At 35.6% G+C, this 144,179-nt stretch overlaps 1 protein-coding gene and 1 pseudogene across 1 annotated transcript; both read left to right on the top strand.

Moving 5' to 3' along the window:
* Window positions 1-24,007: 24,007 nt before the first annotated feature.
* Window positions 24,008-26,534, top strand: LOC131056397 (GEM-like protein 1). Its single transcript, XM_057990768.2, has 4 exons — window positions 24,008-24,626; window positions 24,781-24,861; window positions 25,608-25,882; window positions 25,990-26,534. Exons 1-4 carry the CDS (start codon window positions 24,221-24,223, stop codon window positions 26,161-26,163), a joined length of 936 nt encoding a protein of 311 aa, XP_057846751.1. The 5' UTR covers window positions 24,008-24,220; the 3' UTR covers window positions 26,164-26,534.
* Window positions 26,535-32,977: 6,443 nt separating this feature from the next.
* On the top strand, window positions 32,978-119,864 carry LOC131856564 (ATP-dependent 6-phosphofructokinase 6-like; annotated as a pseudogene).
* Window positions 119,865-144,179: the final 24,315 nt, after the last annotated feature.

Raw genomic sequence — 144,179 nt, 5'->3', positions numbered from 1 at the left:
ATATATATCATGTTCTTGATTTTTTTATGTATTCAAGATATATATATATATATATGTTATCTCTCTCTCTCTCTCTGTCATGAAAATGATCTCCCTCTCTCTCTCTCTCTACAATTTAACTGATTTTAATTTTTAATGTTTTAAATTGAATGCACTTCATATGTGTGTGTGTGCTTACGTATTTATTTTAACTTTATGACATACCTAGATAGATGGCATCCCAGGATATACCTTCACAAGCTCCTGATCAAGAACCACCTACACAGGCTCCTGATCAGGAGCCACACATTGATGATATAGATCCTCCACACCAGTATCCCTCATTGCCCGACATTGCTACCATTTTCTAGTACAGTGATCGTGAGTTGCATAGGTTGAGGGTCATATTAGATAACCCTCATACCGATGGTGTGTACAAGAGTACATGCACATCCTTTTTTGATAGTTTGTAGACATTGAGGGATCGCTTAGTTTCTCACACCTTATTCTCACCTGAGGTTATAGAGGATATTTATAGATAGTTGAGGAGTGAGGTGAGGGGTCTTGATTCTTTTGCTGATGTGGTGAGGGTGGTCTTGAAGGAGACCATCAAGGAGAGATGCTTTCCATAGTATCAGGAGAAGAGTAAAGTGAGAGGATATCAAGTCACAAGATGTATCAACCCATAGGTTGCATCATTGATTTACCCACACTTCTTAGCTGCCCATGGTCATTATCTTGATAACGACCAGATACCATTATACTTTGCACAACAGGTATTTGCTGAGGTTCATTGTGAGATGAAACCAAACTACCTTGATATTCTAGCATATTATGGATAGGGGAGGGGCAGGATTGCTGATAGAGATGCATATCGTAGGCATGATAGAGCTCCACCTAGACACAGGGACCTTATTGGCTAGAGATTTCCCGTAGTAGTCCCAACCATGGCCCCCATAGTGGATCACATTGTGATTGCTTCTCAAAGAGAAGAAATTGATAGGATTGGACAAATTGCATCAACAACAGCCACCATATCATCTGACAGGCTGGGAAGATATATGATGAGCCGACCACGTTTGAGATCATCCATAGATCATGCATCTTCTAGTCACGGGGTGGCTTCAGATTCAGATGATTAGTGTATTACTGCTGGCATCTACTCCCCAGATGAGGTAGCAGCTATAGTCGGATGTAGTAGACATGTACAAATGTCGTAGTATTTAACCGAGGACCTGTTACATTCTTACTATTTTATTTCATCTTGACTTGGGATACCATTGGCTGATGTTAGAGAGGACATTCTCAGAGACGGGCCTGCTGCATCGATGCATACCCTGAGGCAATCACAACATTCTCATCACTCTACACATGCTTCGGGCAATGACCCACCTACAGATCACTCTATTGCTACAGAGGAGGAGATACAAGCTGATCAGGTCCATATCATAGATGAGGGCTTGGATTCATTTAAGGAGAAGCTACGAAGTTTGAGCCATACTGGGTTTATGGATATGCTACTATAGTCAGACACTTCATCGACGATGCCTAGTCATCTAGTTAGCCCCTTACACTCCGCAATCATATGTAGAGCTAGAGAGAGATATGCAGGCACGAGTGATGTTGTTGATATGATCACAGGACATGATCAGACTATAAAGCCTACTCCTGATACACAAGTATGTGTAGCATCCTAAAATTGCGACACTTGCAATTTCGACTGCATTTGGGTCTTCACGATGGCGGCGCAACACAGAACCTGAATGGAGACCCCAAAACTTGTTCATGACATCAAAAACTGCATTTTTCAGCACCCTGGCCTGATCCCTCCTTGCACTCTACTGTCCCGGGAGGTGGGACCATGGTGCCCAGCGCCCTGGTCCTTCAGGACTAGGGCACCCAGTGCCCTGGTCCCCCAGGACCATGGTGCCCAGCACCCTAGTCCCTGGCCCTATTTTGGGCCCGGTCTCTTATGGGGCTTCAGGTCTTTAAGTTTGCAAATTGGAAAATAATCTTCCCAGGTCGGCCTAAGGTCGGAAAAATCAGTCTTTCAACCCTAATTGACAAGTATATAAACTGCATTCCCTCTCTCAAAAAGGGAGGAGGACATATGTGAGCAAGACGTGGAAGCAATATTCAAGCATTCAAACATTCAAGCATTCAAGCATTCCTTCAAGCAATTGAGCATTCTAAGTCTCCATTCAAGGCTAAGTGTTGCATTCAAGACAAGGATTCAACCATTGAAGAGGAGATCACTTACAACATACAACATACTACATACATTACACCTTCGCATGTAAGAATACAAGCATTCTTACAACAAGGTATCAGTACTTGTTTACATTACAAACATTTACATTTACAACATTCTCATTTCTTGGTTAATTCCAAAACCGGGGTTTGACCTAAAGGCAAACCCCTCATCCCTAACCCCCCAATCGTCCTCTCTTTTCTGTGTGTAGGTTGCAGGTACGCGGCTGTAATTGAAGATCTGGAATCCTTGTGCAGAGACGAATAGATCCACCTTCGTTTCGCGGATTTTTCGGAGGACCGTGTGCACGCCGGGCACCATCGTCCCGTCAACTTTTGCTCAAATTTGCAGAACAGCACCGTCTCGACATTTTACTGCTAATTCCAGGTCCGCAGCTTCATCCCATATCCCTATCTTTGTTTACAAGTGAATCTTTCTTTCTTCTACATACATTCCTAGTTCAATCATTCTATCTATATTCTTTACAAAAGAGGGTATCCTTGATGTCTTAACCCTTGAAACTCATATAGAATCCAATCTTGCATTGTGTGGGATTGGATCTTGTGGGTTTCAACCCCTCTTTTGAATGTAAAGTCTCTCCTAAGTGAAAACCATCAACCCTAGTGACTCTCCCTTCTCTCTCCTTGGAGTTGGGGAGGGGAGAACAACTAGGGTTCGATTTTTCCGCTTTACAATATGTACATACATGTGCGTTTAAATTGTATCATTTAAATTGATCCTGGACTAATCCTTAAACACACACACACACACACACACACAAATATATATATATATATATATATATATATATATATATATATATATATATATAAGTTAGCTCATGTCACTCCTAGCTTGAGCTTTGAGTGTGTGTGTAGGAGAGATTCTTTCGATGTTGTTAGTGGATAGGTTAGTTGTGGTTTTTTGTATATATGTACATGTATGTATGTGCGTTACAATTTATATTTTAATTTTAATTTAACTCTAGTCGTATTTGATGTACATGTGTCTAGAGATCTATATTTAATATTTAAATAAATTCTACTTTTGTAGGGGTCTATCGGACATCCAAACTCTCACCAGGACTCTCCCTTAGATGGTCTCTCTATTCGTGGCCAAAATGATGCATGTTGATTTGTTGGACTTTATAGATCATTTGTTTATCTTTTTATATATACATGTACATTTTAGACTTTCATATTATATATATTCTTGCATGTATGAAGTTTAGACTAGATTATACTTTATACAGTTTTGTGTTTGATCAGACTATATATTTCATGCATGTATGTTAGATTATATGTACTTTATACAGTTTGTGTTTGATGGACTGGATTATATATATCATGTACATGTATGGTTAGATTATACTTTATATATACATGTATAGTTTGTGCATTTGATCCATGTACATGTATGGTTAGATAATTATATATATGATTGAATGCACATGTTCTCTAAAACTTTCAAATTTATATATATCTGTGACTGAATTTACATGTACACATAGATAGATTAAAAAAAGATTGATATGTTTATAATTTAAATTTTAAATTTTAAATTTTACTACATGTAACATGTATACAGTAGATATGCATTAATTTAAAAGAATTTGTGAACAATATATATCCAATCCACTGTGCAAGCCATGAACAATATAAAAATCACACTTGTTCATATCAAATGAACAAACTAAAGTTAATGAACATATTCAATTTAATTTAAATTCTAGGTCCCTATACTTCTAGGTGTACTAAATAGTTCACACCATGTACTTCTAGGTACATACAAGTTAAATAGTTCACAACACATCACTTAGTGGTTCAGACTGCTCTTCAATTATTACACATGTATGTCCTAATTTAATATCAATTTTACACATGTACATTCTAATTTAAATATGCATTTTTAATTAAATAAATACACATGTCCTAATTTACTTTACATACATGCTTTAAAATTATTTTAACAACTTACAAATTACATATGCATGTACATGCATTTTAGAATTAGATATCTACTATATACATCCTAATCAACTGCATACATCGCCCACCTTAACACATTTTCAACTCATCCACACGTCCCAATTTACTTTACATACATGCACATAAGTATTATTTAACATACATGCAAATTAACTTCATACATCCTAATTTGATATAATTGAAAATTTCATATTTAACTAAAAAATATATGGTCCACACAAGCCATATATATATATATCAAATATTTATCCAAGTTTCAAAACAAGTTAAGTTCTAATTTATCAAGTATTAATTCAATTCATGGGTTGAACCACATGTACTTTGGATTACTAAATAGTTCATACCACATCAAGTGGTTCAGAACGCTCTTCAATAACACTTAATATCTAGTCATGATCTTCACTATCTGGTTTCCACTTTTGAGATCGCTTGCGACGTGGAACTGTTTGAAGAATTAGGCCAACAATAATGACCAAGTGGCTATACTGATATACCTTGTTGTCAATTTGGTATTCAGTGAAATGAATCCCATGTTGAACAATTTTAACTTGTTTAAAATATGTCCCTTGCACTACAACTGAGCTTGCATGTACATGTATATAAGAAACGTGAGAAATTAAAAATTTGCACGTAAGTGATCTGTGTACATATGAATTAGTTCAAACCTGTGGGAAATGACATTCCATCGCTCATTTCAGATTTTGTTAACTTCTTTCTCTTTTCTGTGCAACACAATAAATAATAACTAACACCTTCTATATTTCCATCTTTTGCTATGACTGCAAAAATATCTCCTACAATTTGAAACAAGTTAAATAAATTTTAAACATCATTTAAAAAATATTTACATGTAGGCAACATTTTTTAAGGAAATATATATATATACTTAAAATATATATATGTACATCATATAACTTTTTTAATCAGTCCTGAAATATGTTCATAATCACCAGAAATCAAAGGAATGTCTTCAAAGATTTCGTCCCATTTGAATCCTCGTATGTGTCAGAAACATCTAGTGGCACCAATTTCCATTCACTAACATATCCAAGCTCTTGGTTCTTGCAATCAACATAGTTTTCCAAAATGCAATCAAAATAAAAACATGAATAATCCCTAGTGTATAATGTCCATGGGCGATTATCTATACTCATGACATAATGCAAAGAGGTTGTCCTCTCCACGCTCTTGCATCTATGCATTGATATTCTATCTGATGAATACTAAGAGGGGGGGGTGAATTAGTATGCCAAAAATCTTTGCACTTAAACACTTTGCAAGACTGACGGTAAACCGATAAAACAATTTAGTAGACAAACTGGTTAACAAACATGCAAACCAAATAGCTAATAATGCATTCACCCACAGAAGCACAAACACCATAACACAAGAGATTTTGATGTAGAAACCCAAATAGGAAAAACCACAGTGAGATGGAACTCACAAGTAACTATCTGCAGAATAGAAACCAGACTGGTTAAGGTCTTACAACGTTCTTTACCAGAACAGATCCTATTAGGAATCTCAATCTCTGTTAGGAGATAAGTCTGATTAAAGACTACCTTGCTAGAGGATTTTAGATCCACAGATGTGAACCACCTTGTTAGAGGATTTACAAGAGGCTTTTGGGCATACCCGGTTAAGGGCTACATACTTGTCAAAGATGTGAGTAATCAACAAGTGAGTGATCTAGCAAATAGCACAGATTGCTTGGTTAGATCATTGATAGCTCGATCTTAATGCATTATAGCATTACTTTAGTCTTCTACACATTCATACTCTCTCTAACTCCTCAGCTACGTTGAACCCTAGCAACAATATCAACCGCAACAACAACAACAACCTTAGAACCCTAGACATGATGTCCTTATAAAGGAATCTGATTTCATGTCGGTCCAATAGGATTACAATACAATTTCCTAGGCTCAATGCATCTGAACATATCTAGTAACACAACACAAAAAGCACCATTATAGTGTCGGCACCATCAAACAATCAGTGGATGGTAACTCATCACAAAATGTCGGTTGGTAACTCATCACATAGTATTACCGATTCATACAAAATACTAGTTGCCGGTTTGTCAAAATGAAGACTGGTAAAAATGTGTTATGCCGCTTTAATCCCTTGTATCGCTTGGTATCCACGAACCACTTGGGTTCGACATGCCGCTTTAGACCGGTAAACACATTCTGCAAAACATCAATAGTCTAAAGACTATAATACAACATACCGATTGGAACAAATACCGGTTGTGCTCTAACTCACACATATAAAGAGGATCTTAATGCAAGTGTGTGTCCATCAATGACAATCACAACATGAACATAAAAAATGCCAACAATCTCCCCCTTTGGCATTGATGGCAACACTTAGGAAAATAAAATTTTGACATCTAAGTGTTTTACAACAAAAACATGCCATTAGCAAAATTGCTCCACCTAAGCATATACACTATCCCTTTAACAATACAATGTATAACAATTTTTCATATAGAGCATAAACATTGAAATATCAGAGCATATATCAAAGCATATAGCAAAATTTTAAATCCAAATACTCCTCCCCTCTACTTCTCCAAAATAGATAGAGTACTTCTCCCCCTTTGCCAACAATGACAAAGTACCGCTGAACAACCCTGTTTCCATTTGATATTAAAGTAATAAAAGTTTATGACAACAAGGAATAATACTTGTCAAAAATAGATTTATAGTCCTGTAAGAATTGTTTCATCGATAGAGACCAGGACTCAAGTAGGGATGTGGCTACTTCTTTCTCTGTTTGCATCTGGGAGACCTGTTCTTCCATGGCATCAACTATGCTCATCTCCTATGTAACTGTCAAGGCATCCAGGTTCAAATAACACTTCTGAAGAATTTGCAGACATGGGAGTAGAACCGGTTGAAGCTCCTACAAATCCCTAGATCGTGTGTTGATCTCTTGCTCCATTTTGGCTGACTGGATGTGAAACCGGTGAACGGTTTGCCCATAAGTTGCAAAGGAATCATAAGGCATCTTGAATGTGCTCATGTAGGACTATAAGTCTATTTGAAGCTTTTGCTTCTGAGCTATCACATCATCATAGAACAGATGGGGTTGACAGATTTTGCTAAGTAGCAACTTCCCCTCATCTAGAGCATCCCTTATATCCTTTTGTTCTTTCTTCAATTCAGTCCGGAGCTCATTCAACTTCTTCACTAGAGCCATATTAAGAGCTTTTTGATGCTCCTTCTTGACATTAGCCTCTGCTGCCTCTTCAAGGCTCTGCACCTGATCATCTACTACTATGCATAGGAGCTTAAGTCTAGCTAGTGATGAATTGGTGTTTGGAAGATTTGTACCGGGTATCAAACCGGTAATTGTATCCACAGCTGCTTGGATTACATCCTGCTCCTTCTTTCATCGAATGATTTCAAGGTGCTCTTGAGCTACCTTGATGCTCTGCATTAGCTCTGTTTCACTTGCAGACTAGAGATCTATAGGACTGGTGACATCATCTGGTTTAGCTTGACTCCCGGTTGCCTTCGGAGTCTCCATTTGGGTGCTCTTCGCCACTTCTCCTGCCTTGTCCTCTTTCGCTTTCTTCTTCTCCGCTTCTCTCCTCTTCTCTGCTTCCTTGTCTTCCTCAGCCTTTTTCTTTTCTACTTCCTTTGTCTTCTCCTATTCCTTATCTTCTTCTTCCTTCTTTTTCCTTTCTGCATCCTTCTTCTTCTTCTCCTCTTCATCTTTCTTCTTTTTCTCCTTTTCATCCTTTTTCTTCTTTTCTTCTTCTTCCTTCTTCTTTTTCTCCTCTTCATCCTTTTTCTTATTTTCTTCTTCTTCCTTCTTCTTCTTCTCCTCTTCATCTTTCTTCTTTTTCTTCTCTTCATCCTTTTTCCACTTCTCTTCTTCATCCTTCTTCCTCTGCTTGGCCTCTTCCTTCATCGCTTCCTTTTTTTCTTCGGCTTTCTTCTCCTGTTCAGCCTGATGCTTCTATCCTGTTGCCTCAGATGGTATCTCTTGGGTAACATCCTCAACATCCAAAGCATTGACATCAATGGTGTCGATTGTTTCAACAACCAGATTTCCTTCATCATCAAATGCTTCATCCGGTTTGGATATAACCGGTTCTTTCTCAGCTTATCGGTTGGCGAGACATGCTTTGTGAGTCTAGACAACTGTTTTCATATACAGATGGGTGTCTTTTTCGACATCAACAACTCTACCTTCTAACAGCCAGAGTCTTCTTTTTCTGGTGAAGAAGAGTCCTTTGTTTTGGTCAATAACATCATACAACTGAGAATTTGACAGGTCGAGAAAGTACTATGCAAAAACCTTCTCCCTAATTTCCTGTTCTTTCTCTATGGCAATTCACCATCTATTATCTAATGACATATATAGAGAATCCGGTGTCTGAGATTTGATCTCTGAGGGTGACCGGTCATTAATACATAAATACTGAATTATTTCCTTTTCAACCACTTCCTTTTCATCCTCATTGAAGTCATCAAAACACTCAAGTAAGTCATTTAGCACTTTTCTCCTAATATTTTTTATTATTCTTTGACAATGTGTGAAAGGTTTATAGGAAGAGATATCTATATTTACCAGTGCAAATGATGTTGGTTCATCCTTTGTCTTCCTCTTTGCTTGACGTGTTTTCTTTGACTTTTCCTCAGACAAGGTTTCTTCTTAGTCTGGAGAGGTGTTCCTTGTCTTCCTCTTTCTCTGGAACACTTTAGCTAGTGCAGCTTTTAGTTTCTTCTTGGCTGGTGACCGCTTGGTCACTTTTGGAGTTCCAGTAGTAACCGATGCAGATGTTGCAGGCACTACCTTTGCCTTCTTCACTGTTGGTTCCTTTTCTTTCATTGTTGGTGGTTCCTCAACCGATGCTATCCTCTCTAGGTAGGTGCCAGTTCTCTTCGCCTTAGGATCAAGCGGTGAGGCAATAAGGGTAGAGGCATACCCTTCCAGCATATCGTACATCACCTCATAGCCCATTGGCTCTACTTCTTCCTGTCTAGGCTCAACAGCCTCCATTATGCATTTATCTACTTGGATGGTGAAGCAGATGTCATCTTCATGACGATATCACCTGAGATCCTCATCCTTTGGCTCATTTTTCATCTAAACTCATCAAAATACTTGTTCAAAACATCAGGGTAACTAGGTTCCACTGCTTGCAAACTTTCCTTTATCTGTTTGGTAACCGGTTGGTTTGCAGACCACTGAATGTCTCCCACTCCTGGGAAGTATCCTTGAAAGTAAAAGAACAACCCAACCAATAGTTGTCCAAACTTGAACCTCAGTGCATTATCTTGTTTGATTGATTTCAAGTTCAATAGGAGTTGCCTCTGCATACTGGTGCATAGGTCAAATGATGCATCCTCCTTTATCATCTAGTAAGCGGCATTTACCGTTGCAGCAGATACAAAGTTAATTCTACTGGCTGATAACATCCGATAACCAATCACCATACATGCATACTTCACCAGATCATCCTTGATTGAATTGACTGTCATGCCACGTGAGTCACTCACTGAACCAGTGAGCTTCGACATTTCAGTTTTGCTAACCGTTCTTAGGGCTGGCACATCCCCTGTATTGCAGAAACTGGTGACTGTGTGAATTGCCTACAATGTAATATCATGCGTCCTCTCCATGTACATCTTGTCACCATGGACTCTACTCAAAATGATCCTTATGTGATCTTCTGTAAAATCTTCCAGGAAGTAGACAACATTGTGGAGTTTCTTCTTCTCCAAGATATTATACTCCAGTTTGATTTTCTTATCCTTGCCACAAAACAAACCTAACTGGGAGTGGATAGCTAGAGACCCTAGGTCTTCAATCTTGCAGTCTATGTAGTCAGAAATTCCCTCTTCTACTATCACACTAGCTGGAATTTGTGATAGAGCATTATACTTGGACTTTCATTGAATAAAACTTTTAGATTCAATATATGCACTAGAACTGGTATGAGATGCAGAAGCCATGATAGAAACTTTAAGAACTTTGAGAAATACCTTTTTAAAACACGTGAATTTAGGGCTTTCCGATTCTCCTTCACTCCACACTCTGTCGGTTGTTGAATCTCCACTTTGTGTTTTTCACTTGACCATTTGTAGTTTGAGTTTGAATGTCCTTCGCGGTTTGTCAATTTCTCAAGATCTCAGCTCAAATCGCCTTTTCGTCACTCTGCTCTTTGAAAAACTTTTCTTCGCTCAAAAACAGATAGTGAGAAATGATTTGAAAAATGCCTTTAAACATATCTCTCACCTACCACCATTAATGCTCCTCTATTAGGGCATAAACCCTAATTTGCCTTTTTTACCATTTTCGGTCTTCTGCCAATCAATAGGCATCGCACACCAGTTAAGGTCTTTTACCAGTGTTAATCGGGGGTACGAGACATTTTGCCGTTTGCTCCCCCTAGGCTTTTATGAGGCTTAGTTTGCCGATTCCGATATTTCCACACTAGGTGTAGAAACCGGTTCCTCTTGTAACACTACTGGTTTCTTCTTCCAGGTTTTGTTCATATTTGCTTGAACTATTTGAAAATAAATATCTCCTTCCAGAGTGACCGGTATATCATCAGATATTTTCTTTCTTGATCTACAGAATCTGGCAATGTGACCTAGTTTGTTGCAGTGATAGTAGACCAATCTAGGTGCTCTCCAAAGTCCATTGTTCATGTTTCCATTCTTCCTTCTGCATGTTGCAATAGTGTGACCATGACCATGACAGATCATACAATTTTCTCTCCATCTGGTTGTCGCTTGATAGCCACCGCTTCTTGGCTAATGATTCAAGACATTAAACTAGTTGTGATTCTGATTCACAAAAGGTTCAGGACCAACTCCTTGAGTCCTCTTAGGATATCTTCCAGTGTCATTTATGACAGACCTGCATTCAAATGCTCTATGCCCATACTTGTTGCATGCATAACAGTTAACATTGAATCTATAGGATCTAGGCTTATCATTTAAGAAATAAGGAAAATTGTTGTAAGCCTTACTCCTAGACACATTTGCAGTATGTCCTTCTTTGAGACAGTTAAAGCAAATAGGTTTAAACTTTTGCTTACCTTTATCCTTTGATGCTGGTTATTTCTTTGATGCTCTAGCATTTGTACCAGAGGTCTCACCTTCCTCATGACTGGAATAACCAAGTCCATTGGTATTCTTGACCAGTTTGGCAGATTCAAGCTTTTGCTCAAGCTTGACAGTACTCTTGTTGAACTTAGCAAGTATTTCCTTTGACTCAGAGAGTTCTTTGGAAATAGCAGCATTTGCTTCCATCAGGTTTTCATTCTCAGAGATGGCACTGTTCAGTTCACCTTGCATGTCGTCCTTTTCCACTTTGCTAGCATGGAGTTGAGTAGTTAGGGCACTGATCTCTTGTTTCAGCTTGGAGATCTCTTGATCTCTTTCTTTCACCAGGCCTTCAGCTTTCCTCTAGTTCTCAAGCTCTTGACACATCTGGATAGTTAGTCCTTCCAACTCATTTCTCAAGTTGGAGTTTGATTCATTCAACTTATTTACTTCTACAATTAGGGCTTCCATGTCTACTTCATCTGCAGAACTATTTTCAGATAGCTCCATCAGCTTTTCTGCATGTTCTCTCCTTTTTGCTTGAGATGCCTTGTATTTGACCATAAGATCATCATAGGCTTGCTCAGACTGAGTGAGCCATTGAGTAAGTTCCCTCAAGGTGTATTCTCCCATATCTCTTTCCAAGTGGTTAAAATTATAGAAAGGTAGGCTCTGATACCAATTGATGAATACTAAGAGGGGGGGGGTGAATTAGTATGCCAAAAATCTTTGCACTTAAATGCTTTGCAAGACTGATGGTAAACCGGTAAAACAATTTAGTAGACAAACCGGTTAACAAACATGCAAACCAAATAGCTAATAATGCATTCACCCACAGAAGCACAAACACCATAACACAAGATATTTTGACATGGAAACCCAAATGGGAAAAACCACAGTGAGATGGAACTCACAAGTAACTATCTGCATAATAGAAACCAGACCGGTTAAGATCTTACAACGTTCTTTACCAGAACAGATCCTGTTAGGAATCTCAATCTCTGTTAGGAGATAAGTCTGATTAAAGACTACCTTGCTAGAGGATTTTAGATCCACAGATGTGAACCACCTTGTTAGAGGATTTACAAGAGGCTTTTGGGCATACCTGGTTAAGGGCTATAGACTTGTCGAAGATGTGAGTAATCAACAAGTGAGTGATCTAGCAAATAGCACAGATTGCTTGGTTAGATCATTGATAGCTCGATCTTAATGCATTATAACATTACTTCAATCTTCTACACATTCATAGTCTCTCTAACTCCTCAACTACCTTGAACCCTAGCAACAATATCAACCTCAACAACAACAACCTTAGAACCCTAGACATGATGTCCTTATAAAGGAATTTTATTTCATGTCAGTCCAATAGGATTACAATACAATTTCCTAGGTTCAATGCATCTGGACATATCTGGTAACACGACACAAAAAGCACCGTTATAGTGTCGGTACCGTCAAACAATCGGTGGATGGTAACTCATCACAAAATGTCGGTTGGTAACTCATCACAGAGTATTACCGGTTCATACAAAATACCGGTTGTCGGTTTGTCAAAATGAAGACTGGTAAAAATTTGTTATGCCGCTTTAATCCCTTGTACCGCTTGGTATCCATGAACCACTTGGGGTCGACATGCCGCTTTAGACCGGTAAACACATTCTGCAAAACATCAATAGTCTAAAGACTATAATACAACATACCGGTTGGAACAAATACCGGTTGTGCTCTAACTCACACATATAAAGAGGATCTTAATGCAAGTGTGTGTCCATCAATGACAATCACAACATGAACATCAAAAATGCCAACACTATCCACATTTGAAAAATGTACATGTGTACACGAACATACATGTAGATCAAGTTGTTAAATTGAAACATTTGAACTAGGAACATCTTTAAAAAAAAATTAAATTTTAAATAAAACACTAAAAGAGAACACATACTGGTTTTCTCCCAAAACACTCTATATGGAATGGGTTTGTATGTTCTCGATGATGATTCACCAGGATAATTAGGTTGCTCAAAGTGTTTCTTACACCTTTCAAAAACATCATGTGCATCGTCTATACGATCTCCTGTGTAATTTATTTGGTGCTTTCTTATAGCACGTTTGATACAAGCTCCTGCACCATCATGTTCACCCTTTCCATGACCACTCTCAAAAAAACTCCAAACATGTGGTATTTTGTCATTTTGATGATATCTACATAGTGCATAAAATGGCCTCGAAGATTTGAATTGTATCGCACATCCATTAGACCAAACAACATGTTTAACTATTGTTATGCCTCTCTCTTTCAAATATTCAAAAATCTTCTTAAAGCAATGTTGTACAAAAATTGTGTCATGCTCCTTATCATCACTAATATAGAAGTGGTACTCTTTCTTAATAAAATGATTTTCAAATGTACTATCAACACCATCCAAATCCATCTGTGCATGTCAATAACACACATGCACCGAAATAGTGATTTGCTTCAAAAAGTAATACTCTGATTGAATCTCTTTTTGATGTGCAAAAGAGTAATTTTCTGCGAAGTCCACTACGAATAGAATAGTTCCAAGTGGGAAAGTGTCTCTTAATATTTTAAATTGTTTTTCTTGCCACTTGGCAAAAAAACCATGGCATATGTATGGTTTTATCAACTTACAAAAATTTTCCATAAATATTCCAATAGGTATTTCCTCTTCTACATATCTAACCTTGTAGATTCCTTTCCAAATTTTGTTTCAAATTTTTTGTACTTGTAACTCTTCCAATTTATCATCTTCCTCATGTTAGCATCTTCATCTCTCAAAGGCAATTTAGCCAAGTCCCCGCATGTTCCACAAATTCCTTTTATGCAATTTATTTGACCGGTTGCATTATCATCTGATTTATCACGTAAGATGGATGCTATGAATTGACTTGTTCATTTAGGAGGATTTTTTTCATAACCATCACTATCTTCTCTAATCTTTCGAAACACCTGATAGTACAGATCAAATTCGATGTGATAACGATAGCAACAAGTTTTGAAAACTTTGTTTACCTTCACATGGCCTTAACCATTCAAACATGGTTTGTCCAATCTTTATATGAGGGATTGTTTTAGTAAACAACACATATAATTCATGTTTTGTTGTGTCTATCCAGTGTTTTACATGGGGATCATAATGATCAGGACCAATCCTTTTCTTGATAACATCTCTACTGTTTGATGAAGGACAAGTATTATCATTCCAAAAACTTGTCACGAAGTTCCTAACAACATCTTTAATTCTATTAGAACGAGGAGCTCTACACATAATTGCCCAATTCCCTTCTGAGGTAGCATCATCCAAACTCTTTCTCCTTTTAACATATTTTGATATTGTCCTTCTACTAAAACCAAACTCAGATGATAGTGAAGAGATTTGTATTTTTTGAGGCAATCTTTCATTTACTAAAGATGTCAATATCACTCTTCTTGAAATGGTCTTATCTATTGTTCGAGATTTTTTACCAATGTTCACCAAACCTTTCTTAACATTATCAACAATAGATTTTTGTAGCTAAGAAGTTTTCCTCCTTTGAATTGTTGTATCTATACCCAACAATTTTAGTGGATCTATTAAGTCTTTACGAGTAAGTACAATTGATAACAATTGAGCTTTTTCTAGTGTAGTATCAAGATTGTTGATATGAGACATTATTTCTTTTGCACTTTTATTCATTGACCTCCTTTTAGTATGTCTAGGTTCTTCACTGAGACGTTTCAACTCATCCACATCCATTTCAAGTAAATGATCTAAATTTTTATAAGAAATATTTCTCTTCACATGTTTAGCTAGATCCACAATATGCTCATCCATACTAGTGGTAGGAGGTAAGGAGCTTGACCCCTCTCCTTCAACCTCCATTGGTTCAACTTGGACAAGCTCCTCCCTATGTTCATCAGCTATATTGTGTTATTCAACAGGTTTGTTTGCCTCGACTCCTGCTTCAAAACTCCCTTCTTCTCGAGCCCGTTCTGCACATAATTTAAGATGACAAAGAATATTTTTTATGCAACGAAATTTGAAGGTTATTTTGAAACCAAATTTTCAAGACATTTAGTAAGACGTTTAAAAATTATGTCATAACATGTGGACTATAATGTTATGTATTTAAGACCTATTATTGCATAATAGACCTCCTAATATCACATGTAATACATGTCCTAATATGATCTGCATAATATACCTGTCTTAAGGGGACTCTTGAGTATAATGTGAAATGTTTTTGCATACGTGAAGTCATATAAATAGAACCTATTATGTCATAATAGGTTCTAAATTTATGTCACATTTAAGACCTATAATCAATGTAATAAGTTATAATATCACATAATAGGCCTTATTATTAATTGATATGACCACGTATGCAAAAACATTTCACATTAATATACTTGACTCCCCTTAAGGCAGATATATTATGTGATATTAAAGGACCTATCACATGAAATTAAGTACATGTCTTAAATATGATATAAGTTAGAACCTAAATTATGACATAATAGGTCTTATTAATTTTATGACTTAATACAAGACCACATATGCAAAAAAAATTCACATTATACTTGACTCCCCTTAAGACCTAGATATTATGCAAATATTAGGACCTAAATTATGCAATAATAGGTCATTAATTTATCACATGTACATAATAGGCCCTAATATATCATAAATATAGACCTCTTAAGGCCCAGACTCAAGTATATAATGTGAAATGCTTAAATTGCATACATGATCATGTTATTAAGTCACAATAAGACCTATTAAGTCATAATAGGTTCTATTATGTCATATTTAAGATATGTATTAACGCATATAATAGGTCTTAATATCACATAATAGGTCCTAGTATCACATAATATAGGTTTTAAGGGGACTCAAGTATAATGTGAAATGTTTTTGTATACACTTGAAAACAAAGAAGACACGATGTTTGTTTGTTTGGAAGTGTTTGATTGTTTTGATCATGCAAGCACAAATCCTAGGCCTGGACGAGACAGTAGTTGTTGAATATCACTTGGGGGGTTACCCCGAGCTACGCAATTCAGAGTGGATACTTAGGTGCTTGACCCCACTGGCTCCCCTCCACGACACTCACTTCTCTGGGGCAGCCAATCACCAGTCTCCATGAAAACTCCTCGTGGCAAACTTTGTATCTCTACTAAGAATCGTAAGAATGTGAGCCGCTTCAGAGGTTCGACCTCATGTGCCAACAACTAGAAGGTTTTTGGATTCTAACACAAAAGGTGTCTAGTAAGGGCATCCGTTTAGGTGGCTATAATCAGCAGCGTGTTACGCTCCGTTAAATGGAAGGCCTCCCAGTCTATAGAGGTTGCACTCTATAGGGTTTATGGGGAGTCATAACGTCATTATAGCAACATGTAACACCCGTTGCTTGCAACTTTTGTCACAAACACATTTATTTATAGTGCCTTGGAAGAGCTTGGCTTTAGCTTGTTACCACTTTGGATCGTTCCCTCTCAATAATCCTTAAGGGCTACTCGGGAGGCAGGCCCCTTTCTAAGGATAAAACAAAAAGAGCCTATTGCTGAAGACACAAAAGACAAGTTTGTTAATTTAAGAGCACCAATTGAAGTGTTTGCTAAACTATAAAGACACATGGTTTCAAAATCTAAATTATATTATAAATTATAAATAATAAATGGGAAAGAGAGGGGTCCTAAAGATCTAAATTTTAAATTAAAACCATGATCTATTATAAATGGACTTAATTATATAGGAGAAAAAGTTAATTACACAACAAGCAAGTTAATGGAATTTGAAATTTGCAAATACAAATATTATTTCAAATTAATTATGCTTTCCAATTAAAATGAGATTATTTTTAATCCTACTATTTTCAATTAATTTAATAAAAATAACATCATTTAGAATTAATTAAGATATAATTATTATATAAATTAACTTAATTAAATTAATATTATTTAAATTAATTTTTATTAAAAATATTAGATAAAAAATATTTAAGTAATTAATACTAACAAATAAACACAATTTTTGGTACGTAATACATATAAAATTAAATAGAAATAAAAATAAAAATACATAATTGCATCATGATATCTTTGTCTTCTTTGTCCTCAATATCTTTGTTCCGTTTCGGGAGAATAATTCCTTGAAGTCTTATTTTGCCTTCTCTTCTTGTTCCCCATGCTTTTAAAAAACCTTCAAATATCTTCAAATTATTGCCCTCAAAATAATTTTCAAATGTCTTCTTTCATCAAAAAATGCGAATTGTTTTAATCATTTGTGTGTTAAAAATTTGAAAACAATTATGTATATTTATACAATTCTACTTAAATGTACAAAGAAAAAAAATGAGTGGGTTCGAACGAACGTCAACAGTTGGAAAAGGTCGGGTTCGTTCGAACCCGACCGTTACATAAATGTGTGTGTCAGAATTTAGTATGGGGGTTCGAGAGAAGGGGGGTCCGCTCGAACCCTAAGGGGTTCGAGCGGACCCCCCTTCACTCGAACCAGTGTTCATTCGAACCCTCTTGTTAGAGGTCTCTCCAAAAAAAATTTCAGATTTCTGAGGGGTTCGAGCGGAGCCCCCTTCGCTCGAACCGGTGTTCATTCGAACCCTCTTGTTAGAGGTCTCTCCCAAACAATTTCGGAGTTCTAAGGAATTTTTTCCTTCGGACCTTTGGTTCAAGGCACAAATGAAATAATCTTGATAACCCAAAAATATTAGATGGTAGTACTTGGAGCAAGCTTTCCAACAAGTATAATTTTATTACATTGTGAATTTATTATGTTCTTGTTTTTTTAATTTTATGAAATATTGGTTTTTCACCGAACATGAACTTCTCTGTTCAACACATTAGGAAAAATTGGAAACTAATTCAAAAAAATCTGAAAGATATCTATGCCCTAGGTATTGATGTCTTCTTTCTAACAAAAAAAAATAAATTGAATTTTGATATATATAGAACAAGTTATGTGCTCAAACTTAAACCTATGTCTGAATTATGACTAGTCGGACTTCAAAACTTAATAAAATGAAAAATATTTAACATATCACTATCAAACCAACTGCAAGACTTGGATATTGATGTTACAAACCAAAATTTGAAAGAATTGAGTTTTTATCATTTATAGAAAAAAAGTTAAGGGATAGAGGACATGGAGCATGGAATGAAGAACTTCTCCACCACATGAAGAGGGTAACACTTACAATATCTAGATTCATGCTTCAACATGGTGAATCAAGGAAGGAACATCTCAACATAGCAAGTGTGAGGATCAACACAAGAAAGGAATTTTACAACTATCTTGAATTTCTTCTGGAAATCCAAAAATTGTTGCCAGTACAACAAGAGAGTAATGCGTTTCGGGAGGCACATCACTCTTAAAAAATGTAGTTTGTTGTAAAAAACTACTTTTCGAGGGAGATGGAAATTTTTTTAAAAATACTTCAAAAATATTTGAAAAAAAAATTATATAGAATCTATAGACAAAATGCTACAAATCACTAATTCACATCATCTTCAAATTTTTAATAGTTTAAAATTTATAGTTCTCAGAAGTTGAAGATTATTTTAAAAATGTTCATCTTTGTGTCAAAAGTGGCAAACAAGTGGGAACCATTATTGTGAGTTCACCCAAGGACAAAGAGCCAAATGATAATCGTAAAGCCCGTAAATTAAAAACTGGTGGAGGGGAATGTGAGGTTTACCCTCATTATTAGGGTTGAGGGCATCCTTAATAGAACTCTCCATATAATGGAGTAGGTAGAAGGGCAAACAAAGCAAGTCATAGTTCCTAAAATGGTTCAGCAGAGGCAAGTGATAATGATAAAAAATCTTATGACATCCCTCCAAAGTAAAATATTTCATGATTAAGAGACATACCACATCCCAAGGATATTTGAGCTCCTCTCTAGCGAACCCACCTTGAATTTTTACCGGAGGCTCCTTTCCTCTGAAAAACCTATTAATCCCTTCGCTATTGGCAGTATGGTTGTTGCATTTCCATCTTCTCCCTTTCAGGGATAGGCCTATTGCCTGGGCAATGGTCTTTCCTCCATAACCTCGAAAGAGATTCCACCCACAAAAACACTTCTATTATTCCATGAGGTCACAAATCGTATAGAAAGTTGTTCATCATGGTCGTTGAGGCATTCCATGAATTCTGCCACTCCGCCCTCAATACAATAATTTCATACTACAATATCATTCTTGAAATGCTCTGGATTATCCGGCACAAATATTTAGATTTTTTTCCTTAACTCTAGACATAGGCACACAAACAATGAAACAATACCTTGCAAAAAGAAAACTTTTGTTGAAATAAAAAATTAGGATGTCATGCAAGCCTTTGGCAAAATAATTGCAGCAATAATTCTCCAAGAAAAGGGAAGTGTGTGAAGTGTAATCCTATCCTTTTTAAGAGACATAAAAAATAATAAAGTGCCATCTTGAAATCACAGCATGAAAAATTCATATCTTGCCCTCTGAACGCACAATCTTCCATATGAACCTTATAAATCATCACATAGGTGGATTGCATCATCATGAGATACAAGAGGCAATGCCAAAAAATGATTAAAGGATGAGTGTAACGGTTCGTGGCACAAGTAGCATCTTACCTCAGATAGCCATTGGTGCCATTGGGCAAAAAGTTATACTTTTTTTAATTTGAAAATTTTGGCCTCCTCCAACATTCTTTGCCAATTCGAGGGGAGAGAGGGACATAATTAGTGAGGTTCGTATCCATTGGAATTTGCATTGTTAAGCTCTCCTTCAATAAGGAGTCTGATACTAGAAGGCAAGGAGTTGCAATTTCTCCAACATCTCAGATGTTGTCCATTGAGTTCAGGAGCCACCATGGCATCCGCCACCCCATTACCCTCTCTATAAATATGGTTCAATAGGAAGGAGTCAAAGAAAAATAAAAGGCTAAAGGTATCCCTGATAATACCATCAATCAACCAATTGATTCTATTAAGCTCTTTAACAACATCAATTATTAGTTTAGAATTGCCTTCTATAGCGATAAACCGAACACCAATGGAGAGTGCAATATAGAGGCCCCAGGCTAGTGCCATAGCTTCAACTTGATTTCTTGAATAACCATTCAAATTACTAGCATAAACTACAACCAACTCCCTAGTAAGAGATCTTAAAATTCCACCTCCGCAACCATACCAAGCCTTGCAACACTGTCAAAGTTGAGCTTGATGCAACCTCGATTAGGTGGCAACCATTTGGTATTCAATCTACGTATGGGTTTGAAATAAATATTATTTCAACTTGCACATGAATAATTGTGTGAAATTTTTTTTGTGATTTTTTTTGGATTCAACTATGTATAAAATTTTGCATCAACGTTTAGATCACTTTGTGATCCATCATCCGAAAAATTAAAAAGAAAAGAAAAAAAGTGGAGGAGGACTAGAGGGAACCCTAATGTTTAAGGATGAATACAAAACAATTTGAAATCATGTAAAAAGGGTAACTTAAAGGAGAATAAGGAAAACATGATATAAACGAAATGAGATAAACTTAGGTGGAGAAAAAGGAAAAAGAAGAAAGAAAAAAAAAAAAACAATGAACAACAACTTAACCAATGGGAAAACAAGCTATGAAAATAATAAAAAAATACAAACAATAGAAGACAAAAAGAAACAAGGAAGGAAACAAAAAGATACGTCATAATAATATTAATTGGATATCAATAAGAAATCAAGCTTAAAAAAAAGTTAAAAAGAAGAAAACCAAAAGATATCATAAAAATATCTTAAAATCAAAAAATTAATAAAAGAAATAATTAAGAATATAACTCTAAGAAATAAAATTCTTAGCTATCTGTTTTAAATAATTTCTTATAAATAGATTAAAAAAATCAAAGGAATTAGATACTAAAAGGTATTTCTATTATTTAATTTCTTAAAATTCAAGATCTATTAAAATAAAGAAATTTCTAGAAAGGGATATCTATTTTATTTTAAGAACTGGAATAAAGGAAATTAAATAAAAGAGATAATAGACATATAATAATTTAAAAAATACAAAAAAAATTAAGGGAACAATTAATAATTGCAAATCAAACAAAAAGGAGAAAGAAAGGGAGTTAGACAAATTAAGAAAGGAATATAAGAAATCAAAATAAAAAGAAAATAATAAGACAAGCAAAAGATATCATTAAGATATCTTTAATTTGAGAAATTAAATATAAGAGACGTCTAAGAAACGAAATTCACAAAATCATTGATTTCTAAGAAATTAAGTTTTTAGATATCTTTTATATTTAATTACTTAGAAATAAAAAGAAGAAATTAAGAATTTAATGTCTTGATGGTATCTATATTTAATTACTTAAAAATATTTGAGGATATCTTAAAATAAGAGAAAAATCTCTTTTACTATAAGATATTGAGTAAAATAAATTAAATAAATAGATATCTAAAAGATTAGATTTCTAAAAAAATATTTTAAAAAAACAAAACTAGATAAACATAAGAATTGAAATACATAACAATAAAAACAAAACAAAACAGAAAAAATATATACTTAACAGATTAAATAAATTAAAGAAAAATAAGAATATAGTTCAATAAATTACTAGGGTATCTCACAAAGTGCAAACACTAAATAAATAAGAAAAGGAGATATCTAAATATATAAGACCAAACTAAGAATGAAGGAAATTAAGAGAGATAAAAACTAATAGCTAAGGATAAGTTACTAAGAATAAATAAAAAGAAATAAGGAAAAAGAAGGCAAATTAAAAATAAAACAAAGATAAAGAAACAATGAATAAAAATAAGTGTGTGCGCACACGCATACATATATATACGTATGTACATACACATACATATATACACATACATACATACATACATACATACATACATTTGTGTGTGTGTGTGTGATGACAAAGAAATCATGGAAATAATTAAAATAGAAGAAACTAAAATTAAGACAAGAATATTATAAGATATAAATGAATACACCAAAAGAAAAACAAAGAAATTAAGCACAAATATCTAAAAATAATCATTTATTCTTAGATAGTAAATAAAAGGAAATTAGTACACACTAAGAAATTGAAATCTTAGGATAAAAAGATGAAACAAGATAAAAGAACCGAAAATAATGCAAAAGAAGAAGAGGCAAGAAGGCAAGAGAGAGCTAAAAAATTGCAAGACAAGGAAAAAATGAAAAGACACAAAGAGACAAGGGAGACATGAAGGGGGAAAACAATAACATGAGACAAAAGGGAAATGAAAGATATCAAACTAGGATGGAAAGGAAGGGTGATTGAGAAAGGATAAAGGGAGGAACACTGTGAGTGTGTGTGTGTGTGTGTGTGAGAGAGAGAGAGAGAGAGAGAGAGAGAGAGAGAGAGAGAGAGAGAGAGAGCATGAGTTCTAAGGTTATTCTCTCAATTGTTCTTCCACATTTTGTACATAGCTGAATCCAAAAATGTTCACACAAAGAATAAATGTTGTTAGGCATCAAGATAGAGGCGATGATGTGGAAATGAACATATGCAAGATTTTAGTGTCTGCATTTTCTACAAGTCCATTCTCTCATATATGATGTTCACATCCACATATACATTTTGGCAGATAACTAATTTTATATTAATTTTAGAACAAAATTTAATTAATATACATTTACATTAAAAAATCTCCAACTCATCCGTAAAACAAAATCCTATTCCTTCTTTATTATATTTTATTTGGAAAAAGATACTTACATTTCAATTAGAGGAAGCATACCAGCAGCCGTTATAGCTAACTTCATGCACCCACCGATCCTAAATGATACATTGGATTTTGACAATTTTTTCTTGGTTGTCTCTCTATGTGACTTAACTAATTATAGCTATTGTTCTAGCTTTTGAGTAGTAATGATGCACAGTATGGGATCTGTTATGCATGAAACGGTCAAAAAGTACACATTTCAAAGCGTCACCTAATACCTACTTAAAGATGCCCCATTAATTGTGCACTTAAAATCAAGAATACTTATGCACAAATGCTCATTAGTCATGCACTATAGGTACCAATAAAGGTGCACAAATGGGCTAATTATGATCCAAAAATGCTAAAAAGAGTGCGACTAATAGTACATGTGAATATTATTAATGAGCTTTTAGTTATCTTTTTTTAAATTTTTTTAAAGTTAATAATTAAAAGATTGAGAGCTTAATGAATGAATGATTATTGAAACTATAATCCCAAAATATCTACAAGCTTAATCATTTAAAAGGTTTTATTTTGTATCCTTCCCACATTGAAAAGATTTAAAAAAAAAATCTGCTTTTTTGCTTGGTTCCCAATGACATTAACTTCCCACACAAACAACTAAAAAGTGAACAAAAGTTGCCTTTATAATTCTAAAGGGAAGCCCATCTGGCCCCTCAATGAAAGCACCAAGAACGGCCTATAATGGAAAGCACCTTATTAGCAGAGTATCTCGAAGCTTCCTTCCATCTTTTTGACATTTCCTGTCAAAAATTTTCTGTTGCCAGCTCAAACCACGGCGTTGCCACGTAAAGCGATTAAAACCTTTATTCCCCACTTTCATTGCCACGTCAGATTATATACCCTGTTTTACAAGTGGGATGGCCAATCAAAAAAGCTATTTCCTGTAGGAATCTATGCTGAGCTGGCACCCAGTAGACTAAATAGACGCCGCCTCGTTCCTCTGATGCCGACGTGGCAGGCGGAGTGCCGAACAAGGTAAATGGCTTCCTGTCTCATGGTTGTATTCATGAAAAATCCAGACCAAATTTGTTTTTTTTAAGTTTAACTTTTCGAACCCAACGAATACATTGAATTTCATGTTTAAATAGCTGGATTTGTGTAATTAGTTTAACAGATCTATTGCCCACACAAGGTCTTTTCCTACGGCTTCTAATAAGCTTAGATTTTTACTTATGGGATTCAACCAGGCGAGCCACCAGTCATCTGAGGAGTATTATGATCCTGTATCAGCAAATGGATTTGAAAAAAATGATGTAAAATGCTATAATCCTAGTGAAAATTTTGTAGGACAAGAAGCTGCAAAAAAGGATCTGGAAGAAGCCTGGGAAAGGCTTGATTTTGGTGTGAAAAAAAGGTCTGAGTCAGAAAAAGAGAATGGGATTCGTACACAGGTGAGGAGTACTAGGCCTCCTCCTCCTCTGGTTGCCAATAGCTGTGGTACTTCAATTGGGTTAAGCCCATATGTCTTGCATAGTGCCACGTCACCTCCACCAACCCCTTCAAGGAGGTGTAAATCTCCCTTTGTTCCTTCTTTCAAGAGTGTCACTAAGGTCTTGGCATTCCCTTCTTTTCTCTGGGGTAAGGTTTCTATTTCATTTGGAAGTGTTCTTTATGAGGTTATATTTTGGGCTTAGTGAGAATTATGGCTCTGGTTTATACAGGGTTTGTGAAATTGAGGTATGGGGAAACATGAATTTGATGCCAATTATGGCTTCTTCTGTGTTGGGTGCAGCTAAAGTTGATGCATTCATAGACCGCTTGACAAAGTGTACCAAGAATGCTGATAGTGTTGCTGAACATTTTTGGGATCACGGTAAGTTTACAGTACCACCTACTTAAGTCAGAATCTTAAGTTTGTTGCTATGCATTCAGTAGCTGCTTTCCTTTTTAAGACTAATTCTAATGCAAATTCCTATAGTTATCATGTGATCAGATGAATTGCAATTGAACATTTTTTTGGTCAGCATCTTTAGTTTGTTGATATGCTGCATTCAGTAGCTGCTTTCCTTTTTCAAACTAATTCTAATGCAATTTACTATAGTTATCATGTGGTTAGAGGAATTGCCTTACAGAGCTTTCCAAGAATTGTTTTGGGAAAATCCCTGTAAAGTGTTCCACTACCCATGTCATATTCAAAAGATTGTTTCTGGAATCACCTGTATATGCTTTGACTTACCTCTTTCTGATGATGGATCACTGAAAATGATCTGATATGTTAATATAAAAACATTTATGCTTCTTTCTGATGATTAATCACTGAGTGTGGTCTGAAATATCGATATAAAGACATATATGTATCTTTCTGACGATGGATTGCTGAATGTGATACCAAACGTCGATATAAACATATACAGAAACATTTTTTGAGTAAATAATGTGTTTCCAATTCTGAGACTTTCAGATTGATGAGCATCAATATTTTTTCCTGTTTTGGATTGATGGATGAACAGTAATATTTCTTATCTTGTCTTTTGGAACTTCTTATATCTATTTGATATATGGTCAGTTTCTTAGTGGGTGTATGTGGATTAACTTATATGACAACATGCTGTCTTACAGTAAAGCTTGGGGGAAATGTGTCTGAGACTATGTGGGGAAAGGTGAGCCTTGGGACAAAAATAGTGACAGAAGGAGGGGTTGAGAATGTGTTCAGGCTGAACTTCATTGTTGGTCCAAGAGAAAAGCTTGTAAAATCTTCATCATGTTACTTGTCTACTTCTGTTGGGCCAATACCAGGATTGCTCTTCATATCAACAGAACAATTAGCCTTCTGCAGTGACAGACCTCTTACCTTCAAATCTTCAAACAAAAAAAATGCTTGCAGTTATTACAGGGTAATATATATTTATATATGTTTCAGTGGCGTTTTTTTCCTTGCTCTTTTATTTATTAGATCTAACAGGTGGGTGTTTTGCTCTCTCTTTTCCTTTTTCTCAAGCAGGTTGCTATACCTCTTGGAAGGGCACTCTCTGTGAATGAATTTGAGAATTTGGACAAGCCTGGAGAGCAATACATTCAAATCCAAACAGTTGATAATCATGAATTTTGGCTTATGGGTTTTGTAAATTATAAGAAAGCCATGAAGTATCTGCAGCGGGCAGTAAGGTCTCATTAGATTTGCCCTTTTTTCCAGGGAACATTTTTGCATGAATGTGAGATTAGTTTCGCGTTAGATTAAAAAATATACACAGTTTTATCCAGAAGCGTTTCCACATACTATATAGAATGTGGAAAACAAGCTATTTTATGTACAGTAGCTTCTTCTACTTCAAGTTTTCATTACTCATTGTACAATTAGAATAAGAAGCCAAGGCTAGAGACATGCATTGTTCTATTGTATTGTATAACTATGTCACTGGTGGGAATTAACGTTGAGGAAGTCCAGTTGTATCTCTCTTTCAAAAGTCATGAAAATCTGTATAGATTGAAGCATGTTTTAAACCTTTTGCTTAAGCTAATTAAAGAAGTAAAACATTTTTTTTCTCATTCGCCACTTTGTGTTTGCACCTTATTAATTAAAAAGAAAATAGCTTTGATATTTCCATAAATTTTGTTTCATTGTGTAAACGACATATAGAGATCACCTACGATTCTGATATCTATTTGTTTAGACATGTGACGATGAAATATTATTATTAGAATCTTAAATATAATATATGCTTCGTTGTTTTAACCATATAGATACCTCCTAGGCTCTTGAGATTTAATCAGTACCAAAACTTTAAAACTAAAATATGGTTTATATCACCAAATATATTTGTTTAAAATTTTAAAAGTTAAATACTTTTAATATAAGTTAAGGTTCACGCGTCTATTATTAATGGGTTATGGATTATTCTTCATATAAAATGTATTTATGATCATTAAATATTTATGTATGTTATATCATGTATGATTGAATAAAAAAATATCGAAATATTATTTTGATCTATATAAATATGAATCGCTATATTGAACAACATCATTGTCTATACAAAGAACTAGTTGATACATAATGATAAACTAATCATATATATTTGATGACCATAATTACATTCTATATTATATATCACAATCTCAACTTATCTACTATTTTATTTATATATAAAAATACATAGATACTTCCTCAATATAAACCATTGAACTTGAAACATATATAAACATCATGTACTTCAAGGCTGGACCCACATTGATGTCTAATGTCTGCCTTTAATGTTAGCTTTTTATGATTTTTCCAAGGATTTGATTTTGTTTGATGTGGAGTGGGCCTTAAAATGGATGGGAACTCTTAACATTTAAATTAAGGGAAGAAAAATATGATTCTCATGATAGGTACAAGGTATATTTTTTTCATGATGTAAACTGTAAATGATTACAAAAATTATTTTGTAGGGACCTTTTTGACTAATGCCATCCCGTTAACTTCATAATGGATGAAATTCAAAATGCCATTATTGCATCCACATGGAGAGAAGGCAACGGCATGATTAAAAGTTTGAAAGAGACGAAATGTAATTGAGAATCATGAAGTACCCACGTTCTTTTAACCTATAGTGGAATTGCCTTTTCCAATTATAATTTGGTAGATACTTACTATAATTTTTAAAAAGGTTATAGTAATTAGAGTTTTATTACATTTATGGGATTTGAAGGAAGCCTTCTGGGGCATTTATATTTTGATTATTGTCTTTCTTATTAATTTTTCAGTTGATTTCATGCTTAAGTGTGTTTCTAGTATTGGCGTTTTGGTCAATGTTAGTGCATTGGTTCTTTGGGTTGTTCTGGAGGTTTGACTCTCTTTTGGGATCTGGAAAAGATTGTTCCACTTTGGTGGATCTCTAGCCACTCTTCTCTTTCTATGGTTGCCTCTAGTTTGGAATCCGGAGAGATTATTTTGGTTACTAATGTGTATGACCCAATTGATCTCCGTGGAAAATTTTTATTTTCGTCTCATATAAGGTATGTTAGATCATGTGCTCCTTTCCTTCCTTGGGTTTTAGTTGGTGATTTCAATTCTATGTTAAGTTTGGAGGAGAAAAAGGGGAGAACTAGCTAGGTTGAGCCCTTTCTCTGATCTTTTCAATAAGAATGTGGACCTTCTGCATTTAATTGATATCAAACCGTCTAATGAGGTCTTCACTCAGAATAATAGAAGGTGTGGAGAAGAAACTATTTATGAACGGTTGAATAGATTTCTTGTTTCTTGCTTTTGGGTGGGTAGTAGCTTGATTAGTAGCTCTGAAATTCTTGATTGGAGGGTTCATGATCATTGGCTAATTAATTTTTCAGTTGCTTCTATTACAGTTCCTAAAACTCCACCTTTTAAGTTTCAACTTATGTGGCTTCATGAATCCTCCCTTCATGACTTAAAGGTCTAGTGGTGGCGTGATGGTGGCCCTACCTATGGTACTGCTATGTATTCCTTTGTTAAGAAATTGCAATTCGTCAAATTTCAGCTTAAGGGATGGAATAGGTTGTGCTATGGTCATCTTCATGCTATGAAGAGGAATGTTCAAGGATGCTTTGATGTTATCACTCGCTAAGTTCAAGATCATGGATTCTCACAGGATTTGTGTGTGGCGAAGTCTTGAGTTGTGAGGGAGATGGAGGAGTGGGAACTTTGTGAGGAGATTTTTGGAAGCAAAAGGTCCAAATTGATTGGCTCCAGGAAGGTGACAAGAACACAACCTTTTTTCATAATTCGATGCAAGCTCGTCGGAATAGGAGTTGTGATGGATGCAAATGGAATTGAGTAAACTAAGTCCTAGTCCCACTTTCATTCATAGATTGAAATATGAAAGAGCCTAAAGAAGTGATTCACTTTGACTAACTCTTGTAAAAGAGAGTCAAGGAATAATTTTAGGGTTTCTATTCCTTTGCTGATATGAAAGAGGAGTGAGTCAAATGTAGGAGAATGCAAAGCTATGCTAATAGGATGAATGAAAGAAAGTAGAACAATAATAATAACAGATTGATATAGGAATGAAACTGAGACACAGACTACAAATCTAACTAGGAAATTTTGATGTGTACCTGTCACTAAAATTTGGGCCTAATTGAGTTGGACCAGGGCATTGGGCACTCTAGTCCCTATTACCGAACTGAGATAGAAACTGAAGGTCTATAAATTGAAGCCCCTAGGATGTGAACTACCAAAAAATTTCACCAAATGCAGAGTACCAGGGTGTTGGGCGCTCTAGTCCAAGAACAGAGCATTGGGTGTTCTGATCCCAGAGGTCCGGGTCCTACTCTTGGATCTAGATCTATGGGCCTATTGATTCTAAATTCCCAAAATTTTGCAGCTCCGTCAGAAACCTGCAAGTTGGAAAAAGTTTTGTAAGCGGCTATATAGGGTTTTGCCTTAGTCAAACCCCTTGTTTTGGTGATTTCCACCTCCACAAATAGCCAATAAAGTATTGTAAAAGTGTGTGTGCCCTAGAATCTCATGTGCTTGTAAGATCCTAATGAGCTAAAATGCAAAACTAGAGTTCTACCCTATGTTTGGAGTAAAAATCCAAAATGAACATAATGTAAATGCTTTAAATCACAAATGCAATATGGGTCTAAAGCAATAATGCAAATCTAAAAATGAATGATATATAAAAATAAAAAATCACATAGAGATATGAAAATAACATGAAATCATACCAAACCCTAAGGGAGAGGTACAAGACAATCCATAGTCGGTGATCTCCTTATTATTCTTCAATATCTCCTAAGATTCCATGATTGATGAATAAGGTTGATGAAGACTTGATTGATAATGAATTTTCTAATTGTAGACTTCACATAAACCTAAACTTTCACTTCATAAGAGTCTCCTTCAATTGCTAATGATTGGATCCTTCAAATGAGGAAAGAAAAGGTTATATATATGAAACCCTAACCTTAATTTTAGTCATAGGCCAACCTAGAATTGATGAAATTTTGCATAAAAAAAGAGTTAAACATTATAATACCGCCAAAACATGATCTTGAAATTTAGGGAGAAAAAGTTGGGATTAGTGTGATTCGCACCAGTCTGGTCAACATTTTTCCATTTTTTTAGGGATGCAAGGTATCATGATTACAAAGTCAAATCCATCTCGGTGCGTCAATACAAGGTGTTTAGATATGCAAAAATAAGCCTTGAGGGTCGAAATAGGACTTTATTAGGATTTAATTTAATTAATTACTTAAGGAAGATAAAATTAAAAGGGGCACATTTAAATTTAAGGGCCCAATTTTATAATGTGTGGAATGATAAGAGAGGATTTTTTTGGCAATTGACACTCATCCGAGTTATAGGTATTGTCATTGATGGAAACACACTTCTTGGAAGATCTAGCAATCAAGGTAATCGACATTCATATCACCAACATGCATGTAACCGACAAACTTGGAACCAGTATTCTAAGGCCGACATAGGAGATTGATCCGACAAATGTGGAAGCGACAACAGTCATATAGTTGTATGCTTATATTTTGTCTGGGCCGACATGTCTTTTATCTTTTGGAATATGATTGTAAGCTGACATAAGCATTATACATGTAAATGGGTATATAAGTCAATCTGGTTAGGTCATTTTCAAAATCCAGAGATGTGAAAGGTTATGTGATGTTATGCGAGCAAGATCTTGATCGACATAATGTGAATGTAAAGATCTGTAGTCCGTCTTGGTTATTTGTCTAGAGGATTGGAGAGCAATCTAAGTTACTGGTAAGGGAGGTTATAGTATAAACCAGTATAGACAGTTCTTTAATCGGAACTCATCCAGCATGTCAGATGCACATTCGAAGTTCAGATTTTGTTTGTAATTCAGTATTTTATATTTGTAGTCAGTGAGGCTCCTTTTGTGATGAACAATGTGCTCTAGGCTATTGGCCTTCCTGCATGTATAGGCCCCTCTTGTAATATTTATTCATTTGGCCAGTGGATAGATATTGTGGGTCACCAATCCCACCATGGTTTTTCCTCTTTGAGGTTTTCCACGTATAAATCTTTGTGTTATGGTGTTGATTCTTGTAGTTGCATTGCTATTACTTGTTGTTACTTTCTTTTATGCATACCAGTTAATAAGTGGATTTGTTAATAAGGTTAAAAATATTCTAACCAAAAGAACACTGATTCACCCCCCCTCTTAGTGTTCTTGGATCCCAACAATTCGTATCAGAGCTTGGTTCCTCGAAATAAGTCTAACAGCTTGAGGAAGATCCTGAATCCGGAATCCATGGATATGAGTATAGAGAAGGAACTTGAAGTAGCACTTGAAGAATATGATGTTGAAAGGTTGAAGAACTTGAAGCTACAAGATGAGTTTAATTCTGCAAAGGAATTTATCCTTACCCCACAGGAGAGGTTATCATCTACTCAAGCTAAAAGGAAGGAACTCTTACAAAGTTCGGATGATGAAGAGAAGAATGCCCTTAAGGAATTATATCAGAAGTTGAGTCAGAAGAATGGTGTCATGAAGAATAAAATGCAAGCCATAACCATGAGGATGTCCAAGGAGATTTAAGACCGGAAGAAGAATGAAGAAAATTTTGCTATGTCTTTGAAAGACAGATCTGAGGAATGCATTAGGTTGGCACATGAGAATGATGTGTTGAGAACTAAATTGGTGCAATCATAGAACAATGAGCAAGAGTTGGAAATAATGGTGACAGTCCTAAGAAGTGATTTGGATGCTACAAATGAATACAAAGAAACGTTCAGGGTTAGTTTTGCAAAGATTGATGAATTATTGAAGGATCAAAGAGACACTGGAGACACTAGAGGTCTTGGATTTGAGCATGGAGAAAGCTCCGGTACTACAAATCAAGAGAATCCACCAGACAAACAGAATCATAAATCACCAGTAAGACAACCCAATGCACATAAATCTAATAGTAGATGCTTTGTTTGTAATAAGTTTGGTCATAGAGAAAGTTAATGCAGAAATAGAGCAAATCAGAATAATAATGTAGTTCTTAGTCAGTGTTCAAATTGTAAAAAGTATGGTCATAAGATAGAAGATTGTAGAATGAATGTGAGATGTCATGCATGTGGAAAGTTTGGAAATATGACTGATCAATGTAGGTCAAGGAATGATTAAGGATACAACAAGGCGATTCAGAAGAACAATGTTACTTTCTATGCATGCGACAAAATAGGACACATTGCCAAATATTACAGAAGCAAGAATACACCAGAAAAGAATGACACATCCAATGAGAAGGGAAAGTAAAAGGTTGATGAAAACCAGCAAGCTCATGCTAAACAGTGGGTTAGGAAGAATGAAGATCAATCAATAGAGGAAAATTCCCCGGTTACTCAACCGACGTAGCAGAATGTTCCTGCACTGGCAGGAAACACATTCGGTAACTAAGGCATTAGCCTTAGGGGGAGGCAAACTAATGACGGATCCTGCATTGCCCCTGGTAGTGGTCTGAAAGCTTATTTAAGATCTTGGAGAATTCAGTCTGAAGGATAACTGACATTGAGATAATGGATTTTGAATCCGTTATAGTATGCCGACATGCATTAATGTCAATAAGAAATTATGGTTTCACAAAATATAAAGGAAAAGTTGCTTCACTTTTGATCACACAACACTTAGAGCGAAGAAGAGCGAGTTTAAGGAGATCAAAGGCGATTAAGAGCATTTTCTAGCAATTTCCATTATTTTCAAAGAGTATTTTTCACCGACATACGTTGAGAGGTGTTTTCTCTGTTTTCAAGCTATTTTTCTGAAATCAAAATGGCTTCTAGATCTACTCCCGCTCTGGCAGATTTGGCTACCCTTGTTGTGGTGGACATTAAGGATCATCAACGTCTAGAATTTAAGAAATGCCCTCTAATTGCAAAGGTCGATGACTCAATGGACACATTTTCTAGGGTTCCTAACGAAGTTCTCTATGTGGAAGATGTGAGAGCCTATATTCACTATACTTTGGAGGATTTGGGATCATTGGAGATTAAGTTAGTGTACATGTCAACTTTGCTGAACAAGGATGGGTTGATCAAACCAAAATTTCAAATTCTGAAGGATCAAGGTTTCACCAATATTCTAGAGATGCCCGAGTTCAAGGATGAGATGATTCGGTATGTGCTGAACCGAGTCCATGGCGAGTTCATGTGGCTTGAACAGACCTACAAAATCACCATGGATGCAATTCGTGCTATCACAGGTTTACCCCAGGTCAGACAGACATCGGGAAAGAGGAAGATTCCAAAAAATGAAGTGAACAAGCTAACCGGTGCCACCTTTGACAACCGGTCGATGCAGATTAGCACCATCAGGGATAAAGTTGTTCAATTTGCAAGAATGGTGATCGGATACAAGGTAACTCAATCCAACCAGTTGAACTTTGTTTCTAGTTCATGTATCTACTGTGACACAAGATGGTAAAATAAAATGAGAAATATGATCTATGTTATTTAGAGGAAGAAACCCGAAGAAGGGAAGCTACAGAAAACCAGTCACTCTTATGGAAACTCAGAAAAAAAATTGAGGGAGAGGAAGGCTATTGAGAAAAGAAAACCGGTCAAGGAGTCTGCTCCCACCCTCGGTAAGAAGAAGAAATCAAATCTAGATACAACTCTTGAATTTGGTAAAAGTATTAAGGTTATTGGTCCTCTTTCTGTTGCTGAATTAATTGACCACATTACGAAGGATGGTATTTTGAGTAATATACAACAGTATTATGTTGATATGGATGATAAAGAACAAGAGGAGATAGAAGAAACAATCTTGTTATACTTAGATATATATACAAAAGCTTTAATTGGGATTGAGAAGCAAATACCGACATATTTATATAATAAGTTAGATGCTAGGAGAGTATCTGCTATTGAGGAAGATAAACATATAAAGGTTCAAGAATTGTTAACTGTTTGTGGTGCTATCACTAGAGATGAGATGCAACAGTGTCTAGATTTTGCTAACAAAACAATTTTCCAGAGTAGACACTGTTGGCAATATTACATTATAATAGACAATGAAAGATTGTTGACATTTCAATAAGGATATTGAGAAGGTTGTTGATGATTATGGACATAACTGATTAAAGATGTTTTACTATCTTGATATTATTATTTTGTCATTGATGTCAAGAAATTGATTTTCTAATTCAGTATGATGTTGCCATATCTTGAGAAGTATGATATGAAGATTATAAAGAAGTCGGTAAAAGACACAGGAAAGAATATGATGAATAAGGGGATAAGTTATTCAATGGGCAACTACTACTGAGTCAGACAATGATGAGATCATGATGTTTTAGATTGTTTTAACATCATACATATGTTGTAAAATGTAAAGGTTAATACTATACTATGTTATCAAGCAAAGAACCTAGTCGGTAAACCCTAAGGTTATCGCTATCGGTTAATGAAGGCAGAATGTCTACCGAGTAAAGTTTAGTATTCACCGAGTTACAACCAAGCTATAACAGAATGCATTAAATTTTTACATGTGATATTTAATAAAAGAAGTTGATGAGCTGGAGCGGATCAATGATTGGTAAGCCGTGGAAGAAGTTTGTTAACGAATCTAAGGCAATGGAAAGTCCGCAGGAAGATCTACAGCTTAGATTGAACCGCATTACCCTAAAACAAGTTCCAAGGTGAATATGCAAGTTCCAAGGTGGGGTAAAACATTTTCAAATCGAAAGATACAATGAATCTGGACAAGATTGAAGATCTGATGGCTATGATTGATCATGGGAAATGTGATCAAGAAGATTAAGCGGTTAGAAGATTGTTTATAAATAGGAAACTGTTGATAAACAAGGTATGCGGGCAAGTGTATGCACAGGGATGCTACATAGTGATTACCGAGCACAAAAGTTTGAAGACCTATTAGAATAATGGAGTATTGATGCCCAGCAGATAGACAAGATTAGTTCTATGTCTAGATTGTATTGAACAAATAGGAATCTGCTTTAGCATTTTAGATGTGAAGTTGCAGATAGATTTTTATTACTGTTATTTTGTGAAAGTGACAGAAAATCTCTTAACCGAGTGGACTTAATAGTCTTATATGTAAATCCTCTAGCAAGGTGACATTCTAATTGAGTGTTTGAAATCCTTTGACAAGGTCACTTCTAACAAAGTGAAGATCCTAACAAATCTGAGGGAAATCCCTTAACCGGGTCACATCTAGCAATGTGTTTGTAATCTTTAACAGGATTTGCTTTTAACCAAGCATACTCTAGAAGAGTATATTTCTTAGTGGGTCCAAAATCCCATAGTGGTTTTTCCCTATTTGGGTTTCCATGTTAAATCTGGTGTTATGAGGTTTATATTGTTCATATGCTTTTGAGTTTGCATGTTTAACAGTTTTTGTATATATGACTGATATATATGTTACCAAGGTTGAATCTGATGTTTTTATGGATGATTAAGTTTGTATGACTCACCCCCCCCTCTCATCTTGTTGGCTATTGGATCTGTACTTATATTAAGTGTTAGAACTATCAATTGGTATCAGAGCTTTGGACTCCGAAAGGAAAGTTTAAAGGCACTTGAGTTAAAGATCCAAAGATGTATAAGAGGGATGCACCTAAGCTGAACAAGTCAAGTTTCTCTACATGGTAGAAAAGGATGAAGCTACATCTATCAGGAGTTAGAGAATATGCTATACTATCTGGAGAATGATTTTGTTGCATCGAGCACCTATCCATTGACTATGGAAGAGATAAAGGCAAAGCAAGAACATATTCAAGCAATGATTGAAATAGCATCTGCATTGACGGATTCAAAGTTTAATGATCTAGAAGGATGTACTGATGCAAAGGCAATGTGGACTAAGCTCATATTTGTATATAGAGGAGATGAACATGTTCAAAGAGCAAAAGTAGATAGTTTAAGAGGACAACTTGAATCTATGAGGATGAATGAAGGTGAGAACATAACTCAGTACAGTACTAGACTAAAGGAGATTGTAAATCAAATCAAAGGAGCAGGAGGAACTATTGAAAAAAAGGATGTAACAAGTAAGTTGTTAAGAACCCTTCTACCTGCCTATGCAATCCAAGTCTCTGCAATCAATGAATTGAGGTTTGTACCTAATATGCCAGTTTCCTTGGATGCTACTATTGGTAAGCTACATGCTTTTGAGTTAAGTAATTTTGATAACAGTGGGTCATCGGTAAATAAAGTTGAATCTGCATTTAGTTCTTTTCATCTGAATGAATCTAATGATTACAATGAAAGAAAGTATAAATACTCTGAAGGAGATCACAGTGGAGCAAGTGAAAGATTTCGGAAGAACATAGAGGAGGTACATAAATTGTATGAAGAAATCAGAAAGCAAGAAGAGTTTGAAGCACTGTTGGCCAAAAGGTTACCGAGAGGCAAAGGTAAGTATAAAGGAAAACTACGTTTGAAATATTTCAATTGTGATAAGATTGGGCATATGGCTTCTAACTGTCCTGACAAAGATTTTACTAAAAAGAGAGATTATCGAGATGACAGATAGAAAGATAACCATTACAGAGGACACCAATACTTCAGAAGAAGAGATAGAAACACATGCTTAATTGCTGATGAGGAATCCAATGATGATAAATCAGACGAGACTGATACAGAGGAAGTTGTTTATGTGGCTATCAAGGATGGATCAGATGAAGAAAGGTATGAAGAAAAAGCCCTAATATCTCACATAAACACTAATGATTCTTGGATTATAGATAGTTGATGCTCACATCATATGATAGGAGATAAACACAAGTTTGTTATGTTAGAAGATTATGATGGAGGCTATGTTAGATTTGGTAATGTTGCACCATGTCCGGTAAGAGGTAAAGGATCCATAAAACTTCTTGATAATGCAAGATGCAATGATGTTTATTGGGTTGAAGGTTTGAAATACAATTTGTTGAGTGTAGCACAGCTAAACAACACAGGTTACCGAAAAGAATTTCAGAAAGGAATTGTCAAAGTTCATGACAATAATGGAAAGTTAGCTGCTACCGGGACACAAACAAAAGGCAATACATTTCACCTTGACTCAACTCACAATAAGTGTTTGCATGCAAACATTGATGATACCTGGTTATGGCATAAAAGGTTTTGTCATGTTAATTTTGATAATCTGATCAAAATAAGTAAGAAGCACTAAGTAGAGGTCTACCGAGTCTTGAAAAACCTGAGAATGCTATGTGTCGAGGATGCCAGATGGGTAAGATGACAAGATCAAGCTTTACAAGTAAGTCTTAGATTTCTAAGGGAATTTTAGATCTTGTGCACACTGATCTTTGTGGTCCTATGAAAGTTCAAAGTTATTATGGTGATAAGTATTTCATATTATTTGTGGATGACTATTCAAGGATGATGTCAGTAATGTTTTTAAAAGAAAAATCAGAAGCTTTTCAAATGTTTAAATGGTACAAGGCTAGAGTTGAAAATGAAATAGGAAGAAAACTGAAATGTCTTAGATCAGATAGAGGAGGAGAGTTCACATCTGATGAGTTCAACCTATTTTGCAATGATCATGGTATAAAAAGACAAGTCTCTGCACTGAGAACTCCACAGCAGAATGGAATAGCTGAAAGAAGAAACAGATCTATTGTGGATTGTGCTAGAACACTGATGATTGAGAAGAAGGTTCCACAAACATTTTAGAGAGAAGCAATAAGCACAACTGTTTACAACTTGAACCGAGTTCAATTGAAGAAAGGTACTTTGAAGACACCTTATGAAATCTGGTATGGCAAGAAACCTAATGTAAGTTATTTTAAGATCTTTGGAAGTAAATGCTATGTTCATAAAGATGATAAAAATGGCAAGTTTGATCAGAAAAGTGAAGAAGGAACATTTCTAGGATATTCTTCTAGAAGAAAAGCATTTAAATGTCTGATCAAATCATCTAACAAAATAGTAGAAAGTGCAAATCTGAAAATTGATGAATTTGCAGAAAGAAATGATGAAGGGAATTCCAAAGAACCAGAAGACTATGATGAATTTGTCTATGTGCAACCGAGAAGTCCTACCGAGATAACTGTTGAAGGAAATGAAGAAAATATCTAGTTACCGAGTGATGAAGAAGATCATACAGAGGCTACCGAGCCTGTATTAGCCAAGTATGTCATAAGACATCATGCACCAAGTCAGATTATAGGAGATAAGGATGATCTAGTGATGACAAGGAACAAACTGAGATAGAACACATGTTTGATATTTGAATTTGAACCGAGAATAGTGAAAGAGGCATTTAACAGTAAAGATTGGATAAATGCTATGACAGAAGAGATTGATCAAATCAAGAAGAATGACACATGGACACCGGTCCCAAGACCGAAGGACAAAAATGTATCGGTACAAAGTGGATCTTCAGAAACAAGCTAAATGAAAAAGGTGAGGTCATTCAGAATAAAGCAAGACTAGCTTGCAAAGGTTATGCCCAAGAAGAAGGAATTAATTATGGTGAAACTTTTGCACCTATTGCTAGACTTGAAGGAGTAAGAACATTGTTGGCATATGCTGCTTTCAAGAACTTCAAGGTATATAAAATGGATGTCAAATCTGCATTTCTGAATGGAATATTAAAAGAAGAAGTTTTCATTGAACAACCTGAAGGATTTGTTGAAGACAACAATAAAGATCAGGTATGTAAATTGAACAAAACTTTATATGGTCTGAAACAAGCACCTAGAGCATGGTATGAAAGATTGCACTCTTATTTGATTAAGATTGGTTTTATAAGGACAAGTGAGAACAACATGTACATGAAGAATGATGAAAATGGAATACTAATCTCAGCCATATTTGTTGATGATATTATATTTTGTGGAAATGACTCTTTATGCAAAGAACTTTGGAAATGAAATGAGCAAAGAATTTTAGATGTCATTAATTAGTGAGATAAAGTATTTTATAGGCTTACAAATACTGCAAATGAAAAATGAGATTTTCATTACCCAATCCAAGTACATAAAGGAAATCTTGAAGAAATTTGGAATGGAGGATTCAAAACTAGTAAGTACTCCTACGACTACCAACTATAAACTATCAAAGAATGATGAATCTGCATCTGTTGATGAGACACTCTACCGATCCATGATTGGAAAACTACAATATGTTGTTCACAGCAGGCCAGATATAGCACATGCAGTAGGTATTGTTGCAAGATTCTTTGCAGATCCTAAGGAAACACACATGACGACAATCAAAAGAATTTTTAGATACTTGAAAGGCATTGAAGATTATGGCTTAGTATATCAAAAAGGAAATGATTTTGATTTAAAAGTTTATACTGATGCCGATTGGGCAGGCAACATTGATGATAGGAAAAGCACAAGTGGAGGAGCTTTCTTTTTAGGAGAAAGACTAGTGAGTTGGCTTAGCAAGAAACAAGGATGTGTTTCTCAGTCAACAGCCAAAGCTGAATATGTTGCTGCAACACTAAATTGTACCAACATTGCATGGATCAAACAACTGTTGGAAGGTATAAATGAGAAAGTTACCAAGCCAGTAACTATATTCTGTGACAATACTAGTGCCATTAATATTTCAAAAAATCCTGTTATGCACTCTAAGACAAAGCACATATCTATCAAATATCATTATCTTAGAGAAGAAGCTCAAGAGAAGAAAGTGGTGTTGGAATATGTTAGCACAAAGGAGAAAATAGCAGATATCTTCACCAAGCCACTACCAAAGGACACTTTTGAATATCTCTGAAGTAAGTTAGGGGTCCTACCCCTATCTTCTACTCACTGACCGAGTTCGGTGATAGCATCAATTTGATGACTCCATTGAATATCTTTTGGGGAGTTGACGTTGGAGTGACACACTTTAGAATGTTTTCTAAAAGTGTACTGGAAGTAGTATTGGAATTAATAATACAAAGAATGTTACAGGAAATAGGAATTAAAGACAAATGCTCTAACCGAGACTTAGTTGATACACAACAGTAGGAAATAACTTCTTACAGAAAGAAATTATGTTTTAGTTCTTTTCTTTTTGGCATTGTTGTCAAAGGGGGAGAAGAACTACCAAAGGGGGAGAAGACCTACCAAATGGGGAAAAGACTAATATATGGGAGAAGACTGAAAGAAGACTACAGATTGAAATAAAGACTGAAAACAGAAGAGAAGTCTAATGTATGGGGGAGAGCATTTCAAGCATTTCAGAATCACAACAATCTGAATCTTTTAAAGGTCAAATCAATTGGTTTTGCCATCAATGCCAAAGGGGGAGATTGTTGGCAATATTACATTATAGCAGACAATGAAAGATTGTTGACATTTCAATAAGGATATTGAGAAGGTTGTTGATGATTATGGACATAACTGATTAAAGATGTTTTACTATCTTGATATTATTATTTTGTCATTGATGTCAAGAAATTGATTTTCTAATTCAGTATGATGTTGCCATATCTTGAGAAGTATGATATGAAGATTATAAAAAAGTCGGTAAAAGACACAAGAAAGAATATGATGAATAAGAGGATAAGTTATTCAATGGGCAACTACTACCGAGTCAGACAATGATGAGATCATGATGTTTTAGATTGTTTTAACATCATACATATGTTGTAAAATGTAAAGGTTAATACTATACTATGTTATCAAGCAAAGAACCTAGTCGGTAAACCCTAAGGAACATAGTTGGTAAACCCTAAGGTTATCGCTATCGGTTAATGAAGGCAGAATGTCTACCGAGTGAAGTTTAGTATTCACCGAGTTACAACCAAGCTATAACAGAATGCATTAAATGTTTACATGTGATATTTAATGAAAGAAGCTGATGAGCTGGAGCGGATCAATGATTGGTAAGTTGTGGAAGAAGTTTGTTAACGAATCTAAGGCAATGGAAAGTCGGTAGGAAGATCTATAGCTCAGATTGCACCGCATTACCCTAACACAAGTTCCAATGTGAATATGCAAGTTCCAAGGTGGGGTAAAACATTTTTAGATCGAAAGATACAATGAATCTAGACAAGATTGAAGATCTGATGGCTATGATTGATCATGGGAAATGTGATCAAGAAGATTAAGCGGTTAGAAGATTGTTTATAAATAGGAAACTATTGATAAACAAGGTATGTGGGCAAGTCTATGTACAGGGATGCTACATAGTGATTACCAAGCACCGAAGCTTGAAGACCTGTTAGAATAACAAAGTATTGATGCCCAACAGATAGACAAGATTAGTTCTATGTCTAGATTGTATTGAACAAAGATTTTATTGAACAAATAGGAATCTGCTTTAGCATTTTAGATGTGAAGTTGCAGATAGATTTTTATTACTGTTATTTTGTGAAAGTGACAGAAAATCTCTTAACCAAGTGGACTTAACAGTCTTATATGTAAATCCTCTAGCAAGGTGACATTTTGATTGAGTGTTTGAAATCCTTTGATAAGGTCACTTTTAACAAAGTGAAGATCTTAACAGATCTGAGGGAAATCCCTTAATCGGGTCAAATCTAGCAATGTGTTTGTAATCTTTAACAGGATTTGCTCTTAATCAAGCATATTCTAGAAGAGTATATTTCTTAGTGGGTCTGAAATCCCATAGTGGTTTTTCCCTATTTGGGTTTCCACATTAAATCTGGTGTTATGAGGTTTATATTGTTCATATGCTTTTGAGTTTGCATGTTTGACAATTTTTGGTTATATGACTGATATATATGTTACCGAGGTTGAATCTGATGTTTTTATGGATGATTAAGTTTGTATGATTCAACCCCCCTCTCATCTTGTTGGCTATTGGATCTGTACTTATATTAAGTATCAGAACTATCAGACACTGGCATGTAAGTCTTATGGTGGCCAGAGTGAATGAAATAGTCAAGGAAACTCACGAGACATGGGTTAAATTCTTTGTTGATAAACTAGGTTTCTTTACATCATCCGATACACCTCCTAAGTCTGACATTCTAGACATCCCGGTTGATGCTAAGGGTAAAGGTATACTAGGTGAAGATCCATAGGTTTTGGAATAGAGAATAACTAAAGACATTCCTCCGATAGTAACACATGTACAGGATGTAGAGATCAATAAACCGGTAGATAATATTGAGGACAATTTTCCTCTAGTAATTGATGTTGATACAATTTAAATTCATAAGGTAGAGGTATTAGAATTAACTGCACCAAGTGGCAAAGCCACCGGTGCTAAGGAGAAGGTAAAGGATAAAGTAGAATAGAAGGAAGAGGAGAAAGATTAGGTTGAACAAATTGAAGTCAGGGTACCAACACCTTCATCGGTTGTTGGTCCCTCATTGTTGGCACTTGACTCATCCGGTCAAGAAGATTTTGGTCATTTTGAGAAGAAGAATATTGAGCTGCTGAGCAGTTTTGAATTAATGTTTGTTGCAGCTCATAAATTGAAGAACGAAGGATCAGAGGATAAGCAATTTATTGAGCAAGAAATTCCAATTTTGTAGTAGCTTGCACTAGAATGCAAGATAGATTAGGTTGTAAGTTCCTCCAATAAGTTGAAAGGTTTGACTGAGCACATTGCAAAAGAGTACAAAACTCTTCAACAAGTGTCAAAATGACAGTTGGTGGAAAGATATATTGCAGCTAGGAAGGTCACCTTTGATAATATGATCACTAATGCCCTGCAAAATGGCACAAGGTTAGCAAATGATAAACAACACCAAAGACACAAAAACCATTAGTGTTAGTCAATCAAAAACTAATCTAAAAAGGCATACCAAGAGAGACACTAAAAGCATGCTAATGTATCTAATAAATGAAACAAAGATTATGAGGCATCTCCAACTGCCTCTTAGCATGGCCTTAGCTCCTTCTCCCTTGGTCCTCTCCTCTCCAAGTTCCAAAATAGTGTAGCTCTCAGCAGCTTTTTGCACTATGGATGCTTATGGAGGATTGAGATTGTAGTATTAAGCTTTGAATGTGAAATAAAAAGCTAATGCTATGCTATTGATGCTAAACTGATATATTTTAACCAAAATAACAAGATATTAGATGATTATGCTAAGAATGCTCTCTAAAATGTCTATAGCTTAGATGCATGCAAGTTTTCAGGATCTAGATTATGAAGAAATGGGCTCTATTTATAGGAAAAATGGAGCAATGGATGGTTGAGATTGAAAGATTCAATCAAGGGTTGAGTTTGAAAGTTGGGGATCCATGTGCACAATTGGCACCAATGAAATGGTGACAAGTGTCAACATAGGGTTGGGTTGAGAAAAGAGGTTGGAGGCATTAAAGGCCTGAGAAGACCTCATGGTTATCTAAAGGCTAAGGGTCAAGTCTAAATTAAGCTTACACACTGGATTAAGAGTTAATCCAAGGATAAACCTTTGTGCAAATGTTTAAGAGATAATCATGGTCAAAGCATTAATGGCCTGATGAGACCCTTGGGTTGGATAGAGGTTGAGTCAAAACAAATGTTTTAACCATGTGGGAGGGTTTGAATTAACCATTAATGGTTATTAGAGACTTTGGGGATTAAGTGGTTGAAGGTTGAAAGCCTTTAAAGGTTATCAAAGACTTTGAGCCATTTAGTGGTTGAAGACTTGAAGCCTTTAATGGTTATCAAAGACTTTGAGGTTTTGAGAAGTGACTTCCCTTTGCTTAGGGATGTGACAAAGTTTAGAGGATGGATTAGGCTAATTAGGAAGGGGTTAGAAGAATCTAGAAGGGGATTAGATTTTGCAAGTGGATTTGGTGGGTGAGGAAAAATAGGATTTTATTTAAAATAAAAATTCATTTATTCCAATAAATGTGTGCAAGTTGCATTTGTAGGAAAATGCAAGTGGGGGGGATAATGATTTAAATAAATGTTTTATTTAATTTATTTAAAAGAGGAATAGGGGGATTTAATTAAATAAATAGATTTTATTTATTTAATTGATTTGTATTTGGTTTAATGAATTAATTAAAATAAATTGAATAATTTATTTAATTAATAGAAGAATGTTTGGGGATGAATTAATTAAATATTTATTTAATTAACTGATGGCTTAATGGATTTTTAATCAAATAAATACGAAATATTCATTTAATTAAAATGGACAGATTTGTGTGACTACAATCACATCAAACAAAGCTAAGTTAACATAAGAAATTGCAAGGATTGATGAAGAACTTCACCAATGTAGTTGAATATACCGGTCTTGCACTTGTTGGTATTATGGATGTGTTGCATTGGTTTTTTATTGATGTCAACACTTGCCCACACTTATCCTTGTGGAGATCTTTGGTTATGTTCACCAACATGTTCAGTGACTTATGCACAGTCATTGGTATCTAGTTCACCGGTAGGTTATATTGTTCATCGGCATTAAGGATGATCTGTTATCATGTGGAGATTACTTGGTTATGTCAAAGCCATTATTTGGACACTTGGTTTTGGTGATTTGATTATTGGTACAATCGAGTTTGCATATTTGTTGTTACCGGCAAATAGGTCTAGGTTATGGAATGACAAGCATTATCTATTCCAGATCAACACGACATGTTATGGAGATGATTTATTATTGTTGTAAATGCATTGAGCTGACATCATGCATTTCATATTGATTCATTTGTAATTGATTTAATTGTAATATTCTTAGTAAGCCAACCTACACAATTGGTCTTAGGTTTTGGTATATATGTAAGATCTCATTTATGAGATTAAGTAGAGTGTGAAAAAGGATTGCTATAAGGTATATGTGAATATAAGAAGAGCTATACATGCAAACATCATTTAAAGATTCAAGGAAAGTATGAGGAAGAAAATCAAAGCTTAACCGGTACTGAATCTAGCATATGAAGATGCTATTTTGAGCAGTACATTATCATTGGATTTAACCATCCAATTGTAGCCACTGTGACTCCCATTTTGTGATTGAGTAGTGAGCTCTAGGTAGTTGGCCTTTCTGCATGTGTAGACCCCATTTGTACACACATACTATCTGCAGTAGTATCATTTGATTGTGGGTAAGGTTTCCCAATGTGGTTTTTTTCCTTATAGGATTTCAACATACAAATAATTGTGTTACATGTTGTGTATGTTATTTGTCTTTCTGTTTCATGCATTAAAATTTACTAGTACTATTATTAACTGCTAAACTATCTACTGTCATTAAAGTTTGGTTTACTAGTATTATGCACTTTGGTTAAGTTATATTTGGTTGAAATTAATAGACAACTGATTCACCCCCCCTCTCTATTGTCTCTGGAACCTAACAATTGGTATCAGAGCCTAGTCCTCTTTTTGCAGAAGTTTAACAACTTGAGGAGATCCTATGTTTACTAACTATTTCAGGAAGGACAGTCTAAAGCTTGATGGAACTAACTATGGTATATGGAAGATCAGAATGGAGACACATCTGAATTGCATTGGAAAGGACATATGGGATGTTACAAAGAATGGCTATGTTGCTCCTACTGAAGGTCAACTTAATCCACCAACCTTGGCTAAAGATGAAGAAAATGATTGCAAAGAAAGAGAAGCACTTTTGAGCGCATTGTCAGATCAGCAAATTGTGGGATTATCAGACCAATATACTGCTAAATCTATTTGAGACAAATTAGAGACATTGAATGAAGGTGATACCACTGTCTAAATTGCAAAACTGGAATGCTTCCAGGTCAGGTATGAAAATTTGAAAATGGAAGAAGATGAAAGGATTTCTGCTTTTATGGAAAGAGAATGAAATTGTTTTGGGTATACAATGTTGTGGAGGATCCTTAGGTGAAGATAAAATTGTTTCTAAAGTCTTAAGAGCTTTTCCACCAGCATACAAAATGAAAGTAACTGCTATTAATGAATTGAGAACAATGCCTAATGCATCAGTATCTTGAGATACTTTGGCTGGAAAACTTTCACCTTTTGAACTTGAGGGATTTGGTCCTATTGCTACAATTAAGACAAATTTGGCTTTCAAAGATTTATCATCTGCAACATCATCATCATCATCTGAAAAATCTGATTGGAAAGCACCCTATGCTAGAGAACTTGGAGAAATCAGAAGAGAGAATAAAGAACTTGAAGAGCTTGAAGCACTATTTGAAAGGAAAATTCCTAAAAGTCTAGTTGGAAGTAAGTATGAAGGTAAAGTACCATTTAAATGTTTTAACTGCAATAAAATTGGTCATATGACATCTAGGTGTCCTAATAGACATGCAAGATTGAAAGAAGAAGCTAAAAGAACATATAAGCCTAACCCTGAATATCAAAGGTATAAATTTAAGAAGAATAGAGAAAAATCATGTTACTATGTTGATGAAGGAGTTACTGATGATTCTAATGAGGAGCCAACAGACAATGGATGGGCTTTTGTTGCAATAACAAAAGATCAACCGACACCTACTATTCAACCGGTAGAGCAGACCCTGGCAGCTAAAATTGAAGAAAAGGATGAATGGATCATTGATTCTGGATGTTCACATCATATGACTAGTGATAAGAGTAAATTCTTAACCTTTTAGGAATACAATGGAGGTGTAGTAAGATTTGGAGATGACAAAACTTGTTTGATCAAAGGAAAAAAGACTATATATTTTGATGGTAAGCACAATACTGATAATGTTTACTATGTTGAAGGTTTGAAGCATAATCTTTTGAGTGTTGGTCAATTAGTTGAAAAAGGATTTCAATTACAATTCAAGAATGGTAAATGCAAAATCATGAATAGAACTGGTTTGGAAATTGCAACCGGTAATCAGACTATAGTTAATATATTTCATTTGAATAAAAATGAGAAGACATGCTTGATTGCACATATTGATGAAAGTTGTTTATGGCATAAGAGACCGTGTCATGTAAATTTTGATTGCATTGTAAAAATTAGTATAACTAAGGCAGTAAGAAATTTACCTAAGATTGTTAAACCTCACAATTTAGTATGTAAGGAATGTCAATTTGGAAAGCAAGTTAGAGCAACTTTCAAGAGTATATTTCAGAGAAAGCCAATAATGTTCTTGACTTAATTCATACTGATTTATGTGGTCCAACAAGAACTAGGAGTTTACAAGGAGATAGATATTTTATGCTAATCATTGATGATTATTCTAGAATGTGTTGGGTTACTTTTCTCGAGGAGAAATAAGAAGCTTTTGGGAAATTCAAACTATTCAAGGTCATGGTAGAGAATGAAATGAGTACGAAAATTAAATGTTTGAGATCAGATCAAGGAGGTGAGTTCACTTCTAAGAAATTTAATACATTCTGTGAAGTGAATGGAATTAGAAGACAATTATCAGCACCTTGGACACCCCAGTAAAATGGAGTTGTGGAAAGAAAGAACATAACTATTTTGGATACAACTAGAAGCATGATATCAGAAGCAAAACTACCTCATGTGTATTGGAGAGAAACAGTCAATACAAGTGTTCATACATTTAGTAGAGTTCACATCAAAGGTGAAACCGGTAAGACCCCTCATGAACTATGGTTTGGTAATACTCCCACTCTTAAATATTTCAGAATATTTGAAAGAAAATGTTATATTAGGAGAGATGATTATATTGGCAAATTTGATCCTAGAAGTGATGAAGGAATATTTCTTGGTTATTCATCTAAGAGAAAGGCATATAGATGTTTTAATAAGAGATTGCAGAAAATCATTGAAAGTGCAAATGTGAAGATTGATGAACAGTTTATAAGGTCTATAGACTTTGAACCGACAGTTGAGATAATCACAAATGAATCTACTATGAGTACATCGGTACAAATTTTTGATCTAGTCACACCAGCATCATCTGAGAATTCTATAGTGACTGAAGAAAAACAACAAGTGAGCGCACCCAGGTATGTAAGATTGAATCACTCTAAAAGTCAGATAATTGGGAATAAGTATCAAGGTATTATGACTATAGGAAGACTGGCAAATGAAGAGGTGTGTATAATTTCTCAAATTGAACCAGCAACTATTAATGAAGCATGTGAAGATAAACATTGGATTAAGGCTATGGAAGATGAATTGGAATAAATTGAAAAGAATAACACATGGACATTGGTTCCCCGACCTAAAAACAAAAATGTAATTGGAACTAAATGGGTATTCATAAATAAAATTAATAAAGATGGTAAGGTAATTAGAAACAAAGCAAGATTAGTGTGTAAGGGATATTCACAGAAAGAAGGAATTGATTATAATGAAACCTTTGCACCAATAGCTAGAATTGAGGCAGTCATATTATTCTTAGCTTTTGCAACACACAAGAACTATAAAGTATGTCAAATGAATGTTAAATGTGCATTTCTGAATGGTAATCTAGAAGAGGAAGTTTACATTGAACAACCTGACAGATTTTCTTTGACAGATGACAAAGATATGGTTTGCAGGTTAAAGAAAGCTTTATATGGATTGAAGCATGCTCCTAGAGCTTGGCATGCTAGATTGGACAAATATCTTTTGAAGCTTGGTTACACTAAAGGTAATGCTGACAACAACTTATATTACAAAGTGACTAATGATGACATCTTGGTTATTGAAGTTTTTGTTGATGATATCATTTTTGGAGGAGGAGATGTATTGTGTAAAGACTTTTCTAATAACATGTAGGAAGAATTTGAAATGTTTATGATTGGAGGGATAAAATTCTTTCTAAGATTGCAGATTTCACAAACTGATAAAGGTATATTCATAAATCAACCAAAGTACTTGAGGGAATTGCTTAAGAAATTTAGCATGGAAAACTCTAAATTGGTAAGTACACCTATGACTGCAACTGCTAAACTATCAATGAAGGATGAATCAACACCTGTTAATATGATAAGATACAAGTCTATGATAGGAGGTTTACTATATTTGACACAAACAAGACTTGATATTATGAATGTAGTATGTATTGTTTCAAGATTTCAAAGTAATCCTAAAGAAAATCATGAATTAGTAGTGAAAAGGATTTTTCGGTACCTATAAGGCACAACAAATCTTGGTTTATGGTATCCTAAAGATGAAAATTTTGATTTATGTGCATACACAGATGCAAATTGGGCAGGAGATGTAGATGACAGAAAAAGCACCACCGACAAAGCATTTTTTCTTGGCAGAAGACTAATTTCATGGTTGAGCAAGAAACAAAGATGTACATCACTTCAACATCAAAATTAGAATATGTTGCAGCAGCAACTAATTGTACACAGGTATTATGGATTAAGAAAATGTTGAAGGACATAAAGGTAAAATGCAAAGAACTTATAATCATTTACTATGATAATATGACAGTAATTGATATATCAAAGAATCCGGTATTTCACTCTAAAACTAAACATGTTTCTATCAAATTCAATTTTCTGAAAGAGAATGTTGAAGAAAAAGAAGTGAAATTGGTTTATGTGAATACTAAAGAGAAGATTGCAGATATCTTTACTAAGCCTTTGCCTAAGGAAAATTTTGAATATCTAAGAGAACAACTTGGAGTTATACCCTCACTGATAGAAACTTGGACAGTTGGAGCATGACATTAGACCGACAAAATTAAACAGAGAAATCTTTTTCCGACTTTGATGAAGGAGAGACACTTCTTAGGGGGAGTAGATTGAATAAATGTGGTATTTGTAACAAGTTCTATGCACTTATTGTATTTGGTTTTGTATTTGCTTTGGCATTTGATGTCAAAGGGGGAGAGATATCTATGGAAAAACACATTATCTTTTGGGGAGAGATTATTCATTGGGGGAGAGATTGTTACTCTTTGTATCTGTATTTTGATCTCTGGTTAATGATCTCTTTGGGAGATTGTTGGTTTTTGGTTTTTGGCATTTCTGCATTGGCACTTAGATTGTTTTTCCATCTTGTGTTGCCATCAATGCCAAAGGGGGAGATTGTTGGTATTATGGATGTGTTGCATTGGTTTTGTCATTGATCTCAACACTTGTCCACACTTATCCTTGCAGAGATCTTTGGTTATGTTCACCGGCATGTTTAGTGACATATACACAGTCACCGGTATTTGGTTCACCAGAAGGTTATATTGTTCACCATCAGGTTCTATTGTTCACTGACACTAATAATGATCTGTTATCATCTAGAGATTACTTGTTTATATCAAAGACACTGTTTGGACACTTGGTTTTGGTGATTTGATTATTGGTACAATCAAGTTTGCATATTTGTTGTTACTAACAAATAGGTCTAGGTTATGGACCGCTAAACATTATCTATTCCAGATCAGCACAACATGTTATGGAGATGATTTGTTATTTTTGTAAATGCATTGAGCTGACATCATGCATCACATATTGATTCATTTGTAATTGATTTAATTGTAATATTCTTAGTAAGCCGACCTACACAATTGGTCTTAGGTTTTGGTATATATGTAAGATCTCATTTATGAGATTAAGTAGAGGAGTGTTGAAAAGGATTGCTATAAGGCATATACGAATATAAGCAGAGCTATACATGCAGACATCATTTGAAGATTCAAGGAAGGTATGAGGAAGACAATCAAAGCTTAATCGGTATTGAATCTAGCTTATGAAGATGCTATTTTGAGTAGTACATTATCATTGGATTTAACCATCCAATTGTAGTCAGTGTGACTCCCATTTTTTGATTGAGCAGTGAGCTAGGCAGTTGGTCTTTTTGCATGTGCAGACCCCATTTGTACACACATACTATCTACAGTAGTATCATTTGATTGTGGGTAAGGTTTCCTACCGTGGTTTTTCCCCTTACAGGGTTTCCACATACAAATAACTATGTTATGTGTTGTGTATGTTATTTGTCTTTTTGTTTCATGCATTAAAATTTACTGGTATCGTTATTAACTGCTAAACTATCTACCAGCATTAAAGTTTGGTTTACCGGTATTATGCACTAGGTTTGGTTAAGTTATATTTGGTTGAAATTAATAGACAACTAATTCACCCCCCCTCTCAGTTGCCTCTGGGACCTAAAATCACTAACACAACCAAACTAACAACAGACCTGGATAATAAAATTAAGGCAGATAAGGACAAGTTGGAACAACTTGTAGTCAGTTTTGATGGTACTGAATCTTTGACCAGCTCTATTGATGGTCAAATTTTACTTTTAGAGTCAGAAATTTTAGTCTTGGAGAAGGAAAAGGACAAGTTAATCCAACGACCTAGAGAATTAAGAGGTTTGGTCAATCCCAACTTAATACTTTTTTACATCATAAGCATGAATGTATGGATTAGATGAATAAGCCCACACCAGCAACCCTAACAGAAGAAGAATTGCACACTTACATTCTAAATGGGTTTGTATCAATCTTGGGAACTTTAAAGATCGGATGGGATACTTATTTGGCATTTTTGAAGGGTGCTTATCCGAATATTTTCAAGTACATCTAGATGGACAGTAATCACAATTTTGATTTGTACAAAATTTCATTAATTTCTTATGTTTTGCCTCAACCTTTGGCATTGTTGTCAAAGGGGGAGAGGTTGGATGTGAAAAATGTTAAGGGATATAAGAAGTAATGTATAGCTCAAGGGGAGAAGCCATCTAAGACCATGTTTGGGAGATTAAATTTTGGACAGGAACTAGTACAACACTTCAACGATCCATTTTTCACATGAGTGTTGCCATCAATGCGAAAGGGGGAGATTGTTGGCAATTGACACTCATCTGGGTTATAGGCATTTTCATTGATGCCAACATACTTCTTGGATGATCTGATAATCAAGGTAATTGACATTCATATTGTAGTCACATAAATCTGTCCACTTAATTAAATGAATACTTAGTATTTATTTGATTATTTAACCATCAATTAATAATTAATTAAATTAATATTTAATTAATTCATCTTAACCCTCTTCTCCTATTAATTAAATAAATTATTCAATTTATTTGATTTAATTCACTTAACCAAATTCAGACCATTAATTAAATAAATAAATCATATTAATTTAATTAAATATTCTCTCACATTTAAATAAATTAATATTTATTTAAATCCCCCAAAATCCCACCTCTCACATTTAAATAAATTAACATTTATTTAAATCACCTTTATCCTCCACCCACTTGTATTTTCCTACAAATGCAAGTTGCACAATTATTTTAAATAAATAATTTATTTAAAATCACCTTTATCCTCCACCCACTTGTATTTTCCTACAAAAGCAAGTTGCACAACTATTTAAAATAAATTATTTATTTAAAATCCTATTTATCCTCACCCACTTGAAACCTTTAATGGTTTCCGTTAAAGTCTTCAAACTTGATGGCTTTAAAGTCTTCAAACTTGATGGCTTCCTTCTATAGTCTTCTTAAGACTTTAATGGTTTTTCTTAAAGTCTTCAAGCCTTTAATGGTTTCCCTTAAAGTCTTCAAACTTGATGGCTTTAAAGTCTTCAAACTTAATGGCTTCCCTTAAAGTCTTCTTAAGACTTTAATGATTTTTCCTTAAAGTCTTCAAGCCTTTAATGGTTTCCCTCAAAGTCTTCAAGCATTTTAATGCTTTATCTTCCTTTTTCTCATTTAAATAAATTAATATTTATTTGAATATTTATCCAAATGCAAATTACACCATTTAATTGAAATAAATGATTTTATTTTAATTGAAAATACCAAAATTCCTCCCACTTGCATTTTCCTACAAAATCCACTTGCATGCTTAAACCCCTTCTAGATTCTTCTAAACCTTTCCTAATTAACCTAATCCATCCCCTAAATATTATCACATTCCTAAGCAAATTGGAGTCACTTCTCAAAGACTCCAAAGTCTTTGAAAAGCAATTAATGCTTTGTATGTTCAACAAATTAACCTCTAAAGTCTTCCAAACCACTTATAGCTCTTACATGACCATTAATGGTTAATTCCACTTGCATGCCTAAACCCCTTCTAGATTCTTCTAAACCTTTCCTAATTAACCTAATCCATCCCCTAAATATTGTCACATTCCTAAGCAAATTGAAGTCACTTCTCAAAGACTCCAAAGTCTTTGAAAATCAATTAATGCTTTGTATGTTCAACAAATTAACCTCTAAAGTCTTCCAAACCACTTATGGCTCTTACATGACCATTAATGGTTAATTCCACTTGCACCCATGGTTAAGGACTTTGACCCCTAACTTAACCCTCATGTAACCCATGTGTCTCTTCAAAGCATTTATTTCTTTGACTAGGGTAACCATCATGTCCCCTCAAGCATTTAATACTCCTTATCTCTCCTCTCAAGCCTCCTCATGGTGACACTTGTCAACATGGGAATGGGTTGAAAGTCTCACATGGATTGAATATCTTTCAATCCTAACCCTTGTTAAGATTACTCAATCTTAACCCTTGAAGCATTTTAGAGTATTGTTGTTATACTGGCATTAGCATAGAGCTTTCTCATAGCATCATTGTCTACACTTGCATAGCATTTGCTTATCATATTCAACTATCTTGAATCTCCATATGGCATCCATGGCTAGTGCTAAAAGCTGAGAGCTACACTCATTTGGGACTTGGAGAGGAGAGGAACAAGGGAGGAGCAACTGTGAGCATCTTGATTAGCTATTTTATTCTATGTTTATATGCTTTCTATTTCATGCTTAATATCTCTCTTGATATGCCTGTTTAGGATAATCTTTTGTTGCTAACACTAATGTTTGTTTCTTGTGCTCTTGTGTGTGTTGCCATCAAACAAATTTTTCTAATCTTTTTTGCAGAGAATCACATATCACTGACATTCAGGGAACTGACAGGCATGTAACCGACAAACTTGGAACTGGTATTTTAAGACCGACAGAGGAGATTAATCCGACAAACATGGAATTGATAATAATCATATAGTTTTATGTTTATATTTTGTCTGGGCCGAAATGTCTTTTATCTTTTGGAATATGATTGTAAGCCGACATAAGGAATTTATGTTTATACATGTAAATGGGTATATAAGTCAGTCTGGTTAGGACATAACAGATTTTAGATTTAATTAAATTAATAATTAAATGCTTCAAAGAATTTTCAAATGCAAATGAAACACACTAAGGTGGGTGCTAACCTAAGCATAGAATTGTACAACCCTAATTAAGGGTGTACAATTTACGACATTGCATTTAACCCTCACTTTAGCGGTCATATGACACTACGTGCATATGCAAGATACAGTACAAAAAAGTAAATATTCATGGGAAAAAGGATATGTCCATAATATGTCGAATGAAGCCCCCAGTGGTATCTATAGTACAACGTTAGGAACCACATCCTACAAAACCACATTGTCAGTTAAAATCACAAAATCACCTAAATGCTTACTAAGTGTGATAAAATTTGAGGGTAGCTATATGCCCCTATTTCAACTTGCTAATTAGTGAGTTGAAATATGGTATCATGTTTACCACATTGAATTATGAAGGAAAATTGATGACAAATGCTCACAACAAAGTTTGACACAAGATCAAATCTAATGGAGAATCATTTGGTAAGAAAGAGAAATGAAACACGATTCCAATGCAACCAATGGTCCAAAAATTGGAGTCCACTGGCTCATGATGCGAAAGATTAAGAGTAGAAAATGTAGAATTAGGGTTTGGAAAAGAAATAATTGCCTTTTAATAAATGAATAGTGTAAAGGGATATTTTTGATAAATTAAAGAAGGAAGAGATCATTATCCAAAGACATCCACCTTTGAGGATAATGGGTATCTTTCATAAAGATAACATTTTTAAAAAGAAAAGAAGGAATTTAAGAAGAATACACACCTTCTCCAATAATTAGGAAAAGAGGATTATTAGTGAAGGATTATACACTTTCACTAAGGAGAGAGTGTCCATGAAATATGTATAATTTCAAACAAAGAATAGGTCCTAAACAAGGAACACACATTCTATGCAAGAATTGACATCAAATGAAAAATGCAACTCCACAAAGGAAAGATGAATCTTTGAAAAAGATAGAGGATTTAAATATCATTCTTGCCCCCTAAGTATGGAGATAATGACACCAAAGAGAGAAAATTTATAAAATAAACACTCTTCTAAGAGAAGGAAATATATCCTAATCAAGGATACATTTTCCTACAAAAGGGATGTGATCCTCAATAGGGATAAACACATCCACAATATAGAAGGGTTCATTAGAAAAGATACCACTCAATGAGGAAAAGGATTTGATGAATAATTATAGACTTCCAACACTAAGGAAGAGGTCCCAATTAAGGATATTTACTTAAGATCCTCATTAGGGATACTTGTTCTAATAAGAGGAAGGAGATCCCCCAATAGGGATATACACCTCCACAATCAATAAGAGATCCTTATAGAAGACACTACTTCACACAGAGAAAGTTTTAATATTAAGAAATAGAGATGGTTGAAATCATACTATAATTAGGACTTTGAGTTGAAATGTGATAGTTTAGATGCATACACGTTCATTTGTGGGTTTTCTCTCGAGAAGATAATTGCTTGTTTGTCCAAGATTTCATTTATTGTGTAATAATCTTGATTCTAGTCTATATAGTAAGTACAAACCTTTCCTAAATAAACCCTCTCCTACTTGAAGCCTATGAAAATAGTTATCACTTTAAATAGACACCTCCTTTTTCTTTACCACTTCTAATAGTTTTCGAGCTCCAAGAGACTCATGCATTGAGAACAAAAAGTATAACATGGTATCGTAGGATTCGAAGGGTTAGGATGCCAAGCACATTTGTGACCTAAGTTATGGAAGCTTTTCTAAATAACTCTTGAATTAATTCATGTTCTTCTTGTAAAAACTACAACTTGGTCTTATCCAATGGGATAGGAAACTGCACACAATGGAGCATCAAGGTGTTTTAGCTTGGGAATATCCATGGCTCGAAGTCAATTGACACTTTCCTTCATGTACAAACAATTGATAGTGAAACAATCCCCTCTATATCTCATGGATTGTCTCTTATTATCTTGTGTCACTTGTCCATAGAAGTAGACACAAGTTTGGCTTTGCAACTAATTATTGTGGATCCTAAAAATTACTAACTATAGGCAATTCATTACATGCAGTGAGTATCTGTATCAAATCCATACAACCACTAATAAAAAAAGAATTGTAGGCTTAAGAGGGGAGATTGACAAGAAGAAACTTGAGAGAGAGAGAGGCAAGGGAGGGGGGATAGAGAAAGAGAGGGAGGGAGGGGGGATGGAGGGGGGGAGAGATGGAAGAGAGAGAGAAATTGTCAAACATATAAAGAGGAAAATGTTGGAGAGATCTTGGAAGTCCTTTGTTCCAGTTTGTTCAACAATAAAATGAAGGAGTTGTATATATAAATCCTCAAATATATTCACAAGCCAACCAAGGGTACTTTGAATACATGTGGAGTACAAGGATCATCAAATACATAGTCTAGTTCCAACAAATCTAGAGAACTTAAGTTGTCAAGGAAATCTCCTCCCACATGGCACTTGTCTTTTCTAGGCCTTCTTCACTTGTTTCTTCTAATATTTTTCTAAAGATTGGAAGTATTATGTGAGATTGAATGGGCATGCAATAGGAATTTTAAGGCTCACATAACATGACTTCTCCTATCATCAACTTGGCTTGGATTTCTTCCCTAAATCATCTTAATTATACAAATAAGAGGGAATATTAACAGGGAGAACCCTCTATCACACTTCTCACAAGAGAGAGATAAGTTTTGCCTAATAACGAGGGAATGTAGTCAAATATACCTTGATTCCACTTGTTGTCCCATAGAATAATTTCCCTCAAGGATTCTAATATATGAAGACTAAATGATTCACTTCCCTGATTCTTCACATTTTGAAATGCTATTACCTGGGACACAAAGACTTCATCCAATTGGGGATTTTGACTTCAGACATCTTCATGAACCAAGAGTCTATTAATTTTGGACATAAAAAAAAATGACTTATAGATGAATGTGAGAAATATGGTGTTTCACCCATCCACATTTTTGGGGTGTAAAGGGAGAATCATAACAATATTGGGAAGCTCTACTTTGTATTTTCCACCATATACTATTTTGAGATCTTCAACATTTGTCTTCTCAATTGACTTTGGAACTAGAAGCCCAAATTTGACCCCAATAGCTCCAATGGTGAGAGAGAGAGAGAGAGTAGGGGAGAGAGGAAAGAGAGAGGGAGATGGAGAGGGAGAGAGAGATTGGGGGAGGGAAGAGGAGGTGGAGAGAGAAATTTCAAGATCTCGGGACAACAAGTTCATCTTTATAAGTTTGACAATGTCTCTAATGGTATGGGGTGGGAAAATTATGTGTGTGTGTGGTGAAAAATGATGATGATAAAATATTGCAAAACCACAAAAGATCCAACCACAATAAACCCTATTTCTACAATGAAAGCATTCCCCATACACCAATGAAGAAACCCAAGAACATGCAAATCTATAAATGAAACAATAATACCATTCACATGCCAAGTAGGGTTTGATCTCCATTATTTCCTATCTCCATTGGTCTTGTTTGATATATTTACTCTTAGATTTATGTTGGTAGTGGGCCAACATCCCTTGTGGGGATTCACGACATGGTTTAACAACCTCTTGTGGATTCTATAGGTCTAGTGGTTGTATTGAGCATTGATAGGTCGATCCTTTGGTGCAACACCAATCCTATCTTGTAACAAGTGGTATCAAAGCTTGGTCACAGGTTTGAATCATGCAGGCCACAATGAGTGACATTGGGAGGGGGATTGTTGGCAGTGGGCTAGCATCCCTCGCGGGGATTCACGACATGGTTTAACAATGTCCTATGGATTCTATAAGTCTAGTGGTTGTACCAGGCATTTACATATCAATCTTTTGGTGCAACGACAACCCTAGCTTGTAAAAATTTTGTATTTGCACAAGAGCTCAACAAAGAACAGATTGTGGTTGTGAATTTTCTTGATTGGATAAAGATTTTTGGATTGATTGATTAGGATTGAAAGGATGGAAGAATCCTCTTATATAGAAGACACTTTAAAAAGTGGAGTGATAAGATTAAGAGGTGAAAACAATAAATGGTCGACTAGGATCAAAGGGTAGGTAGGAAAAATAATAAAATATGAAGGGGTGTTGGCAACAAGGCAACAAACTGAGAGGGGTGAATCAATTTGCTCACAAACTTTACTTATCTCAAACACAAATTCAGATCTTATGATTAACAATTAAAGAATGAATCAACACCACCTCGAACATGAAACACCTCCAAAAATTATGCCTCGAACATCCACAACATGCTACAATCATCCGATCGGCTAAGAATATCGCATAACACGATCATACTGGAGAAATCACCCACAATGAGCACAATGATCAATGCAGACCATCAACACAGATAAAACACTATCTAGAAACATCCACAAGAATCATGAATTACTATAGCAACAACCGCAACATCACCATTTACTAGAATCTTCATCAATATTATACCAAACCTCAAAACATCAGCTATATTGACTGTCAACTTAGAAAAATCACTTGCGGACCTCCAAATCATGAACCATCTGAATTGAAGGCACATATGAATATCCCAAACATTGCCAAATCCATAAACTAAGATATTATAACACGGAGCAATGCAGAGAAAAATCCAGAATAGTAATCATTGACCAACATAAAAACCAACCACAGTACCATATCTCATAACAATCAAATTATCATGCAGACCATTGAAACTTTAGTTGAATCAACTAGAGATACTTATATCAAAACCCTTTAATCCAAAACAACTCATCTACAACACACTGTCCAAACCAACTCATTCAATCTGACTTCAACACCGGAACACACAAAGAAATATGTTGACACCAATGCCAACACATCATTCTAGCAAACTTCTCAACAATATCCAATAGTGGGTAGGTAAGATAAATGAAAAGATAAATGACATGTGTCATAGAGGGAAAAGCAAATGAATTAATAAATAAAAATTTATTTAATTAATAGAGGAAGTAGGACCATTAAATAAATACAATATTTATTTAATTTAGGGAAAGCATAATTTAAATAAATTAAAATATTTATTTAAATAGGGAAATGATAGAAAAAGATTAATGAATTAATTGAATAAATAAAAATCTATTTAATTAATAGAATGCTTAGGACTAAATAATTAAATGAATAAAAAATTTATTTAATTAAGATAGGTGTCTACAATTTGCCCCTCTTTGAGACAATGTAGCTTGTCACGTTGGCTCAAAGAAGATAAAATAACTGTGAGATTTTGCCAAGATCTAGAGGCAATGGAAAACACAAATAAGAGAGAACAAAATAGATGATAGAAATAAATTGTATTCTATCAAGATGAAAATACTGATCAACTGGATCATGAATAATTCATTACATACAATGAATATGAGCCTGCTTATATAGGCAAGGCTATATGGATATGTGAGGACACAAACATGACATGTGTCTCAATAAGAAACAAGGGTAGGTAGGAAATAGGTGTGGGTAGGTAGGAGAAACAATATAATATTTGACATGAGGTGGATCTGTTAGGATTCCCAAAGATGCTGAGAGGGGGGTGTGAATCAGTATCTAACTGGTTAATGAATTTTTTGAGTTTATTAAATGAATTGCATTACAAAATAGTGTATCGGTAAACTAGAATTAATGATAAGCACAATAAGCACAACATGAAAAGCACACCATAACACAATTTTTGGCGAGGAAACCCAGTGTGGGAAAAACCTCGGTGGGATTTATGACCCACAATATTTGCTTACTAGCCAATAAGTGAATATTACTGATACAATAGGGGCCTGCACATGTAGGAAGGCCAAGTGCCTAGAGCTCAATGTTCAATTACAAAAAGAAGTCTCACTGACTTACAAAAGTGGATTATATAAATCCAATGTCATGTACTACTTCAGATCAGCATCTTCTATGCTAGGTTCAGTATCGGTTTAAGCTCTTGCAATAATCATAAACCCTATTCCAAAAACTGCCTTAATATTCACACATAATATCCATCTATGCATATTCCTATTCACATCCTAAATGTTCTACAAGATCTCATACTTATATATGAGCCTTATTACAATATGCCATGTCGGCTTACAAAAAGATATTACAATTAAATACATTATGCAATAAACAAAATCATGTCGGCCAGGGTGCCGGTAATCATCCTTTTGGTGTCGGTGAACTGTATGCTGATGTAGAGTCTGTCGGTGCCGGTGTCATATGATTGTAGGGTTGCCATCAATGACAATACCTTCAATAACCTACAATTTCTCATTGGAGTGTGAATTTGGCAACAGGATCACCCACTGAATGTGGAATGTAATAGCAAGATAAGTCCACAAAAGGTGGAAATTCTCCTACACACACTATCCCAATGTGGCACAAACACCCAAGTGTCTCATACCCAAACTACTATTAAATGCATTTCCTAAGTAAACTTAAGTATAGTGTAATAATATCCAAGATGAATAATTATTTACACCAACACCCCCCTTAAGTGCAACTTAGGGGAATGCACTTAAGTCTACAGTGCAACTAGGCAATGCAAGATAGATCCCAGCTACGAGGCCATGTTAGGTACCCATGTACAAATGCAAATGCATGCAAACCAATGCAATGAAATCTCTCACAAAGTAGGGAAAGAGAGAAAAACCCCATGGGAAAAAACCCTCCCCCAAAAGAGAGATGAAAACTAGATACAAAGAACTCTCATAGAAGTATGTGAAGGAAAAGACCCCATGTGAGGAAAAAGTCCCCCCCCATATGAGAGAAGAAGAAGAAAGACTAGGAAGCCCCCCCCCTCCCCCAATGTGGAATTTGCACCAATGATAGAAGCTCGAAGATGAATGAAGAAACTGGTCCATGAATGTCGAACCGCGTTCCTCCCCTTAGGAAGAAACAAAACCAAAGGTGTATCCATGAAGTCTCCCCAACCATGAAGGGAAGATGAAGCAAAAATACTCATGATGAAAGGAATCTCTGAAAATTGCTCAAGTGTCTCCATGTCGATGCTAAAGGTTACCCCCTCCAAAGGTGGTAAACTGCGCCACACTGCTGAAAAAGGCACTCCAAGATCTAGTGGAGATGGATGTAGAACAATATCCAAAGACTCATATGTCTCCTCAAAAGATAAAGAGACCTCCTCCAACTATTGGACAAAAGTATCCACAATCATGTCAACCTCTAAATATTGATCATGTAGAGATTGCACAAGATGGTTAGAGTGATCCCTCACAACAATCGAAGAAGGATAATCCTCATCAAAGAGAAGATGAATGTCATCAATGATGTCTCCCAAATCTGCAATGTAGGACTCCACAAACAAACTTGCAATGTCTGCCAAGTAGGCATCCCAATCAACTGAAGTTGGAAGACATGAGATATCCTGCTGCACTGAATGACAAGAAGGCAAAACTGTCGCACTAGCTGCATCATCAGGTGCAATAGGTGGTGTGATATCAAGAGAAGGAGATGAAATGGAAGGCTCAAGAATGGGGTCACATGGGAGAATCCCCAAGTTCAAGTGCCCAAAGTTCTCCTCAAAATCTGAATTATCAACATTGGAAGAATCAACCTCATCAATAGGACCAAAATGTGAAAAAGAGTACAACTGAGATGCATGATAAACCACCCTAGTTGCAATGATAGGTCCACTCTTCAAGTCTCTAATGATAACTGAATCAGGTGTGAACTCCACAGTTTTCCTAGTTGCCCCATGTGTGATTTGATAGATGGAAAGAAAATTGTTTATCAAGTGGGGTACACACAACACATCATTGAAGGAGTTATCCCCAATGGCAATAGATCCTTTCCCAATCACATCCATGTATGTATGATTGCCCATCAAAATTTGTGGCATGTGGCAAGACTCAAATGTAGAAAACATAGACTGCAAAGATGCAATATGATGAGAAGCCCTTGAATCTAGAAGCCATCTCCCTGAATCAGGACTTGTAGTAGCACAAAGAGCTTGTCCCTTTCCTTTATCTATCCCAAAAGGGTGATCCTTTCCTTTATCCTTGGAAGAAGAAGCTGATGTAGACATTCTAGAAGGTAGGTTGATTCTATTCTTCTCAAGAAAATTCTTCAACTCATCAATATCCTTCTTATAAAAATGATGTTCATCATGTCCTTCCTTCTTGCAATATCCACAAAAAAGATTTTCCTTATATGATTTCCTCTTAGGTGAGAATGGTGTATCACCTTGTTGTGGAGAGGAATATTGTGCTCCATCTTGTTCTGGTTTTGACTTAGGTTTCTTTTGATTCTTGTATTTTCCTTGATTGCTTTGATTCCCTTTGTTAGCCACCAAAGCTTGTGATGAGGAGGGATGATAGAAGGTTAGTCTTCTTTGAGGTTGGTGGGCTTTTGTTCTCAATGTTCTTCCCAAATCAATCCCTAGGCACAAATGGGATTCTTCTAAACCTTTCTCCTATCTCCTCCTCTCTATTCAACACTGCTTGCACCCTATTGTATTGGACATCACTCCTCCTTACCTTCCATGCTAAGGCATTCAAATCTAAAATGAGGTCCTCTTGAGTGTCACCAAAAATGAACAAGTTTGGTTGTCCAATTGGCTGAATCTCCTCTCTTCCCGGAATGGGAAACTGTTGGAGAACCATGGTTTACCTAATCTTATTTTCTCCTTTAAGGATTTCAATCATATTAATCTATTGATTGAGAATCTAGACAGGTCTGCAAGGTATGATGACTGTCCTTCACTTCTCAAGAATGGAAATTTCTCAATTGGAAGCAAAGAACGTAGGGTTACTCAAAGCAACTTTCTAGGTGCAAAAGGTCCATTTGATCAAATGGCTCAATACAATGCTTTGGATATTGTAGTAGGGTATCTCAGGTCTCTACTCATCAATTTTGATGATTTGAAACAACCAATTGCTTCCCCTTCCTTACTGATTTCATGAATTGGTCAAATTTGCTCCAAAAAGGCTACTAGAATTAGCCCTAGTTTTTAGTGAAATTTGTTCACCCTGCTCAATCTATTGTACTTCATGGAAAAACCTTGGAGATGTGGTCATTTTATGTTGAAAGCTCAAGGATTTTTGCTATGGCAAGTACTGTACGGACTATTTTAGTGCTGCCCCACAAAATAGGCACTTTTCAAGGGTTTTTGAAAGTTTTAGTGAGGGTTTGCAATTTACAAGTTTTCTTCATGATACTAGGCCAAATTAAATGCTTCAATCCTTGCTTTAACATATTCCAAACACCTCCAAAGATTCAAAGCTTATCTTCTAATATTGTCATTATATCAAACAAGTGCCACACTGCTGCCCATACACAGAAAAACAGTCTAGATGACTGGGACAGCAATGGTTTTAAGATTTTGCATACATTTTGAGCCTTGATAAACCAAACACAATTAAAGTATGATAATTAGGGATATAAAAAATGGTTTGAAATCAGTTGGAACACCATGCACAACAAATAAGAAAGGATTTTATAACTGCTGTTCATACACAGTCAACACTGCATTTTTGACAGCAATAAGGTGCATTTTTTACAACAACTTCCTTTCTTTGTTTTGTTTGCTTCTTTACTCTTTCCCTAGCCTAAAAGAAGGTGTTAAAGGCATGATAGAATAATTCATTTATCCTCTTCAAAGATCTTGAAGGTTTGAATACTTAAAGGATGACACAAATCAAGACAACCTTATATGACTATGACAAAAAGTACACTGTTTTAGAATCCTTATTTAGGTCCTTTACAATCAACTTGTGTAACTTGTCATCTCAACATTGAAACCAATTGAAAATACATTTTCATGATGCAAGAAAGAGGAATGCATCATTTCATACTATCCATTTAGAGAGGTTGGCAATGAGGATCTAACAATGAAACAGTGACTCACTGTTTTGCAGTCCGTTTTACACCTTTGCCTCTTACATCCAACCAAGTCATGGGAGAGAAAAGGATGGTAAAGTATAATGCTGACTCTTTCCAACTTGATTCTCCTTCAACATTTCAAAGTACAGTGCTATGAACAGCAAAGTACCATTCAAAACAAATTTGAGAATACCCAAGCCAAGTTGCTCACTTCACACACTTGCCATGGGCTTACAAACACTTGTGCATTGCTAGAAAAGGAAAATAGATGTATGGTATAGTATGTACAGAGGGTCCAACAAACTTCCTCAAAGCCATGGATGAAGAGACTTTGAAGAAATCAATTAGACCATGAATGATCTTCCATTGGAACCACAAAACAATGCTTCTCTTAAGAACACTTCAAACAAAACTTGTTCCAAACCCCAAGAAAAGATCAGAGATCACTACTAAAACATCAAAGGAGATCACATAAATCAAAAACAGGTTCAGTATGGACTCATGGAGCCATGGTACGGACTGTACCCTAAAAAGTGTAGAAAACTAGTTAAAAACTCACAGAAAACAAGAGCAAAACAAGTATTTTTCTTGATTTTCCAAAAATGAACAACCCATACAATGATTGGAACATGGTTTTTATACATTTGCCAACTTATTGAAGCCCTTGTATGGATAGGTATAGGCTGGAACTAACCAAAACCACCAAAAACTACTTTTTGACAACTTTTGACAACTTTTTGACAACTTTTTGTTGCTCAAAAATTGCATTTTGACTTCTGGTGATTTGGCACTCAAAAAAATGACTCAACATCATTTAGAAACACTAAATAAAAATTCTCCAATGCCTTTCAAGACTGTACAACATCAAAAATTCAAAAATGCTCATTTGGACCCAAAATTGACAATTTTTAGCCTACCGAGCAAAAACCAAAAAAAATCTTAGAAACTCACAAAATGAGTTCCAAACCTTATTACACCACAAAAAAAACCTATTAAACCTACTAGAAGCATAAAATAAACACACATGCTTAATTTTCAATAAAAGTTATACCTGCTAGGATTGGAGCATTCAGGTGCTCAGGTGCTCCTGCACCAGCTCGTGACTTTGAAGATTTGAGAATCCCCATCGTGGTCAACTTAGATTGCTCAAGTATCAACATCTCTATGAATGAATCAAATGAGGGAAAAGTCTAAGAGGAACCTTGAGCTAACCTATGGGTGTGAAAGCTAGATACAAAGGTTGCATACTTTGAAGGAAGCTTGTCCAACAAGTTATAAACCAATTGAGCATCATTTTTGTCAATTCCACAATCCTTTAGCTTTTCTCTTAGCTCATTTTCTTTTGTGACATAATATTGGACTGTATCAAAATCCTTGGGATACAAAGTTGTGAGTTCACTATCAACCTTGTAGCCCTTAATCTCATCAACTTGACCATACAATTTCTGAAAAATATCCCAAGCCTCTTTAATTATAGTACACTTATCAATGTAAAAAATAAGGTCATCTGATACATAATTTCTAAGAGTTCCAAGTTCCATAGCATTCTTAGTAAGCCATTCAAGTTGAGCATTAGGATCAGCCTTAGGATTAGGTGGTACTGTAATAGTTCTAGTTACATAATGAATGAGTCCTTTTTCCATTAGTTTACTCCATGCCTTAATCTTCCATGATACATAATTATGAGGAGTTAAAAGTGGTAATTTAGGAGAACCCATAGCACCAAAATGAAAAAACACAAGATAGAGAGGCACAATCACACAAGACACCCACCCAAAATACTCTATCAAGAAATCCCCCCCCCAAAAAAAAGGTGATTTGGCACTTTATACTTAGTGCATATACAATGGGCCACTTACAAAACAAGGAAAAGTGGACTTCAGATTTAAATTTACAACTTCTCAAAATGAGATCTAAGAGACTTCAACAAATACTGCTAGTGATCTAAACTGAGATCCAAGCAAAATGCAAGTTCCAAATATTCAAAAAATGGCTAAATACTGAAAGTAAAATTTCTACTTAAAATCACCACAAAAAATGATATATTATGAAAGTAGATGAAAAAATATACACTTTAAAAAAAAATGACACCTGAAAAGGAGTCCATATGAGCCCAAATGAAGCCTCCAAAGTTGTAAAAATCGGGATTTCACAATTTTTGAAACACCTATATCCAAAAATTAGAAAACTCATGCATCTTTGTATAGATCATGACATTATACCCCAAAACAAAAAAAATTGCTCGAAAAAATGAGTCCAGATGAGTGAGATATCGCTATTTGAAAATTGCTTGCAAAATTATACTTTCTGGAAAATTTCCGCCGCAACTTCAAACTTCAAATGTCTCTAGATTTGGTCTCCGAAGTCCGATTTGGATGAAACAAAAGGCAAAACTGACTTTCTTAGACCTCCTCAATCCAATGGTGACCTCAGATTTGGCCCATTAATCTTCAATAATAACCTATAATAGAAATCTCCAAAATGCAAACCCCAAATAACATCAAATTTCTCTCAATTGGCAAACCAATGACACTCTAATGGCTCTGATACCATGTGCGATTTTTCCAAGATTTAGAGGCAATGGAAAGCACAAATAAGAGAGAACAAAATAGATGATAGAAATAAACTATATTCTATCAAGATGAAAATACTGATCAACTGGATCATCAATCATTCGTTACATAGAATGAATATGAGCTTGCTTATATAGCCAATGCTATATGGATATGTGAGCACACAAACATGACATGTGGCTCAATAAGAAACAATGGTAGGTAGGAAATAGGTATGGGTAGGTAGGAGAAACAATATAATATTCCACATGAGGTGGATCACCCACTGAATGTGGAATGTAACAACAAGATAAGTCCACAATAGGTGGAAATTCTCCTACACACACTATCCCAATGTGGCACAAACACCCAAGTGTCTCATACCCAAACTACTATTAAATGCATTTCTTAAGTAAACTTAAGTATAGTGTAATAATATCCAAGATGAATAATTATTTACACTAACAATAACTGATACAAAGTTTCCCCATGATGGGAATGATATGCCCCCTCGAGATATTGGATGAAAATATTAAAGAAGCGCAGACAATCTCTTGATAGAAAAGAAAGGCTAGAAAGGCAAAGGAAAGAGTGACAAGGTCACATGGGTGAAGGACTAAGTCAAAAGAAATGAAGGGGAAGCGAGAGACTGATATGATGGACTAGGGTTACAAAGCCTAAATATACAGGCCATAAGGAAAAACATCCCCATTTGCATCCATAATACTCAAGAGATCAGAGCAACACAGAGCACTTGGAGAGAGCAGTCACTAGTCTAAGAGATATGGGAGAGAGGATTTGTCGCTTCGATCATATCTAATAGTCCAAGTAGCCAAAGGACATGCATGAGTTGGTAAGTACGTCAAATTTTCTCGGTACTTTAGTATTTATGATGCATTTGTTTCTATTTGTAGGTAGATAGAACAAAAATGTGGAATTAGTGTCTAGGAGTAGAAATGCATCTAAGTTGGTTATGCATGTGTCTGTGGTAGAAAACATGGCTAGGTTAGCTACATGCACATCTTTGATTATAATCTTGTCTTTGATGCAAATGCATGTGCCTGTGTCATAGAGACGCCTCTGGGATGCATGATCACATATGCATAGTAGGGATGAGTCTAGGTAGAGCAGTGTTGCGTTTGTGCTAAGAAAGAACATCTATGTAACAAAGGCGTGTTCAGGTAGAGTAAAGGTGCATCTAGGTAGATAAAACATGTTTATGTCTTAGGAGGCCAAAATTGACAGTTCTATGATGAACATACATTGTCAATTGGATAAGTTGTTGAGAGGACTCACTCAATAGGGGCCCTATGAAAGACAAACTAAAAGCTAGGCTAGAATCAACAACCATGTCATAGACATGCATCACTAATTGGATAAGATATTGAGATAACTCACTCAACAAGTGCCCTTAAGTGGATAGATTTTCTAAAATGAACATAGGATAAGTTGTCGAATTGATAAAATCTAGCGAGTTCTCTAGCAAGATAGGATCAAGTACAATGTGATAAACATATACACTAGAATGTAGTGCCATGTGATAAACATAAGCACTAGGATAGATATTGACAAGAAACACTTTGTGATAGACATAGGTACCACTAGGCTAGGATAGGATAAAAGAACACTGTGATAGACATGAGTACTACTAGAAAATTGACATGATTAGTTTGATTGGATGTAGGAGTACTTACCCCAGATAGAGTCTAGAGAGAGATTCCCCATGATAGAGATTACAGACAAAATTGACTACTGATGACCACATCATGATCAAGGCTATGGGATTGAGACACATCATGTATATGCCTAAGATTCGGGAAAATATAGGACTGTTGACTACTCTTCCAGAAAGATGGAACTCCAAGACATGCACATTCCATTTTCTGAATGGTGAGATGTCAGTCACTTTAGAGGATGTATATAGGATACTGAGGATATCGATCCATAGGGATCTAGTAGTGTATGATAGGAAGGGAGATGCAAATACACTATGACGAGTCTTCAGAGAACCGAAGCTAGAGTTGAGGGGAGGAAACTTGAGTTGGGAGGTCATGTACACCAACAGACAGACCTTGGCAGTAGTGGTAGGGGGAGTGATCAGTGGGTTACTATGTCCTGAAAAGGCTATACACATGATGGCAATAGGGTGGGGCAGGTATCTAGAGATCCTAATTACATAGAGGACCAATTTTTAATGAGGGCCATGTATTTTGGTGCACTTATATCATGAGCTCCATCAATTTGTGTACCTTAGTAGTTGTGGATTGGGATGTGGGGTCACATTACTATAGGTTTGGGCCTATGAGCATATAGATATGATCAGGTTGATTCATTTTAGGTTCAATGGTCATGAACAGGCCTATGCACATTTGTATAGTAAGAATACTTCCCATCCATGGATTGGGAAGCTCGATTATTGACAACGGTTTTTTGATGACATGGATAGTGTTACCTAGAGGCCATATCTAGATTATGAGGTCTGGAAGGAGGATGTGAAAGAGATACCATTTTTTTTTCATAGACTCCCTACATTTTGGACAGGAATTTGATTGACAGGGTTACTAGATAGTTTGACAGAGTACATGAGATGCTATGGGGATCAAGACATTTTGTACATACAGTGAGAGAGCAGGTCCATTGAGGACCAATTTTGTATTATGATGTATCTCTCACATTGTTTTAGCAGATGGTATTGATGCCTTGGAATATTTTACTAGATGTGGCCGATGTAGGCATGAAAAAGGAGTATGCAGCCTATTTTACTGAGCATCCATTCCCACGATTGACAGACCCAAGGGAGCCAACTCTAGGGTTATAGGAGGAGGATGATGATGATGAGGATGGGGGTGGATAGAGGACGTGATGGAGGAGAAAAGGGGCTAGGAGGGTTGTGAGGGATAGAGGAGGAAAAAGGGATGGAGGGTAGGGAGAGGGAGCCCATGGAGGTGATGGGGAGGGAGGCAAACCACCGAGACAACACAGAGGGAGAGGGGGACAACCACTACTAGTCGCACCATAGGTACATGCACATGTTTAGGGATAGAGGGGATAGAGATAGAGGAGACATGTACATGATGTACCCATCTAGGATGCCCTAGCAAAGGCTAGACAAGAGGAGGGGGGAGAAGGAGGGGATGAGGAAGAGGATGAGATGCTCATGCTCAGGGCGATCACACAAGCTCAAGTTGATGAGATCGATGAGCTCGAGAGAGAGGTGACTTAATTGAGGCAAAAAATCCAAGAGATGCGAGATGAGAGATACCAGGCCATCCAATCATATACAACTGTAGAGGAGGCTCTCAGGACAACCCATGCTAGCTTAGGAGGTGACACATCTTCATGCTTCACATAATGCATTAGAGTGGCTGAAGAGATAGAGTATTGGAGGAACCTATATATGGTAGCGATTCATCCTCATCTCACAACATGAAACTATAGATGAGCTTCTCGATCTACAACTATAGGACATGAGAGATAGAGGGCATCTAGCGGTGGGGTTATGGGTCCTTGAATTAGTCACCAGTGAGGAGGGACCACAAAGAGACCAATCCAGCTGATCAACAAGAGTAAACACAACAAAACCACAAAGATATGATGGAGGCAATGTAGGACAGATTATTTTATTTCATGAAAATTGATTGCATCCAACCAGTAACAACCATGTTACAATATACCAACTCACAGGCCTAGTAGAACATACAAAATAGGTCACAATTGGGACCTTGAATCTTGAGATCTATCTTCTACACACATCGGCTCAAAAGGGATCAAAACCCGAAGAACAAGACCTAACGTGGAAAAATAACAAGGTCAACCTTCACTAAGAGATTCCTCCAGAAAATTCAAAGGATGAAACATAGCTCATGGGAAAAGATCAGCCACACACAAAGGAACATCAGAATCAATACCCAAGGCTCCAAAAGATTCAGAAGGGGGTTCTAGTAGATGACCAAAATAGGTCCAGGCAACCAATAACAAGAACTGCCAAACGGTAACAAGAAACTGTCAAGGAAACTGATAGCGATATCTTGCCAAAAAATGATCCAAATGTGATGCGATCAAGTCTTCAATTAGAATCCAACTCCATAGGATCCAGTGAGACAAAACTGAGACACATAGAAAGGAAAACTGAAAAATGCAAATAGAAAGGAAAAATGTTTTTGGTTGATGCAAGATTGCGATGAACCAGGGATGCTTCTACATTAGACATCTGGGGTTATTGAATAAGTGAGCCTCTTGGTTTTCTCGGGTCAGAGGGAAACCAAGGTGGTTTACCTCTGTCTAAGAAATCCAAGATGAATCTTCAACTAGTACGTCCTTCCATTTCATAAGAAATTCCTTATACTGATTGCTTTGGGTACTACGCCAAATCCTATTATCCAAAATATCTTCAATCTGATCTGTTCCTTTTAGGGAAGCTATTTCTCCTAGTCTACAACACTGTTCTCACTGAATTTTGGGTCATGATACTCATGAAGATCTACAATGTTAAAGATAGGTGGAATACTTAGACTATCTGGTAACTCCACTTCATATGCATTTTCAGAACCGAACTTCCTCAAAATCCTCTAGGGTCCAAACTTCTTCATCTGCAACTTATTATAAGCTAAAAACTGGGAATCTCTTTTTTCTTAGATATACCATCACTTCATAACCAACTTCAAATTCCTTATGTCTCCTCTTCTCATTTGTCTTCTCCTTATATTTTCTATTCATGTCTTCCAAATGTTGCATAACCTGAATATGAAATGTTGCCATGTGATTTGCAAAGACTTCTGCTTCTGAACTTCTCTGGTCTTCACTGCTAATGTCTCTCAATTGTGATATACCTCTAGGATGAACTCTGGTAACAATATCAAAAGGTGTTCTTTTGGTACTTCTATTCACTGAATTGTTGTAGGCAAACTCTACTTGTGCAAGGATCAAATCCCAACTTTTGGTTTTATCTCCCACTAAACATCTCAACAAGTTTACCAAACTTTGGTTAACAACTTTTGTCTATTCATGAATTTGCATACAAAAAGTAGAACTAAACTTCAATTTTTTCTTCATCTTCTTCTAAAGTGTTCTCCAAAAATAGCCAACAAACTTAGTGTCTCTATTTGAAACTATGCTCTTAGGTAATGCATACAACCTTACCACTTCCTTGCAAAATAGGTCTGCTACATGCAATGCATCTAATGTCTTCTCACAAGGTATGAAATGAGTCATCTTTGAGAATATATCCACTACCACAAATATACAATCATTCCCTCTCGATGTCTTAGGCAATCCAAGTACCAAATCCATGCTTATATCCTGCCAAGGTCTTATTAGTACTGTCAAAGGTTTATACAATCCCACATTCTCACTACTACCCTTTGCAACTTGACCAAATCTACAACTCTGCACATATCTCTTAACATCCTTATGAATTCAGGGCCAAAAGTACTGCTCACTCACTAATGCTACTTTTTTGTTAATGCCAAAATGTCCAGCTAGTCCTCCACTATGTTTCTCCTTTATCAAATTCTTCCTCATATAACTCTTAGGTATGCACAAATGAACTCCTCTGAATAACATCCCATCTTGAATGAAGTAATCCAGCCACTTGCTTCTATCTACCATAATCGGTTATTTACATGCTTTCCAAGGTTTTGCAAAATCTGGGGCATCATCATACAAGGTCTTTAAATATTCAAATCTAAATATTGTCACTCTCATCTCTATCAGTAAATTCCTTCTCCTACTCAATGCATCATCAACTTTGTTAGATTTCCCACTTCTATGCTTCAACACAAAGGTGTAACTCTGCAAGAATTCTACCTATCTCACATGTCTCTGATTCAACTTACTCTGACTATTCAAATACTACAAAGTTTGATGGTCCATATTCAGCACAAACTCCTTAGGAAACAAGTAATGTCTCCACTTATTCAAGGATTGAACTATGGCATAAAACTCTTGATCATACACTGAATATCTACTCCAAGAATCATTCAATTTCTCACTGATATATGCTACTGCTCTCCCTTCCTGACTCAAGATTGCTCCTATTGTTGCTCCACTTGCATCACAATCCACTTGAAATACTTTATTGAAATCTGGTAAAGCTAACACAGGCTGCCCAATCACTTTCTACTTCAACAATATAAAACTTTTGTCTACTCCAGTGATCCACTTGAATTCCTTCCAATCTCCTCTCATGGTTTCAGTCATACAGTTACAAACTATACTGAAATTTGTGATAAGCTTTGGGTAAAAACTAGCTAATCCATGAAATGGTCTTACCTCTCCAATACTTTTTGGTGTAGGCCATTCAACAATTGCTTTCAATTTCTTAGGGTCCATCTTCAAACTACCCTCAAATATCACAAATCTCAAATAGACTAACTCATCCTTCATGAAAGTACACTTCTTTATATTGATCATCAACTTTTCTTCTCTCAACCTTTGCATAACTTGTCTTAACTACAACAAATGCTCCTCTTTTGTCCTATTGAAAGTCATAATGTCATTCAAATACACATTAACAAACTTAACCAAGAATTTCTTCAATACCTCATTCATCAGCCTCATGAAAGTACTTGGTGCATTAGTCAATCCAAAAGGCATCAACGACCATTCATACAGTCCTTCATTTGTCTTAAATATTGTCTTCCACTCATCACCTTCTCTGATCTTGATTTGATGATATCCACTCTTCAAATATATCTTTGTAAAGTATTTTTCTCCACTTAAAAAGTCCATTATGTCATCCATCCTAGGCAAAGGAAACCTGTATTTCACTATGATCTTATTTATTTCTCTGGAATCTATACACATTCTCCACTCTCCATTCTTCTTAGATGCTAATGCTTCTGGTATTGCACAAGGGCTTAGACTCTCCTTGATCAAACCTTTCTTCAAAATCTCCCGCACTTGTCTATTCAGTTCTTAATTCTCTATTGGTGTCAATCGATGTGCAGCTTTGTTAGGCAAACTAGCTCTAGGAACTAAGTCCATGCAATGACTAATAATTCTCATAGGTGGCAATCCATCAGGTACATTATCTGAAATGATTTCCTCATATTCTAGCATTCATACAGACTTCATTCTTCAAAGGTTCCTTGAAGGGTAACAAGGTTTGCTTCATCCCATTGGCCACAATAGTATATGTATTCTCCCTCCCATCATGTACTGCCTATCTATCAAACTACCAAGGTCTACCCAACAAAAGGTGACAAATATCCATAGGCATAATATCACACAAGACTTCATCATTATAATTCCCAATTTTCAATTTCACCAAACATTGTTCACTTACTAACAACTTATGTTCATCCTGAATCCATGCTATCTGATAAGGCTTAGGGTGTTTCAATCTCTCCAATTTCAACTTATTCACCATTTCTTCTGAAACAAGATTATCTGAACTACCACTATCAATAAGAACTTTACAACACTTACTAGATACCTTACATATGGTCTTGAACATAATCTTCCTCTGCAAGGGCTCTTCATCTCCTCTGGTATGACACAAAGCTCACCTCATCACCAACAGTTCTCCATCTTCTAGTTTATTGTTTGATCCGGTGGGGTTTTCTTCCACCACTGTTTCTCTTTGATTGTTTCTATCTCCTTACACTTGAATGCATGATGTCCTTCTCCTCCACACTTAAAGAAGGTTCCTCTAAATGTCCTCTTGTCTTGTCTCCCAAAATTCTCATTCTGATAAACATCCGGCTCTCTCCTCCAGTTGAAATTTGTATCATCCTTCCGGTATGAATTACCTTCTTTGCTCACTTCCTTGTCCTTGCTCTGATCTATAGTGGTTCCTCTTCCTCTAGTATGTCCTCTTCCTCCTTGAAATATTTCTTCAGTAAACCTTCCACCTCTTCCTCTCTTCCTTTGCTCATGTCTTTTGTTCAACTTCTCTTCTGCCTTTAGGGCATATTGGTAAGCCTCTTCAACACTCTCCAATTTGATCAAACTGAGTTAATCTTCTATAGACATATGCAATCCATTCACATATCTTACATCTTGTTCAACTTCATCATCAACATGTCTGGATTTGATATTCAACTTGCAAAATGCTTTGGTGTACTCCTTCACACTAGATTCCTTCAGTCTGAAATTTTGCAAATTTTGGAATAGATCCACTTGATAATTCACCGACACAAACTTTGATTTCAACCTAGCAATCATCTGATCCCATGCCTTAATATTTTCTTTACCTATTCTTTGTCTATCAACTTGCAAATGCTCCCACCAAAGAGATTTATGACCTTTCAACCGGGTACAGGCATATTTCACCTTCCTCTCTTCTGCAGTGTTTTGAAAATCAAAGTACTTCTCCATCTTCGACATCCAATCCACCAATTCATCTGAATCTAACTTCCCATCATATTCTAGTGGGGTAAAATAATGTTTAGTATTATCCCTACTCAAAACCCTCAAAAACCTTCCCTCATCTGGATAACCTGCCGGTAGGTTTGTTTGTTCTGCCAGGGCTTCTTCTCCTTCATATTCACTTACATATTCAATATGTCAGCCTCTTCTCTAGGCTGTCTCCATGACTTACAACTGGGCTGCTATACCTCGCATCGTCTCCATCACAACAAGGTTTTCATTCCCATGCACTCCACCATTCCTAGCTCCTCTTCACACCAAATAGCCATATATATAAATAGATAAATTGTTTATATACATAAATATGTATATATATACATATACATGTATGTATATATACATATAAGGAATAAAACCTACCAAAGGGAAATGAAATATATGCCTCCACACACCAATATATATGAAACACAAGTAAAAATAAATAAACATAGAGGAACCAAAAATGCAAATAAATATATGTACGTAACTATGCATATGAATACCTATATGCATACCTTAGTAGGTATATATATAGAAACATATAAATGTTTTTATATATAACAAAATTTATACATACATACATACAATGTATGTATGTATGTATGTATATAAATATATATATACACACACATGCATACACATACACACACACATATATACATACATACATATATACATACATACATACATACATATATATATATATACATACACACATATATATATACATACATACATATATATGTGTGTGTGTGTGTGTGTGTGTATACATACATATTGATGCAGGAGCATTCCCGGTCCACAATAATCTTGCATCAACCAAAAACATTTTATTTTCTATTTTGTTTCTATTTACAGTTTCAGTTTTCCTTTCTATGTCCTAGTTTTGGCTCACTAGATCGTGTGGAGTTGGATTCTACTTGAAGACTTGATCATCTTTCTTGCTTTCAAACCACATCTCTTTTGGATCACTTTTTGACAAGATATCGCTACCGGTTTCCATGATAATTTCTTGTTACCGGTTGTTCCTTTGTTACCGGTTGCCTGAGACCTATTTTGGTGATCTACCAAAATCCAATCCAAAGCTTGCGGAGCCTTGGATGTTGATCTCAATGTTTATTGGTGTGTGGCCAACCTTCTACATTTCATCCTTTGGATTTTCTAGAGGAATCTCTTGGTGGAGGCCGACCTTGTTTATTTTGCAGATTAGGTCTTGTTCTTTGGAGTTTGATCCCTTTTGGGCCGATCGAATCCTTTGGATCAGTATATATATTTGTAATCATGATTTAGAATGTAATCAATTAGAGAATCAAGGAGTATTAGATAGATAGATTATGCCTAAAAGATAGATCTTTCATTTCAAGGTCCCGGTGTGACCTATTCTACTAGGCCCATGTGTCGGTATGTTGTAACCTGGTTGTTACCAACTGGATGTAATCAAATTTCATGTAATAAAACTATCTATTATGCATTCCCTCCATCATGTCTATGTGTTTCCATTATGTTTACTCTTGCTGACTGATTTGGACTGATCTCCTCGAGGTCTCTCCTCACCGGTGACTACTTCAAGTGGCATTAGAGTGAAGTTTCATTCCAGAGGTTGCGTGTCCTAAATTTTGTTGTAGGGTGGTAGATTGCAGATCTGGCCTGCAATTGCAGAGGACTAGTGTGAATCAATGGTGCGAAGAGGAAATAGGAATGGTGGATTATGTGGGAATGCACATCCTGCTGTGATGGAGATGTTGTGAGGAATAGCAGCCCAATTAGAATCCATGGAGATAGCCCAGAGAAGAGGAAAATATATTGAGGATGTGAGCAAAGATGAAGGAGAAGAAGTCCCAATAGAACAAATGAACTTACTGGCAGTTGATCTGGATGAAGAAAGGTTTTTAAGGGTTTTGAGTAGGGTGAACACTAAATCTCATTTTACCCCACCGGAATATGATGGGAAGTTAGATTCGGATGAATTGATGGATTGGATCTCGGAGATGGAGAAGTATTTTGATTTTGAAAACACTACAAAAGAGAGGAAGGTAAAATATGTTTGTACCCGATTGAAAGGTCATACGTCTATTTGGTGGGAGCATTTGCAAGTTGATAGACATAGAAGAGGTAAAGAAAAGATTAAGACATGGGATAGGATGATTGCTAAGTTTAAATCAAAGTTTGTCCCGATGAATTATCAAGTGGATTTGTTCTGGAAGTTGTAGAATCTGAGACATAAAGTATCTAGTGTGAAGGAGTACACCGAATCATTTTACAAGTTGAACATTAGATCTGGACATGTTGATGATGAAGTTGAATAAATTGCAAGATATTTGAACAAATTGCAGATGTTTTATATAAGATGAACTCAGTATGATCAAATTGGAGAGTGTTGAAGAGGCTTACTAGTATGCAATAAAGGCTAAAGAGAAATTGAACAAAAGACATGAGCAAAGATAGAGGCGTAGAGGTGGAAGGTTTATCGAAGGAAGATGTCAAGGATGAAGAGGATATACCAGAGGAAGATGAATCAATACATATCAGAACAAGGACAAGGAAGTAATCAAATAAGGTAATTTATACCGGAAGGATGATAGAAATTCTTACCGGAGGAGAAAACCAGATGGTTACCGGAATCAGAAATTTTGGAAGATAAGACAAGAGGATATTCAAAGGAACCTACTTTAAGTGTGGAGGAGAAGGATACAGTGCATTTGAATGTAAGAAGATAGAGGCTACTGAAAGAGAAGCAGTGGTGGAAGAAAAACCCACCAGATCAGACAATAAACTAGAAGATGGAGAATTGTTGATGATGAGGAGAGATTTGTGTCATACCGGAGGAGATGAGGAAACCTTGCAGAGGAAAAACCTGTTCAAGACCAGATGTAAGGTATCCGGTAAGTGTTGTAAAGTTGTTATTGATAGTGGTAGTTCAAATAACCTTGTTTTAGAAGAGATGGTAAATAAGTTGAAATTGGAGAGATTGAAACACCCTAATCCTTATCAGATAGCATGGATTCGGGATGAGCATAAGTTGTTAGTAAGAGAATAGTGTTTAGTAAAATTAAAAATTGGGAATTATCATGATGAAGTTTTGCGTGATATTATGCCTATGGATATTTGTCATCTTTTATTGGGAAGACCTTGGCAGTTGATAGACAAGTAATACATAATGAGATGAAGACTACATACACTATTATGGCTAATGGGATTAAGCAAACCTTGTTACGTTTGAAGAATGAAGTCTGTACGAATGCTAGAATCTATTTAGTAGATGGAAGGAAATTCATGGATGGACTAAGACATGAGAATGTGTGTTTTGCCTTAATTCCTAAGAAGACCGTGAGCTTGGAACTATAAGGAGAACACCCGACAGAGATAAGAGATTTGCTGACAAAATATGAGGACATCATTTCAGATAATGTACCCAATGGATTGCCACCTATTAGAAGTATTAGTCATTGCATGAATGTGGTTCCTAGAGCTGGTTTGCCTAACAAAGCTACACACCAAATGACACTGACAAAGAATGAAGAACTAAATAGACAAGTGCAGAAGATGGTGGAGAAAGGTTTGATCAAGGAAAGTTTGAGCCCTTGTACAGTGGTAGAAGTATTAGCAGCTAAGAAGAATGGAGAATGGAGAATGTGTATTGATTTAAGAGCAATAAACAAGATCACAATGAAATATTGGTTTCCTTTGCCTAGGATGGATGACATAATGCACTGTTTGAGTGGAGCCAAATACTTTACAAAGATATATTTGAAGAGTGGATATCATCAAATCAAGATCAAAGAAGGTGATGAGTGGAAGGCAATATTTAAGACAAATGAAGGACTATATGAATGGTTGGTGATGCCATTTGGATTGACTAATGCACTGAGTACTTTCATGAGGCTGATGAATAAGGTATTGAAGAAATTCTTGGGTAAGTTTGTTATTGTGTATTTGGATTATATTCTCATTTTCAGTAGATTAAAAGAGGAGCATTTGTTGCAGTTAAGACAAGTTTTATAGAGATTGAGAGAAGAAAAGTTGCTGATTAATATCAAGAAGTGCACTTTCATGAAGGATGAGTTAGTCTATTTGGGATTTGTGATATCCAAGGATGGTTTGAAGATGGACCCTAAGAAAGTGAAAGCCATTGTTGAGTGGCCTACACTGGAAAGAATTGGAGAGGTAAGATCATTTCATGGGTTGGCTAGTTTTTATTGAAAGTTTATCAGAATATTCAGTTCATTTTGTAACTCTATGACTGAGACCATGAGAGGAGATTAGAAAGAATTGAAGTGGACCACCAGAGCAAACAAAATTTTTGAATTGTCGAAACAGAAAGTGACTGAGTAGCCTATGTTGGATTTACCGGATTTCAATAAGGCATTTCAAGTGAATTGTGATGCAAGTGGAACAACAATAGAAGCAGTTTTGAGTCAAGAAGGGAGAGCAGTAGCATATTTCAATGAGAAATTGAATGATGTCTGGAAGAGATATTCAGTGTATAATCAGGAATTTTATGCCATAGTTCAAACCTCGAAGAAATGGAGACATTACTTGTTGCCTAAGGAGTTTGTGTTGTATACAGATCATCAAGCTTTGTAGTATTTGAACAGTCAGAGTAAGTTGAATTAGAGACATATGAGATAGGTAGAATTTTTGCAGAGTTACACCTTTGTGTTGAAGCATAGAAGTGGAAAATATAAAAAAGTTGTTGATACATTGAGTAGGAGATGGAATTTGTTGACAAAGATGAGAGTGACAGTATTAGATTTTGAAGATTTGAAGACCTTGTATGATGAAGACCCAGATTTTGCAAAACCTTGGAAAGTATGTAGAGAACCTGTTATGGTTGATAGAAGAAAATGGTTAGATTATTTCATTTAGGATGGGATTTTATTCAAGGGAGTTCAGTTATGCATACCTAAGAGTTCCATGAGAGAGAACCTAATCAAAGAGAAACATAGGGGAGGTTTAGTTGGACATTTTGGAATTGATAAAATAGTTGCATTCATGAGTGAGAAGTACTTTTGCCCCATATTCATAAGGATGTTAAGAGATATGTGCAAAGTTGGAGAGTTTGTCAGGTTACAAAAGGTAGTAGTCATAATATGGGATTGTATAAACCTTTGACAGTACCCGTAAGACCTTGGGAGGATATAAGCATGGATTTTGTACTTGGATTGCCTAAGACACTGAGAGGGAATGATTCTATATTTGTGGTACTGGATAGATTTTCAAAGCTATCTCATTTCATACCTTGTAAGAAGACATCAGATGCATTGCATGTAGAAAACCTATTTTTCAAGGAAGTGGTGAGATTGCATGGATTACCTTAGAGCATAGTTTCAGACAAAGATACTAAGTTTGTTGGCTATTTTTTGAGAATACTTTAGAAGAAGATAAAGATAGATTTGAAGTTCAGTTCTACTTTTCATCCATAGACTGATGGAAAGAATGAAATAGTTAACCAGAGTTTGGGAAACTTGTTGAGATGTTTAGTGGGAGATAAAATCAAAAGTTGGGACTTGATCCTTGCACAAGAAGAGTTTTCCTATAACAATTCTGTGAATAGAAGTACCAGAAAAACACCTTTTGAGATTATTATCGGAGTGCATCCTAAAGGAATAACATAATTGAGAGACATTGGCAGTGAAGACCGGAAGAGTTCCGAAGAAGAAGATTTAATAGATACAATGGCAACATTGCACATTCAGGTTAAACAACGTTTGGAAGACATGAATAGAAAATATAAGGAGAAGGCAAATGAGAAGAGGAGACATAAGGGATTTGAATTTGGCGATGAAGTGATGGTATACTTTAGAAAAAAGAGATTCCTGGTTGGAACTAATAATGAGTTGTAGATGAAGAAGTTTGGACCCTGTAAGATTTTGAGGAAGTTCAGTTCCGAAAATGCATATGAAGTGGAGCTACCAGATAGTCTAAGTATTTCACCTATATTCAAAATTGCAGATCTTCATGAGTACCATGAACTAGAATTCAATGAGGACAATGTTGAAGATCTTGAGAAACAATTGCCATGGAAGGAAATAGATCAGATTGAAGAGATTTTGGACAGTAGGATTGGGCATAGTACTTGGAGTAGTCAATACAAAGAATATCTTTTGAAGTGGAAGAGGAGACCAATTCAAGATTCATCTTGGATTTCTTAGGAAGAGGTAGACCGGATTGATTTCCCTCTAACCCCTACAAAGTGAGAAGCTCACTTTTTTATTAACCCTAGATGTCTGATGCAGGAGCATCCCTGGTTCACAAAAATCTTGCATCAACCAAAAAAATTTTCTTTTCTATTTTGTTTCTAATTGCACTTTTAGTTTTCCCTTTTGTGTGTCTCGGTTTTGGCTCACCAGATCTTGTGGAGTTGGATTCTACTTGAAGACTTGATCATCTTTCTTTATTTCAAACCGCATCTCTTTTGGATCACTTTCTGGGAAGATATCACTACTGATTTTCATGATAGTTTCTTGTTACCAGTTGTTCCTTTGTTACTAGTTGTTGCTTTGTTCCCAGTTGCCTGAGACCTATCCTGGTGATCTATCAGAACCCATTCTGAAGCTTGCGGAGCCTTTAATGTTGATCTCGATGTTCTTGGCATGTGGCCAACCTTGTACATTTCATCATTTGGATTTTCTAGAGGAATCTCTTTGCGGAGGCCGACCTTGTTCATTTTGCACGTTAGGTCTTATTCTTTTGGTTTTGATCCTTTTTGGACTGACTAGATCCTTTGGATCAGTATATATATTTGTAATCATGCTTTAAAATTTAATCAATTGGAGAATCAAGGAGTATCATATAGATAGAGTGTACCTAGAAGATAGATCTTTTGTTTCAATGTCCCAGTGTAACCTATTCTACCAGGCTTGTGTGCCGGTATGTTGTAACCCGGTTGTTATTAGTTGGATGTAATCAAATTTCATGCAATAAAACTATCTGTTGTGCATTGGCTCCATCATGTCTGTGTGTTTTCGTTGTGTTTACTCTTGCTGACCAGTTTGGACTAATCTCCTTGAGGTCCCTCCTCACCGATGACTGCTTCACACACACACACATATATATACATATATGTATACATATATATGTATATATACATATATATATGTATATATATATGTATATATATGTATATACATATGTATATGTGTATATACATGTGTATATATGTATATACATATATGTATATCTGTATATATATATTTGTATATATATGCATATATATATATATATATATATATATATATATATATATATATATATATATATATATATATATATATATATATATATATATATATATATATATATATATATATATATATATATATACCAAAGCAAACACTACAAAACTGAATCAAAAGACAAAGAGCCAAAATAAACTAAGAAGGAGAAGATCCAAACAAGGGAGAAAGACCAACCAAAAAGGGTGACAAAGAACCCCTGTTGCCCCACATTTGAAATACCCAAGATTTTAACTTTGAATTGGTCAAATGAGTGAGCATGTGATCCAAGGTTGTTATTTTTAATCCACATTGTGGTCAATCATAAATATCCCTGTCAAAATGTGAAAAATGGATAAGTTTTAAAAATTACATGTAATTGATGGAAATTGCTCTATGAACATGTCTTGGGCATCATTTTGTGCCATATGACCAATTTTTGTGCGAACCCAGTTTATAGTTTGTGATATTTTAAACTTTCAAATTTTGATGTCCCTCTCTTTAAAACAATTAAAATCCCACACCCTAGGTTTTTTCATGAGGACTAAATGGTAGTATATGCTCATTTTCATACCTTGAATATTTGTTTCAAATTTCAGAGCCTAACCCCTTACCAATTGAAAGTTGTGGCCATTTTTCCTAAACCAATGTGTTCAAGTCTAATGGGAAATATTTGAATTATTCTTTTGAAAATAATTCAAATATTTTAAATTGTTTTCAATATATTTCCCATTTTGATCTTTTTGAAGAGAAAGAGCAATCAAAGGTCCTTATGTAGGTTCAAATGGAGTAGTTGCAAGTGATCCTTTGCTCAATGCCCTTTGTTGCTCACAAATTTCATATTTTTAACCTCAAAGGTCAAAAATGCTCAAAAAGTGAGTCATCCTAACCTATTGATTTGAAAAGTCAAAATCCTAACCTTGGAAGGTTAAAAATGCTCAAAAATTTAGCAATCTTAACCTAATATTCTCAGTTACTCAAAAATCCTAACTTTTTAACCTCTATTCGAGCATTGAAAGAAAGTTAGTTATGTTCATCCATTGAGCAAGAGTGATATAAGGGTTTATCGGATTGGTTGTTTCTGTGCTGGAAAAAAAAGCTACTGGTTTGAACAAATCCTTTAAAGAGATGTAAAATAATGGAGAGAGATGATTGCAGTTGCCATGTCAACATATTTGCAAAATATGGAAGCATAGAATTACAACAATTCTTTAGTTGTCAGGAAGATGTATTGGAGTTTGTGATGCAATATCAAATCAATTAGAGAATTAGCATGTGCTGTTGTACTAGGTCTAGCACCAGGCATACTATAGTTTCATTACCAACGTCACTACCACCTCGTTAGAGAAAATTGAATAACTGCCTCCCATTTCTGTAGTGGCTAGGAGAGTGTAAATTCCTTTACTTCCAATCGATCCTCATGGTGGAGCTTCGACCTTTCTTCACACCCTGCACCGTCAGATCAGTCGACCATGTTAAGTCTCATTACCCGCACTCCAACTATTGGGAGGGCCAATCCAATAATAGATTGTGCAACTGCCATCATTAACATCAATAAGGAAAATGATTAACTCATCATATCATCCAGGTAAACGGGAAATACCAAAGGGGTTGAATTGACAGCCAATAATATTGACTCCATGGACATTGCAGGGAAAAGGTACCATGCTTGGGATGGATGGAATCAGGGGTTTGGGCATTGGAACTGTGATGTCCCGAATAGGTGAGTATGACTGTGACTACGTAGTCAATTGTCATGAACTTTTTACCAGATTGCCTCAAGGAGAGGGCATCTCATGGAATGCTTGATTGTGGATTTTGAGACAACGCCGCATGTTCACCGTTTGATAGAATGCTTCAAACAAACATCATCTTCACATAATATGCATGAAATGGAGTTTGCAAGGAAGATCTCAAAATGTTTGAATTGATGCAGCACACGGGTTTTTAATAGACCACCTCAAATAGATGTCATCTCATAAAATACTCGATTTAAGGACATATGAAAAATGAATTTATTGAAAAGGCTTTAGAGATACTCAAGCAAATGCAAATGGAAGGTGTTTATGGTGAAAAGTGGATACAACAATATTGAAAGACTAAATAAATTCAACCACAAAACCCTAGCCTAACAATCAACAAGGATCCACCATAACATATGAAGATTACCTAGGACAATGCAAATCAAATGAAATCACAAAGATTATACCATCACATGTCTAATAGGGTTTGGATCTCCATTCTTCCTATCTCCATTGATCTTGCTTGATATATTTGCTCTCAAATTTTATGTGTGCACAAGAGCTCAACAAAGAACGGAAATTTGATTGCAAGTAGGCTTGATCGCATATGAAAGTTCGAAAGCGTAGTTGAATAGAATGATTAGTCGAGGGTTTGATAATGAAGGAAGCATCTCCTTATATAGAAGACATTATAAGAAATGGAGGGATAAGATTGAGAGGTATAAAAGATAAATGGTCGGCTATGATTAGAGGGTAGGTAGAAGAAATAAGAAAATAATGAGAGGGTAGGTAATGTAGGAATTAAGAGATGAATGACATGTGTCAAGGGTAGAAAAGGTTAATGAATTAATTAAATAAATAAAAATTTATTTAATTAACAGAAGAAGCAGAATCAATTAAATAAAGAAAAGTATTTATTTAATTTAGGAAAAGGATAATTTAAATAAATAAATATATTTATTTAAATGAGAAATAAGGCTAGAAGAGGATAAATGAATTAAATAAATAAATAAATATTTATTCAATTAATAGAAGAATTAGGCTAAAATAATTAAATAAATAAAGATAGCCAATTTGGTTCGAACTTGCCCTTCTTCTCTTTGTCTTGCTGATTTTTAGGATTTTCTCTGAGAACTAAGTCACCTACCTCAAATGTGCGAGGCTTGACTATAGGATTGTAACTGTGACTCATTCGTTGTTGATAAGCCTTGAGATGATTAAAAGTAGTTTGTCTTCGTTCATCCAATAGTTCAAGTTCTTGTAAGCGAGAGACCCTGTAGTCTTCATCACTAATAATGTTTTGCAAAGAGACTCGTAAAGAGGGTAACTCGACCTCAATAGGCAAGATATCTTCAGTGTTGTAGACAAGTGAATAAGGTGTGGCTCCTGTAGGTGTGCGAACGCTTGTGCGGTAAGCCCAAAGTGCGAGATTAAGTTCGATATGCCAATTGCGGCCAGTGTCATCGACTATCTTTTTTAGGATTTTGATAGTTTTATTAGACGTCTCAGCTTGGTCGTTACCTTGGGGGTAACAGGGTGTGGAGAAGCGATGGGTAATATGGAAGAGATCACAAAGTTCATGAACATCTTGATTTTTGAAGGGACGTCCATTATCAGTGATGATGGAAATAGGAATACCGTATCGACTAATGATGTAGTTGAGAATGAATGTAGCAATCTATTTTCTAGTGACTTGTGTAAGAGGCACGACTTCAATCCATTTTATGAAATACTCTGTGGCAGTGATGATGAATTTATGGCCATTGGAGGAAGGAGGGTGAATCTTGCCTATGAGATCGAGTCTCCATTGGCAAAAGGGCCAAGGAGTCGCAATTGGTTGAAGTTATTGTGTTGGAACATGAATGAGGTCTCCATGAAGTTGACATTGTTTACATTTCTTGACAAACTGATATGAGTCTTTTTCCATATTGGGCCAGTAATATCCAGTCTTGATGAGTTTCTTGGCTAAGGTAGGACCACTAGAATGTGGACCACATATCCCTTCATGAACTTCATGTAACACAATTTGAGCTTCATCCCTTTCTAAACATCTAAGAAGAGTGCCATCTAGACCTCAACAGTATAGGATATCAGCTAAAATGACATATCGAGCAGATTGGTGAATGAAAGTGCGACGTTGATTGTTGGATAAGTCAGGAGGAAGGGTATTATTATGAAGGTATGCAAAAATGGAACCATATAACTAGGAATCAAGACCAATGAAACATATCATCTCAGTAGGAGTGATCTCATATGAGGGAACCAAAAGGTTATCCACCAAGAACTCATAGCAGGTTTCATTCTATGGTAGATCGATTAGTGAAGCAATGGTAGCCATGGCATCTGCAGCTTGATTCTGCTCTCTTGGTATCTGCTCAAAGTATAACTTCACAAAATGTTGTTTCAGGTCATCCACCATTTGTTTGTAAGACATTAATTTTTCATCTTTTGTTTGGTAGTCATCAGTTGCCTGATGAATTACAAGTTGAGAGTCCCCAAAAACATGAAGTTCCTGGATCTTCCACTGAACTGCAATCTGTAATCCTGTTGTTAATGCCTCATATTCTACTATGTTATTAGTGCAAGCAAATGATTATCGATATGATTTTGGTATGGAATCCCCTTGAGGTGTGATGAAGAGGATGCCAGCTCCCGCACCATGCTATGTGTATGAGCTGTCAAAGTATAGTTGCGAAGGCTTTGTGTGTGATACTGTCAAGATGGATTCATCTAGAAATTCTGAAGTTAGAGGAGCATCATCTATCATGGGAGCATCTGCTAATTGATCTATGATAGCTTGTCCTTTTATTGATTTTTTGTCTACATATTCAATGTTGAATTCACTCAGGAGCATCACCCATTTGGCTAGTCAACCAGTAAGCGTTTCTTTATTGAGAAGGTATTTCAATGGATCGATCCTTGTGACCAACTTAGTTTTATGAGTTAGCATGTAATGTCATAATTTTTGTGAAGAAAAGACCACAATGAGACATGCACGCTCAATTGGTGTGTAGTTTAGCTCATATCCCACCAAAGTATGACTGATGTAGTAGATTGCCTTTTCTTTGCCCTCAACATCTTGTTGTGCTAAGAGTGCCCCCAGTGCTATTGAAGTAGTAGATATGTATAGTAATAGGGGTTGTTCTAGAACTGGTGGCATCAAGACTGGTGGATTCAGAAGATAATCTTTGAGTATCTGAAAATCCTATTGGTAGTGATCATCCCATTTGAATTTGATGTTTTTGTGTAGCAAGTGCTGAAAAGGATGACATTTGTCTGCAAGTTGTGCTATGAATCTTCATATGGACTAGAGTCTCCCTTGCAAAGATCAAAGTTGACTAATATGTCTTGGTAGTTGCATCTCTAGGATGGCCTTGACTTTTGCTGTATCAGCTTCAATTCCTCTTTTTGAGACAATGAATCCCAGGAGCTTCCCAAAGGTTACTCCAAAGACACATTTCTTGGGGTTTAATCTTACTTTGTATTTTTCCAACCGATCAAAAATGATTGAAAGTATGTCTAAATGTGTATCTCTATCTATTGATTTTCCCAAGAGGTTATCAACACAATCTTCCATAGTAATGTGCATGAGATCATCAAAGATGGTAGTCATGGCTCTTTGATATGTAGCGCCTGCATTCTTTAGCCCAAAGGGCATGACATTCCCACAGAAAGTTCCCCAAGGACAAGTAAATGTTGTTTTGTGCTGATCCTTAGATGCGATTTTTATTTGATTATAGCTAGAGAATCCATCCATCAAAGATAACATCGCATGACTTACTGTGAGATCTATGATCAGGTTGATATTTGGTAATGGAAAATCATCCTTAGGACAAGATTTATTGATGTCTCTGAAATCTTTACATATTCTGATGCTATGGTTTGGTTTGCTGACAGGTACTAAGTTGGAGATCCATTTAGGATAATCAATTGGGTGTATGAATCCAACATCCAATAATTTTTCAAGCTCTGATTTGACTAATAATGCCACTTGTGGATGCATCTTTCTTAATTTCTATTTTACTGGTTTTGCCCCTAGTTTGACTGTCAAATGATGCATTACTAAATATGGATCCATTCTAGGCATATCCGCATATGACCATGCAAAATTGATTTGTTGCTCTGTGAAGAAACTTATGAACTTTGGTCTTTCTATCTCTGTTAGAGATTGTGCTAGGAATATGTTATGTGAAATTTCTTTTGTACCAATGTTTGTTTTGATGGTCTCCTCTACTAACATAGATGATTTTTCTTCATATGATACCGGGAGAATGTCGATCCTTCCATCCTCGGGTGCCTCAAAGAGGTTTTCGCCCTCAGATACATCCTTTATTTTTACTTTTTTGGGGTTAGACAATGCCACAACGTAGTTTTCACCATAAGATGCTTGATTTGTTTTTATTTTTATATTTTTGCGACTGGAAGGCCCAACACCCTCACCAAAATATGCCACATTATTGAGCTCTATAGTGTATCCTGCCTTATTGTCCCCAAGTGGAAGATCATCTTGTATGCCTAGATAGTCAATAAAGGCTTCATCATTTTGGAATGTGTCGAATTGTACAGGTCCTTCATGGTACCAGTCAATAAGTTGGTGGTGAACAAGGGGAAGGCCTTCAATGTTTTCAAAGTCAGTGGGACTAAGGGTGTCATAGTTATGATACTTAATGTTAAGTACAGATGCCAAGATAATAAGATGAGAGTGGGGGGGGTGAATCATACAAACTTAATCTTCCATAAAAACAACAGATTCAACCTCGGTAACATATGCTTTAGTAATATAACCAAAATTGCTAAACATGCAAACTCAAAAGCATATAAACATCATAACACTCATAACACCAGATTTAACATGGAAACCACTGTGAGATTTTGGACCCACTAAGAAATATACTCTTCTAGAGTATGCTCGGTTAAAAGCAAATCCTGTTAAAGAATACAAACACATTTCTAGATGTGACATAGTTAAGAGATTTCCCTCAGATATGTTAGGATCTTCACCTTGTTAGAAGTGACCTTGTTAAAGGATTTCAAACACTCAATCAGAATGTCACCTTGCTAGAGGGTTTTACAAATAAGACTGTTAAGTTCACTTGGTTAAGAGATTTTCTGTCACTTTACAAATAACAGTAATAAAAATCTATCTACAACTTCACATCTAAAAATGCTAAAGCAAATTCTTATTTGCTCAATACAATCTAGTCATAGGACTTATCTTGTCCATCTGTTGGGCTCTATACTATGATATTCAAACAGGTCTTGAAGCTTTTGTGCTCGGTAATCACTATGTAGCATCCCTGTGCATACACTTGCCCGCATGCATTGTTTATCAATAGTTCCTTATTTATAAACAATTTGCCAACTGCTTAATCTCCTTGATCACATATCCCATGATCAATCATAGCCATCAGATCTTCAAACTTGACTAGGTTCAATGTATCCTTCAATCTGAAAATGTTTTACCTTGCCTTGGAACTTGCATACATTTCTTGGAACTTGTGCTAGGGTATTGTGGTTTAATCTGAGCTGTAGATCTTCCTGCCGATTTTCCTTTGCCATAGATTCTTTACCAAACTTCATGAACGACATACCAATCATTTAATCATAACCAGCTCATCAGCTTCCTTCGTTAAATAATGCTTTTATTCATTCAATGCATTCTATTACAGCTCGGTTGCAACTTGGTAAATACTAAACTTCACTCAGTAGACATACCGCCTTCATTAACCGATAGCGATAATCTTAGGGTTTACTGACTAGGTTCTTTGCTCGTTAACATAGTATAGTATCAACCTTACAATCAACAACATATGTAGGATATCAAAACAATCTAAGCATCATGATCTCATCATTGTCTAACTCAGTAATAGTTACCCATTGAATAACTTATTCTTCCCCTTATTCATCACATTCTTTCTGTGTCTTTTACCAACATCTTTAAACTCATCAAATCATACTTCTTAAGATATGGCAATATCATACTGAATTAGAAAATCAATTTCTTGACATCAATGACAAAATAATAATATTAAGATTCTAAACATCCTTGATCAGTTATATCCATAATCATCAACAACCTTCTTAATATTCTTATTTAAATGCCAACAATCTCCCTTGTCTGTTATAATGCCAACAATCTCCCCCTTTGGCACTAATGGAAAAACCAATTGATTTGACCTAATTGATTCAGATTGTTGAAATGCTCTCCCCCTGTCATCAGTCTTCTCCCCCTTTGACAATAATGCCAAAAAGTAAAGAACTAAAACATGATTTCTTTCTGTATGAAGTGAATTCCTTACTGTTATTTATCAACATAGTCTCAGTCAGAGCATTTTGTCATCAATTCCTGTTGGCTGTTATTGTTTCCTGTACACCTTTAGAAAACATCCTAAAGTTTGTAAACAAGCATCAATCCACACATAATATTCTGTAGATTCATCGAATTGATGCTTTCACTGAACTTGGCCAGTGAGTAGAAGATAGGGGTAGGACCCCTAACTTACTTCTGAGATACTCAAAAATGTCCCTTGGTAGTGGCTTGGTGAATATATCTGCTATTTGTGCCTTTGTGCTAACATACTCCAACACCACTTTCTTCTCTTGAGCTTCTTCTCTAAGATAATGATACTTGATAGAGATGTGCTTTGTCTTAGAGTGCATAACAGGATTCTTTGAAATGTTTATGGCACTAGTATTGTCATAGAATATAGTTACTGGCTCAGTAACTTGTTCATTTATACCTTCCAACAGTTGTTTGATCCATGCTATGTTGGTACAATTCAATTCTACAACAACATATTCAGCTTCTGCTATTGACTGTGAAACACATCCTTATTTCTTGCTAAGCCAACTCACTAGTCTTTCTCCTAAAAAGAAAGCTCCTCCACTTGTGCTTTTTCTGTCATCAATGTTGTCTGCCCAATCAACATCAGTATAAAATTTTAAATCAAAAACATTTCCTTTCTGATATACTAAGCCATAATCTTCAGTGCCTTTCAAGTATCTAAAAATTCTCTTGATTGTTGTCATGTGTGTTTCCTTGGGATCTGCAGAAAATCTTGCAATTATACCTACTGCATGTGCTATATCTGGCCTACTGTGAACAAATATTGTAGCTTTCCAATCATGGATCAGTAAAGTGTCTCATCAATAGATGTAGATTCATTATTCTTTGATAGTTTACAGTTGGTAGTCATAGGAGTACTTACTAGTTTTGAATCCTCCTTTCCAAATTTCTTCAAGATTTCCTTTATGTACTTGGATTGAGTAATGAAAATCTCATCTTTCATTTGCAGTATTTGTAAACCTATAATACTTTATCTCACTAATTAATGACATCTCAAATTCTTTGCTCATTTCATTTCCAAAGTTTTTGCATAAAGAGTCATTTCCAGAAAAAGATAATATCATCAACAAATATGACTGAGATCAATATTCCATTTTCATCATTCTTCATGTACATGTTGCTATTTTCACTTGTTCTTATAAAACCAATCTTGATTAAATAAGAGTGCAATCTTTCATACCATGCTCTAGGTGCTTGTTTTAGGCCATATAAATCTTTGTTCAATTTACATACCTGATCTTTATTCTTGTCTTCAACAAATCCTTCAGGTTGTTCAATAAATACTTCTTCTTCAAATATACCATTCATAAATGCGGATTTGACATCCATTTGATATACCTTGAAATTTTTGAAAGTAGCATATGCCAACAATATTCTTACTCCTTTAAGTCTTGCCACAGGTGCAAAAGTCTCACCATAATCAATTCCTTCTTCTTGGGCATAACCTTTGCAAACTAGTCTTGTTTTATTTCAAATGACCTCACCTTTTTCATTTAGCTTGTTTCTGAAAATCCACTTTGTACCGATTACATTTTTGTCCTTCGATCTTGGGACCAATGTCCATGTGTCATTCTTCTTGATTTGATCAATATCTTCTGTCATAGCATTTATCCAATTTTCACTATTAAATGCCTCTTTCACTATCCTCAGTTCAAATTTAGATATCAGACATGTGTTCTGTCTCAGTTTGTTCCTTGTCATCACTGGATCATCCTTATCTCCTATAATCTGACTTGATGCATGATGTCTTCTGACATACTTGGCTAATACAGGCTCGGTAGGCTCTGTATGATCTTCTTCATCACTCGGTAACTGGATAGTCTCTTCATTTTCTTTTGCAGTTTTCTCAGTAGGACTTGTCGGTTGAACATAAACAAATTCATCATAATCTTCAGGTTCTTCGGAGTTTCCTTCATCATTTCTCTCTACAAATTCATCAATTTTCACATTTGCACTTTCTACTATTTTGTTAGATGATTTGATCAAACATTTAAATGCTTTGCTTCTAGAGGAATAACCTAGAAATGTTCCTTCTTCACTTTTCTGATCAAACTTTCCATTTCTATCATATTTGTGAACATAACATCTACTCCCAAAGAATTTGAAGTAACTTATATTAGGTTTCTTGTCATACTAGATTTCATGTGGTGTCTTCAAAGTTCCTTTCTTCAGTTGTACTCAGTTCAAGGTGTAAACTACTATCCAAAATATTTGTGGCACTTTCTTTTCAATCATCGGGGTTCTGGCACAATCCACAATAGATCTATTTCTTCTCTCAACTATCCCATTTTGTTGTGGAGTTCTCGGTGCAGAGACTTGCCTTTTTATACCATGATCATTGTAGAATAAGTTGAACTCATCAGATGTGAACTCTCCTCCTGTATCTAATGTAAGAAATTTTAGTTGTCTTCCTGTTTCATTTTCAACTCTTGCCTTGTACCATTTAAACATTTGAAAAGCTTCTGATTTTTCTTTTAAAAACATAACTGACATCATCCTTGAATAATCATCCATAAATAATATGAAATATTTATCACCATAATAACTTTGAACTTTCATAGGACCACAAAGATTAGTGTGCACGAGATCTAAAATTCCCTTAGAAGTGTAGGACTTACTTGTAAAGCTTGATCTTTTCATCTTACCCATCTAGCATTCTCGACACATAGCATTCTTAGGTTTTTGAAGACTCGGTAGACCTCTTACTCGGTGTTTCTTGCTTATTTTGACCAGATTATCAAAATTTACATGACAAAACCTTTTATGCCATAACCAGGTATCATCTATCTTTGCATACAAACACTTGTTTCGAGTTGAGTCAAGGTGAAATGTGTTACCTTTTGTTTGTGTCCGGGTAGCAACTAACTTTCCATGCTTGTCATGACCTTTGACAATTCCTTTCTGAAATTCTATTCGGTGACCTATATTGTTTAGCTGTGCTACACTCAACAAATTGTATTTCAAACCTTCAACCCAATAAACATCATTGCATCTTGCATTGTCAAGAAGTGTTATAGATCCTTTACCTTTTACCAGAAATGGTGCGTCATTACCAAATCTTACATAGCCTCCATCATAATCTTCTAATGTAACCAATTTGTGTTTATCACCTGTCATGTGATGTGAGCATCCACTATCTATGATCCAAGAATCATTAGTATTTATGTGAGATATTAGGGCTTTTTCTTCATACCTTTCTTCATCTGATCCATCTTTGATAGCCACATAAACTACTTCCTCTGTATCAGTTTCTTCTGATTTATCATCATTTGATTCCTCATCATCTATTAGGCATGACTTTCTATCTCTTCTTTTGAAGTCTCGGTGTCCTCTGTAATGATTATCTTTCTATCTGTCATCTCAGTAATCTCTCTTTTTAGTAGAATCTTTGTCAGGACAGTTAGAAGCCATATGTCCTATCTTATCACAATTGAAACATTTCAAAGGTAGTTTTCCTTTATACTTACCTTTGCCTCTCGGTAACCTTCTGGCTAATAGTGCTTCAAACTCTTCTTGCTTTCTGATTTCCTCATACAATTTGTGTACTTCTTCCATGTTCTTGTGAAATCTTTCACTTGCTCCACTATGATCCCCTTTAGTGTACTTGCTCATTCTATCATTGTAATCATCAGATTCACCAATATGAAAAGAACTAAATGCAGATTCAATTTTATTTACCGATGACCCACTATTATCAAAATTACTTAACTAAAATGCATGTAGCTTACCAATAGTAGCATCTAAAGAAACTGGCATATTGGAAACAGACCTGAATTCATTGATTGCAGAGACTCAGATTGCATAAGCTGGTAGAAGGGTTCTTAACAACTTACTTGTTATATCCTTTTGTTCAATAGTTCCACCTGCTCCTTTGATTTGATTGACAATCTCCTTTAGTCTTGTACTATACTAGGTTATGTTCTCACCTTCATTCATCCTCATAGATTCAATTTGTCCTCTTAGACTATCTACTTTTGCTCTTTGAACATGTTCATCTCCACCATACACAGATATGAGCTTGTCCCACATTGCCTTTGCATCATTGCAGCCTTCTAGATCATTAAACTCTGAGTCAGTCAATGCAGATGTTATTTCAATCATTGCTTGAATATGTTCTTTCTTTGCCTTTATCTCTTCCATTGTCAATGGATAGGTGCTTGATGTAATGAAATCATTCTCCAAATAATATACAACATATTCTCAAACTCCTGATAGGTGCAGCTTCATCCTTTTCTGCCATGTAGAGAAACTTGACTTGTTCAGCTTCGGTGCATCTCTCTTATACATCTTTAGATCTTTTCCTCAAGTGCCTTTAAACTTTTTCTTCCGGAGTCCAAAGCTCTAATACCAATTGATAGTGCCAAGCTAATAAGATGAGAGGGGGGGGGTGAATCATACAAACTTAATCTTCCATAAAAACAACAGATTCAACCTCGGTAACATATACTTCAGTAATATAACCAAAACTGATATACATGCAAACTCAAAAGCATATAAACATCATAACACTCATAACACTAGATTTAATGTGGAAACCCAAATAGGGAAAAACCACTATGGGATTTTGGACCCACTAAGAAATATACTCTTCTAGAGTATGCTCGGTTAAAAGAAAATCCTGTTAAAGATTACAAACACATTGCTAGATGTGACTCGGTTAAGGGATTTCCCTTAGATCTGTTAGGATCTTCACCTTGTTAGAAGTCACCTTGTTAAAGGAATTCAAACACTCAATCATAATGTCACCTTGCTAGAGGGTTTTACAAATAAGACTATTAAGTCCACTCGGTTAAGAGATTTTCTGTCACTTTACAAAATAACAGTAATAAAAATCTATCTGCAAGTTCACATCTAAAAATGCTAAAATAGATTCTTATTTTCTCAATACAATCTAGTCATAGGACTTATCTTGTCCATCTACTGGGCTCTATACTATGTTATTCAAATAGGTCTTCAAGCTTTTGTGCTCCGTAATCACTATGTAGCATCCCTGTGCATACACTTGCCCGCATGCATTGTTTATCAATAGTTCCTTATTTATAAACAATTTGCCAACCACTTAATCTCCTTGATCACATATCCCATGATCAATCATAGCCATCAGATCTTCAAACTTGACCAGGTTCAATGTATCCTTTGATCTGAAAGCATTTTACCCTACCTTGGAACTTGTGCTAGGGTATTGCGGTTTAATCTGAGCTATAGATCTTCTTGCCGATTTTCCTTTGCCATAGATTCTTTAACAAACTTCATGCACGGCATACCAATCATTTAATCATAACTAGCTCATCAGCTTTCTTCATTGAATAATGCTTTTATTCATTCAATGCATTCTGTTACAGCTAGGTTGTAACTCGGTAAATACTAAACTTCACTCTGTAGACATACCGCCTTCATTAACTGATAGCGATAACCTTAGGGTTTACTGACTAGGTTCTTTGCTCGTTAACATAGTATAGCATCAACCTTACAATCAACAACATATGTAGGATATCAAAACAATCTAAACATCATGATCTCATCATTGTCTAACTCGGTAATAGTTGCCCATTGAATAACTTATTCTTCCCCTTATTCATCATATTCTTTCTGTGTCTTTTACCAACATCTTTAAACTCATCAAATCATACTTCTTAAGATATGGCAACATCATACTGAATTAGAAAATCAATTTCTTGACATCAATGACAAAATAATAATATTAAGACAATAAACATCCTTGATCAGTTATATCCATAATCATCAACAACCTTCTTAATATCCTTATTGAAATGCCAACAATCTCCCTTGTTTGTTATAATGGCAACATTGTGAAGATGCAGTTATATTCAGGTATGTCAATGTAATTATTGAGGTCATTGTTGGAACTCTCCTCATCTATCTCGATTGTGAACGAATCCAAATTGTCATCACTAGTAGTGCATTTCAGGATGGGTGTCCTCATTCTTTGTGATTTCGGCCTAGAACCTAGAGGCAAAGACTATGTGGGATCCTCAGGGGTTGTTTCCTGACCAACTTTGAATTTTCTATAAAATTCCTCCTCTTTTGTGGGTTCACCTGGTTCTCTGAATGTCTCGGTGAGTTCATAGTCACTGGAGGATTTTTCTGAATCCCATTCCCATTCATTGGAGTTTGTGGAATAGCGGTTCTCTTGTTGATTTTTGGCAACTTTGATTTGTAATGCTTTTTCTATCTTTTGAGTATTTACCCTAGAAGACATGAAACTAAGTCCTTTGAGCTCTCCTTTTTCAATGTCAATTTTGGTTGCAAAGGTTGAATGATACCTTCCTTTCTTAAGCCAAGCAGACTTTTACCATCATGCCCACACTTTTGTAAGATCTTGAATCATTTGCCATATTTTTCACATGGTATGCCGATTTGATCTTGTGTACCATTTTCAGGGTCTTTGTAAAGCATTTTGTATAAATCTTCTTCTTCCATTTCACCCCACTTTTGGAGGATAGTAGGATCCCACTTGAGTGTAATGATAGATACCCATTTAGTAGGATGTGGTTGTCCATATTCTTTTGGTGAACTCATAACTTGTTGTAATCACATGGTTTGATTCAAAGTGTATTCACCCATGCCTTTGTCCTGATATTTCCATTTAAGCTCACCTTGTTTTGATGTCGAAGGTTTTAATGACTCAGGGTCAATGTATGCAGAAGAAGGGACAACTTCCCTATTACTTGGAATGATTGTCTCAGTTTTTGGTCTCAAGTTATTGCAGTATATAAATAGATTAGGATCACCATTAACTGTTATTTCAACTCCATTATGAGGAAACTTAATGCATTGGTGGTATGTAGATGGGATTGCCCTCATCTCATGGATCCAAGGACGTCCTAGAAATATATTGTATGTGAGATCCAGGTCAAGAACTTGACAAACCACATCCTTTGTAACCGGTCCAACTCTAAGAGGTAAGGTGACTGTGCCTTTAGATGAACACTCTTCATCATCATATACTTTGATGGTTATTTTGTTTGTAGCATTCACAACTTTGTCTAAATATCCCAATTGTTTAATAGTTCTCAATGTACAAATGTTTAGACCTGCTCCTCCATCTATCAAGACTTGTTTTATTTGATGTTTGTGTAGGAAGGCTTCAATGTGTAAAGGTAGATTATGTGGTTGGCTCACAGAGGCATCGTCAGCTTCTATGAATGTAAGGGAGTGTGGAACAGAAAGTTATCCCACCATGGCTTGAAACTGGTCCATGTTCAGATCAGTAGGGACAAAAGTGTCTCTCAAAGTTTTGTCAAGAATGGCTTTATGTGCAGGGGATATGCGTAAGAGCTTGAGGATGGAGATAAGCGTAGGTGTCTTCCCTAATTATTCTACAAGGTCATACTCAGGTTTGGTTGATGAGGAAGCGGTGTTTTTAGCTGGACCACCTTGCAAGGTAGATTTACCTCGATGAATTGTAACATTACATTTAGAGGTAGGTTCAGAAGAAGATCCAATGCATTTTAGGACAATCTTGGGTCTTTGGGCAGAATTATCAGGCATTTTGTCCTTGATGATAATGGTAGAGATGTAATTATCCATTGAAATGTGATTGACAGTTGAATCATAGTTATAAGATACTTTGGTATAGTTGTTTTGGTCATCTGTGGCTTTGTCTTTTCCCTTATCATGTTTTGGGAATGGTTCTTTAAACATTTCATGTTCTTGATTGGATGAGTGGCCCTCGATTTCAATGTCGCCTCTATCAATGAGATCTTGTATGATGTTCTTCAGTCGATGACAGTTTCCTATTTTATGTCCATTTATTTCATGAAATTCACAATATTCATCATCATTCCACCAATTTGGTTTGACCTTTGGCTCATATGGAGGCAAATCTAGAATTGTTATTACTTTGTTTACCACTAGCTTTTTGAAAACTGACTCTAGTGGTTCTCCCAATGGGGTGTACTTCCTTCGTGATTTGGAATTCATTTGAGTATTCACTTGATTGTTTGTAGAGCTTGATCCGAAAAAATGATTTTGGGTCGTACTGAATTGGCATCAACAACACCATCATTGACTATGTTCTTATTTTCTTTGTTGGCATTATGTGAACCGATATGAGGACATGATGACATTATATGTTGTCATTGATGTCAATATGCTAAAGAAGAGAGAACCGGTATGTTACCAAGAACCGATATATGTGAGAACCGGTATATGTGCCAAAGTGAAGTGGTGTGGTTGTTCAAGGTTAACCGACATGTGGTTATGGGAACCGGTACATGGAAGCTTTGTATGAATATCAGTCGGTAGTCTCAACTTCAGGGTTTTCGGTTGAAGTACTTCAAGCCTGTGTGACTCAACCGATGACTTTGTGTGATGAGTTAGTAGTGTAACGAAGAACAGATCATGTTGCCATGTCAGCCTTGTGCGTGTGAAGGATCTTGCATGAAGGAGATTGTTATTATCTACCTTGGGAATGTGTGAAGTCTGTAAACGGTGATAATGCATGATGGGTTATCAGCCACCATGAAATCGATGGAAAATGAAGGATGGAGAATGTATTGAGATTGGTTCAAGACTGTTGCATTTAATGCAATGTGCTCAATGGTCAGGATTGAAATATTTGAAGTGCTTAACCTAACAGGTTTAGGGTTTAGGGTTTATGCTACCGACCTATCTATTTCCTATAAGGTCAATGTTGTGTTTCTTTCTGAGGTTGTTGGCAAAAGTTGTGTGTGTGTATCCAAGAGAAGAGATATGTGATTCTTGCCAGACCAGAGGAGAGGAGTGATACCTGTAGAGTGTTAGTGCAGAAGGTGAAGAGGAACTAAAGAGGATCTGCATTGGCATTGAGTGTTGTTACCAGATCATTGTAATACCTATTGATCTCTAACCACTTCAACAATTGAGAAATCCCTTAACAGGGTAGCTTTAACCGGCTTACTATAAATCCTTTAACAGGGTGACTCAAAACCATTGAGTTCTTGAAATTCTCTAACAAGGTAACCTTTAATAGGGTTTAACCCTTAACTAGGTGATCCCTAACAGGATCGGTTCCTAACAGAACCTTTTGTATCAGTCTTTAATTGGATAAGGCTCCTAACAAAGCGGACTTCTAAAGAGTTCAAAAATAGCTTGTGGGTATTCATCCCCACTATGGTTTTTCCCAGTTAGGTTTCCACATGAAAAATATGTGTGTCATGTGTGGTGGTTATTCATATGATGGTTTAAGTGATTTGTGTCTGAAGGTAAATCATGATTGATCTAGCTATTTATATATCTTTGATGATAGATTACCTGTTCATGCACTAGGGTGAAATGGAAATGAAGTATTAGATTGTATGAAAAGATAAGTGTCAACCGGTTTATATTTGTCTCAGTTATTCTAGGTTTTGCCAGTTGTACTCTGTTTAAGACCGGTGTTATTGTTTGTCTGCCAAAGCATAGTGTCTGCTGACAAACCAGTTTAGGATTGTGTTTTTGTCTATACAGATTCACCCCCCCCTCTCAGTACCGGTTTGGTACTATCTATTCATCATTAAGTTATCAATTGATATCAGAGCATCCTCCAGGTCCTCTGTGTTATAAGCTTAACCACTTGAGGAAAAGATGCAAGTCTAATGATGAAGAGGGAAGGTCGAAAGTTCAAAAGAGATAATTTTAGTATATGGAAAGACAGAATGAAGATATACATCAGAAACATGGGTGCTCAACACTGGAGCTATGTTGAGAATGCTTATGTTGCCCCTACCGGTACTCTCACCGATGACCAAAAGAGAGAGATGCAGGAGAATGGGCAAGTCATGGAAGCCCTAATTAGTAGTTTATCTGACATTGAGTTTATTGATGTCCAAGATAAAGTAAATCCCAAAGAAGTATGGGATACTCTTGAAAATATCTATGGTGGTGATGAGCATGTAAAACAAGCTAAGGAAGAAAGCCTTAGAGGGAAGTTTGAAGACATGCGGATGGTTGAAGGTGAGACCATTCAATAGTATGGAATAAGAATATAAACCATTGTTGGAGATATCAAGAGTGCAGGTGGTAAAATGGAAGATTCCACTGTGGTAAGAAAAGTCCTGAGATCCTTATTACCGGTCTATGCAATAAGGGTTGCTGCTATTCAGGAGTTGAGATCAATAGACAAGACTAAGGTGTCACATATGAGGAGTCAGAAGATGAAGAAAATGAAGATATTGTGTTTGTTGCTGTTAAGGAAGATGTGTCAGACAAGAAGGCTCTTGTATCCCGCTTTGATAATTCCAATGAGTGGATTATTGACAGTGGCTTTTCTCACCATATGATTGGTGACCAGAGCAAGTTTCTATCCTTGGAAGAGTATGATGGTGGTGTGGTTCACTTTGGTAATGATGCACCATGTATGGTCAAAGGTAGAGGGTCCATCTCTCTGAATGGAAAGAGTAGTGCTGACAATGTGTATTGGGTTGATGGTCTCAGACATAACCTTCTGAGTGTTGCCCAGCTAAATGATAGTGGTCTCACTCTGGAATTCAAGAATGGAGTGTGCAGAATCAAAGGAAAGAATGGTGAATTGGTGGCCACCGGTTTGCAGACCAAAGGTAACCTATTTCAGTTTAATGCAAATATAAGTACATGTCTTATGGCTAAATTTGATGATAGTTGGATATGGCATAGGAGACTCTACCATGTAAACTTTGATAACATTGTGAAGGCTAGTAAGATCAAGGCAGTTAGAGGGTTGCCGGTACTGAGAAAACCGGAAAATACCTTGTGCAGAGAGTGTCAACTGGGGAAAATGTATTCCTCAACCTTTAAAGGTAAACCTTTCACTATTGACAATTTTCTTGATCTTGTGCATACTGATTTGTGTGGTCCTATGCAAACTAGGAGTGTGCAAGGTGATAGGTACTTCTTGATTCTCACTTATGATTGCTCAAGAATGATGTGGGTCACATTCTTGAAATATAAGTCTGAAGCTTTTGTAAAGTTCAAAGCTTTCAGAGCATTAGTGGAGAAGGAAAGCGGTAAAAGGATCAAGCGTCTGAGAATTGATCAAGGAGGGGAATTCACTTCCAGTGAATTCAACAAGTACTGTGAAGAACATGGCATCACGAGGCAACTGTCTGCCCCCCAGACTCTACAGTAGAATGGCCTAGTAGAGAGGAATAGTTGGACTATGGTTGAAGCAGCAAGAACAATGGTAATTCAATGAAAGGTAGCTCACACCTTTTGGAGAGAAGCGTTGAGCACTGCAGTCTACACAATGAACTAGGTACTCATCAAGAAAGGTAAGGATAAAACTCCTTATGAGTATTGGACTGGTAAGACACCCGTGGTTAGCTACTTTAGAGTGTTTGGTAGCAAATGTTACATCAAGAGGAGCAAACACCAGAGCAAATTTGATGTGAAATGTGATGAGGGAATATTCCTAGGGTATTCCACCAAGAGAAAAGCTCTCAACTATTTCAATAATAGGACTCAGAGAATTATGGAAAGCATCAATCTAAGAGTTGATGAAACCTCTGAGAAAACTGAGGAAACCTATAGTGAGCAAGCGGTAAATGAACTGGTTGTAACCTTCTAGGAACCGGTTTCCAATCAACCAAGTACCAGTAATAGTGTTCCTACACCGGTAGATGTAGATGCTGATACTAATAGAGATGAGGATGAAGAAGAAAAGCAAGAGGAATCTAGCAAGACCATTCCTTGGTATGTCAAGCTGAATCATGATCCTAAGCAGATCATAGGAGATAAGGATGCAGGAATCCTTACAAGAAGAAAGGTCAAAGAAAACTCATGTATGATCTCTGAATTTGAGCCTAAATCTTTCAAGGAGGCACATAAAGATGAAGACTGGTTCAAGGCAATGGAAGAGGAACTTGACCAGATAGAGAGAAATGGTACATGGTCTTTGGTACCTAGACCGGAGCATAAAAATGTCATCAGTACCAAATGGGCTTTCAGAAATAAGCTGAATGAGGATGGCACAGTGATTAGAAACAAAGCTAGACTGGTGTGTAAAGGATATGCCCAAGAAGAAGGAGAAGACTATGGAGAAACCTTTTCTCCTATAGCCAGATTGGAAGTATTTCGTATGCTTCTTGCATATGCAGCTTTTAAAGGATTCAAAGTATATCAAATGGATGTAAAATATGCATTCCTGAATGGTGTACTTGAAGAGGAGGTGTATATAGAGCAACCTGATGGGTTTTCCCTATCTGAAGATAGTGACATGGTGTGTAGGCTATATAAAGCCTTATATGGTCTAAAGCAGGCACCTAGAGCATGGTATGAACACCTGCACTCCCATCTTGTGAAGATTGGATTTGAGAGAACAAACAAAGATAGCAATATGTACTTAAAGTTTGAAGGAGATCAGATCCTAAACTGTGAGGTATTTTTTGATGACATTATCTTTGGTGGAGATGACAAGATGAGTCATGAGTTTTTAGATGAGATGAAGAAAGAGTTTGAGATGTCACTCATAGGGAAGATTAAGTTCTTCATTGGACTACAGATTCAATAGATGAAAGATGGAATCTTTATCACTCAGTCCAACTATGTCAAAGAGATGTTGAAGACCTTTGGCATGGAAGATAGCAAACTGGTTGGTATGTTGATGGTGACCGGTTGTAAACTATCCAAAGAGGATGACTCAGCATTGGTTGATGAGAAGGAATACCGATCAATGATTGGTAAGTTGCATTATGTAGTGCATAGCAGACCAGATATTGCACATGCAGTTGGCATTACTGCAAGGTTCCAGAAAAGTCCAAGAGAATCCCACTTGGTTGTAGTCAAGCGAATTCTTAGGTATCTGAAGGGAACTATTGATTATGGATTGTGGTATCCATATAGAAAGGATTTCAACTTGAAAGTATTCACAGATGTTGATTGGGTAGGTAATGTGGATGACTGGAAGAGAACAACCGGTGGTGCATTCTTTCTCAGTGGTAGACTGGTCTCATGGATGAGTAAGAAGAAGAGTTGTATCTCTCAGTCTACAGCGGAATCAAAGTATGTTGCAGCTTTCATGAACTGCACTCAGACAATTTGGATGAAGCATGTATTAAATGGCTTCAAAGTTTCTGTGTCTAAACTGATAAGTATATTTTGTGACAATACTAGTGCAATTAACATCTCCAAGAATCTAGTTTTACATTCTAGAACCAAGCACTTTGAGCTTAAGTATCATTTCTTGAGGGAAAAGGTTCAGAACAAAGAGATTGCACTGGAACATGTTTCCAGTAAGGAGCAGTTAGCTGACATATTCATCAAGGCTCTCCCAAGGCTACATTTATGTACTTAAGAGGTGAATTAGGGGTGATGCCCCTTCAGGAGGTAAACTAAAGGTATATGCTCCACATCAGTCAAGTATTGCATAGTCAAATTTTTCTTCAGGATTGATGTGTTGAAGGATGCTACTCCTCAGGGGGAGCAGCATAATGGAACAGGGAAGATTGTGCCTCCACTTTGGCATTGTTGTTAAAGGGGGAGAAGAAGTGAAGTGGAAAGATATCTGCAGAAATTGGGGGAGAAGAATTGAAGCGGAGAGATATCTTTGTATATTGCCATCAATGTCAAAGGGGGAGATTGTTGGCATTATGTGAACCCGTATGAGGACATGATGACATTGTATGTTGTCATTGATGTCAATATGCTGAAGAAGAGAGAATCAGTATGTTACCAAGAACTGGTATATGTGAGAACCCGTATATGTGCCAAAGTGAAGCAGTGTGGTTGTTCAAGGTGAACTGGCATGTGGTTATGGGAATCGGTACATGGAAGCTTTGTATGACTACCGGTTGGTAGTCCCAACTTTAGGGTTTCTGGTTGAATTACTTCAAGCCTGTGTGACTCAACTGATGACTTTGTTTGATGAGTTAGCATTGTAATGAAGAACAAATTGTGTTGCCATGTCAGCCTTGTGCGCATAAAGGATCTTACATGAAGGAGATCATTCCTATCTACCTCGGGAATGTGCGAAGTCTGTAAACGGTGATAACGTGTGATGGATTATCAACTGCCATGAAATCGGTGGAAAATGAATGATAGAGAATGTCTTGAGATTGGTTCAAGACTATTGCATTTAATGCAATGTGCTCAACGGTCAGGATTGAACCATTAAAAGTGCTTAACCTAACAGGTTTAGGGTTTAGGGTTTATGCTACCGACCTATCTATTTCCTATAAGGTCAATGTTGTGTTTATTTCTGAGGTTGTTGGCAAAAGTTGTGTGTGTGTATCCAAGAGAAGAAATTCATGATTCTTGCCAGACTAGAGGAGAGAAGTGATACCTATAAAGTGTTAGTGCAGAAGGTGAAGATGAGCTAAAGCGGATCTACATTAGCATTGAGTGTTGTTACCAGATCATTGTAATACCTATTGATCTCTAACCACTTCAACAATTGGGAAATCCCTTAACAGGGTAGCTTTAACTAGCTTACTGTAAATCCTTTAATAGGGTGACTCAAAACCATTGAGTTCTTGAAATCCTCTAACAAGGTAACCTTTAACATGGTTTAACCCTTAACTGGGTATTCTAGCCATCCCTTAACCGAGTGATCCCTAACAGGATTGGTTCCTAACAGAACCTATTGTATCAGTCTTTAACCAAACAAGGCTCCTAACAGAATGGACATCTAAAGAGTTCAAAAATAGCTTGTGGGTATTCATCCCCACCATGGTTTTTCTTAGTTGGGTTTCCATGTGAAAAATTTATGTGTCATGTGTGGTGTTATTCATGTGATGGTTTAAGTGATTTGTGTCTGAAGGTAAATCATGATCGATCTAGCTGTTTATATATCTTTGATGATAGATTACCTGTTCATGCACTAGGGTGACATGGAAATGAAGTATTAGATTGTATGAAAAGATAAGTTTCAACTGGTTTATGCTTGTCTTAGTTATTCTGGGTTTTGCCGATTGTACTCTGTTTAAGACCGGTGTTACTGTTTGTCTACCAAAGCATAGTGTCTGCTGACAAACTGGTTTAGGATTGTGTTTTTGTTTGTATTGATTCACCCCCCCCCTCAGTATCGGTTTGGTACTATCTGTTCATCATTAAGTTATCATTTTTTATTCCAAAATCTTGGCTTGTCTTTTCCTTTATAATCCTATTGTTTTCTTTGAATATTTTGACGATGCCTTGCTCAACTAGGACCTTTTATGTTGCTAAGCCTTTTTCAATGACGTCCTTGAAGGTGGACAAACAATATTTTCTCAAGTCATAACCAATGTCTTTGTTAACATTCTGGGTGAGCATCTCTACCATTTGTTTTTGTGGAATTTCACAAGAGCATCTGCTAGCTAGATTCCTCCATCTTTGTAAAAATAATGCAAAAGACTCTCCATCCCTTTGTTTGGTGTTGCACAAGGTAGTGGCTGATATGTTTGTCTCTATGTTGTATGAAAAATGTTGGATAAATGCCTCTGCTAAGTCACCCCATGACTTAATTCAAGGTGGAAGTTGGGAGAGCCATTCCATAGCTTGATCACCTAAGATTTGTGGGAATAATCTCATCAAATATGTCTCTTCTGTTGCTACCTCAATGCAAGCTATGAAAAACTATCTTATATGTGCCTTAGGATCCCCTTTGCCTCTATACTTATCAAACTTAGGTGTCACAAAGTGTGTAGGAAATGGAGGCATTGGAATGCTTTTATCAAATTGATAGGGACATATGTCTCTCATTGTGTAAGTTGTCTTTGGTGTATTTATGTCCTCCATTTTCTTTTGTAAGTCTTTGATTTGCTGTTCCAAATTGTTCTTAGGTGTAGACTGACTTCTTGGACCATATCCCATGCCTAAACCACTGGGTGGAGGAGGAGCATGTTGCATATATGGATGGTATTGATCATACACATGTTCATATGGAGGAGGTCTATAGTGATGTTGCGTATATGGACCACTTGGTATAGAGTCATGATGAGGAACGAAATATCTACTTTGTCCATGTATACCATACTCTACAGGCATGTCATGAGTTTATTCTAGTGTGTTGCCCCCAAATTTGACGCGGGGTTTCCTTGTGTCCAAATTGTGAACATGACTTTGGATATCCAATTGCTTTGGTGGTTGGTACTTAGCATTGGAATGTAATTGAGTATTATTTTCTGCATAAGAATTCCATAATGGTCTTTAAAAGTGAGTATCATATGCGTGACCATGTGTATGTAGGACCTCGGGTTTTTGAAACAAAGATGATCGTGATTTAGGTACAAAATGTGGTCCTCTATTGCCTCCACTATTAGGCCTCCTTTGATCCATGTTGAGGTGAGGTTGTTGCAAAGGTTGATTTTCCATTATTTGAGACATGTCAAAATCATGAGGGATCTTGGCTCCACTTTGTGCCATCACTTGTAAGAAGTATTATCTATCTCTTCTCATTATTTCCTCAACCAATCGATTGAAACGAGGATCCATAATGGAGTCTTCCACTTCTGTTGAATGTACGAAAAAGTTGTCCATATTTTCATTGTATGTATCATTGTTGTTTGTAGTGTCCATGTTATCAATATTTGGAATATTTCTATAGGCATCCATGTCAGGTAATGTAGTATGATCAGAATTAAAAAAGACATCATTGTCATACTAATAGGAACTCATGTTTGTGGACTCTTGAGCCTCTTTAGCTTCTCTCCTAGATTTTTGGGAATGGGTTTCAACCATGAAATAGGTATTGACCACCAAGATGTTTGATACTAGATGAAAATGGAAAGAGTATGGAGGACCAAGAGTTGGATTGAATGTAAATGAATCTGAGGTGTACTTGCAATGTCCAAAGTGTAAGACCAAGTATGTATTTAGTAGAGTAGGTGTGGCTTCCAAAGAGATGATAGTTTATCTTGATGAGGTAAGTTGACCTTGACTCTAAGTAAGACCAAATGAGACCCAAAGGTGATAGAACTTGATGAGGTACCACTTAGAAAAATGTTGTTGTATGTAGTGTGTTGACAAAGCAAGATGAGGACAAGCAAGTGACCTTTTGACTCAAGTTTAGACAAATGTGAATGTAATGCAAGATGTAAAGCAATGATAGACTTTGTGAGACCCAAAGATAGGTTGAATGCTAGATGAAAACCCAGAGAGATAACCTAGGAAGCTCAATAATTCTGAAACTAATTGTTCTTGTTTGTTGGATTGTAAATTTTTCCAATTTGTGAAGTTGTTTGTTGAGACCAAATCTGAATTTTTTGACTGTTTTTTATGATAGATGACACAATGTTGATGAGGACTCAATGTTTGCAAGTGTTTAGACTCAAAATGACTCAAAATAAAGTGTGTTGTTTGATGTAAAAAAATGTTTTGCATACACTTGAGGACACAATGTTTTTATGTTTGATCTTGAATGTTTGAATGTTCAAAAGAAGACAAGCACAATTCCTATGGCTAGCCAAGACAATAGTTGTTGATCCCACATGGGGTTTCCCCTGAGGCTACGCTATTCAGAGCGGTTACTTAGATGATTGACCCCACTGGCTCCACCCTCAACACTCACTTCTCTGAGGCAGCCAAGCATCAGTCCCCACGAAAACTCCCCATGGCAAACTTTGTATCTCTACTAAGAACCGTATGTGTGCGGGTCTCTCTAGAGGTCCGACCTCCTGACCCAACAACTAGAAGGATTTTGGCTTTCTAAAAAAAAAAGGTGCTAGTAAGGGCATCCTCTCGTGTGACCATACATGCGGCACTTTCAGCTCTGTAAATACAAAAGGCTCCCAGCTGGTAGGGGTTACGCCCTACAACTGATCAAATAAATTTGATCAAACGTGTTTATGGGGAGACATAGTGTCGATATGAACTAATCAACACACGTTACCCATGGATTTCACCATGGATACAGTTATTTATAGTGGTTCAGAAGAGGATGGATTTTCCTCACTACCACTTGGGTCGTTCTCTCCTCACTAGTAGTCCTAATGACCACATGGGGAGATAGACCCTCTAGAGATTAAACAAAAAGAGCCTATTGCCCAAGACACAATAGACACTGGTTCAATTTTAGTGCACCAATTGAAGTGTTTGATAATCTATGAAAACAAGGCACACAATAAAGATCAAAAGAAAATCCTTGTCAAGGTCTTGCAACAAAGATTTATTAGTAGCTTGGATTATTTCAAATGATCAGCCCTTCCTGCAAGCACACAAGTTAGGTAAATTTTAAGTCCAAGACTTTGTGAAATAGGGGTCTTCGACAAAACGATTTTGCTTTCAAGACAAGCTCCACCAATTTCGTTAGCTAGATCAAAAGATGTTAGCTCAAAATAAACCAGATCTGAAATCCGAATGGCGAAATAAAACCTCAAATTGATAAAAAATTGAAATGCAAAAGGTAAAACACAAATGTGGTTACACCTAACACAAATGCCATAGAAAAACGCAAACGTACCTAGATACGTCATAGATGCGACTACCGAACATAGACGTGTCTGAAGGCTTCACATACACGATTTAGAAACACAAACGTGACCCTGTAATCTGCAAAAAAAATATAAACTAGTGTCGAAGATGCAAACACATGTCCAGGGATTACAAACGCGATAGAAAATAAAAAATGCGATCTCAAAATGCGGAAATGCGAAAATGTCAAAATGTTGGCGGAAATGTCAGATCTGCAACTTCAAAAACACAAAATCTGCAACAAAAGATGTTAAATGCAAAAGGGACAAGAGTCCCACCGGGCATGCCAAAATGTTTATGGTGAAAAGTGGAAACAACAATATTGAAAGACTAAATGAATTCAACCACAAAACCCTAGCCTAACAATCAACAAAGATCCTCCATAACATATGAAGATTACCTAAGACAATGCAAATCAAATGAAATCACAAAGATTATACCATCATATGTCTAATAGGGTTTGGATCTCCATTCTTCCTATCTCCATTGATATTTCTTGATATATTTGCTCTCAAATTTTATGTGTGCACAAGAGCTCAACAAAGAACGAAAATGTGGTTGCAAGTAGGCTTGATCGCATATGAAAGTTCGAAAGCGTAGTTGAATAGAATGATTAGAATGATTAGTCGAGGGTTTGATAATGAAGGAAGCATCTCCTTATATAGAAGACATTATAAGAAATGGAGGCATAAGATTGAGAGGTGTAAAAGATAAATGGTTGGCTATGATTAGAGGGTAGGTAGAAGAAATAAGAAAATAATGAGAGGGTAGGTAATATAGGAATTAAGACATAAATGACATGTGTCATGGGTAGAAAAGGTTAATGAATTAATTAAATAAATAAAATTTTATTTAATTAATAGAAGAAGTAGGATCAATTAAATAAATAAAAGTATTTATTTAATTTAGGAAAAGGATAATTTAAATAAATAAATGTATTTATTTAAATGAGAAATAAGGCTAGAAGAGGATACATGAATTAATTAAATAAATAAAGATCTATTCAATTAATAGAAGAATTAGGCTAAAATAATTAAATAAATAAAGATAATTATTTTAATTAGGCTGGACAATTTTAGGTGTCTATAGTAGGTGTAAGCCAAAATTCTCCCACCTTTCCCAGCTCCCAGCCATGCTGATATGGGAAATTTTAAGATAGTATATGAACATCCATCAAAGCACAGTGGGAGAGATTTTTTGTCAAATATTATAGTTAGAAATGTTGAAAAAGGCATGGACGCAAAATGTGGAATTCATTAGGCATTCATTATTGAGGATGATAACTTAGATAGAAATGATGAAAAAAGTTGCACATCAAGTTTATATGCACATAAGAACAAGGCATGGATTGCATGTGTTGGTGTATGTTGCTCTAATCTCTATCAGATTTACACATTGTAAAGGGGAAATCCATCAAAGAATATTGATTCGATTAGATAAACCAAACATCCATACTTTAAACAAAGCACATGTAAAATATGGAATCATAGACAGTGTACTCAATTGTTTGAGAAAGTGCCCCAAATAGATGTCATCTCAATGAGTGAAATGGATGATTGCAGAATGAGCACAAAATGAAAGCCTTTGAAGAGATCTTAGAAGTGCATCCAAGCATATCGAATGGATAATTTTTGTCGAGTGTTTTAGTTATGAATGCTTTACTATACATGTAAAATATGGAAGCATCGATGAGGCACGTAAATTGTTTACTAAAATGCTTTAAGGGAATGTCATCCCACCGAATGCAAATGTGGTTGCAAAGGATATTGTTGTTCAAATAAACAGTTCCAGAGGACTTCATTTCCATCGAGCAGGGCCACGTGAAAGGGTGTATTTCCAATCAGATGAAGTGCGTGCTTGTGTAGTGACATGCAGTGGATTATGCCCAGGGCTGAATACTGTCATTCAAATTTTTTTATTTGGATTATGGTATATGTTGTTGCTCTTTGGTACTTTTGTCCTCGATGACAAGAAAGAAAAAAGGTGATGTGTTGGCATACACGGACATACTGACTTGGCTGACGTGTTAAGTGTTTTTTAAAACATGTTCTTTGGAGCCATGTTGGTGACACGATAGCTCTGACTTTGCATTTATGTTAATGACATTTTTGGTTTAAAATTGCTACGGTTTAAAGGGCATATTCCTCATGATACTTATTGTATCGAACAAGTTAATGTTTTTCTTGGAAGTTGCATTTGGCGTTTCATTTGTTTTGGTTTGGAGTCCGTCAAACCCTAACGCCGTGTGAGTCACAGTGCCGCTGGAGCTACAGAGCTCGAATCAGTTACAGAGAATGGTGCGAACAATGGTTTCATTCAAAAGATTAACGGTTGACTGGTTAGTTTATTTGTTCAGTTTGCGTTTAACAGGTATGGTTCTTGAAACACATGATTTAAGAGATTCTGTTTACCTTGGTTCGAATTTTTTAGTTATGCAAAATAAAAATAAGGAAGTGGTTGTGCTTTATTTTTGTTTTTCATGACTGGGAAATTAAAATGTCTTCCGTTTCTACTGTTTCCGTTGCACAGTTAGAATCAGTTATTTGTTTTTCAGTTTACAAATCTTGTAAGTTAACAGGTTATTTAAGATGAAAACGGGATTCTTTCTGGGTGTGCATAAAAACAGATTGACAAATCAGTCTGTGAGAAGAAAAAATGGAGAAACACAGTGCCATAGTTTGAGTGTGAACAAAGTTCTAACATTAAAACAGAGAAATACAGTGCCGTGTTTTGAGTGTGAACAAAGTGGAAGCGTTAAACAGTGCCGTAGTTTAACAGAACCAGCCGAGGGTTTCTTGAGAATCAATACTCTGTTTTTGTTACAGAGTATATGAGGCTTCATTGAATTGAAACCATATTATTCAGTGTTTATTGATTTGAAGTCATACAGTACAGAGTATTTGAGGTTTTATTTGATTTGAAATCGTATTGTTCAGGGTTTGTTGATTTGAAATCATACTGTTCAGAGTATATGAGATTTTATTGATTTGAAACTATATTTTCAGAGATTGGATAGTGTTGAAGAATATTATTGCAAAATTTTCATATGTACAGACTGATAAAAATATTTTCGCTCCAATCCCCGATGGTTTTGTGACTGCAAGAATAAAGTGCATGCATAAAATCACCAGTGGTTGTAGCTCGAGTTGAAATATACATTGATAAGAAGAGGGGTTGGTGCTCCTTGAGGCCTTGTGGTTTCTAAAACATGTGAACTGAGTTGGTGCTCTTTTTGAATTAATATAAGGGATCTTCCGAGTGGTTTTTCTACCCCAAGAGGGTTTTCCACTCATGCAAAATATTGTGTTATGTTGCATTGTCGTGTTTCATTCTGTTTACTAGTGTATGCTCTGATACATCATATTCTAGTCCTCTTTATCTCATACTCTGTTTAGTTGGATATATGTAATGCAATATTGAAAGTATTTTTAATGTTTCAAGTTTGTGTAATATTTTTAATACCATTTTAACAAGGTCTGAATCAGATGTTTTAGTTGGTTCAATGGTATACTTTATGCTGCATTAATGTACTCCTTCAAAGTGTTAAGTCTCAGCCATCTGTTCACACTGTGAATTAAAATTGTCAAGATCCATAAAAGTATAACTCGTTAAAATTTTGTCACACTCTGATTCACCCCCCCCTCTCAGAGTGTTTTCCACTTCCAACAAGTGGTATCAGAGCATAGGGTCCCTCATATAGGTCTGTCCTAGGGATTGTTCCTGGTCACTTGGAAGTTTGTTTTATGGCTCAAACTCAGGAAGGTGCTTCACTTTCAAGAGCTCCTCTTTTTGATGGAACTGATTATGTGTTCTGGAAAATTAGGATGGAAACTTATCTCATTTCAGTTGATCTTAATGTGTGGAATATTGTGATCACAAAATATACAGTTCCTTCTATTATTCCTACTGATCCTGATGATAAAACCAAGTATGAGTTAAATGCCAGAGCCAAGCATGCTCTCTTATGTGGTCTCACTAAAGATGTTTTTGTTAAAGTCATGCATTGTTCTTCTGCTTATGATATTTGGAAAAAAATTGAAACCATTTATCAAGGGGATGCTAAGGTTAAGGAGTCTAAAATCCTTACACTCAAAAATCAGTTTGAATCCTTAAGAATGAAAGAAGATGAAACAGTAGCAAGTTATTTTCTTAGAGTTGATGAAATAGTTAATTCCAGAAAGGGTCTTGGTGAAGATGTTGAAGAAAAGGAGGTTGTCAATAAAGTGATTAGAACCTTGTTACCCAAGTTTGAAACTAAGGTTTCAACCTTAGAAGAAAAGAAAAGTTTTTCTACCATGACACTTGATAATCTTCAAAGCATTCTTACTGCCTATGAGATGAGGATAGGTAATAATCCTTCTTCTTCAAAAGAAACAGCTTTTAAAGTAGAAAAGAAAGAAGAACCTGATAGTGACGCTGAACTTTCAGATGCTATAGAAGCCCTTTTTGTTAGAAAACTAAAAAAGAAATATAAGGGCAAATTACCTTTTAAGTGCTTTAATTGTGGTAAAGCTGGACACTTTGCTGCTCAATGTCCTTTAAGTGATCAAAACAGCGAAGAGGAAAAACCAGAAAAATTCTACAAAAAGAAAATGTGGAATCCTAAAAGGAGATTTAATACCTTCAAGAAAAAGAAGAGTCTTTTTACTAAAGAAGACTCTGGAAATGAATCAGATGATTCACCTTGTGAAGGTGATGAAACTCTATTTATGGCAGAATTAGAAGATGTAACTAGCAAAACAGAAAATGAATTTGAAGATCTAGATCAAGGAGAAATAGATCTTGAAGGAGAATTGCTTTGTGCCTTAAAAGAAATAAAGAGGTTAAAGAAACTTGTAGCTTCACATGAAAATTCAAATCAGATTTTACAAGTTGAGTTAAATGATGCAAATTTAGTGACTTCAAACTTGAAGTCCCTTCTTGAGGAAAGAGAAAAGAAAATTGAAACATTAGAACAACAGTCCACAAAACTTCAAAAACAAATTGAACAGTATGAAAGTACAATACATCTAAATGATATCTTGAGCAAGCAAAAATTGCATAAAGATTTGGCTGGTTTAGGGTTTGATAAAGCTGAATCATCAAGACAGAACACTAAGCCTGCAACTAGAAAATCATTTCAGACTTCTAACAGAACAAAACCTTTTAGGTTTGGCTTCTTTCATGGATACTGTTTCTATTGCAATAGGTTTGGTCATAAGGTTAATACTTGCAGATTTCTGCAGCAAAGATCTCCTATGGTTGGGTACAATCAAGGATATGACTTTCCAAAAACAGTAAAGTGTAATAAGTGTAACACTTTTGGGCATACTACTTTACAGTGCAAAACAAAGGCAAGTCCTAATAAAATATGGAAACCTAAGTTTGTAACTGGTATTGAGCAATCAATGATAGTGCAAACTGCATTTTTCTCAAATAAGAAATCTTTATGGGTGTTGGACAGTGGCTGTTCACACCATATGACAGGAGATAGAAATAAATTTCTGCATCTTGAAGACTTTAATGGTGGCTTTGTACGCTTTGGGGATAATTCAGGAGCTTATGTTCGAGGTAAAGGTACATTATTGCTAAATGATGATACTCCTATTCATGATGTGTACTTTGTTGAAGGGTTAAAGCACAATTTATTGAGTGTCAGTCAAATTTGTGATAGTGGTTACAGTGTATCTTTTAGTTCTCAAGACTGTACTATCAAAAATAAATCTGGTAAAACTGTTGCTGCTGGTTTGAGAACAATTGGCAATGTCTATAGTCTTCTTGATTCCACTGACTATGAGAATAATGAAGGCATTTGTCTTATGGGTCAAATAGAAGAAAATTGGTTATGGCATAAACGCCTAGGACATATAAATTTTGACAATCTGGTTAGAATCAGTAAAAATCAGAATGTTAGAGGTTTGCCTATTTTGAATAAACCATTCAATTCAGTTTGTAAAGCATGTTTGAAAGGAAAGCAAACAAAAGTGTCTTTCAAACCTAAAGAACATTCTTCTACTAGACCATTACAGCTTGTTCACACAGACTTATGTGGTCCTACAAGGACACAGTCTATAAATGGTGAAAAATATTTTATGCTTTTTGTTGATGACTATACCAGAATGGTATGGGTCACTTTCCTTAAACACAAATCTGAAGCATTTGATAGGTTTAAGATTTTCAGAAAAATGGTTGAACGAGAATCTGATCTAAAGTTGAAATGCTTGAGATTAGACAAGGGTGGTGAATTCACTTCACAAGAATTCATTGATTACTGTGAAAGACATGGTATTAAGAGACAATATGCTGCTACTCGTACACCTCAACAGAATGGAGTAGTTGAGAGAAAAAATAGAACAGTCAAAGAAATGGCTCGCACAATGCTTAATGAGGCAAATCTACCAGACAGATATTGGAAAGAAGCTGTACACACAGCTGTTTACATTTTGAATCGTGTTCAAATTAGGGTAAAATCTACCTTTACTCCTTATGAACTTTGGTATGGAAAAGCTGCTTCTATCAAATATTTCAAGATTTTTGGTGCCAAATGTTATCTAAAAAGAGATGAAGAAAATCTAGGAAATTTTGAGGCTAAAACTGATGAGGGTATCTTTCTTGGATACTCTACTCACAGCAAAGCCTATAGATGTTTCAATAATAGACTGAATAAAATTGTTGAAACAATAAATGTAAGGTTTGATGAACAATTTTTGTTAAGTAATGATTTGCAGGATATTGAAGAAGAGGAAATTACTTTAACAAAGGTTGATCAAGTTCCTAAACCTGCAGAAACAGAAAAGAAAAATGATTCATCAAGTTATGATGAAGAAAATACAGAGAATTCAAATGCAGAGACAGGTACTCTTCATTATACACCCTCAAAAATTATAACAAAGAGACATCCTCAAAGTCAAGTTATTGGAAATATAGATGCAGGTATTTTGACTAGAAGAAGGGCAAAAACAACTGAACAAGCTCAATTGGCTGAACATTTTTGTTTGATAACTGATTTTGAACCCAAAAATGTTTCTGATGCTTTATCTAATGAATGTTGGTTAAATGCAATGAAAGATGAAATCAGTCAAATAGAGAAAAACCAAACTTGGGAATTAGTACCTAGGCCAGATGATAAGAATGTGATAGGAGGCAAATGGATTTTTAGAAACAAGCTTGATGAATCTGGGAAGGTTGTTAGAAATAAAGCTCGTTTTGTGTGTAAAGGTTATGCTCAGCAGGAAGGAATAGATTTTGGAGAAACATTCGCACCAGTAGCTAGATTAGAATCAATCAGAATTTTTCTTGCATACTCTTGCTTTAAAAAATTTAAAGTTTATCAGATGGATGTAAAAACTGCCTTTCTGAATGGTTATCTTGATGAAGAAGTGTATATGGAACAGCCGGAAGGTTTTGAAATTGCAGGCAAATCTGATTGTGTATACAGATTAAAGAAAGCACTCTATGGCCTTAAACAGGCTCCAAGAGCTTGGTACTCTAGATTGGATAATCATCTTAAAGCAAATGGTTTCACTAGAGGTGCTGTAGATAGCAACTTATATGTTAAACTTGAAGGTAATGATGTCCTAGTAGTTGTAATATATGTAGACGATATCATTTTTGGCTGTAATAATGACTCTTTATCCAAAAAGTTCTCTAAAATCATGGAATCTGAGTTTGAAATGTCTATGTTTGGGGAACTGAGTTTCTTTCTTGGTCTTCAAGTGTTACAACTTCAGCAAGGTATCTTCTTGTCACAAACTAAATATGCCAAAGAGATGATTAGAAAATTTAATATGACAGATTGTAAACCAGTCAGCACTCCAATGGAAACAGGCTGTAAATTGATCAAATCAGATGACTCACCTGCAGTAAATCAATCTGAGTACAGGTCAATGATAGGAAGTCTATTATATTTAACTGCATCTCGACCAGATTTAATGTTTGCAGTATGTCTAGTCTCTCGCTTTCAATCTGCACCTAAACAATCTCATTTGAATGCTGTAAAACGAATCTTTAGATATGTTCAAGGCACACTAGATTATGGTCTTTGGTATCCTCGCAATAATGACTTCACTCTTGTGGGTTTCACTGATTCTGATTGGGCTGGTTGTCTAGATGATCGTAAAAGCACCAGTGGAGCTGCCTTCTTTCTTGGTGATTGTCTTGTTGCTTGGCACAGTAAAAAACAAGATTGTGTCACTCTATCCACCGCAGAGTCAGAATACATAGCAGCCACTGCTTGTTGCACACAACTGATATGGATGTCTCATCAAATTACTGATATGGGTATTTCTACTATTAAGCCCATTTCAATCTATTGTGACAATACTAGTGCAATTGATCTTTCAAAAAATCCTATTATGCACTCTCGTACTAAACATGTTGCCATTAAACTTCATTTTTTACGAGATCAGGTGTTGGCTAATGAGTTTCAATTGGTGTTTGTTCCTTCACAAGCCCAAGTTGCTGACATTTTTACAAAAGCCTTATCTAAAGAAGTTTTTGAACGATTAAGGGATAGATTGGGAGTATTTTCTCAATCTGCTCTTGTCTTCACCTAAAGAATACTTTGAGGGGGAGTGTTGCTCTGTTGCTCTCTTCTTTCCTTTTGTCCTTGTATTGAAAAAAAAGAAAAAAAGGGGGAGAATTTGGTATTTGGTTATTGGTTATACAGTATTTCATTTTTTTGCAACAGTGAGTAACATTGGTATACAGTGACAGATTGGTATTTGGTTATACAGAATTTGGTATTTGGTTATTGGTTATACAGTATTTCATTTTTTTTGCAACAGTGAGTAACATTGGTATACAGTGACAGATTGGTATTTGGTTATACAGTATTTCATTTTTTTTGCAACAGTGAGTATACAGTGACTATACAGTGACAGATTGTACAGTTTGGTATTTGTGTTTTTTTTTGGCATGTTTGACAGTATACAGTGACAGTATTTCATGTTTGACAGTATACAGTGATAAATTTTTCATTTTTGACAGTATACAGTGATAGATTGGATATTGTGACATTGGATATTGGCATTTTACAGACTTGGCATGTTATTGGCATTTCATTGGCATTACAGTGATATTACAGTGACAATTGACTTTTCAGGCATTGGAATTTCATTACAGTGGCACAAGCATTTTGGGTATTTCAGTTCAGTATTCTTGTTTGATTCAGATTGGGAGTTCATTATTTACAGAATTGCAAGTTCAGAGAATGTTTTTTTTATGACAAAGTTCAGTGGTGATGTATATTGCATTTGTTGACAGTGGAATTTCTTGCATTGTTTTTGATCCTTTCAGATGATGGCATTTTTCGTGGCAATAATTGTTTAAGTTTTTTCTTTTTTTGCCATCAAGGACAAAGGGGGAGTTTGTTGCTCTTTGGTACTTTTGTCCTCGATGACAAGAAAGAAAAAAGGTGATGTGTTGGCATACACGGACATACTGACTTGGCTGACGTGTTAAGTGTTTTTTAAAACATGTTCTTTGGAGCCATGTTGGTGACACGATAGCTCTGACTTTGCATTTATGTTAATGACATTTTTGGTTTAAAATTGCTACGGTTTAAAGGGCATATTCCTCATGATACTTATTGTATCGAACAAGTTAATGTTTTTCTTGGAAGTTGCATTTGGCGTTTCATTTGTTTTGGTTTGGAGTCCGTCAAACCCTAACGCCGTGTGAGTCACAGTGCCGCTGGAGCTACAGAGCTCGAATCAGTTACAGAGAATGGTGCGAACAATGGTTTCATTCAAAAGATTAACGGTTGACTGGTTAGTTTATTTGTTCAGTTTGCGTTTAACAGGTATGGTTCTTGAAACACATGATTTAAGAGATTCTGTTTACCTTGGTTCGAATTTTTTAGTTATGCAAAATAAAAATAAGGAAGTGGTTGTGCTTTATTTTTGTTTTTCATGACTGGGAAATTAAAATGTCTTCCGTTTCTACTGTTTCCGTTGCACAGTTAGAATCAGTTATTTGTTTTTCAGTTTACAAATCTTGTAAGTTAACAGGTTATTTAAGATGAAAACGGGATTCTTTCTGGGTGTGCATAAAAACAGATTGACAAATCAGTCTGTGAGAAGAAAAAATGGAGAAACACAGTGCCATAGTTTGAGTGTGAACAAAGTTCTAACATTAAAACAGAGAAATACAGTGCCGTGTTTTGAGTGTGAACAAAGTGGAAGCGTTAAACAGTGCCGTAGTTTAACAGAACCAGCCGAGGGTTTCTTGAGAATCAATACTCTGTTTTTGTTACAGAGTATATGAGGCTTCATTGAATTGAAACCATATTATTCAGTGTTTATTGATTTGAAGTCATACAGTACAGAGTATTTGAGGTTTTATTTGATTTGAAATCGTATTGTTCAGGGTTTGTTGATTTGAAATCATACTGTTCAGAGTATATGAGATTTTATTGATTTGAAACTATATTTTCAGAGATTGGATAGTGTTGAAGAATATTATTGCAAAATTTTCATATGTACAGACTGATAAAAATATTTTCGCTCCAATCCCCGATGGTTTTGTGACTGCAAGAATAAAGTGCATGCATAAAATCACCAGTGGTTGTAGCTCGAGTTGAAATATACATTGATAAGAAGAGGGGTTGGTGCTCCTTGAGGCCTTGTGGTTTCTAAAACATGTGAACTGAGTTGGTGCTCTTTTTGAATTAATATAAGGGATCTTCCGAGTGGTTTTTCTACCCCAAGAGGGTTTTCCACTCATGCAAAATATTGTGTTATGTTGCATTGTCGTGTTTCATTCTGTTTACTAGTGTATGCTCTGATACATCATATTCTAGTCCTCTTTATCTCATACTCTGTTTAGTTGGATATATGTAATGCAATATTGAAAGTATTTTTAATGTTTCAAGTTTGTGTAATATTTTTAATACCATTTTAACAAGGTCTGAATCAGATGTTTTAGTTGGTTCAATGGTATACTTTATGCTGCATTAATGTACTCCTTCAAAGTGTTAAGTCTCAGCCATCTGTTCACACTGTGAATTAAAATTGTCAAGATCCATAAAAGTATAACTCGTTAAAATTTTGTCACACTCTGATTCACCCCCCCCTCTCAGAGTGTTTTCCACTTCCAACATATGTATGGGGTTTGAGATATCATTGAGATTGAGGCTAGATATAGTGGATTTTATTCTCGCAATACCATTCCTTTAACACCTAAGGTGGTCAAAGATATTCATAAGCATGGAAGAACTATTTTGGGCACTTCACGTGGGGGTCATGAAACTTCAAAGATAGTTGACAGTATTCAAGACCATGGAATCAATCAAGTCTATATTATTGGAGGTGATGGAACCCAAAAAGGAGCAGCTGTTATTTTTGAGGAAATTCAGAAGCGTGGCTTGAAAGTTACAGTTGCAGGGATACCTGAAACTATTGACAATGATATTGTAGTCATTGACAGATCCTTTGGTTTTGATACGGCTGTAGAGGAAGCCCAACATGCTATAAATGTAGCACATGTAGAAGCAGAGAGTTTTGAGAATGGTATAGGTCTTGTGAAGCTCATGGGTCACTATAGTGGATACATTTCCATGTATGCCACACTTGCCAGTAGGGATGTTGATTATTGTCTAATTCCATAATCACCATTTTATCGTGAAGGAAAAGGTGGCCTTTATAAATTCATTAAAACACGCCTAAGAGAAAATGGACATATGGTTATAGTTGTTGCTGAAGGTACTATAGAATAAGCATTAAAAGGTTAATATAGAGAGGACATGGTAGATTTTTAGATTGTTTGAAGCTACCAACAAGTTAAACATGCTACCTCCTCACTATAAAGCAAAAGAGACCACTTCATGTTTGTGTCAATTGCAGATGATATTTTGTCAAATATGTTCAAGACAAGATTTTAGAGTTGATTGGCAAAAGATTATTAAAGCTCGCTAAAACCTTAGAAGTTTTATTTGCAATTAATGATATGACAGTGATGGGTGTTGACATTCAAATTCATATGTTCAAGCATTTTTGTACCTCGTTATTGTACAATGAAGAAGGTAAGATTAACTTTGGAAGTTGCAAGAATAAGACAAAGATGAAACCTACCTCGACAAAGTCATAATTTTGTTTTTATTCAAAATATGGGTTTTAGGTTACCTTTTCGGTAAAGGCAACTTTTTATCATCAATTGTAACTAAAGTTAGCTTTTTGGCTTGAGCTTTGTAAAAAGTTTGGTAAATCCTAACTTGTCATCAAAAGGGTAGTTATCCTAAGTGGTTAGCTAGGTTGTTACGCAAAGTGGTTATGGGTTGGTTATCAAGGTAAGCCTATAAATACAAGGCTTTTACAATGTAAAAAAGGAGTCTAGGACAGAAGGGAAACTCTATAGAATTTTGTAGAGAAACTTTAAAGAACTTTTGGTTTTCACATTTGGTACTCAAAGCTTTTGGACTTGTATATTTTCAAAAGAATAACAAAGACTGTATTTGATTCGTATGTATTAGATGTGTTTATGTGTTATGATTATCTCTTTCTCATATGTTAAATTGATAATCCCTTTGTGTATTGGTGGAATCCATTGATTCTTTATTCCAAAATTTATTTAACTGTTGAATCACATTATTTCTTGGTATCTAGAATTGTATGTGTTAGTACAACTTATTTCTTCATATGTTGAGATTCGTTGTCTTTCTTTCATGATCCTTGCATATCTAAAACTTGTTTTGTGCTTAAACCCCCTTTATATCTATTATTATTTGTGAAATCCTATTTGGTGTTTGTATGTCTTCCATTGGGGTTTCTATTATTCGCCTTTATTTAGTTTTGTCTCCTTTTTGTACTTTCAGGTAAAAAGTACACAAAATTCCAAAATACCCCCATTGTACGAGGGAGTTGCCCCTCTCAAAAGAAGAGGAAGATTGTAGTTTTGTTGCAATATCTCCAACTATTGGAATGTTTGTCACTACTCTTTGGGCAAATAGGGTCATTTTCAAAGAAACAATCGTAGTGACAAATTTGTTTACCAACATATTTTTGGCGACACTATTGGGGAGCGAAATACTAGTGTGTTTTGTTCCTCTGAAATTTTAAGGTACCTTTTTCAGAATGAAGGTTGGTGACTCTATTTGAAAGATCAATTTAAGAAGAATGGTTTGGTACAAAAGAAAGTTGGAAAGTGACAGTGAAAGTTATGATGAATATTATATATATCGAAAGAAGCAAGTTCCTAGTGAGCCCATACAAGTTGAATTCTTGAAGAGATTTTATGGTGGCATGTAGTTTATTCCTGATAAGATTTATCTCTTCTTATGTCAAGTGTTGCAAGATAATGAAGAAAAGCATGGAAAAGAGATTGGTTTTCTTTCTTGTGATCATGTACCTAAATCAACAATGATCAAGAAAGATGAAGACAAAAGTGATCTTTCTTCTATACTAGTTGCTCAATAGAATCAAAGTCTTGATGATCCTGATAAACTTCATTCTTCTCTACTCCAAGATTTGCAAGAGATTGAAGAAAAATATGGAAGAAGAAACCAGTTTCTTGCTCATGATAGCAAATCTTTATCAAAAATAGGTCACACATTTGAAGGCGAAGAAGTTTTAGAATCAATGATAGACAACAATAGAAATTTATCCCCTACACCTGTTTCTCATCAAAATGATATTTTCAATAATGCACAAGAGTTTTTGAAAAGATTCTATGGTAATAGGAAACTTGATCATGGAAAAGTGCATCCTTTGTTTCTTGAAAAATTATAAAGGATTGAAGAAAATGACAGGAGTCAAAATTATTTTCTCACTGACAAAATATCTTGCAATCAAAGGGTTGAAGGAAGCTCACTTGAATATACATGTCAAGAGGATTGCCAAGAACAAGTGATAGGAATAGAAATAGGATATTCCATTTCTTCATGAAATAATAAAGATGATTGTACAAAATATGGTGAGGAATCATTGAAAGTTCTCTCAACTTGCATGCAACCCCAAATCAGAAATGATGATGAAGAAAGAGCATCCCAAAAAGAATCTCATGTAGTCTTTATTCCTGATTGGTGTCTTGGAACTTCTGATGATGACTTTCTATATGGAGAGGACAATCCTATTCATACATTACCAATTGTTGAAGTGGAAAGACCTATTGATTAACTCAAAGGCATGACATCCAATGGACAACTTTGTACTATTTTAATTAGTGGAGAGGCAACCACAAATGAGACTTTGTAGATATCTTCTTTTCCTTCAGAAATGGAAACTTTTACATTTGAAGATATTGATAAACTTCCAGATCAGCCCCAAGTGAAAGAAGATGAATCACCAAGCATCCACTCTTTATCATACATGCAACCTGAGTATGAAGCTTTTAAATTTCATGAAGAGTTTCATGTAGAAAAATCATTGAGTCGGGAGAATATAGAAAGCTATATGGATATTGTTGAGAAAGTTGAAAGTGAAATCTATGTAGATGTATCAACCTTGGTGGAAGTGCAATCTATGCCTAATGGAGCATTCAAAGTTCATAGAAATCCACTTTTTGAATCTTTAGATCAAGTGTATGAACCTATATTGAAGAATATTTTTGGGAATTGTGCCAACAATGAAGAAAGGAATGAGGTAATGGATGATCTGATGAAGGAATTCAATGGAGTAAAGCCTCATGATATATATAGCATAGGTTTATGCTTAAAAGTTTTGGATAGTGATTCTATCTCTAGTGAAGATGTCTACCACAATCCTCTATTTTCAGGTGAATGTGTTTCTACAGGTGATTCCAAAGCTCCTTATTCATTTCCCCATCCCATGGAGAAAGAGTTTTATAAAATTATTAGAACTAAAGAAGAAGAACATATCCTAATAAAGGATGAATGTATGCTCCTGGAAATTGATTTTCAAAAGTCAAATTCAACCTTTGCAATGACAAAAGTTTCTTCATGTCACAAGATATATGAAGGCTATCTAATTCGTGGGTTAATTTGTTACAAACTAGACTATTAGAGGGATCTTTAGATAGAGGATATGGGTATGCTTGAGAATGTTACAAAAATTGCCAATAATTTTCAAGGTGATACCAATTTGATTCAAGAGAGCCCAAATATTTATGATGAGATATGGTTGTTTGGTTCATTGCTCAAAGATATTTCTCATCTTATACATGTTGATCTTGCCAACCTATTGATCTTACAGGTGCCACATGGATGCACACAACTTTTCCGCAAAGGTGCCTATTTCTCTCAGCCTGTGAATGGTCTTGTATGACAATCCTGGAGAAGTTTGAAATGGGCTTTACCTACCATGTACATATTTAGTTAGAAGTTTCTGTTGTGTTTGTCCTATTTTTGGTTTTTGTTTGGTCTCTCCAATTAGTCCCTTTTGTAGTCCCCTCTTTTTATGACTCTATGCCCAATGGATAAGGCACTAGCCTACGAACTAGAGATTTTGGATTCATCCTACGAACCAATCTTAGGAAGATCAATAAGCCATGATGGGAATAGGTAAATTTATTATGGAATGATAGGTTGTGAGTGTGTGAAAAGTGAAAGTGCAAGATTGAATCCTAGAGGAGTGAAGAGAAAAGTCCCTACACATGGTGTCGGCAACCCAGTTTTCACCATGATACTTTCCCATGGTGCCATCGAAGTGGTTTTCACTATTGGATGAATTTATTTCTCTTTACTTTTTTTGATTTTCAATTTTTTGTGTCACAAGGCCCTTGTTTGCCAGGCTTTCACCAAGTAACCATTTTTTATTATTTATTTTTTAATTTTTTTATATTTTTTATTAGGATACTCTGAAGAACTATGTATAAAATTTGTGAAGGTGCATGTTGTTGAAAGGATCTTCCAAAGGTTCTCTATCTGGTGTTGAAATCTGATATGAACGTGATCCATATACTGTTGTGATGACATAAGGGCCAACCCAATTTGGTTCAAACTTACCCTTTTTCTCTCTGTCTTATTGATTCTTAGGATTCTGTCTTAAGACTAAGTCACTCTCCTCAAATGTGTGAGGCTTTATGATATGATTGTATCTTTGACTCATTCGTTGATGATATGATTTTAGATGATTGAAAGTAGTTTGTCTACACTCATCCAATAATTACAAATCTTCTAAGTGGGAGACCCTATAGTCTTCATTATTGATAAGATTGTGCAAGGAGACCCGTAAGGAGGGTAACTCGACCTCAATAGGAAAGATGGCTTTAGCACCATAGAAAATTCAATAAGGAGTGGCTCTAGTAGGTGTGTAGACACTTGTGAGATAGGTCCAAAGTGCAGTCCATTGAGCTGGATATGCCAGTTACAGCCAGCATTGTTGACTGTCTTCTTGAGCATTTTGAGGATCGTTTTGTTAGATACCTCAGCTTGACCATTACCTTGAGGGTAATATGGATTTGACAATCAATTTTGGATATGGAATCGATCACAAAGCTCACGAAAATCTTGATTTTTGAAAGGACACATGTTGTCTATGACAATAGAAAAGGGAACACCGTATTGGCAAATGATATAATTGAGGATAAAGGTTGCAATCTACTTTCTAGTGACTTGGGTAAGAGGAACAACCTCAATCCACTTTTTGAAATATTTTGCGGTTGTAATGATGAATTTGTGGCCATTGGAAGGAGGATGAATTTTGCCTATGAGATCGAGCCCCCACTAACAAAAGGGCCATGGAGTGGCAATTAGACAAAGCTCCTGTATTGGTGCATAAATGAGGTCTCCATGAATCTGACACTGCTTGCACTTTCTAACAAACTGATATGAATCTTTTTCCATAGTAGGTAAATAGTATCTAGTCCTCATAAGTTTCTTAGCTAAGATTGGACCACTAGAGTGAGCACCACATATACCTTCGTGGACCTCACGTAACACAATATAAGCTTCATCACTTTCTAAACATCTAAGGAGAGTACCATATATACCCCATTGGTAAAGGGTATCAACTAATATGATATAGAATGAAGATTGGTGAATGAAGGTATGACATTGATTGTTGGAAAGGTTAGGTGGAAGGACATTGTAGCGAAGGTAAGTGAAAGTGCTTCCATACCAAAGGGAATTGGGACCAGTGACACATATCATTTTTGCAAGAGTGATCTCATACAAGAGAACCAAAAGATTATCCACCAAGAATTCATAGCAGGTCTCGTTCAGAGGCATGTCAATCAAAGAAGCAATAGTAGCCATGGCATCGACACCTCGATTATTATCCCTTGGAATTTTCTTAAATACTATCTATGTAAAATATTGTTTGAAATCATCTACCATTTTCTTCTATGGCATTAAATTTTCATCTTTAGTCTAGTAGTCATCATTTTCTTGATGAATCACAAGTTGAGAGTCCCCAAATACATGAAGTTCCTAGATCTTCCACTGAACTGTGATTTGTAGGCCCATTGTTAATGCCTCATTTTCGGTTATGTTGTTTGTGCAAGGGAATGATAATCAATATGACTTAGGAATAAAATCCCCTTGAGGTGTGATGGAGAGGATTCTAGCACCCGTGCCATGCTATGTGTATGAACCATCAAAATATAGTTGCTAAGGCTTTGAATTTGTCACCATAAAGATAGATTTGTTTGGGAATTATGAAAAATATGAATATCATCAATCATAGGTGCATCTGCTAGATGATATGCAATGGCTTGTCCCTTTATGGATTTTCTATCAACATATTCAATATCAACTCACTCAACATCATGACCCATTTAGCCAGTCTCCCTGTAAGTGTTGCTTTGTTGAGAAGGTATTTGAGTGGATCTATTCTTGCAATGAGCTTTGTCTTGTGATTTAGCATGTAATGACGTAATTTCTGTGAAGAAAAAACTATGACAAGACATGTGCACTCAATTGAAGTGTAATCAAGTTTGTACCCAATCAATGTGCAACTTATGTAATATATAGCTTTCTCTTTACCATCAAGATCTTTTTGTGCTAAGAGTACCCCCAATTTTGTATGTCTAGCTGATATGTAGAGTAATAGGGGTTTTCCTTGAATAGGTGGCATCAATATTGGTGGATTTAAAAGAAAGTCTTTGATAATTTGAAAGGGCTCTTGATAGTTATCATCCCACTTAAACTTGATATTTTTGTGAAGAAGATATTGAAAAGGATGACATTTATCTACAATTTGTGCTATGAATCTACGTATTGATTGAAGTCTTTCTTGTAGGGATCAAAGTTGGCTAATATTCTTCGGAGGTGGTATTTCCAATATGAATCTGACTTCATTGGATCTTCTTCAATTCCCCTTTGTGATACAATGTATCCAAGGAGTTTCCCGGAGGTCACCCCAAAGACACACTTCTTGGGATTTAATTTGACTTAATACTTTTTCAAACGATCAAAAACTACTAATAGAATGTCCAAATGTGTTTTACTTGTTATTAATTTTCCCAAATGATCATCAACATAACATTCCATAGTGACATGCATGAGATCATGAAATATAGTTGTCATTGCTCTTTGATATGTGGCACCTGCATTCTTTAATCTGAAGGGCATGAAATTCCAACAAAAGGTACCCCGAGGACATTTAAATGTTGTTTTATGCTAATCTTTAGGCACTATTTTGATCCGATTATACTAAGAGAATCCATCCATGAGTGATAACATTGCATGATTACCAGTGAGATCAACTATTAGATCAATGTTTGGCAGTGGAAAATCATCTTTGGGACAAGCCTTATCGATATCTCTGAAGTATGTACATATTCTGATGTTACAATCTAGTTTGCTGACACGTACAAGATTAGAAATCCACTCAGGGTAGTCAATCAGTTTGATGAAGCCATCACCCAATAATTTTGTAAGTTCCACTTTTACTAGTAGTGGCACCTGCGAATGCATCTTGTGAAGTTTTTGTTTTACCGGCCCGACACCTAGAGTAACCGTCAAATGATGCATAACTAGATTAGGATCCAATCTAGTCATATCAGTGTATGACCATGCAAATTTGATTTGTCTCTCTGTAAAAAATGTTATGAATTTTGGTCTGTCTTTTTTTGTCAAAGACTGTGCCAAGAAGATGTGTGGTACCTTTGTCATCCCAATATTTGTCTTGATAGTTTCCTCAATCAACATGATGATTTTTCTTCATATGATGTCATGGGGAGTGTGTCAAACCTTCCACCCTCAAGTGCCTCAGAGAGGTTTTCACTATCAAATGCATCCTTTATTTTTACTTTTTTGGGGTCAAATAGTGCCACAATGTGGTTTTCACCATAAGACCCATTATTGGTTTTTATTTTTATAGTTTTGCAACTGGAAGGTTTGGCACCCTCTCCAAAATATGCCACTATCGAGTTCTATGATGTATCCCACTTTATGATACCCAAGTGGAAGATCATCTTGTATGCGAAAGTAGTCAATAGAAGCCTCATCATTTTGGAATGTGTCAAGATGTGGAGGTCCTTATTGGTCCCAATAAATGAGTTGTGAAAGAATGAGAGAAAGACCATTGGTGTGTTCAAACTCAACAGGTATTTCAATGCAATTATTGGGGTCATCACTAGTACTCTCCTCATCAGTCTCGATTGTAAACAAATCCAAATCAACGTCACTAGAAGGACACTCAATAATGGGAGTCTTCACTCTTCCAAGTTTTGACCTAGAGCCTTGAGACATGGAGGGCTTAGGATCCCAAAATATTTTTATCCATGGTTCTCCACTATCCTTTTGTTCTTGAGATGTAGAACTTGATAATGTTGCTTGATAAACTCTGAATGTTTTCATAAGCTCATAATCACTAGATGACTTATCTAAACCCATTCCCATTCATTAGAGTACGTTGATGTTAGGATTCCCAAAGATACTGAGAGGGGGGTGAATTAGTATCTAACTAGTATAATAATTTTCTTTACTTATAACATGAAAAGCATATCAAAACTGTGTACCAGTAAACCAAAAATAATGCAATAAATAAGAATAGCAACCACAACATAAGAGACACACCATAACACAATATTTTAATGACGAAAACTGGTGTGGGAAAAACCTTGGTGGGATTTGTGACCCACAATATTCACTTACTCGCCAATAAGAGAATATTACTGCTTACAATAGAGGCCTACACATGCAGGAAGGCCAAGTGCCTAGAGCTCACTACTCAATTACAAACAAGTCACACTGACTTACAAAATGGAATATATAAATCCAAAGTCTTGTACTGCTTCAGATCAGCAGCTACTGCTTCTTTGGTAATCTTATGGATTGAATCCAACCAAAATAATTCACCATGCACTTTGCTTAGCACAATCCTTATAATATCCTTGGGAAAATCTGGGACACTAAGGATTTGAGTAAAACCTAGGGTTTCCACTATCTTATGTTCTGGTTTGATATTTCCAGATTCATCACAAATCATAGTCTGATACATGTTCTTGATTTTATTATCTCTTAATTCCTCTATATGACAATGTATGTATATCCTAGGATCTTCAGCATATACTACTCCCTTGGAAATTTGAGAAAATGGACCTAGGGTATCATCTTTCTTAGCTATTTCAGGAACAAGCTTGAATACAGGTTTAGGGTGCTTGATCACTTCAATCATAGTAGGGTTTGCAATAAATACAGGATTGGATGAGGAAGCCATAGTTATTAATACCTCAATCTGCCTTTAGGATGAGTGCTTGGATGAACTACTTCACTTCTTCGCTAAGGATGCCTTCGCTCAAGAATTTTCATGCTCTCGAAGTTTTGAATGTTCGGTGAATGAAAAAGAGCCAAAAAACTTACTTTATAATGTTATTTTCTCCAACTACCATATTTAATTCTTGCCAATTAAGTCACAACTTAACTCATCTACCGGTAAAGAAGTAATTCAACTTCTCACCATCAACCGAGGGTATGTTAGCATATTTTTCAGTTTGTTGCTAAACCCCCAAGGATTTTCCTTCAGTTAGAAGAAGAGTCTCCTGTCGGTGGAGTGATACTTTGTTTTCTTGATGGAGGAGTATTCCCATCAACATTCTGATCTGACTTTCTGATCCATTGTTTTGAGAACTCTTGCTTTACTTCTTCAACTTTTTCTTTACCTTTCAAACTAGGACCTTTGTTATTTGCCAATGAAGTCTTGCTTCTATAAAATTTTGCAATATGTCCAATTTTGTTACAAGCATAACAAGTCACATTATTTTTCTAAATAGCTTTCCCATATCCTATGCCGGTATGTGTTCTACATTGATTAGATAAGTGTCCAAATCTTCCACAAACATAACATCTTACATTCATTTTGCAGTTTTTTGAATTATGACCAATTTTGTTGCATTTAGAACATTGATCGGTGGGTGTATTAGTGTTTTGATAATTTCTTGATCTACACTGATTTTCTCTATGACCATACTTGTTATAGTTAAATCATTTCCCATTGAATTTGTAAGCACTAGGTTGTCTTACCGGTTTACTATGATCATGATTGTTTGCAGTACCAGAGCTTTCACCAATTTCAAAGCCAAGGCCATTTGTATCACCATTAGGTTTCTGATTATTTAGCATGTCAAAAAGTTCTTCTGAACTTTTCTTGAATTTCTCCTTGTGTTGATTTGCAGCAGTCAGTTCATTCTCTAATATTTCTTTCTGTCTCATGAGTTCAGTTCTGTCATTTTGTGTATGCATCAAATCTGTCTTCAACATGTCATCTTCATGACTAAGTCTTGTGTTTTCATTTCCAACATCATTTAGTCTTCTAGCCAAATCATCTTCATTCTTCTTTCTATCTTCAATTTCTTTACAAAATCTCATAGTCATATCTTGCATCTCATTCTTCATTGTACAATTATCTTATCTCAGTTGGTTCACCAGATCATTAAGTGTTTCTTTTTCATCTTCATCATTCTGCATCTTTTCACAAAGTTCTCTTCTTTTATTTCTTGCTATAGTGAAATTTTATTGAAGTCCTCGAATGATATCCTGTGCAGCCTTAAGATCATCCTCAAGTTTGATATTCTTTACTTTTTCTACATCATAGTCTGAAAAAGTTGTTTCTAATTGCTTTCTCAAATTTTCCATCTCTACCAGTGTCAAGATCTTCCTCAAGTTGTTAGGCCTTTGAAAATAGAGGACCAGGCTCTGATACTAATTGTTAGGATTCCCAAAGATACTGAGAAGGGGGGGGTGAATCAGTATTTGACTAGTATAATAATTTTCTTAACTTATAACATGAAAAGTATACCAAAACTGTGTACCGGTAAACCAAAAATGATGCAGTAAATAAGAATAGCAACCACAACATAAGAGACACACCATAACACAATATTTTTAACAAGGAAACCTGATGTGGGAAAAACCTCGGTGGCATTTGTGACCCATGCTTACAATAGGGGTCTGCACATGCAGGAAGGCCAAGTGCCTAGAGCTCACTGCTCAATTACAAAGAAGTCACACTGACTTACAAAATGGATTATATAAATCTAAAGTCTTGTACTGCTTCAGATCAACATCTACTATGCTAGATTCAGTACCTGTTTAAGCTCTGCTACATATATAAACCCTTATCCTATATCTGCCTTACAATATGCATATTAGGTCTGCATTAATCCTTCCATCTCTCTATCTCCTAAAATGATCTACAATGATCTCATACATATATGAGTCATATTACAATGCGCCAAGTCAGCTTACAAAAGATTTTACAATTAATTACAAAGTATATTTATACAAAATTCTTGTCGGCCAAGGTGCCGGTGAACTGTATGCCCTATGTAGAGTCTTTCGGTGCCGATGCCTATGTCTACCTGCCGATATCACATGATTGTAAGGTTGCCATCAATGATAATACCTTCAATCACCTACAATTTCTCATTGGAGTGTGTATTTGCCAACAGTGGAATAGCATTTTTCTTGTTTTCATTTATTAGTGGAGGTAGAATCTGTGATTTGTAATGTTTTTTAGGAATTAAGACCACACAATTTGAATGGTGCAAATCCAATTCCTTTAGTGCACGACTTCTTTAGTACTAGCTCTCATCGTAATGACTCGACAATACCTTTCTTTTGTAACCCAAGAGGGCCTTTTCCATCATATCCAAACTTTTTAAAGAACTTAAAGCCTTTTCCATAGTTCTCACATATTATTGTGATGTAGTCTTGTGTAGATTCTTCTTCAAGTTCCTTATAAAGCATCTTGTAAAGGTCTTCCTCTTCCATGATCTCCCCCCATTTCTTAAATGTAGTGGGATCCTATTTTATTATGATTGCAGATACAGTTTTCTTTGAAGGATGTATTCATCCATATTCCTTAGGAGAATCTATTAGTTGACTTAAGTACATGGTTTCATTCAAGCTCTACTCTCCCATGCCTTTGTCTTTGTATTATCCGTTGAGCTCACCTTGTTTCGATGTAGAAGCCTTCAATGATTCTGGATCAACATATGCTGACGATGGAGTTGCTTCTCTATTAATTGAGACTATTACTTCTGGTCTTGGTTGCAGGATGTGTTGGATATTGGCTAATATGTTGTCATTGATGTCAACATATGTGGAGATTGTTGACGAGGATATTGTTGGAAAGTTTTCTTCTATGTATTCCAGTATTGTAGTCTGATTGGATGAGTTGGTTTAGCCTGTGTATTGTAGATGAGCTAAAGCAGTTTAATGGGTTTCTGGTATGTTGTTTGTAGATGGTTCATTCCCATTTGCAGAGGTTCACATGATGATTTGACCAAGTTATGAGATCTAGAATTGGGATGTTATGTAGTTGTGCTCAGGTAGAAAGATGATGATGATTTTGGTAATCCGAGTTGCTATGGTTGGTGTGATGCAATTTGCATTGGTTGTAAATTTCTCTAGATTGTGTTCTATTCTTATTGGTGGTCCGCATTGATTATTGTGCACATTATTGAAGATTTTCCTTGTCCAGTGGTGTTATTTGTGTTATATGACATTCTTGTTGGTTGTAGCATATTGTAGATGATCGAGGCATAATTAGTAGAGGTATTTCATATTTGTAGTATTGATTTAGGTCCATACTATGTCTTAGCCGACATTATTTTAGTTTACATGTATTCTTGTAGTGTGTGAGGATGTTATTTTATAATTTGTATTGAGGGTTTAGCCAACCTTTATTTCACGAGTTGAGGGTTTGTATAAATATATATAATAATCATGTAAGATGTATGTCTATGAGTGTTTGCATTGTATATGCAAGTGAATGATTGAGTTGAATCTTTCAGAAGTGTGAAGAAGAAGAGAAGTGTTGTAGAGAATATTGTGTGCTTAACTAGAATTGTACTCAAGCACATGGACATGTTATTTTCATAGTTCATATGATCTGGATTGTAGTCTGAAGGTTTATGTAAGTCAGTGAGACTTCCTGTAAGGAAATGAGCCTTCCCTTAAGGTTGTATCCTTTTTTGGTTTCTTATATTTAGCAGTGAGCTCTAGGAAATGTGCCTAAATGCATGTGCATTCCCATTGTAATATTCACATTTACTCCTAATAGGGAATTATCTCATTGTGGGTAGGTTCCCACCGTGGTTTTTCCCTTAACTGGTTTTTCCACGTCAAAAATATTGGTGTTATGTGTGCTATTGATGTGGTGTTGTTTAATGCTTTAACTAATCATTATCAGATCTAAATTATGGTTTACATTGCAGTAGTTTTGGTGCAAACTAATTCACCCCGCCTCTCAGTTTTTTGCATTATTTCCAACAATTGGTATCAAAGATAGATCCTCTAGAAGAAGCTTTATCACTTGAGGAGATCCAAGATGAAAACCTTTTCTTTCAAGAAGGATAGACTAAGATTTGATGGAACGAACTACACTCTCTGGAAGAACCAAATGCAAGTTCATTTGAGATCCATTGGGGAAGAGTATTGGAAGATTACTAAGAATGTATATAATATTTGCATAATGATCCTACCACTCCGGATGAGATAAAGGAAGCAAAATTCAATATTAGAGCCAAGGAAGAATTGTTGAGTGCCTTGTCAGATTCTAAGTTGACTAATGTGATGGACTTAGTGACCACTCATGTGATCTAGGTAAAATTAGAGACCTTGCATGAAGGTAACAACCATGTGAAGAATGATAAGTTTTATAGCTTGAAGGGTAAGTATGAGAACTTGAAGATGGGTGTAGATGAGAGCATTACTTCTTTTATACATAAAGTTAATGAGCTTGTGTACAAAATCAAATGTGTTGGTGGAGTCCTTGAAGAGTCTAAGATTCTTGCTAAAGTGTTGAGATCCTTGCCTCGTTGTTACAAGCATAAAGTTGTTGCTATTGATGAGATCCAAAATGTGACAAATGTGACAAGAGACATGTTGATTGCTAAGTTTGTTTCTTTTGAGATGAGCAAGTTTGGAGACTCTCTTCCTAAGACTAAATCTGCATTCAAAGCTACTATTTCCAGGAAGCAGAGATATGATCTGGGAGAAAGTTCTACAAGAGTATCTAGTTATGAGAAAGAGATGAAAGAGATGGAAGATGAAGAAAGAGAGATTGAGGAACTTGAAGCACTTATTGCCAGAAGATTGCCTAAAGGTGTCGATAAGTATGGAGGAAAGTTGTACCTCTTAAATGCTTTTCATGTAATAAGATAGGAAATTTTGCATCAAGGTGTCTAGAAAGAGAGATAAATACTAATAAGAAATTTAAACCATATGAGCCTAAATATAAGAAGTGTTATTATGCTATTGATGAAGGTGTTACAGGTGATGAGTCGAATAAGGGTAATTAAAAAGATAAATTTGTGTTCATTGTTGTCAAGGAAGATGATCTTGTAACTATAGATTCTACAAGTTGAACTTATCAAGAGAAATATTTAGCTACTAAAGTTTAGGACAAAGATGAATGGGTAATTGATAGTGGTTGCTCTCATCATATGACAGGTGATAAGAGTAAATTTGTAAACTTGGAAAGGTATGATGGTGGTGTAGTAAGATTTGATGATGACAAAGCTTGTGTAATCCATGGTAGAGGTTCAATTTCTCTTGATGGTAAGCATAATAATGATGATGTGTTGTATGTTGAAGGTTTAAAGCATAATATTTTGAGTGTTGGTCAGATGATTGATAAGGGATATAACTTGCAATTCAAGAATGGAAAATGTGAGATCTTGAGTAGCTCCAGAACTAAAATTGCATCAGGGACAAAGACTAAAGGTAATATCTTGAATTTTGGTGGTAAAAGTTGTTTGATTGCTCCAAAAGATGAAAGTTGGTTATGGCATAAAGGGTAAGATAATTTCTACTCAGGCAGTGAGAGATCTACCAAAGTTAATAAAGCCTTTTAATTAGGTATGTAAGGATTGTCAATTAGGGAAGAAAACAAGAGTTACTTATAAGAGAAAACAATATATTTCTAATAGATTGTTGGATCTTGTGCATACTGATCTGTGTGGTCCTTCTAGAGTGAGAAGCTTGCAGGGTGACATGTATTTCATGTTGCTAATTGATGATTATTCAAGAATTATGTGGGTTACCTTCTTAAGGGAGAAGACTGAAGCGCTGGATAAGTTCAAGATTTTCAAGGCTAGAGTTGAAACTGAGACTAGAATGAAGTTGAAGTGTCTGAGATTTGATAGAGGTGGAGAATTCACTTCTGGTGAGTCTAATGCATACTGTGAAGAGCATGGAGTTAAGAGATAGTTATCCACTCCTAGGACACCACAATAGAATGGTGTTGTGGAGAGAAAGAAGAGAACAATTGAAAGACTCCTTATGAGTTATGGTTTGGTCATGCTCCTACTCATAGATATTTTAAATTTTTTGGTAGTAAATTCTATATCAAAAGAGATGAAGATCATGGAAATTTTTATGCTAGATGTGATGAAGGAATCTTTCTTGGTTATTCAACTAAAAGTAAGGCCTACTGGTGTTATAATAAAATATTGAGGAAGATGGTTGAAAGTGCTAATGTGAAGATTGATGAAGGCAATGTGAGATAGATTAAATCTTGTGGATATGATTCTGATGATCAAGTTGCTAGTTCAGATAAAGGAAAGCTAGTACAAACCCAAAGTCAAGTTCAGATTGCTCCAGAAAAGTTTGAGAATGAAGGTGCAGATTCTAGTGTAGAAGAAAGAATTCAAGAACCGGAAATTAAAGAAAATCCTAAAACTCCTAGGTATGTGAGGTTGAATCATTCAAAAAATCAGACTATTGGTGACAAGAATAAAGGTGTGATGAATAGAAGAAGAGTTGCTGAAGAAATTTGTTTGATTTCTAAGATTGAGCCTAAGAATGTTGATGAAGAATGCAAAGATGAAAATTGGATGAGAGATATGGAAGAAGAATTGAATCATCTTGAGACAAATAATACATGGATTCTTGTTCCTAGACCCAAGGATAAAAATGTAGTTGGAACTAAATGGGTATTCCAGAATAAGTTGAATGAACATGAAGTTGTCTGAAATAAAGCTAGACTTGTTTGTAAAGGTTATTCACAGATGGAAGGAATTGATTATGAGGAGACATTTTCTCTAGTAGATAGAATTGAAATTGTTAGATATTTTATTGCCTATGTTGCTCACAAAGATTTCAAGGTTTATCAATGGATGTCAAATGAACTTCTATTAATGGTGAATTGGAAGAAGAAGTCTACATTGAGAAACTAGATGGATTCCAACTGACAGATGAAAAGGACATGGTTTTCAAGTTGAAGAAAGCATTGTATGGGTTGAAGCAAGCCCCTAGAGCCCGGTATGATAGATTGGATAAGTATTTGATGAAGCTTGGATTCAATAAAGGTATTGCTGATAGTAATCTTTATTTCAAGATTGATCAGAATAATATTTTGATTGTTGAAGTTTTTATTGATGACATTATCTTTGGAGGAAATGATTGTCTACATAAGAAATTTGTTGAAGAGATGTAGAATGAATTTGAAATGTCTATGATTGGTGAAATTAAATTCTTTCTAGGATTGCAAATTACTCAGTTGGATAAAGGTATTTTTATATCTCGGTCTAAGTATGTGAAGGAATTATTGAAGAAATTTGGTTTTGCAGATTCTAAACCTGTTGGTACACCTATGGTGACCAGATGTAAGCAGACAAAGGATGATGACTCCTCGAAATCTAATCAGACGAGATATAGATCTATGATTGGTGGTTTGTTGTATTTGACTCAAACTAGACCTGATATAAAGAATTTTGTGTGTCATGTTGCTATATTTCAAGTTGATCCTAAGGAAACTCATATTATTGCTATAAAGAGGATATTCAAATATTTGAAAGGAACGGTTGATTTTGGTTTATGGTATTCTAAGAATGATGACTTTAGTCTTTACCTTGAGTGATTTTACAAATGTTGATTAGGCAAGTGATGTCGATGACTAGAAAAGTACTATACATGGTGCATTATTTTTGGGAAAGAAGTTGGTTTCTGGGGTAAGTAGGAAGTAGAATTCTATTTCCTTGTCTACAACATAAGTTGAATACATTGTTGTTGCTAGAAATTGTACTTAGGTAATTTCGATGAAGCAGATGTTGAAGGATATATGATTTATTTATGATGAGCATATTTCTATATATTGTGATAATTCAAGTGCTATCAATATTTCAAAGAATCTGGTGTTGCATTCCAAGACAAAGCATATATCAATCAAGTTTCATTTCATGAGAGAGAAAGTGAATGAGAAAGAAGTCAGATTGGAGTATGTATCTGCACAGGAACAAATTGCAAATATCTTTATGAAGCCTTTACTTAAAGATTCTTTTGAGTATCTTGGAGAGAAGTTAGGGGTAATTTCCCCTCCTAATGAGAACTAAGGTGCATGGATTTGCATCAGTCCAGTGAACTTCACAAAGATATTTTATGCTCTAGATTGATGAGTGAGGCTGCTACTCAGGGGGAGAAGTCAGTGTCAATGTTGGTGGTTCAAATGTTCAGATTTGTGGGGAGAGATTCCTAATTCTTGATCCTTTGTCATTGATGTCAAATGGGGAGAGAAGCATGTGGAAATGTTTGTAAGAGAGTAGACAATTTTCAGATTTGAGTTGTTTGTCAAAGGGGGAGCTGATCCTTGTGATTTTGAGGGAGATTGCCGAGAGTTGATTTTTTTCTTTGCATTGATTGTTTTTCACATTCATATGTTGCCATCAATGCCAAAGGGTAAGATTGTTGGATATTTAATAATACGTTGTCATTGATGTCAACATATGTGGAGATTATTGATGAGAATATTATTGGAAATTTTTCTTCTATGTATTCAAGTATTGTAGTTTTATTGGATGAGTTGGTTTAGCCCGTGTATTGAAGATGAGATGATGCAGTTTAAAGGCTTTCTGGTATGTTGTTTGTAGATGGTTCATTCCCATTTGCAGAGGTCCGCATGATGATTTGATTGAGTTATGAGATCCATGTTGGTATTTTGGATATATTGATATAGTTTTGTCATTGATGTCAACACTTATCATACTTATCAATTGGTTATGCTCACCGAAAAGCAAGTGACTTATGCACAGTCACTGGTATTTGGTTCACTGGCAGATTATATTGTTCACCGGCACTTGGAATCACTTGGAGAATACTTGGTTATGTCGTAGACATCATTTGGACACTTTGTCTTGGTGATTTATTCATTGGTATATTCAAGTTTGTATATTTGTTGTTACCGGCAAATAGGTCCAGGATATACACCTGTAGGCATATCTATTCCAGATTAGCATGACACGTCATGGAGATAATTTGTTATTATTGTAAATGCATTGAGCCAACATCATGCATCGGATATTGTTTCATTTGTAATTGATTTATTGCAAAATATTTTAGTAAGCCGACCTATTCAATTGGTCTTAAGTTATGGTATAAATGTTAGATCTCATTTGTGACATTAACATGTGATTTGAAAAAAGGGTTGTAATAAGGTATATGTGAATATAAGCAGAGATATACACACAAACATCATTCAAGATTGAAGGAAGGTTTGAGGAAAGCATATCAGAGCTAAATCGGTACTGAAACCAGCATATGGAGATGCTATTCTATTAAGTACATTATTATTGGATTTAATCATCCAATTATAGTCAGTGTGACTCTCATTTGTGATTGAGCAGTGAGCTCTAGGCGCTTGGCCTTTCTGCATGTGCAGACCCTTTATTGTACACACATACTATATGCAGTAGTATCATCTAATTGTGGGTAAGGTTTTCCACCATGTTTTTTCCTCTTACAGGGTTTCCACGTACAAATATTGGTGTTATTTGTTGTGGATGTTATTGTCTTTCTGTTTCATGCATTAATCTTTACCAGTACTGCAATTAACTGATATACTATTTACTGACATAAAGTTTTGGCTGTTAATTTTGGTTTGAAATTACTAGACAACTAATTCAGCCTCCCTCTCAGTTGTCTCTGGGACCTAACAATTGGTGTCAAAGCCTATTCCTCTTTTTGCGGAAGTTAAACAGCTTGAGGAGATCCAATGTCTTCAAACTATTTCAGAAAGGACAATCCTAAACTTGATAGAACTAACTATGGTATATGGAAGATTAGGATGGAGACTCACTTGAATTGCATTGGAAAGGACATCTGGGAAGTTACAAAGAATGGTTACACTGCTGCTACTCTCAATCAGCCTAATCCACCAACCTTAGGTAAAGATGAGGAAAATGATTGCAAAGCAAGAAAATCACTTTTGAGCACATTGTCATATTAACAAATCATGGGTTTATCAGATAGGTCTACTACTAAAGCTATTTGGGATAGATTGGAAACATTGAATGAAGGAGATACCACAGTCAAAATTGCAAAACTTGAATCCTTCCGGGTTAGGTATGAAAATCTGAAAATGGAAGAGGATGAAAGAATTCATGCTTTTGTGGAAAGAGTAAATGAAATTATTTTGGGTATACAATGTTGTGGAGGATCCTTAAGTGAAGATGAAATGGTTTCAAAAGTTTTAAGAGCATTACCACTGGCATATAAAATGAAAGTAACTCCTATAAATGAATTGAGAACAATGCCTAATACATCAGTAACTAGAGATACATTGGTTGGAAAACTTTCAGCTTTTGAAATTGAGGAATTTGGTCCTGTTGCTACTATAAAGATAGACTTAGCCTTCAAAGCATCAACATCATCTACATCATCATCATTTGACAAATCTGATAGGAAAGCCTTTTATGCAAGAGAACTTGAAGAAAGTAGGAGAGAAAATGAAGAACTTGAAGCACTATTTGCAAGGAAAATGCCTAAAGGTCCTATTGGAAGTAAATATGAAGGTAAAACACCTTTTAAATGTTTTAACTACAATAAGATTGTTCATATGGCATCTAGGTGTCATGATAGGCATGCAAGGTTGAAAGAAGAAGCTAGAAGAACATACAAGCCTAACCCTGAATATCGGAGATACAAGTTCAAGAAGAATAGAGACAAATCTTGTTACCTTGCTAATGAAGGAGTCACTGATGATTCTAATGAGGATCCGATAGACAATGGATGGGTTTTTGTTGCTATAACAGAAGATCAACCGATGCCTACTGTTCAATTGGTAGAGAAGGCCCTGGCAGCTAAAATTGAAGATAAGGATGAATGGATCATTGATTCAGGATGTTCACATCATATGATTGGTGATAAAAGTAATTTCTTAACCTTTCAGGAATACAATGGAGGTCTAGTAAGATTTGGAGATAACTGTTGGTATTTTGGTATGGTTTTGTCATTGATGTCAACACCTGCTAAATACACCTGCTTTGGAGATCCAGCAACAATCAGTAAACTGTTCAAACAATCACCGGTATATGGTTAACCGACAGGATATAATGTTAACCGACAAGATATAATGTTCACCGGTACCTGCAATGACATGGAAGACACTTGGTAATGTCGAAGACATCATGTGGACACTTTTTCTTGAAGTAATATCATTGGTATATTCTTATTTGCATATTTGCTTTTATCGGCAAATAGGTCTAGGTTATCTAGGGTTACACTGACAGGTTTATCTTTTCTAGATCAGCATGGCACGCTGTGGAGATGATTTATTATTGTTGTAAATGCATTAAGCCGACATGTTCAATCGGTTATTGCATCAGATATTGTATTATTTGTAAAATATTTTTATTGTAATATCTTGTAGAGCCGACCTACTAAAATTGGTCTTAGGGTATGGTATAAATGTAAGATCTTATTTGTAAGATCAAGTGTGGAATGCGAAAAAGATTTAAGGAAGGGTATATGTGAGATCAAGAAGAAATATACATGAAGACATCATTTGAAGGTGAAGTTAGGTTTTCGTAGAAGCATATCAGCATTACACCGGTACTGAATCTAGCATATGAAGATGCTATTTTGTGTAGTACATCCTAATTGGATTTAACCATCCAACTATAGTCAGTGTGACTCCCATTTGTGTTTGAGCAGTGAGCTCTAGGCTGTTGGCCTTTCTGCATATGCAGACCCCTCTTTGTACACTTACTATCTGCAGTAGTATCATCTGATTGTGGGTAAGGTTTCCCACCATGGTTTTTCCCCTTACAGGGTTTTCATGTACAAATATTTATGTCATGTGTTGTGGATGACTTTATGTTTATGTTTCATGCATTAATTCTTACCGGTATAGCAATCTTCTGTTAACATTGTTTACCGACATACTTAATTGTCTTACCGGTATTAAGCAATATGTTGGTTAATAAGATTTTGGTTTGAATTTATTTGACAACTGATTCACCCCCCCCCCCCTCTCAGTTGTCCCCAGGACCTACAATTGGTATCAGAGCCTTGGTCCTCTTTTGCAGAAGTTTAACAACTTGAGGAGATCCAATGTCTACTAATTATTTCAGGAAGGATAGTCCTAAACTTGATGGAGCCAACTATGGAATATGGAAAATCAGAATGGAGACACATCTGAATTGCATTGGTAAAGACATCTGGGAAGTTACTAAGAATGGTTATACTGCTACTATAGCTGGTCAACCTGCTCCTGTTACTTTAGCTAAAGATGAAGAAAATGATTGCAAAGCAAGAGAAGCACTTTTGAGCGCATTATCAGATCAACAAATCATGGGATTATCAGATAGATCTACTGCAAAAGCTATGTGGGATCATTTGGAAACACTGAATGAAGGGCATTCCACAGTCAAAAATGCAAAACTTAAAAGCTTCTGAGTCAGGTATGAACATCTGAAAATGGAAGAAGATGAAAGAATTTCTGCTTTTATGGAAAGAGTAAATGAAATTGTTTTAGGTATCAAATGTTGTGGAGGAACCTTGAGTGAAGATGAGATTGTTTCAAAAATCTTAAGAGGATTGCCACCGGCATATAAAATGAAGGTTACTACTATTAATGAGTTGAGAACAATGCCTAATACATCAGTAACTAGGGATACATTGATTGGAAAACTTTCAGCTTTTGAAATTGACGAATTTGGTCTTGTTGCTACTATAAAAACTGATTTGGCCTTCAAAGCATCAACATCATCTACTCCATCTTTTGACAAATCAGACTGGAGAGCCTTTTATGCAAGAGAACTTGAAGAAACCAGGAAGGAGAATGAAGAGCTTGAAGAACTTGAAGCACTATTTGCAAGAAAAATGCCAAAAGGTCCAATTGGAAGTGAGTATGAAGGTAAAGCACCCTTTAAATGTTTCAACTGAAATAAGATTGGTCATATGGCTTCAAGATGCCCTGATAGACATGCTAGACTAAGAGAAGAAGCTAGAAGGACATACAAACCTAATCCTGAATATCAGAGATACAGATTTAAGAAAAACAAAGATAAATCTTGTTACATTGCTGATGAAGGTGTGACTGATGATTCTGATGAGGATCCAGCAAACAACGGATGGGTCTTTGTTGCTATAACAGAAGATCAACCGGTACCTATTGCTCCACCGGTAGAACAAGCCCTAGTAGCTAAAGTTGAATCAAAGGATGAATGGATTATTGACTCAGGATGCTCACATCACATGACTAGAGACAAAGGCAAATTCTTGAACTTTCAAGAATACAATGGAGGTTTAGTAAGATTCGCAGATGACAAAGCCTATTCAATCAAAGGTAAGGGTTCAATATCTCTTGATGGTAAACATAACACTAACAATGTTTACTATGTTGAAGGATTAAAACATAATCTTTTAAGTGTTGGTCAATTAGTTGAAAAAGGTTTTCAGTTACAATTTAAAAATGGAAAATGCAAAATCATGAATAGAACTGGTTTGGAAATTGCAACCGGTAATCAGACTAGAGGTAATATCTTTCATTTAAATAACAGTGAAAAGGCATGCTTAATTGCACATATAGATGAAAGTTGGCTATGGCATAAAAGACTATGTCATGTAAATTTTGATTGCATGGTAAAAATCACTACTTCTAAGGCAGTTAGAGATCTACCTAAAATTGTGAAACCTCAAAATACAATTTGAGAGGAATGTCAAATTGGAAAACAGGTTAGAGCTAGTTTCAAAAGTATTCCAGAAAAATCCAATAATGCTCTTGATTTAATTCACACTGATTTATGTGGTCCAGCTAGAACTAAAAGTTTACAAGGTGATAGATATTTCATGCTAATTATTGATGATTATTCTAGAATGTGTTGGGTTACTTTTCTCAGAGAAAAATCAGAAGTACTTGGGAAGTTCAAATTATTCAAAGCAATGGTTGAAAATGAAACCGGTAAGAAAATTAAATGTTTAAGATCAGATCAAGGAGCAGAATTCACATCTAGAGATTTTAATACATTCTGTGAAGTTAATGGAATCAAAAGACAGTTATCAGCACCTCAGACACCACAACAGAATGGAGTTGTTGAAAGGAAAAATAGAACTATTTTGGATGCAGCAAGAAGTATGTTATCAGAAACAAATCTACCACATGTGTACTGGAGAGAGGTAGTAAGCACTATTGTCTATACATTCAACAAAGTTCACATCAAAGGTGAAACCGGTAAGACCCCTCATGAACTATGGTTTGGTAATACTCCTACTCTTAAGTATTTCAGAATTTTTGGAAGTAAATGTTATATTAGAAGAGATGAGTATATTGGCAAGTTTGATCCTAGAAGTGATGAAGGAATATTTCTTGGTTATTCATCTAAGAGTAAAGCTTATAGATACTTTAATAAAAGATTACAGAAAATTGTTGAGAGTACAAATGTAAAAATTGATGAACAATTCAGAGGAACTTCAAGGTATATAGACTCTGAACCGATAACACAAATTATGACAAATGAACCAACAGTAAATCCACTGGTACAGAATGATGATCCAATTACTCTGGTATCATCAGAAGATACCATAGTAATTGAAGAACAACAACAGACTAAGACACCCCGGTATGTAAGACTGAATCATTCTAAAGATCAGATAATTGGAAGCAAATTTAAAGGAGTCATGACAAGAGGAAGATTGGCAAATGAAGAGGTATGTCTTATTTCTCAAATTGAACCATTATCTATCAATGAGGCATGTGAAGATAAATTTTGGATTAAAGCTATGGAAGAAGAATTAGGACAGATTGAGAAAAATAATACTTGGACATTAGTTCCCCGGCTTGAAAATAAAAATGTAATTGGAACCAAATGGGTATTTAGAAACAAACTCAATGAAGATGGTAAGGTTGTCAGGAATAAAGCAAGACTAGTGTGTAAGGGATATTCTCAGAAAGAAGGAGTTGATTACAATGAAACCTTTGCACCGGTAGCCAGAATTGAGGCAGTTAGATTATTCTTGGCCTTTGCAGCTCACAAGGATTACAAAGTTTATCAAATGGATATTAAATGTGCATTTTTCAATGGAGAACTTGAAGAGGAAGTCTATATTGAACAACCTGATGGATTTTCTTTGACAGATAACAATGATGTGGTTTGCAGATTAAGAAAAGCTCTGTATGGACTAAAGCAAGCTCCAAGAGCCTGGTATGCAAGATTGGATAAGTATCTTTTAAGAATTGGTTTTACTAAAGGAAATGCAGATAGCAATTTATATTACGAAGTAACTAATGATGACATTTTGATTATGAAATTATTTGTTGATGATATAATCTTTGGAGGAGAAGATGGATTATGCAAAGAATTTTCTCTTAAAATGCAGCATGAATTTGAAATGTCTATGATTGGAGAAATAAAATTCTTTTTAGGATTGCAAATTTCACAGACTGATAAAGGCATATTTTTTAGTCAATCT

This window comes from Cryptomeria japonica, chromosome 7 (assembly GCF_030272615.1).
Source record: "Cryptomeria japonica chromosome 7, Sugi_1.0, whole genome shotgun sequence".
NCBI classification, from domain to species: domain Eukaryota; kingdom Viridiplantae; phylum Streptophyta; class Pinopsida; order Cupressales; family Cupressaceae; genus Cryptomeria; species Cryptomeria japonica.
Note: the sequence above shows the minus strand (reverse complement) of the source record. Positions and strands in the feature narration are given on the sequence as shown.

Excerpts from the sequence above, each read along its gene's own strand:
- LOC131056397 (XM_057990768.2), top strand. The coding sequence starts at position 24,221 with ATGGGATTCAACCAGGCGAGCCACCAGTCATCTGAGGAGTATTATGAT. Across the intron at positions 24,627-24,780 it reads ATTCCCTTCTTTTCTCTGGG|CTAAAGTTGATGCATTCATA; the intron begins GTAAGGTTTCTA and ends TGTTGGGTGCAG. Across the intron at positions 25,883-25,989 it reads ATGCTTGCAGTTATTACAGG|GTTGCTATACCTCTTGGAAG; the intron begins GTAATATATATT and ends TTTCTCAAGCAG.